This window comes from Styela clava, chromosome 13 (genome assembly GCF_964204865.1).
Source record: "Styela clava chromosome 13, kaStyClav1.hap1.2, whole genome shotgun sequence".
Lineage (NCBI taxonomy): Eukaryota > Metazoa > Chordata > Ascidiacea > Stolidobranchia > Styelidae > Styela > Styela clava.
Window position 1 is genome coordinate 18,795,666 of NC_135262.1, and position 144,179 is coordinate 18,939,844.

Consider the following 144,179-nt stretch of genomic DNA (forward strand, 5'->3'; position numbering starts at 1 on the left):
TTCGGCATAAATAGCTTTTTAGTTTTCCTCTCAAAAATAATATCAATGTGTAGTAAAGTTCTATGACGTTCAATTTATCAAGTAATTATAAACGTTTGCTGAAAATGCTGTTTTAGTACATTCCAAAGTTGGTCGCCCAACAAAAAGTTGAATTTTGTTCATAGAAGAAAAAAAAAACTGAACTTGCTCCTTCATAATAATAATCAATCAATATTACGGGAAAATTTACTTGGACCTTTTTTCAAATAATTTTGCTTCAATTTCACCATTATCGTTTCATTACTTATCCGAGAAAAACTGATGCTGGAACAAATTAATGCGAAGCCGCCGACTTTCCATGGTTCTCGCAATCAGATGCGATGGGTTACCGTGTTATTCGCCCATGTGATTGTGATTAACTCAACAGTAACCAAATATGAATCGCGTAACTTGCTATATGTTGAACTAAAACAGAGCAAAGCGTATTTGAATGAAATTCTTGGTGACACTTTTAGCTAAAAGTCAATGTGTACTAACGCTTATTTATATATATATATATGGAATGCTATATGTAAATTGTCTTGGGAAAATTGTACAGAGGTTTGTCGGCTGCGGTAATCACCGGAACCGGAAAATCCGAGTCAACACGAAACCGGCATAAAGAACACAATCTTTATCTCATAAAATGTCGAGAAATATACAAGCCTTCTACAAGAATTCTTACATCAACAACGTGTACTTGACGATTTTTTGAAACTTTGATCAGTTCACCCTTTTTCAGCAAAGCTAAAGACAACAAGTCAATAAGATCTAGAGCCACCAAGTTTTTAAAACTATACTATACGAACCGGAAAAACTACACGATTGATTACAGTTACAACTTGTATAAGATTGTGCTTGATTATAACAAGAATGGATCATTTGTTTAGGCTGGTAATTTACATGGAATCTACATTTGGTCATTTTATAACGTAATACTCTCATAGATTGGTTACATTTTTGTTTAAATAATATTTTGTCTAATACATTCCCAGAAGAGAGGATTTTGCAATATGAAAAAAATGATCACAGAAAAAACAACAATTTTACAATAACCGTCATCGAATTATTCGGCACCTACAGAGATTGTGTAATATAACAAACCCGCAGATATTGTGATTTGAAAGTCGTTGCTATTTCGTACCAAAATTCCAGACCAAGTGCAAATCAGTAATAAGATTAAAATTGATTTCAATGTCGACAATTGTGACATTTGCTCTCCTGATGTGACAAACATGTGCTTAAAACAAATCAATTTGTTTTCGCTCACGTAGTAGCAAATATGATTATGTCCAATGCAAAATTTTCCTGGATATTGGAAAATATGATGATTTGAGTACAATCAAACCTGTAAAGCAGACATCTAGTTTAAAAATATGCAAATGTTTAATCATCCGAGTCTGTCTTATTGACACTCGCGTTTAATCTTTCTCGACAATCTTATAACAGTGCATATTTGTAAAGAATAATTCCAAAGCTAATAGAATAATAAAGATGTCACCAGAGAGGTTGAAAAAAAAATAAAATGACAAAACTAACTTTTGTTATAAAAATTCGCCTGTGACGCAATCATTGAACCATTATATAAAATTGACTACTTCTTTTTCGCCAATGTACTTGTGTTATAATATTTCAGCTGTGCAGTTATGATAAAAAAAGTCTAGAAGAATAACCATAACCACCAAAATGACTTTGAATAAATGAGATTAAGTTGAAGTTAAAAATATTTTACTTGAAATTTAGTTGTACAACTTCATCGACTACTTTAGAGTAACTTATTTAGGACCATTAAGACAAACGGTTTGAATTCTACTGATTTGTTTTTCTCAGGCTGTTGATATCTTTTATGAACACCAAATGAATACACCACTGAGTCATTATTATGTTATGTATCAGTCATCTATCCTTAATTTACCCAATCTGATTTAAATGTGATTTGGATGCAAAAAATCAATATCCAAATCAGAGTCTATGCGTTTAATCTCAATCATAGACAGATACATCGCAACTTATGAAAAAACGGATCGATGAATGTGGAAGAATTTTAATGAACTCACATATATGGATAACATGCATGGTTTTGGTTAAACTGTACTATTATATCTTTGATGGCAGTTTTTTATTCAAATTTAAGTATCAGTCCCATATGAGATTACTAAATTGCGATTTTATTTATAAATTATATTTTCAATATTTAATTAAATGCCATTAAATCCATTCCCAGCACGATTCACTACGTTCTCTTTATGCACGTATTCTTCCTAACATGCATAGAAATTAATTCTAATTTTGTTGTGTAGAAACCTCGGCTTGATTTCTCACATAAAATGCAGCAATATGATAATATATTATGAGAGTGTAATATGAACATATATTATCATAATAGTATATTCGTATGCCGTCTCGTTCAAAGCGGGATTTATTAGAATACGAGGAGCCTCCAACTTGAATAACCCTACCCCTCCGGAATTCAAATATTCGACTAATATCTGTATTTTTTACAAGTCGTGATATCTAATTCAATACACAGGGAGATAGCTGATGTTTAATTATTGATGTAGATTAGACAGTACCAAAATGCTATTCTTCGTACTACAAATTTTTTCTAAATGGAATACCCACAAGTCGGATTTTAACCTGAAAGTTTTCTCAGCGGTTTTCATTAATTTATTAAATGACTCATTTCTTCGCCCCGTGCTCTTCATTTCCTTTGACTCTACCGTTGTATTTGCCAGTGGGAGCAAGGCGTTGCAAATCACATTTTCCGAGAGTTTAAATTTAGGCTCACATCGCGGTAAGCCGCTTTGGGGATATGTGCCCAATCGGAAATTTGTCATGGTTCACTTCACATGTTTTCGAATTTTTTGTAATTTCATCTCGCAGTAATTCCTTTTTTTTAAATAGGTAAGAAGTATATTCTGATGTTATTTTACTTCAGAAAGTTTCAAAATGGATTTCAATAATGCGACTATTTCCGCATCGTCTGTTTTGCATAAAAGCGACTCGCCTGAAAGGAAAAGACATACACGGAAGGGATAAACCAAAATGATATAATTGGGAAGAATGTAACTATTCCGACATGATGTTGCAAATATAAACAAGAATGTTCGCAGTGAATTGTTAAAGCTGTGACTGTAATATTATTCCGAAATTCCCTAACGGTATTTTTCAAGTCTACAATAACATGCCACTTCTAATTTCCGCGGAATGTCCTTGATAGAAACGTTGCTCGTGTAAATATTTTAGAGCCAAAACATTATAAACAACGAGGACAAAATGAATTTCTGGCAATGACAATTGAGAAAATTATCCTTTCATATTTGAGCAGAATATGTAATCGTTATATCGCGTATGGCACATATATGATCCATTTAAAGGACATTTGCGGCCGAAACAGTTTTCGATTTGGGAAATGAATGGTCGATCGGAAGAATCAACAATGGTGAGCCCAAAGGATAGGATATAAGTTACGAATTTTGCTTCGTGCCACGTTTCTAAATTAACCACAACTGTTTTCATGTATTGGCCGGCTGTAATACTTCTAAAAAATTTACAATTTTAATCTGTGGACCACACTAAAAAGTTGATAAACTAAATGTTTGCAATATTGGTGTATGGGTGAGATCCGAGGGCGAGGAGCATCCGCTCGAAAATCAATATGTATTTTCGCTGCCGGCATAAGTCAAGCCAAAATGAAAAATGTTATGAAATGCTCATTACATAATTACTCTGTAGTCATATTTTGACTCATTTTCTTGAATTTGTATTTTTTCCACGCTCTTATTATTTTTCGTGAATCTGACATGCCGACGTCAAGCTAATGAGAAAATTAGAGAACCGTATTCCAAAAATTGTCTCTCCGGAAACAATTGAGAAAATAACAATTATCATAAGTCATGTTTATGTTATCCATAAATCGAGCCCAATATGCTTGACTCGTATATAACCAGGCAGATGTAACGATGGCCAAAATTTCCAATATTTGGAATAATCTACAATAATTATTCAAGCATTATGCAAAAGCGAATATAACATGGATATGTGAAATATGTCACCCGCATGGCGAAGCAATTTGACTAAAAGGGATGAGAAATATAACTATATTGACTCATAGAACTATTTTTATTTTTTTTTCATATTTCTTGGGCATTCTTTAATCTTTTCGCTATGTTCGCAATAGAAAATACGTCATTATGCAAATTATATAACAAAGATTTGATCCATTGACAGATAATACGACTGTATTTATGAGAAAAACATACTAATACTAAAATCAATTTACACTCAGGTGATTCAGTAAACTTGTATTTGACACAATTACTGCAACACTTATAGTGTCCCATCTCAGAAACATATTCAACTCCATATAAATGTTTTACCCAATATATTTGAGTGTTATTGAATCTAAACCTAATGTGTAATTTAACGTGCACTGTTTTGTAAACATAAATTGTTTTTGATATTTATTAGTGTATTGCAATTATAAATAATTTATTTTATAGGACACCATTGGGTGTTGAGTTACGCCGCTTTACAACGCTCAAGGGCGAAATAAACAACGATAAAATACAAATTATACAATATAACATCAAACACCACATAATTTAAACATTCGAATTGTTTTTGATCAATATTTCAATTTTCTATTTGTATACATACGTAAATCAGTGGTCAATTTTTAAGTGGTTATGGCGCGGAGAAATCTATTGTTCTTTTAGCTTGAGAAAATTAATTATGAATGAGATAATGAAAATGAATAAATAATTTATGTGTAATAAATAAAAATCATTTGTCGAAATACATTAAAAATCACAAATCAAGTGTCAGAATCTTGTTTTCTACCAAGTACCATGCATTGTGAAAAATTTTCTGAAGTAGGATGACTGTCCTTGTGCCTCCAATTCGATTTACCTATACTTCACATTTGGCAAATCGAACGCTTTCGATGCAAAACGTAACCTTGCCGACCATCAGATTACTGCCTATATATATACAGTAATTTTCTTTCTATATTGTATAATACTGACTATAGATATATTTGTAAATAAAACAAGATAGATTTTTGCGAATTCCCAAGCGATCTAAATAAATCCCAGTCAAAATAGTTAAACTTATTGATTGGTTCAAACGTCAAAATTGTGTATTAAACGCCACGTCACATTCGAAGTAAAAACTCGTTATTTCAATTTTATTCTCTATTGATATATTTTATTCAACCTGACAATGCCCATGGGATGGTTGTCTATGCGGCGGAATCACGGAATCGTCGATATTTTTAACAAAAATATTGCAGCATTCCACTAAAGAACAAATATACAAGCCGTCTAATTGAATATTTTCATATAATAACGGTTTATCCCATAAACAACCTCCTGGTTAAAAAAATGTCAAAACAGGAATAAACTTTTGTATTGAACAAACACGTTCACCAGATACTGATATAAGAGGCCATGATGATTCACCTAAGGCTAAACTAATTATATTATGTACAAGGATATATCACTGTTCGATCTATTGATCAATAAACCCACATTTACTACCTAGCCATGGTGGCTAATCGTACAGCTTGAGGTGCTGTGCTAAATTGTGAATATGTTTTTATAAAGTAATTTTTGTCTCAAAATAATTGTCATAAATTGATTGAATCAGAAGGATTCTTTGATTTTATCCTGTAAACGTAGAAATAAAACTGTAAATCAATGATCAGCGATAATTTTGCAGAAACGGTGACTTGCAAATTCAATTCATTCATACTGAATTTAAAATGAAGTTACAGTATATAACTCATTCATTAGCATCACAACATTTTCACTAAATTTCAGTCTTAAAATAATATATTACCTATAATGTAACCAATTTCATTTTGTTGGAGTTAAAAATTTACATCCAGTAATTCGAAACCTTAGTATGACCTTATTAATACCACGTTGACGAAAGGTTGGTTTGTCAGCAGACGTCGCATTAATATTGCATATTGCGAAGAGAATCTGATTTAAGCTGCGAATCATCGATTTATGACTGAAATAGTCGTTAAACTTCGCCGTCATAAAAATTAAGAATTTTGAACGTATCGTGCAATATTATATTTCCATATTCGAGATGAAAATAAGCTAAACCAAATATAAGAATTCTTCATGATTCGGATAGAATGGGAATGTTCGGAATATCCGGTTAATTACTAATAAATAAATATAGTTGAATAGTAAATATTATATTAACACTAAATAGCAAGTTATATAGTTTTCTAGCGGACAATTTGAACATAACTATTTAGTAAGTGATTTTTTAGCCTGAGATCTATGAGATATTTTTCGTTATTTTCGTCAGAATAACGTAACACTTTTTTACGAGGTCCATGGTGTGCCGTTAGGCAATAACGTATTCTCAGACGCATATATCCTCCGAATTGTGAATTCCACAGATTGTTTCGGTTTGGGCCTCCGAATTAAACATTTGAGGCGTATTAGTAAAATGTCAATATTGTTTCGTTACTTAGTACCATCCATTTTAATTTACTATATTAATGTCTTCAATAGGCTTCTTGGTGACGAGATTGTATTCATGTTGAAGGGCTTGTTTTAAATATACTTTCGTTTGTCAGAAAATATTTCGCTGAACGTTTTTTTTTTTATTGATGTGCAGAAAATGGAGTTAACAAATTAAGTTAATTAAATTTATATGAATTGGTTTTCTCCGTGTAACAATTTCCGCATAAAAGGATCGCAATTTTAGTTGTCGCCTTAATATATATCTATTATTATCTATTGTAAAGCAATAAAATGAACAATTTGAGATTAAGTCTGAAAATATTGCAGGTAAATTGAAAGGTTCTGTAAGCAGAGAAAATCAAGAATTTAATATAATTGAAGACTAGTGAAATCCAAATTCTGTCCGTTTAACCACTCAACGTTTGCGTTTTCTAATTTGAATCCTAAACAATGTATACAATGGTGAATTTTGTTTTGTCGTTTTAAGATACGTTTAGCTTGATTGAGATCAGAATATTCAAATTAAAAAATTGAATGGAATATAAAAAATTCAAATTTTTGTGGTAATTTCATTCAGAATGCGCCCGCAGAGCCGAGCTTATTGGCAGCGGTGGAATTGTTGTATGCATGTGTGCAGTTATCTGCTTATTTAGTATTCATTCATTTTTGTTTATGACCTTATTACCGAACAGTCGATCGCGAGCTATTTTGAAGATTTTAGTCGATCGCGGTCAAATGCAGGTTGGCCCCCTGCAGTATACAATGGTGAATTTTATTTTTATAGTTTGCTGCAGGAACTACGACGCCGCCTCCATCGTTTGACGATGTTCCAAACAAAAACGCTAGTACTCTTTCTTCAGTAAAACCTTTGTTAACCAGTAAGTTAATTTTAACAGTGATATACTATAATATAAAAGCATTCTCATCCGAATTTTAGAGCAATATTATTTGAAATATTTATCTCACATACATCTGAAATGTTGAAAAACAGAGAAGAGAAAAAATTTTGATTTGTTTTTCGATTTAATGGACGATTTTCGTCACTAAAATAACGAAGACTAAACTCATAAGTGACTCATTAGTACCAAATTACCTGGAAATGGAATTAATTCTTATCAATTAAGAGGTGTGAGATTTTGTGCAATACGAATTATGTTTGTGATCTAAATCTAAATAGTAAATTATACTTTCATCACTTATTTGCAGGTTTAAAGTTGTTAGAAATCACATCGACACAACAACATGACGTCACCAAATCAACCACAGATAAATTGTTTTCTACATGTGCTCAACTGAGGTAACAACTACGTTGTATATATTAGTGTTCAAACTTGATCATGTATGGAAATACATAAGTCATCACGACCACCTACTCTCATTCCTTGCTCTTCGATAGCTCAATCATGTTCACTCCAAGCTAAAATCGACGCTTCACATAGCTTTGTGGCAAACAGCTGGATATATGATATATTTTAAATAAAGTTATTTTTCTTCACTACCAGAATTAATATTTAACATGATTGACGTTGTCAATTGACACCCTATTATACATATTAGATAATATTACGATTTCATGGAATTTTTAGTTTTTCGCAAAATTTGCAAAAACAATACATTCAAATTTTCGTCTTGGCGATAATTTATATGAATCTGGGACCCTAACTTTCAATAAATTACGTATAATCGCTACTCTGACTGAGTTCTACAATTGCAATTTTTGAAATAGGGTTGTTATTTTACCAATTCAAACTTCAAGTTCATCCTATCTATATTTCAATAAACATCTGTACATAGGGAAAGATTTCACGGAGTGTCGAACGATTTGATAGAACAGATTGTACTGAACAACATGGAGACAACTCGTGAAGCTTGCATTCTTTTATTTATATGTCGACTTCAACGGTCGCAGGGCGAGTATTTGCATATTTAAATAAGCAGTCTGAGATTGTAACAAATTTGATAAAAGTCAAGAGCTTGTCAGTACTTATATCTGATATAGCATTATGCATTTGACGGGTTCGTTTGACCCCGTTTTTGGAATGCCGTGATAATCAGCGATATCCTTATCGTTTTTTTATATTAGACGTTAGGCGACAGCAGCAAATGGGGTAATTACGTGCACCGCAACTGACGACTACCGACCGTTATATTTTGCGTTTCGACAGTAATGTATTAGTTTGGTTTATGTAAATCAAGTCATGACAATACAGTATAGCTTACTTGTGATATACTTACTGGCATATATGAAGTAAAACGTTAGAGCATAAGTTCGGCGTGGTGTTCTGAAATGAAGAATCCTGTTGATGAATGAGTTCGATACATTTTATAATTTGTACCACTGCCCATGTCTTTCTTATGTCTTGTAATTTTGATTCCCACCATTGTCCATGTATTTTTTGGCTATAGCTATATTGAACTTACAAATTAAATAAAATTTGGTACTTCAAAACTTTGATATGACAAGTTTACTGTAAATTCGTTGAAACTTTTTTTTTCAATTAAATTTATAGAAAACAAATGTGGAGTATACGTTGATGGAATTGGAACATGTTATTTTCCTACCAAGAGTGGAGAAACCGCAAGCACAAGCTGTCCAGCTTCTATTTCTGGAATTGCGTATGATATAAGCAGTTATGTATCGATTTTATATCATTATAATATTAAAGTTGGTAATCTAATTTCACAAAGTCAAAATATTTCAAGTAGACAAAATGAAATTAGAGTATTTACTATATATACAACCAGGAAAAAGTATAACACCGAACAATTTATGATAATGTGGAGGGGAGTGCATTCATATTCATTGGTCTTTTGCAAAATTATCGCTAATATATCTTGAAATGTATATTAACCTCCTGTATACTTGTACACCAACAAAGTATTATATCCCGAATGTCTTCTGTGTCGCTGACATAAGGTCTAATGTGTAATATCTAATTTTATTTCAGTATTTCAAAACTGTATTATATTCTAAATGACTTCTGGCATCAGTAAAATAATGGATAAGGCAGGGGGCAACATTTTTTGACTGTGGGCCATATCACCAATTTCGGACATATAGCCGGGCCACACTAAAAATTCAGTTTTTCCATGTGGGAAAGGCGAGAGAGGAGAATGCGGTCGCCTGCTGCACACCCCTGATTTAATTCATACAAAAGGGCCACTAAAAGGGTTCACCATCGTCGCGTTACCGCTGTGTCAGAATACTTCATTTTAATTCTGTTTAACAGAGAATGTTACAAGATATTGCGATGTGAACGGAACATGGGAAGCAAGGTCGAATTATTCAGAATGCAAACCTCTTAATATGGTGAGTTAATATACGACTGAAATGGGCGCGGCGGTGTGGCTCAACGGGCTAAGCGTTAGGAATACGCTCGCCACCGCACACACCGCACGAGGATTGCTGGACTCCTCGCCGTCGTTGGGTGGTTCACGTAACCGCTGGTCGGTTACGGCTTCCTCCACCACCAAGTCCATGCTTCCGAAAACAAACAATACAGTAAAAACTAATCCCATACCCGACTTGGAATGGTAACCGGACGAGAGGCCGTGGTTCGCCATATGGATAAGCCGTCTCATCGGCTTTCCTCTCCCCCGGGATAAATATGTAAATCCTATCCTAATATATGAATATAACTGCTAGTGCTATATACTTTTTTTTTAATTTTTCTTGCGCAATTCGAAATATTATATTGTTTGATAAGTAGTGTATTTCAAATTCAGGATTCAATGTGCAGTACATTCCAGGAGGACTCTCAAGACCAAGAAATAGATGTGAGTACCAATTTTGAAACTAAAATAGCTTATATATTTCGCAAGGCAAGTGAATGAAGAGACTATTCATCTAAATCTGACAAATTCAACACTCGAATTTGCACTTCTGTGCGTGAACAATTCTTTTCAATTTTAGGTCGAAGCATGCAAATCTCATTTGTACAATTTGCGTATTATATCTTACGTTGGAAGAGGATTGGCGCTCTTTACACTTGTCATTGCATTTGTTTTGTTTTGGATACTCAGGTTGGTACTAATACATACATACTAATACAAACGATATCTTCGAAAATAAATAAATCTGGTATTAAATATAATTTGCAAAACCTATCTTCGAATTAATCATTATACTGAATACGACCATGCGTTGTTTGAATCCAGGAGCATCCGATGTTGGAGAAACATCATTCACTGGAATTTGGTTGCATCTTTTATACTTCGAAATATTTTCTGGATACTGCTACATTTATTCATAAGTTATCAATCAAGACAAAGTAACGCCGTGAGTCATCTCATTTTAGTCTTTCTTTCCTTGGGACGCGAAAATGAACTGCATTTTACTCGAGCCGCATCAACATGAAATTAATGGTGAAGTATATTATTATAAACATGGAGCAGACAAAGGCAATATATTAATAATACATACGCTCACGAAGTACCCTTTTATGCATTATTCGGATTTTGTTGAATTACAGGTATTTTGTCGTATATTGGTGACAATATTCAATTACACACAAGCAACCAACTACTTTTGGATGTTTGTTGAAGGGCTATACTTACATATGATGGTCGTGCTAGCTTATTCATATGACAGAATAAAACTTGGAGTCTATCTCGCGATAGGATGGGGTGAAATTTTTTTGATATTATTGCTTGTTACACCAGTTAACACAGCTAGAATATTTCATGAGGATAAATTTTCACTATCTTTATTTGACCGTACTTTCGTCAATTTATTTGGCATTGACAACAAAAAATTATTTTAAATATATTGACTCGTCAAACGTCAGAGATATGATTGCTATGGCTCATTCGTGTATCAAATATAGAAGTTCTATAGTACCTTCTACCCTTCCACATAAGTAATAATCCTTCATGCGAATTTCCGCATAGTCATTCTAATAAACAGAGCAAACATTATTCCTCACTGTATTCTATATTTTATTAGCTTTATCTGTTTCATAGGTTTACCGGTTCCACTAACACTACTTTGGGCAATTCTGAAATACAAAAAAGAAGATACTATGTGTTGGATGCCAAATAAAGATTTGGAAAAGATGGTTGATTACTTTTTGCAAATACCCATTATAATTATATTATTGGTAAGTCGAGTTTCTCAATTACTTTGGGCAATATATAGCGAATATTCGGAAAAACTCCAAATTCAACTGAAAATAGGATTTGAAAGGATTGTGACTTTATCGTACTATAAGTAAAATACAAAATTATGCTAGGAATATTTTCATTGAAATGGGAATATTAAAATAGTAATTATATGCTTTTACCTATTGGTCAAAGCTATGGATAAAAATACAGCCTTCTGAGATATTTAAAGAATATTACAATACTAAGTTAAGGCATGGAATATATAAACAATATATATAATAAAACAAAAAAAGGGAAAAATTTAATCTTATTAAGGTCAACGCAATCATTCTGGGCAACGTGGTGCGGATACTATTTACAAAACTTCGAGCCGGATATGTATCCGGCGGAATAACCGGAGAAGCTGCGCAATACACCAAAGCTGTCAAAGCAGCAGTTTTCTTGTTTCCACTTCTCGGAGTAACCTACGTGATATTTTTCGTTAGTCCGCCAGCTGAATCTTCAGGAGAAATTGTATTTCTTTATTTCAACACATTCATGCAGTCATTCCAGGTATTTTATTGTTGTGTTTGTTAGCATCAGAAAATACATTACGATCATTATGCGCATTATCTAAAACCACAACAATATTTAACAAGTTGAATAGAACTAGCTTCGGAAATGTACAACAATTTGCAGCTAGTTTCATTACGACATTCGTAATTATGCAATGGAGTGATTTCCATATACTTATATAGTATAAACGATTATTCAATTAAGATTACAAGCATATGTGCTTGTTACCGTACTTTTGTCTTATTTGAATTAGCCATATTTTGCAGTTTGTGCTATTGGTGATTACCGAACGCTAGTTATCTGATCTGACGGTACCGGCCCTCGAACACTTTTTGTCTATTTGCGAGCGAAGTAATTAGTTTCGTTGTTTGCAACGCTGTTGGCTTATTAAATTTAACTTAATACACTTGACAGGGTTTCTTTGTTTGTTTAATATACTGTTTTGCAAACAACGAAATTCAACGAGCTTTGATGAAAAAGGTCAATTCGTGGAAATGGCAAATCAATTTCCCGTGCTGTTTCTGGCAGAAAAGAGAAATTGGAATGAGTAAGTAAATACTTTTTTGCGCCTCGGCTAAAATCTTTCATCACTGAATGGGAACATTTCATACGTACATATATATACATATCTATATATATATATATGGGTAGCATATTATGATACACGTACTAGTCGCTACTTTTAAGAAAGAACTAAAACAGATACACTCATAATCATATATGTAGCCAACATTAAATATTTATTTCCCGAAATAAAACAACCAATTGCTTATTTAGGAGCAGCCATTTTTATCTGATTTCAACTGGTTAATAACTGCAAAATTTGCATTATAAGATTTCTAAATGGAATTTTTGACATTTTTGTTTCATTTCAAGACATTTTTATTTGTTTTGTGTGTTTTAATTGCCAACTCAAACTTAATTTACACGAAGTGTGATGAAGTTCCCCAACAAAATTATATTTTTATTTGTTTTATTACTGCTTTGCGCTTTTACAAGATGCCAATATGCAAGATGCAAATGCATCGTGACTTGCAACTAAGGGTACGTAGCGAATCCCCAAGAACTTTAACGAGAGGGGTGAGTGATCATGAGTGCTTCAAAATTTTTCGCTGTTTTGGCAAATTCGTTTTGAATGTTTTGGGAATCTGGAATATTTTCAGTGCTACATTCTCATCTCAAATGTGGATTTGCATCATGGCACGAAAATCGAAACCATTTAGTGTTAATGAATCGAGTGAGCAAAATGCTTGTTGGTGTCTTGTTACAATTTGTAGTTGATGTTTCACTATTTTTGCCTGTTATGCGTTTTGACTGTTTCTGTCAGATACACGATTTACATGTATAATATATTTATATCAAATACGTTGGCGAGAACTTGAGACATACTCGTTATGATGTTCTTTGGGTAACTTTCGCTACAAGAATATAAGAATCGGATTCAAACTTAACGAAACAAAAAGCAGAAACCTATTCAATATATTCATATCATCGACTCAGTCAAACTTTATGGCGAAAGCTTGCAGAACTACCAAGTTATCTTGCACATATTGCTTATTTTCAGAGTAGAAAAATGCTTCTCATTGTTCAGAGGGCAAAATACATCTTATTCTCATGCATGTTTGCAATACACTGAAAAACAAAATTGATTAAACACTGTTAAATCGTATATAATTATTTCAGATCGTCGTGCATCGAGTGTTTCTCTAAGTCGAACAAACAACACATTGGTGACGCTGAGAATTCGTGACACCCGCGAGGGACGGAACTCGATCGCAAAATGGGACCGTGATTCGGATCCCATGACATCGCCCAACAACCACGAAGAGATGGTGGGGATTGATGACGTCTCCTTGACGCCACCACGTTTGAATCAGTCAGAAGGGGACGGAAAGGAGACAAATCGGTTCAATATGAATTCAGCAGCTGTAGACATTGAAGCCAGTGATCAGCCATTGGTAGGGTTCAATTCAACAAGCGACTCTGTGCTGTAATGATATGCTTCACACAACGATGACTAAAGACTTACTGACTATGATAGTTTCTTACTCGTTTTGGGATTCAATTCAACTTTGGTATAATTTCATAAGTGATTCATCTCTTTGAATACGATATGTTCCACACGCACTCGAAGTACATTAATATGTATTTATATATATGTGAATATTTTTGCTACAATTCGTGACTTTATTTCTGTACATGAACGACACACGAATGAGACATTGAATGTTTGAGTGTTACCTATTTAGTTTAATTCATTATCAAAACTCGGACAGTGCATCAGCGACAAAGATTATGCAACGATATATTAACTAGGTATGTGTGAGAAACATCATTATGTAAACATTCTGGCTTTCTAATTTGACGAAGGTGCATTCATAGACGAGCAGTTGTATTTATTATATCAGTTTTTCGATGTGTTGGATATTTTTTTTCACATTTTATACTAAAACGTTAGAATTTCACGTCATATTTCCTTATTAATGTTTTGTTTTTATGACTTGTAACGTTTGTTACAGTTTTAGCTACATACCAATACTGTACCGGAACGATCGTTTGATAAGATTATCAGAATATAAGATACCGTTTACAATAACATGGTTGATTTCTAAGAAAATCGAATTATATTTATGCCGTGAAACAAACAAGTAACAAACATGTATGCAGTTTTAATTTTATCATTATACCAGAATAAGTCGAGCAATAGTCCTCCCATGAAAATTAGCAAAACAATATAAGGATTCTCTTACAATGCAATAGCCGGTAAGATACCCACTCCAACCAAGAAGATTGGATATTGTATTGAATTTCAAAGCGCTTTAAGAAACTCAAGGCTGTGATAAAACGCAATGGCACTCGAAACCCCGACGCCATAATACAGTACATGTTTCTAGTAATAAATGAATCTACGATAAAAAATTCGAAATATTAAAAAATATGTTATATATTAGATTCGTTGTTGCTTGGATAAATTACCTATATTGGTTGGAATTGGGTTGTTAAAGTTTAACGCCAACACAGCAGGCAGGATAACAATATACTTTACTCTAAAAATCCAAACAATAGCAACATTATTACTCTAAGAAACCCTGGCGTTATAGGCTTCTTGTAGAGCCGATCATAAGTGACTAAGTTGCCTCTAATATACATTGATATACGCAATAACTTTGATTAATTAATACAAATCACGGCGCATTGAAGAGAAAACACGATTTCAGTACCGTGGTTCAATTGTTTTGGAGAGAGATAAGGTTGCGAACTTGCGATGATCGACGAAATTATACAGTAAGAAGGTATTTCATACCTAAGATGTCAGTTGACGGTCAAAATAAATCGTAACCATTAACCATCTAAAATAGGTTAACCATTACCAGCCCTAGCTCGACACTTTTATTACATGGTACTTGCAATTCCTGTGGACGTTTCGTTGTGAACATGCTCCGGGAAAAGCGGTGTTTGATTGAAAAACTCATAGCACGTTGTCTAATATAATGTTATATTGAAGAGGAGTGCTATACTCGAATATGTGGACACGGAAGGCAAAACGAAATATTTATCACCAATTCCCGAGATACCATATGCGGTAACTTACCAGTATTATCGGGGTATCGTGACGATACGGCGACTGTCATAGCTCTTCCAGGTCCTGTGACGATGATTCATTTTCATAATTCAATACCAACGTGAATTAAAATACTAAGTGATATGAGTCACTTTTGTATTACTATACTAGATCAAGTATCACAGTCTATCATTCCCCATAAATAAACTTTCCAAAATCATATGTGGTTACTTACCAGTACCGGTACCTGTATTGGGGTACCGGTAACGGCAAAGGGACTGTCCTAGATTTCCCATGTCCTGTGACGATGATCCATTCTTCTTGATTCAATTTCAACGTGAATTGAAATACCAACTGATACGATTCACTTCTGTATTACCACAGTCTACCGTTCCCAATAAAAAAATTCTCACGCTCGTTAAGCACGATATACACTAATATGCGTTCGCGGAACCGCCACAAGGTGCGCACATTCTGGTGACGCCGCGAGTGGGCCGCGAACATGCTCCCTCCCCAGTAAAAAAATTCCATTTATCAACATTCGTTTTCTAACTTATACTTAAAACAACTTGGATCAAATTAAACAGCCGAATATATCGGATATCGATACCCGAGGCCTATATATCGGTAATCTCTATTCAATAACCTCGATCCAGCCCAATCTATCACTATGTCATATTCATGAACAGCAATGCTCAATGCACTAACTTTCCTTCATATATAATATTTATATTCAATTTTTACCAACAACAATGTTGTTTCCTCAAACAAACATCATTGATGAAAATCTACCGGACGACACGCGATGTGACACTCCGATAAGATGAGCAATTTGATAATTAAGGATAAGTCGTAATCAAATCCCCGATTAGAAATACTAATTTAGTATAATTGGGTATGTAATTGTGCGTGTTAATCAATACAATGCATTCATTGATGACGTACGTATTGGTTTACATGCGGTTGAAGCTCTGTCGGATTCAGACGTACAGTACAATTACAATGCATACTGCTACACAGCGCGCCGCGAGATTTGAATTTGGGATAGGCCTACTTATACATTTTTAAGAAAGATACGCGGCGCATATTTTCCAAGTGAAAAGCAGACACAATAGATGAAATGAATTGATATGCAAGCGACAAAATAAGGAAAAGCACCGAGGTTACGAGACCGAATGTAAATTTTAAACTAAATTGAGCAGGGTCATGAGCACTCCGGAATGCTATACGGTAGGAAGATGAGAAACACAAATTATTTCTTCAGGTGTGTAACAACTTCGCTTTCAAATAATATAAATCAGTTCATTTTCCTGTACATGTATATATATATATTTATGTATCTATATTTGCAACTATAGCAACTACAATGTGCACGTGGAGACTATGTACGATGCAAGTAACTGTGGTAAAAATGAATGAGTAAATCTACTTTTTTATTGTACTTACATCTAAAACTAAGCATTATTGCTTTATTAAAAACTGTATTAGTTTGTAGGCCTACTATATGAAAAAAACTGTTACGCAGCTCAACACGGACGACTTCAAGCGTCCAGGTACGGTTTCAAGTACATGTAAGGCTTGAGTATATATCTTGATTTGTGCGAAGCCGTCAGACTATTGCGTGCAGCGGCGGTGCAGGGCACTCGTTTTAGCTCGTGATTTCGGGATTTTCTAGTGTTGTAGACAACGTCAATTATTTTTGCGTATATGGACTGTATAATCAAGACACAGTTGAAATTAGTCTATTCACATTGACAACGAAATACATCATACTAAATCAGGGGTGTGCAACATATTTGCCAGTGGGCCCCATAACCAACTTCAGACCTACACAAGAAGAAACGAAATCGGCTATCGCTTAGCATTACGGTAAAAAAGTCATCGGGCAAAACGGCGAAAGTTGAAACGCAGCGAAAAGAGCAAGACAACATTGCGTACGTCCATTAACCAATGTGAGCGACTTTTCAAACATAAACTATCAGATTAGGATTTTATGCTTGATGGTGAAGAATCTGTGTTGTCAAGTGTCAGTGGTCACACTAAGAGACTTAGCGGGTCGGGTTGTGGCCCGCGAACCGCCTATTGCACACCCCTGGTCTACATGTATTGGTATAAACGATAGAAATATCAAAAACCAACATAATATCATGACATTACATCAATGCCCACTTTCTAATTGATTTCATTCTACATCAGTCAGCATCATTGAAACAGAAATTTCTAGAATTTTTTTTATTTTTCATTGAAGTCGTATCAATTGTAACGTACTCTCATTGCATCTCAAATGTGCATTGTGGATTGTGGAACCTATCTATGCCGGCTTGTTTTTAGATTGGGTTAGAAGGGTCAATAATAGATAATAATCTGAGAAAGATACTGCAATTCGATAACAACAAAATCGTATTTTTGAAAATTCGATTGTTAAATTGATTCCTATGAAATTTGTGATACGTGAAATTTCGGAATAATTACTTCGTTTTTCACAAATTCTTTCAAATTAGTGTAGAATTTGAGTTTCAATTGTTGATATCACTATAAATAGGTATGACACGAGAGCAAAGTGTTCTCAAAAACCAAACTAAAATAGGAAAACGTTGGATGAATTTTCGGGCCTTGTAGAATTCGAAAAAACTATTTCCAATAATTAGTGACTTCTATCATCTCTTAGTATTGAATGTATGAGATCGTTTTCAAAGAAACAAAAAGTAAGCAAAGAAATCCATAGGTCCCCCTTTTGTTCAAAAACAGGCATGTATGATGAGAGTGTTGTTTTATATTTAAGCATTTAAAAAGTTGAAAATAAAACCTTCCGGTTTTTAATCTTGATCCTTGCCTGTTTATTTATTCGTGGTATTCGTCGTTGCTTGAGGTTGCAACTAACTTGATCTCGTTACATTTCGTCTCGTACATCTTCTTTTTTATTCCATGAAATCTTGCTAATATTCTCAATATCCTTTTCTCCGCGTGATTTGGAGTGCGATCGCGAGTGTTAATCCACCTAACGGTTTCTTGTGAAGTATGAAAAAGTTACTTTGTATGGCTCACTGACGATGTTAGTTTTTAATCATGATATATTCTATGTCTTACCTCCATCTTTATTACATGCCATTGCCAGAAGATATGAAGAGTAATCAGTCACGAAAGTCAAAGGTTCCATGTAAAGTTGGGCTCGAGCTTATTTCATGTAAAATTACAAAATCAAAATATTATTTATACAACACTGCGTAGTTTTCGGTATAACAATAACACCTCTAGGATAATTGCATTTTCAACGTTGTGGTGCTAATGGTAGTGAAATTGAAAAACATATTTCTCGAGATTACGTTACTCAAATTAAAGTCAATCCACCAATTCGCTTTCCTTCGAGAAAGCAACAAGCTTAATTCAGTGGTATTTTAGACTTGGAGTATTTCATTACCTTCAATTAAGTTTGCAACTGGAATGGTTGACTCCGACTTTGTTACAGATTCAACGACTATTGCAATATCTTGAAGCGCTGAAATAAAATGAATATTTGTATGGCTATATAACTATAACTAAATAGTTATATAACTATAACTATATCAGTCATTAGAAGTATCAACATCATTGATTTTCAGTCAGTAAATGTTGTTTGCTAAGAGCGCGAATATTCAAATGTAAATGATATCAGTCACATTTGCAACAAGAAAAGGCCTTGTTAATATGACATTCATAAACAATAACATGACTATATTTTTCTTCAAATATACTGTTGTTGTCCTGTTAACATATGAGGGCCATAATTATCCAACTAAGGAAATTTCGAACATATATACGATATATTAATATTTTAATGACCATAACGCAGTAGTTCAACACCTATTCCAATATTTCAGAAACAAATAGATTTTTGAAAGAGTCGGCGGAAAGAAAAACATGAAATATGAATAGCAATTGGTATACGTTACTTTGAAACAGCATGTTACAATCATAATGTTCACACTTGTATCCGTATATTATACCACACACTGCATTCAACAAAAGATAAGCAGATTTATTGTTGGCTTTGCACAATTTCTTTCATGCCATTTCATTTTACCCACTCGATTTAATGTTGTTTCGATACAATTGGTACAACATTTTAGACGATTTTCGATAGATTATTTTCAGAGTGTTAAAGAAATTAATCAATTATAACGGCCTTACCAGAGTCCTTCTTTATATGATACCATCCAGGTTTCTCTTTCTCTTCTAGTAGCTCATGAGTGATGCTGTCTTTTACCAAACTATAAGTTGAAATTAATCTATTAAATTAAACCTCATCGACTGTTGGTGAACGCATTTTTCTAGAAGTTGGTAGCACAACCGCATAACAAAAATGTGTTCACTTGCGAGAAGTTCGCCGATAAGCTTACGCCACGACAAAACATCTTACCCATGTTTAGGAAAAGGATGAAGTTTGATTGTGACTCCATTATCTGTTGCTTTCCACACGTTGACCAGAACACATTTGTTTGATAGAGCCCAATCGTCATGTGTGACCAGACTATTATACCAATTTCCCGTCAGCTGATAAAACAAAATTTTTGAATATTCCAACTTATTTGCTTTGTTCGTTGAAACCGTTAAGATGCAGATGTGAAATGTAATCGGATATTACATATTTGTCCATTTCTAGCGTTAGGTGCATGTCGATAAAAAGATTGTATCTGATCTATTTTTTATGACTTTAATATTGAATAAGTAAATCTGATCCATACTGTGTAGACTGAAAGCAGAATAGGCAGTAAACAAGATGAAATAAAAACAAATGTAATGCCTACAAATTGCGTTCCACTTTGTCAAATAAATGTTTTCAAATTCAACGCAGAATAAGATGAATTTACCCATCAAAACGTTCATAAATGAGATAGACATTTCGTTGGTCATAGCTTAGTTACCTTGCTCCAGTCAATATCTTGTGGCTTCTCAGACCAACACGCTTCTGTGGCAAGTAAGTGAAGTATCAACATCATTATCAAATGAATGACAAACATTTTTTGTATAACGATATAACTTTAATACGTCGATATATAAACGATAATTATCTATTGAACAAACTGTTCGATTGAGTAAATTTCATACCGTATCTATGAGACGGTGTCAACTTCCAACCACTGAAATAAAAGTATGTCGATTTTTGAACAATAGCATCGCGATAAACTTTGCGACACAGTTTCAGTCTTCTCCTTTTGGTATGCTTGTTCGTAATACGGTTATAATATTTTTTGTTTTAAACCAATCTAATGAGAGCGCTTTTCACTGTTGTACGGACGCAAATTACACTCAATTGTTTGTGACTATCATGAAACATTACTCTGACTTGAAATAAAACCTGTACTTTATGGTACATTAGATTTCGAATCTTGCAATTCGGTTTCATGTCTAGGTTTAGGTTGTAAACCAGTCATTACCGGAACTTTGTTCAGACTAACTGATTTGATAACAAAATATCCATTTCCACTGACGTATTTTGACTTGATTTTATTTTTATTGTTCCAATTGAATTCTTTTATCTTAATAATATTCCTCCATGACATTCTGATAGTTAGAACAATGAAGGGAATGCGATATTGGACTAAAATATGAGGAACATCTAAATCTACATAATATCTGGACAATTACTTGATATCCGTAATAACCACCGTACTTCGAATATATGTATTCTATCTGATTGAGGAAAAACATATTGTTCTTTGTTGCTTGCCAACTGGATTACGTGAGTAGTTTGAGCAAGAATTATTTCGACGGTATTGTTCAAAATTTTTCAACTTTGTTATCAATAGCATCATATATATCAAATTGCATGTTTCAACATATGGTATGAAGAGCGTTGAATGCGTTTTGCCCATATGTTTTGCACGGTTTAATTTCAAATACCATTGGGTATGTATGCCTATATGATTAACTGTTTGATGGTTCAATGATTTTTCGAAATTTCTATTCGAAAAATATTTTTTAGGGCGATGTTCGCAAGCCCCATTGTGTGATGTAAGACCAGAGTGACATTGGGTGTGTAAACCGTACGGCGTTAAATTCTATTCGGAATAAATAACGTCAGTTTTCTAAGACATGTTGTAACAAATTTTATAACTTCAGCTGGTGGTATCTTATTTGTATCGACTTCTATCTGTAAACCAATTTGTTAGTCGTTATCCTATTTGTATATTAACCTTATATCGGTAATCTTTTCAAAACAACTCACGACCTTTCTTCGATTAAGCCAAATAAATATCAGTTTCAGGCTCTTCATTTTTCATGAAAGCAATTCATGCTTTTTCCTATCGAACTTTTCATATAGTATATATAAACTTTTATTTTGTGATCAAAGAATTAAAAATGATGATTTTTATTCAAGGTACCACAATTATACGTACAGAATAACAATTTTCCTTCCACAATAACTCGATTGGTTTTATGTTTTATGTATATAAATGAATACTATAAATGGATTTTTCGAAATTTCATGAAATGGTTCTTTTTTGTATCGAACTCACCAACACCACCAGGGTTCCTCATCCCAGATAATGTATACAGGTAAATTATCACGATATTCCAATAACTGGCTCGCGAGAACATGTGCTGACCCCCCCCCCCCCCCCCCCCCCCCGAATCCCACCCGTATTAACCTTTTGATGGAACGAGTCGGTAATTGAATGATCATAAATAGGGCAGTATTTTTTATTTTTTTAAAATACCAAATTTAATTTAAAATATTTGATTTGATACATGCATTTATTCCAAATTTTTATATTGCCACTAGAATCTTTGCCCATGCTTGCCATTGGGGATATAGTAACTGGATGAAAGAAGTAGTCTGTATTATATGTAAATTTTCCGTAACAAAAAATGGCCTATATACAGGGTTACCATATCGTGCTTATTTCTAAGAAAAATGCTTATTTTTGAGTTGCGTGGTTTTTGTCTTAGAAACATGGATGACACGTTCATGCTTTGCGTACAAAGCCTCTGTGGAATTGGGAACGAGGGGGTTTATCATCAAACGCAACGCGTATTCGCACTTCGCTGTGTTATTATTGTGACGTTTCAATTATCCACGTTCCACCATGACTTCATGCCTCGGACACTGCCTTGTTCATTCTCAGCGCGAACTGTTTTTGTTAACGGTGGAGTTTGCGGCATTTCCAGGCGAACTGTGACACAGTTACAATAGTTGCTCCTGGTGATACTGTTTATGGTGAAGACCAGAGGTGTGCAACCTTCAATACAGGAAGGCCAGATAAAAATAACTGGGTGAAACCGCTATGGTCAATGTAGCTATTCCGACAGCGATATCAACATAAAGGCCATCGGGGAAACAGCAATTGGTGCCCAGAATACGGCTACAAAACACAAGAAGCATTGCGGGAAACCACAGTATGACTTTTCAGAGGTTGCGTGTGTCTGTGCCTTCGTGTCTTTCAATGGCTTTTGGGGCCGCATACAATTTCGTGCAAAGCGACTTGTAATAAAATAAATGGGAGTGAGGAGGAGTCTCGTGTATGATTTCTTTCTCATTTTATTCTGCGTTCCTGCCATAGCTAAGAAACCCCAAAAATTAACCTTTTGACACCCGTGCTTATTTTTGGCCCTAGGCAGATGGTAACCATGTCTATATGTGGTATAAACGAAGTAAAATGTTAGTTTACAATACATGAAATGTCTATTGATTTACCGAGTGTCTTGATATACGTACATAATGACGACCAAATTATTTTATTGAACACGAAATGTACATGTGGATCGTTTTGGTATTACGTTGTTCTTGTTAGTATTTTCTTCTTATTGTATTGGAAAAGTCACTTTACTATCAACTATAATACCAATTGATTTGAAATTTTCAGTGGTTGAAGATTGTATATTTCACTGGAGAGCTATCATTTTTATTTATTTCAAAGATTCCTGTTGACTTTATAGGCGTTTTTTTGTGTGCGATGACGTCATCAAAATTTACGCAGCTTCTGGCAGTTGTGAACGTTGCCATACTGGTAGGCCACCGTGACAGATTGCATACCCGTACTTTGTTTTGGTTTTTCTCTCCGTGTATTTGAGCATCGCTCTTTTGTTTTAAATATTAAGTTATGTGTTGGAAAACATGTCCAAATGGCGTCAATTCCGTTTACGTCATATATTACGTCATATAAAATAATATTAAAAGATACAAAAGCTAAATGGTTCCATCCAGGGCCGGATTTCCCAATAGGCTAGGTAGGTTGAAGCCTAGGTCCTCAACGTCCAGGGGCCTCGAGTACGAGTAAATGAGAGATATGGTCACCGAATTGTCAGCTCGTATTTTTTTTTTCAATTCATATATTTTCAAATACCATGCGTTTATACAACATTCGAACAGGCCCATTGTGATAAATTTTATCTCGGTTTGAATTTTGCTCAATCTAGGAGCCCAAACAGTTGTTCAGAGTGGGGATTCGAAACACCTCGGGCTCCTACGCAAACTTTGTCATCAACAAAACACTTATCAACAAAAATTATCTGAACATTAACCGTCTTAAACGCATGATTTATAGTTACTTTAAACCCCGTCTGTATCCCATATGAGAGTAAGCTGTATGTGTGCATACCGATTACTTTAAATTTAAGTAATTTTACAGTTCAACAATCCCTTTCTGGACAGAGTTATAAGTCAGTTTCACAGATGGCTCCCATATATTTTTCGGTGGCACGAATATTATAAATCCCTTGATTGCTGTCTTCCGGGTCTCGCTTGACCATTAAAACAATGGTTGTGTCCTATGCTCCGGATTTCGGGAATGAAGGACGCCAAACCTCAGATAAAAAGATATAGCTTGGTCCGTAGTTGAATACACCTGAGAATTCTGTCTAGACAAAAGGTATTTTTCACAAATATACCAAATGACAGTTTGAGAACATATGTTGACTATGGTTGAACTAGTAATTCTTGTCATATAATCTGACAGAGCAAAACAAACCCGTATGGTTTCCAGTAAGAAACTGAATGAATCGTCACGCTATAACGTGATTATTCTACTCGGCCACACTTCAGTGATAACCTTTGATGGATGAGAATTGAAATGGAATGAATGCATAAATCTAATTAGTTTTAATTAGTCTTTTCTGATTTGGTATCAAAGCTGTAAAGTTTAAGCGTTCCAGTCGTGTTGGAGTCAGATTTTTAATTTATTATTTTAAGTTTTTAGTCGAATTTTTGATAGAAACTGGAAAGCGAATTTTTCAAATCCGATAGGGAAGTCAAATTTAATATCAGCCTGGAGTAGTCATGCTTTACAAATGGCTCGATTTTAACAGAACTTTCCTCCAATGCTAAATATATAGAAATTTTCCCCAAGATAAAATGTAATAGAACATGTTAATGCGGTAACAATCGGCCATATTTTATAATAACTGCATGTATGGCCGCATAAGCCACATTTAGAGTTGACTTGCCTTGTAAGTCATTCCCGTACGCATCCAAAGTTGTAAAAATCCTTCCGGAAACATTGAGCGTATATAATCACGCAACAGGTTGTAGTGTGTGACGTCATAAATATTAGCTAGTTTGTTACCGCAAATAGATTCAGCGTCGCTTAATGTGACGTTTTGCGACCTATAAACGGTCGCTCGGAAACATATTAAGAACACAAATGATAGGTCATATTATTTAAATTAATTTTATGTTTTATTTAATAACTTTAATTTATTTTACCCAGAGGTAATTGTCTTTTAAAGTTTTTTTTTTTTATCATGATGATTACAAGCCCTTTAGTAGCTCTGAACATCCGTCATTTTTATATTAATCTATATACCAATACCTTATATCCATCCTTATTTTCAACCTACTGTCTAAGAGTGTTTAAAAAGTTTCGCCCGATCATAAAGTCCTATTTTTCAATTGTAGAAAGATTTATTTTGAACCTGTATTGAATTGGATGTTATAGATCAGTGGTTCTTAAAGTATGGGTCGCGACCCAAACATGGGTCGCGGAAGGTTTAAAAATGGGTCGCGACAAGGTCGTCAATGCAAGGGCAATCTAAGAGGAGAAGGACGAATTTTCAGCTTTCCCAATGTTTCAATTTAGCTTCTAAACTCTGGTATTTAAAAATAATAAAATAAAAAATTTCATTCACGGAAAGAACTGTCTTGAGCTCATTGTTACATCACAATTCTGATATGTCAGTCACGTGTATTATTTTTATGGTATCGGTAACCATGCACGTCGCTTGTCGTTGTGTTGACCGCATGGAATGTCGTCTTAGTGGATTAAAATAACCAAAAATGGGTGTCTTTTTGGTAATGAAAATTGTAATAGACGACGCAAGGAAAAAGCTCGCTTCTCGACATTAGATTATTCAATATCTAGAGAAAATGTGACTTCATCTCGAGGCACCATTTACCGCGAACGAAGCAGTGCGTGCACATGTGACGAGTAAAAAGTTGTATATTGCGAGCAGGGTTGCCAGACCCCAGCGATCAAAAAAGCCAAATCAAGACATAAAAAAAGCCAGAAAAAGCCAACAATTTTACTAAGTACAAAAGCCCCATGATTTGTCAGATTTTAAGCCCTTGGCAACGTACTGATGATGATATAGAGCCATTAGTTCATTCAGTGAGGCACACGAATAGAAAGTAAAGTTCCTATACAACTGTAGAAAGTAAAATAAATATCGAGCGGACAGCATTATTTTACCATTCAATATATATAATACAGGGTGCCGCTTCAGTCTGTCAGTATGTAATATACTTACATGTTTCTACTTAAACTTGTGATATAACTTAAAAAATTCTTCCTATATCGTACTCAACTATTTAAAATTTTTCACTTTCAAAATTTATAAAGCATAAATTTTATTAAAAAAGTATCTAACCCCCTGCCGCTCATAGGTGGACCACTGATATCTTATTCAGTAATTTTAGCGTAGTTAATCACATGTACATCGTTACTGCAATTGCAGAATTAAACTAAAGCTCACATAAACCATATCAGGCATAATGAAAATTAAGTTATACAACTATTTTTTTGGAAACAGAACGTAAAACTAACAAATAGCACGCAAAACTATAAATATGAGGCAATGTTGACAACCCAGCTTGAACATCTGTCTGAGCAGCTGCAGAAAGTGCAATTATTTCTTATTTGGGCATGGTTATGGGTCAATGTAACAAACAAGGAAATCGATTCTCCAGGAAATCCTAATGTTAAATAGCTAAGTACAGGTAATAGGCTATTGTTCCGTTGTTACACACTAAATATTGTATTTCATATGATTCTAATAATAGACACTAGAATAGATTTGAAAAGAGGCAAAAAAACGCCAAAAAGCCAAACGTAAATTCTGACGCCAAACGCGTTTGAAATAAGCCAAAAATGGCAAATTTGGCGTTAAAAAAGCCAATATGGCAACCCTGATTGCGAGAGATACCGAAGGCCAGCTAGGATGTCGTGTTTGCGACGGACAGCGGACGCCTTTTCTGCTACAATTCGCGACAAGGCACTTGTGCGAGCGAGGATATTTGGCACTGACGGTTATCAAAACTAAGCTCGCAATCGCTTCGATACCCGTGACAACTTGCGTATTGCGTTAAGTAAAATAGAGCTGTGTATTGAAGATATAATGAAAAAGGAAATTTCAGTTTCATCAATCTCACTGAGTCAATGGACTGTTTCTAATAAATAGTTGTCTGTATTTGAGTCAAACTGTACTAACATTAAAAACACATTTTGCGTTTTTTAGGATTGGGTCGCGAGTATTCATAAAACTCAGATTTGGGTCGCGCTCGAAAAAGTTTAAGAACCACTGTTATAGATGCTGGATGTTGTACTTATCAATTATCATACAATAAAATTTATTTAAATTTACATTTGTTTTTGACATAAAATAGGGCGGAACTTTTTGGACACCCTCTATATGCCAGTCCAATAGCCCTCCACGGAGAAACTATTCAAATGGCGATTGGGACCACATATGCATCCCTATTCCTACCATACTGTGTATGTGGCAGCGAGCGCGAGAGCCCCCAAATGATGAGGCTTTAAAAATACAAAAAAGATGAATTTAATAAAGGTTCGTTGTTTTAGGTTCATTGTGGTGCAAATGGGATGCCCGATTCCTCTTTCAGCGTCCTCGCTGCATTAACGATTACTATTGCTAAAAATAATTATTATCTATTCGTTCGCGTGATATATTTAAAAGACAAAGCGTTTCATAGCCTGTGGCATGGTCGTTCCTTTAAGTTCTATCATCTATTGTATTTGATAGAACGCACTTTCCATCTGATTTGCTTGTTCGGTTAAAGCTGTGGAACGGAAATAAAATCAAAATTTAAAATGAGCTGTATTCAGTCAGTATTCAGTGAATTTTTCGGTATAATATGAGAATATAGTATAAGCATTTTATTTTTTATTATAGGATAAAAATATAAAATGGTTATTGCTGGACTATATATACGTCATAGTCTGATTGTCAATATTTCGTATCAGTTTAGGATTCATTGAAAAATGAGATGATTTAAATTTTTTTAATAAAAAACTATTACTTGGAGACATGTTTGTTACTTGACTGTTTGTCAAATATGTAAAAATAGCAGACGTATTTTGGAGGTGATTAAAAGTCTATTATGAACACTAACCTTCCAAATCGTTCTTTCCGTTTTTTGTGCAGGGCATTGCTACAGAAGAAAGAAGGAACTAGTCACTGACGTATTGCTTTGGGATCGTAGGCATGGAACGGAAAAACTTAAAAGACATGTCAAGACACACGAAACTACTTACAGAAGACACTGTTTTACATTTTGCAGATCTTCCTGATGCTATGAACAACAGAGAGCTGTGAAGGGATGTAGTCAATTCGGTTCTGGCCACTCGCCCGATATGATTGAGGATGATTTGCTTATGGCGTGCAGAAATGACTTAAATTCTGTTCATTTTGAACTGTGAGACAGGCATGCGGAAGCACTATTTTTCTCAATGACGATTAGTCGAATCAAATTTGTATCATTACGCGCGCCATTGGGGTACTAAATATTGTTTGACCTTACTGTGAGCATGCGCTAAAATCTAATCGATAGTTTCTGAAAATCGTTACATTTTTTTCTGGTGAACTTGGGAAAGTCATTATTCTCCAATAGTTTGGTGCTTCGGGTTTTCTGTCCACGTTCATATAGTTTAGAGTACTTTTGTGGTTCATGTAACATCTTTCGATGATTTTTCTTCGACGTTTCATGCGCTTTTCCATCCGAACAAGACTCTGTGCGAAAAGGCACTGATAGGTTAATAACCGTGTCCAGAAAATTCGCCGCAAAAATTTTGGCGTAGGAAATCTTGCCGCAGAAAATTTCACCACATGAACTTTCGCCGCATAGGGAAATTCGACTCAAGAGCATTTTGCCGTAAAACAAGTATTTGTAATAGCATAAATAATCGCCGCAAGAGCACTTTGCTGTAAAACAAGTATTTGTGATACAAACAGTTAGGTCTATAGGGTTATGGCTGGGTTTAAGGTTATGGTATGCTCTTAGAAACCGAATCTTTTTTTATATAAATAAATACTTCAAAAACCTAACTGTTTTTATCACAAATACTTGCTTTAAAGCAAAATGCTCTTGCTGCGATCTTTCATGCGGCAATTTTTCCTAGAACCGTTGTCTGTATCTAATCTATCATTTAACAAGAGACGGAGGTTTGTAATATCATTATATCGTCATACCGGCCTTCCTCTGCGCCTGAATAAACAAATATACCCTGTTACAAATATGCCAGTCGAGGAGCGAGAAACGAGATGTAAATTTCGCGTTGATATTCATTTAAATTGCGGATAGTCTGTGTCGCCTATATCAACTATGGCGCTGATTTGCGAATACTTTATTAAATATTAAAATATGTTGAATTCGACAAATAAAATGTTTGTCGTTGTCTTAAAAACACAAAATATTTTTTTTGGTGTGGTTTGAAAAAATATGACAATTCGTACAATATTGTTACCAATGTACTGTCACATTTAGAACGTGATAATAACAGCTTCCAATCTGCTATACTTGGGAGAGTATGAAGCATTTATACCCCTTCAAAAATCAATTTCTAATTTCGATTTCTTGAATCTTTAAATACTTATTAATAAACTGATTCTTAATACCAAAACCACTGATTCTCGAGAATTTCTGGAAGAATTCTAAAAAATGAAATTGTTTTTTGGTTTCTTGAAAAATGTCAATAACATATAGAAAACAACCATCGCTCACTTTATGAAAATTTTGACAAAAAAATTCTATTCATGCAAAATTATTCTATTTCAGCCTCATTTATTTTAAAGCAATTCCGGTTTTACTGAAGTAATTCTTCTAGGTCTGGGGTGGGCAACCCGTGGCACGCGAGCCCATTTATTCGGCACGCGAGCGAGGCTTCGGAAACGATATCATTCTCCTACAGATAAAAAGTTCCAAGACTCTGAATTATCTGATGGAAGTAGGTGTTCGTTTATTCATTATCGTTTGTTAAAAATCCGTTACTTATTTAAACTCATTTTGTCCTTACATGACATATGGCTACAAAGAAATATATTATGACGTAACAACTGAGTGAACTCTCGTCAAGAAGTGCGCAGCATTCATTTGACTATATTCATACGTAATATAGTTCGTCTGTGCCACCCTTTTTCTTCGTTTTTGCTTGAGTTTTCAAGTTGTAGAGCTCAAGTTGGTTGAAGTTACTACTTGCTAACTTACTGTTATACTGGATTTCGAAAGAAATATAAGCGATTAGGAAAGGGAATACAAGAGAGTGCAGAAAACTAACTATTGCGTGATTAGGATGCCACTCCCAGAAAAATTTCGTGTCTTAAAAACTTTGCACTGCATTACTTCCATCTACATATGATTGTGAATTTCTGTTCCCAGTTATGAACTTTATTAAGTCTCGTAACAGGAGTAGCCGAAAGATGAAACCAGTAGTTCGTATATTTCTTTGAAAGTTACAAAATATAAACCCGATGTAAAATCTCTATCAGCGGTTATGCAGCATCAGAAGTCTCACTGATATCAAATAAGACAAGTAATCAGATTCATTTGTCAGACTCATATTTTCCTGAATAGTGAATCTGTCTGTACATGTTTAAAAGGTTTATTATTGTGAATTTTTGCTTTGAAAGTAGCAAAGCATTGTTTTCAATTTTTGTCGACACGCGGAAGAATTTTGTCGTTAAATTTAGTCGATTTTGGCACGCAAGCCGAAAAAGGTTGCCCACCCCTGTTCTAGGTAAAGTAAGAATTAGCTTACCAATCGGGAATGAAATATCCAAAGCAAAATCAAATATATTACCAGGGGCCCGAAAAAAAAACATGCAAACCCAAAAGAGCATGCACGATTGTACTAACCTCCAATCAATGAAAATGCCCCAATAAACCAAAGGAGAATGTGCGGAATCGGAATCTTCATTTTGGGTCGAAGAATTTCGCGAACTTTGCTATAATGAAAGTCGATTACCGAACAGCATACGTTGCAATGGAATTTCAATCTATTCGCATCGGAATATATTTTATGCAAGCTCACTCACTACTCTAAAGAAGGGGTGGAGAATTTTTTTCTCTCTTTTAAATTTTAGGAAACGAGTGTCGTCACAAAAAAAGAGTTAGTTAAATCCTGCTCTTTTTATCTTTATAGGACGACGTCACTACCACGCGCGTGAAAATGATATTGGTAGAATTCTGAAACATTTTGCGCGATATGGCATATTAACCGCCACCATGAATACCTATTTTATAAAAATACAGGCCAAAGCATGTCTTGCAATCTACACCAGTTAACTCTATCATGTCATGTCATAAATTTAAAGAGAACACAGCCCAACTGAATGGCTTCACACTTTAACAGATAATATTATTCTAATTTAAATTGTCGTTCAGTCTACAATTGCAAATAATAATATTCGAACACTGCGGATTGCGCAGGGCTCGGCTGGGTAGAACTAAAATAATAAATGATTTCAATTTTTTAATGACTGATTCCATGCCCCACCCTTACTCTGGAATGTAAGTATATGGGTTAGAAGCCGGTTCCAGATAGTATTGTACTGATCGATTATTTTAGACCAGGCGTCGGCAATCAGCGGGCCAGTTTGAATCTAAATTTATTTGCGCCCCGCCCTTCAAAAACACTTATTTTACTTAACTTCAAGGTCCAACTCAACTGTATAACGCAAAGAATTTTAATGTTCGATGTTGATTAACGATAAACGTTCTTTGTTGACTAATATTTTGCGTAAACCTATATCATTTTATAATACCGTGTTCAAATTTAAGATAAGCAAATAGCATGGCCATATTGCTTCTAACGGTATGATATTGCACTGTTTCCCGATGGTTGCCGATCACTGTTTAAAACTACGTATAACTCTTGAAAAATAATTTTAACTAGAATTTTTATATTATTATAGTTGCGATCTTGAAAGATTATGAAATTGGAATTTAATGAATTACGCTAGTGTGCCTAAATATCGCTATCCTCCGATTGCGACAATAGAAGACTATTATTAAAAATGTTTGATCTGGACAAATCTCAAATCGGTCGATTACAAAAGCTCCGATTATATTGATAGAAATGTGCATGAGAGAATATGCATGTAACAAGGCCGTTAAAAATTGGTAACCGCCGATTTTCTGTATTTCTAAACCATTAATATACAAATTGGCCACGACAAAACATTGCAATTATATAGCGTTAACGAATAGGTTCCATTTGTATTGTTTACATTGATAAAATAATATTATCTTAGAAAACGAACCAGCTGTGATTTTCTCTGATTGTTAGGTCAAATCCATAACCAAAGGTGAATAAAGCGTGCATCTAAAGTCAAAGCATGATTTTTGATAAAACTAAACGCTGAAGAAAATTCCCGCACATGCAAAATTTCTCCAAATAAACATTTTTTTGGCCTCGATACGAAAGCACTTCAATAATACCGGTATAATGGAAACAAGTAGAACGCGACATTTTTAAGACACCCGTGCTTTTTTTGCATTGTTATTTCATTTGCAAATTTGCAATGATTAGAATTTGAAAAATCTGATGCCAGGGTTATGCTAGTTCCAAACAACAAAAGTTCCGAACGATTACTTCCTGAAACGATTGCTTCAAATAAACTAAACAAATTAGACCTGTTGAACAGGTTTGAAAACAAGTTGATGTCGATTACTCACAAGTGAATCATGCAATGATCGCACACTCAGGAGTTGAAATATCGGTGATTTATTTTGTGATTTACAAACTAGATATTCCCTGATTGCCCCCTCCCTCCTCATATTGACCGCAAAAATGAACGAATTAATGCAGAGATTAAACTCGATACCAACAGACGGAAGCGAGTTAGATTGCTGGTTATTTTTGCATAGCTATTTCATTTGCAATGATTAAAAAAAATCTGGTGTCAGGGTTATGCTAGTTCAAAACGGCAAAACTTTTAAACGATTACTTTCTGAAACAAGTTGACCAAGTCAAAGAAATCAAACTATTTGAACAGGTTTGAAAACAAGTCTAACAGGTCAAAATAATGTTCATGTCGATTACTCACCGTTGAACCATGCAATGATCGCACACTCAGGAGTTTAAATAACAGTGATTATTTTTGTTTCATACAATTTGGACTTTCCTTTGATTATTCAATTGTTGATTAGAATTATCTTTTTTGTTAATATTGAGAGGTATTTCGTTAAAAATATGTGCCAATACGTGGCATACAATCCAGAGTTGAAGTCAAAATTTCGAATTTGTTGAAGTCAGAAATTCAGATGGTGATAATGGATGTCGAAGCAGAAACTCAAAAAGCATCTAAGCATCTACTAAGCGTTTTCAACAGCCAGATAAAGAAGGCTTACATGCACTAAAGATTTTGTTATTAAAATAAGATTTTCTAAGAGTTCGGAGATGTAATCGAAGTCAGAATTGTTTGCAACCCGGAGCCGAAAGTCAAAGTCAAAGTTTTTTTCATTCAGAGCCGAATGGTAATTACCATAAGTGGAACGCGACGATCTATTCACTAATACGTAAGTACAAAGGTTTTTTCGGATGCTGTTTCATTTTCATTAACCAATTATTTGTAATTCTTTTTTGTACGTGTTGCATAAGATAATAACGTAACAAATTTTGAGCACAGTGTTGCTTGTAGTGCAATGCTGCAGAACCCGTGTTTTGTCTCATCCAAAAGTAAAAGTTATTCAGTATCTAGTATAAATATATAAAATAAAATTGTAGGTATTTTGTTACAATACCGAAACTTTTTTTTTCAATATATTTATTTGATTTGAAAAAGTTTCCATGTATTGATTAATATTCAAAACATTTTTGAGACCCCAAGGCCGATCATGTTTAAATTTTATGACGAATTTCACTTTTTTGGGGAACTGTTGGTATTTACGTATGTTTTTGACATGTATACGGCGTTTTATTTCAATAGTGTAAACTCTGTTTCATTTACAAGAGGTTGGACACTGTATATACGGAAAATGTTAGGCCCCATTTGTCGAATTTGCATGCATTCTGCTGTGTATGTTGGGGCTGTGTTGTGTTTGGGTACAAATTCATAGTGCGATCTTTTAATTCAGAAAAGCATTAATTTTATATTTAAACATTTTACGTTAATGGCACAAATTATGTGTATCCCATCGTAGGATCAAAACAGAAAAAGTAGTTCAATTTTTCCCTGCATTGGCGACTAATTTTGTTCATTTCAAGATATAAGGAAGCTATGCTATTTAGAATCACCTTGATATCGCACATGTTTATAATTTACATCTTCGTTTTGCACCTAATGTTAACCAGTGTGATGAATAAAATTTTGTTTGTATTATGGTAAAATGTTTGAAAATGACCTATGTTCAATTCGTGATTTTGAGGCCGTGAATGTTATAGACATAGTTTTATCGTTTTGTTTCTTATATATTTGACCTCGGTTATTTCGAGAGATCTAGGTCGTTGAACTTATTGTGAATGACGTGACCCCAAGTAAACTACTCCCGTCAAGGCGCTGTTTACAATTTCGGCCGTTTCCAATTTCGTATTGGGAGTTTGCCGTTTATGCAGTGGTAACTTATTTGCCTTACTGAGCGGGTTGTTTGCTAGAGTGAATGGGTTTTGTTTGCATATTTCAGATTTAATTAATTAATAATTTTTTAGAAATAATTGTTGTTAACCTGCAAAATGTCACCGTGCAACATGTGATAGGCTTCTTGTACAGCCCCATCATAGGTGATTGAATCGCTTATAATCTACATTTACACCTATGTTGCAATTGTGTAATGGATATACAATAAAACGAGTGAAAAATATACCAATTTACTCAATTTAAGCGTGTCTGTATCAATGTTATGTTTTGGAGTTTACTCAATATATATATCTACGGTTGTCTGTATTTAGTCTCCTATATATTTGAAGGAAGGGCAGATTCTAACTCCATTGATGCTGATGGAGATTGGCCTCATCGGGAGGTTTTGTTTGGGGTGAATGTGAACAATCTTAGACTTATTTATATTGATTGTTAACTTGTCACATTAGAATGCATTCGAATATTTTCCCATTCCGATATGTACATGTTTTTCCATTAATATATATATATATATAAGAAAAATAAGGGTCGTAAACAGCTGCCCTGAACAATTCCTGTTTCAGTGAAAAGCACCACGGAACGGTTGGTCTCAAGTTCTACAAATTTCTGTCTACCTGTGAGGTAGTCTCCAACGGTCCTGTCCAAAAAATGGCTGAAATATATCAGTGAGATGGAATATACAATTATTTATGTCATCACTCACTTCATTCCACATGCAATTTCGAACGATAACCTTACTTTGACGTATTCGCCATCAAATGTCTGAGACATGTCTTCAAATGCAGGTTGTCTTTCACTTTCTGGAGCAAACTAGATTCGCATATGAGGATGTCACAGACGAAAACAATATTTCATACCGATTTATTGTTTAAAGTAGAAAAAATTCTGTGCAACTTCCGAATATTTGTGATACTATTCGTGGCATAAAACAATTGTGATCGAAAAATATTTTCTTCTTAAAAATCCTTTATAATACGATTTGGGATACTGCAACTTTGTGTAGAAGCTCAAAATGTTTGACAAAAAGGTCGACATACAAATGTAACCTTAGTTTACTTCATTCATGCAAATGTCAATAATATAATACTCTAATCAATCTTTGAGCTTGGGAAAGTATTTTTTCAATTCATTCACTTGGTCAAGCTCCAATGCCTTGCTTGTAAATTATCCTACACAAATTTATGGTATTACATATTATACAATAAAATCATCACACACATATCCAAATGAGTACATCACAAAATACTAACTATACAATATTGCAACAACAGTAAAAAGTCAATGAGTAGAATTAGATTCATGATGATACCAATAACCAAAATGCAAAAATCATCATCACCATCGGCGAAGATCTATATTCAGAGAGAAAGACAGGTAAAATAAACTTAATTATAAATTATTGCAAACTCATTCTAGGCAAATAATAGCAAATCGACGGCAAGAAGTTCACATAACTACAGCGTTATATGTAAATTTGAACAGCATCATTTCTTCAGGTGGATTCCTAAGCAAACTGCGAGCTCAGCTTTTTGTATCTTTCCATCTTTGTTGGCATCTGAATGTTTCATCACTGCCTCTTTAAATTGGTTCAATTCATTTGCCGATAAAGGACCCTGGAGGTACAGAAATTACAATATTGCGATGTTGATTATTATGTGTAAAAACGATATTCTAAGAGATTATCCGATTCAAAATACTATTATTGGCAATAAATTCTGGAAATTTACCTTTAAATGTATAAACAAACTGACAATTGGTCTAAAACCTTGTCTCACTCGAACCTGCTTATCAACAAGGCAGGTTGCACAGATATATAGAAAAAAAGGTTCAGTTGCTACATAGTGGCTCCATTATTTAAAATCAGTAAAAATAGCAGGAATCAATTTGACAAAAAATCAAAGTTATTGTCTCGTACTCTCTTTCATACTTAAATTGAGAAGAAAAGCAATTTTCAACCTATAAAAACAACAGAAACAATATTCTATAACGATCTATAAGCCTCCTCAAAAGTGAGTACTCATAAATTTGATTGACTTATAAGATGATAAAACAACCCAACAGTGTTAGACGGACAAACAAATATAATCTGACCCGTATGACTTCCATCATGTCTTTGACGAACCCGTCGATCTCGACTCCTTCAAGAGCACCAGTGTTTCCCTGAAAAATATAGATGTCAGCCTTATCGACAACAAAGTCATTCAAGGTATTTAAAAATTGGGAATATGCTTTATATAATAAACCATCAATAACAATGTATTGTTTAAGGAAAATCTGACTGAAATCCCCTTTCTCAAACGACAAGTCTTCTCAGAACGATTTAGTTAAAGATAATAGGCCTCCTATTCCTTATGAAATTATTTAATGGAATATTTTTATTTCCAAGACAATAAATATGTGAAGATACTAAACAAGTCACTTACTACGTCATAATAACGGAATATTTTTTCGAAATCCCTTTTTCGTTCTTCTTGTGATGAATCCTACAAAACACATTTTGTATGAAATTATATTCTATCATTCTGAGTATTTCTCAAAAGATTTGAATTCAACTAGCCATGTTGAGTTACCTTACATTACAATATGTTATTCTTGTTATGAAGTAATTTTTGAAACATATCGCTGGATTTGCAATGCAAACTTTGTGGTTTGGTAGAGGCAGTGCGAAAATGAATTATTCATGAAAATGCTATCTTGCAGCTTCCCAATGCCAGTAATATAATAAATGCAATGCTAAGCGCTATTTCACCTATTTCAGAAGAATCGGTGATGTACAAAATATGGGTTTCTATTTTGCATTACAACTTAAAAGTACAATACATTTTCAAATTACAGTTATCACAATTTCTCTTGGTATATGAGTACATACGTTGTCCATGACTTTGGTAATTAGCCATAGGCAACAAAGGGCATATGGGTCGCGATGGGGAGACTGTTAAAAAGCTTGTATTAGGACATTCTGGCACTGAAATTTTATGCGAGATACTCAGCCATTTTATTGAAGTATTTTGTCTTGTTTATGTTGAACACGCAGATTAACTTCGAAAAATTACCTCGATGCGGAAACTCAGAAGAAAATTTTCTGTAAGATTAAGAAGTTGTGCCAAATCTTTTAAATCCAAAAGGCCGTCGTTGTTGCGGTCGTATAAATCCATCTAAAAATTAATAGAGAACATTTTACAACTAAGCCAAAAGTACCCAGAAAAGTTTAAAACGACATTAATAGTTAAACAAACTTTTTTTTGGTTTCCTCGTGCAAAAAGTATCTCGTAAAATCCAAAGACGCATAATCTCAGTACGAGTTTAAATTATTTAAGTCTTGCGGGTGACACAGGAAGAAATCGATTTATCGGCTTTTAAGAAAACTAATGCAAACGTTATTTCAAATCTTGATAGTGGCCATCACAAACAATTGCTCGCTCGGCAAAATACAAGCTGTACAAAGGCCAAACAAACACAACTAAAAAATTCAAATAAAAATCAAGAATCATTGGTAAAACTTACGATAGATTTAGCATATTCTTTGATTTTGTTCGGATGTAGCATTTCTCCAGATTGGTTCACAAAATCAGTCACGAAGTTCTCAACGAAACAAGATAATATACCAAAATTAATCAATTTGAATCACTCATTTATATAACGTTAAACACTTGTGTATAGCTAACTAAGTCAGATGATGGACAGAAGTGTATACATTATTGTTTTAGTCTTTGTCTTCTGTTTTAGTCATTATAATGGTATTGTTCTAATGGTTACGTTAGGTTTTTCTTGGTAATGAACTGCTGATGATTGTAACAATAAGAAGGGAAAGCTTTCAGTCGGAAGAGACAATTCAACCAGTGCCATCGGTCATTTTAGGTTGAAATAAGTATTCTCTAGGGATGAGCCGATTTCGTTTACTAACTCGAGAATCTACGCATTTATAAAACTCGGATTCGAGATCGAGTCTGCATCATTTTTTACTAAGGATTCGAGTCCTTTTAAACAGTTCAGCCTTTTTATCGGTGCTTACGCTGTATACGTTTGCCTCTATAACGGCCAGTACGAACAATATCTAGTTAAATTATTTAATCAGATGGCTAAGAATAAATATAGTTAATGTATCACGGGGTGTCATCAATAAATTTTAACCTTTTGCAGTAACGATCACATCGGGAAATCTGACTGAACTATAGCAATACCATATTATGTATTAAGTGTACTTTCCCGATGCGCTGTTAAAGCATCTATGCTTTTTAAAAAACAAGAACACAGTCGGAAACATGTTTTTTGCGGTTCGATTATGACGTCATCGACTCTGAAAGTTCGAATCGAGTCCATGACCTATTACTCGGATTCTTCATATCCCTAGCAATTTCTCGAGTTCTTTTTCCAAGTCTTGTCTAGTTCGATTTGACCTCAACTTATTCCGGAAAACGACAGCGTGAAAAAGGGCAACACAGAAACTTGCCTGCTCGGGTTATATTATTCCAAGCATTCATGCTTAGCTGATATAGTGAGGAAGTCGGAAGGTCACTTGAGAAGATTTACAACAAAATGTTAACTGAAATGTAGTGATGCTCTATTTTACGAAATATATTTGGTTACATTCCATTTCATTCGCGAGGAAGTTTACAAACTTTCGAATCCTATTCAGTTTGTTATGCAACACTGTTAGTCTACCAGCTTGGCAATGACAAATGAAACATATATATATAAGATTTTCTTACCTCAAGTTCGGGAACAGTGAGAAATCCGCTCAGGTTACGATCATATTTTCGCCAAATCTAAAACAAATATGAAAACATATTATATCCCATTGCAGTATTACAGGGAGAAACCAAAAAGAAAGAAAACTAGAAACATTGCTTTTTACTCTTATAAAACCTGTTCAAGTAATGACTGAAATATTTTCTCAGTTTATGCAATATAATCACATCTGTCGTCAATTGACAATGTTTAAAGCATAACCGCAGACATATCATCAAACCATTTCTACCGATTCGCTATTATCTGAGAAATTAATATAACAGTATGCAACCAGGTAAAAACTTTGCAAGTACTCTCTGGCCTACAGTGCCTATCATTAATGCCCTTATACGCAGGGCTGCCACAACGTCCTTATTTCGGAGAAACGTCCTCTTTTTGACACATGTACTTATTTTTGTTTCATTTAAGAGGTTCATGTTTTTATACCCATGCAAGCACTTAGATTGGTCAATTCGAATGATGGATTCGCTAGAAAGGATATTAGAACCTCACTGATTGCTAGGCGCATTCATAACGTAAGGGAAAGTGAACTTGGAAGTGAGATGGAACAGATTGTTTAGACACGGGTCGCAATGGCATGAATCCCTTTTGTTTACAACATTTCGTCCATTGTTATTTTATTACTATGTTTCCCAGATGTCCTTTTTTTGGGGTTCATATCGATGACAGCCCTGGTTATAAGCCAATAGGGCGCAAGTGAAAAAATACTATGATAGAGTTATTTCAGGTCGAAGAACTCATCGGTTCATTTTAGTATATTTCCGGGCGATAGGTATATTGCAGGTCATACCAGTACGCGGAAGTAATAAGTATCCATGTATTTTAAGAAACAAGCTGGGCATACATGGAGTTATCAAATTATGAGATATCTTGTGAATAAGTAAACAAAGAACATCAGTCTATTTACATGAAACAAAATACCGTGCAGTTACGTATTATTGAAATTGTAAATATAATGTATACGTTTTCTCCAATTCATAAAATGGGTAAAAACGTGACAGCGATATTAACCCGAAAACTAAATGAAATTAATAAAGCAATTATGGAACGTAACATACCTCCATGAATTTGACACTTGAGCCTAGAGGAACAGATCTTCGGAATAATAAAAGAAATACTTGTTCGTTGGGAAGAAGCATCTGGGCAAGCTGTTGAACGAATTATACAATTAGGAAATGTATTCAGCTGACATTGATATTTAGTCAAATATTGATTTCTATTTCATTATGTATTGCGCAGAATCGTATATCTTGTAATTTGATTTGTAACACTGGAAATTCAGCATTATATAGATGCTATTGCAACGTATAAATTTCGATTGCACTCTATGAACGTACGCTTGTTGTAAATGGGAATTGTGAGTATTTACGTGAAAATATGCATTTTAGACATGCTTACTCAGTATAATATACATATTATGGTGTAGTCATGGAAATCATTGATATACAACGATTTATCATAATATGATTTACAGAAGAAGTTTTTTAAAAATGCAATTTTAATTATCTAATTCTAAAAAAAGTATCGACCTTCTGCGTGCAGTATTCCTTGACCTGTTTTTATTCTACGATATGCTTTTAAGGTTTCAAAATGCCTCATCACTGGTTTGCTATTATAATTGGAAGTTATTGCACAATAATTAAAAACAATATTGATCACGCTAAAACTCTTGAATTTTTTACAAATATAAGTTTGGACTAGAATTACACATAGGAAAATATTTTTTCCAAATAACGATAGATACAAGTACACGTTATTGGGTGTGATTTTTATTATGCTTTCTTTATATGTGCTTTACCGTTGAAGAATTTTTTCTATTTCAAAATTTGATGAAAGTCGTGATATTCTTTCTCTTCATTAGCGACTAATTTCGAAAACATGTTCGAAATAGAACAATTTTTTCACAAGTATTTAGTACTTAAGACATGAAAAGTAAGTATTATGCAATAATCCAACATTATTTACCATTTACCGCCATGCTTTTCTATATGCCATTTATGTGCAACTTTGAGATTGGTGGATGATTTTTTAATATTAGTGGAAGTTGAGAGTTGATGTTTGAGATATGTAACAATTTTGCACCATATATTTTATTTTAATATATTACTCATCATTATAATCTGCTTTACTCACGTATGCAGTTTAATGAATTGTAGTAATTGTATAAAATTAAGCTATGTCCACTGTACCTCGACCATTGATATCTTTCCATTTTTCTCCAGGTCATACGCGGACATTAGAGTCTTTTTTAAACTTTTGAACTCTTCTTTTGTCGGTTTCTACATTTTATTAAAAAAAATAATTTTTTCAAACATATGGCAAACAACATGACTAATGTGAGGAAACAGTTATTTCAGTACTATATACGTTATTTTGAAATATAAACTTTTTTTCATCTAAAACTTTGACGATGAGAAAACAAGTCAACAATAGTCAAGAAGCGATTTTACAAAATTGTAAATCGAAATCATCAAATATAATACCAATGTATTATAATAGATAATGTTCATTCGGGAAGATATTCGCTCAAAATATATTCGTATAACTACAAGTTTGATCTCATGGCCGCATGCCATCTTCAAATATATACCCTGACATATAGTGCTTAATTAAATCATCAAATCTCCAGCCGCCCCACACAGAATGTATGCAATCTCGTGCCGAAATACATTGGGAAATTTTTGCAAAAATTGGTATTTAAACAATCATTAATATATGGTTTAAATACTTCTTTTCGTGCATTCAAAACTTACCGTTTCGTTGTGCTCCTTTTGATGAAAAATATAAATTTGGTAATATTTTCAACTTGATGCCGTTTGACAAACGCGGATGGGCAATATGTGATACATTAAAATTTCATACCGCTAAAATGGATAGCTCGTTTTGCAGACAATATACCGTCATGCATTAGAAGTGTTAGAAAAGAAATTAATTATTCAACGACTCTGGTGTTGAAAATGTAACTGATTCCCTGTGGGTTTTAAAGCCGAGTCGAATTGATTACGATCAAAATTTGGACAACAGCAACTTTTCTGGATCTTATGATATTTATCTAGAAGAGGTTTGTGTGGTGTGTGCAATAGGGAATTTGCAGAGTGACATCATCCAGAGAGGCGTAAACATATCAACATTTTAAAAAGTTTACCTTTTGCAGTATTTTCGTTCCGACTTCTTCAACAAAATGATCCAACTCCTTGCCCTCCATGTATCCGCTCTCTGAAATGGAATGAAATATTTAAATTTTCGGTTTATCAATTTACTGCAACAATAACGATAATCAGTAAACCTTCAGTTGGCAGCAACCGCTTGTGAAATTAATTTGAAACACCCATTTTTTATTGATTCCGAATCCTAACATAAAAATCAGTTTTGAAATATATCTTATCTCATCATATTTCTACAAAAACATATCATAAAGCACAATCTTTGCGAATGTTTTGGTTTATTATCTACAACATTCAAATATTCCTACTGAAATAATTTTGGAATGATGGAAACAGTACCCAAATTCTCATATATTGCACGTAATATATTTCTACTTCAAAATTAGATGTAATCTAGAAAAAATATATAACAATTTTGTGCAATACGAATACATTCCAAACAATGCAGACTTACTATCCTTGTCAAAATGATTCCATATTTCCGCAAATTTGATCGCATTTATTTCGGAGAAATCGAAACCTGGTGCTCCAAAAATTGTTTTTTGCTCCATTATTTGTTTTTTAGTTAAAAATAATTAATATACAATCTGAAAATGTGCATATATATATATATATGGTACGAATACAGTAAAAAACTTTAATCAACGTATTTGACCTATGCAATCCTTCTTGTAAGACCTATACTTGAGATTAGCTTACGCTACAAAACTGCTGAAACTATTTAACAGTATGGTAACTGTTGATACTGCAGTATCTATGCTTATCACTAGTAATATGTCGCACACCATTCGTAGTACAACTCATATGACTAAAAGTGAGTAATAAAAAATGAAAGATCCAAAGGAAATGTGGTCCATATTCTCTACTGTGTACATTCATGCATAGATATCCCTGATTAATACTCGGGATGATGACGCTATACGTTTGATTGACGTGAAACTTCCTATTCATATATATTACTTTGTTTGGATATATCAACGCCATGACAAAACTATTTTGACGAAATCATCGGTAATTTTTAAAACCATTCATCCTGATGAATCAACCGCTTATGTGCTCAACAATATCAGATTCTATGCTTTTGACAATGACAATTAATGTCAATAACGCCTGTGGAAAACAATATTCATCCTACTGATGACGTGTAGGCTTGAATTTATAGTGTTTGAAAAAGTTAATTACAGATCTAACAGAACATGATTTAATGGCTACTCGTATAATGTAATACTTTTGTGGTCGCTCTTTTTGCGCCGTTTGGCAATTCCATCCTATGTATCGTTAGGACTGAATCTGGTCACTCGGACAGTAAATAGCGTAAGTAAATAGCGCGGCAACCCTTTAAACATTAAGCGAGGTATAAAACGTTAAGTACGACTTCGAACTTCAGTGGTGAAATCTATGCCCTCGTGCTGCAATGCTCGCCACTTCCGCATATGACAAACTTGCTTACTCAGTTTTGTTTTAATTTAAATATTGATGCGCAGCCTATTTTGGTTTCGCAAAATCTGAATTCTTTCACACGCTGCGACAAAACTGGATTGTTCGCACTAGATCGACCCTGCATAGCACTGGCGGTTGTTTATATCCTTATTGCAATAATGCATGTACAGCATACTGCAACGGAAATGAATACACTTAATAGTCGTCATATAACGGAAAAGTCAAACAATACTTTCATCTCAGTGGAAAGACATACTGGTGTTAACATTTGCATTAAAAAGTTCCTTGGATGTCTAGTTGATGTAATAAATATACTTTTTGCATGGTGGGCAATTAAACTGCTATTTCGACTACTTGAACTGATTCGGTTTTCGGATTTTAATTGTCAGATAACTCAAATTGAGTTGCGATTTTTACATCAGTTGTCGAACAGTCCAAATTTGCAATATTCTGCGAATATGACAAATGAGGTGCTTCGAAATAATTCATGACTACGAATGCCTATCCAGATAGATGATGAGTGCACTATCTTGCGAACGACCGCTGGCCGCTGCATCTGTCCGATGTATCGAAAATGAAAATTTAGTGTAGCACACTTTCGATTCTGATCTATACTTTCCGCAGTAATTAGCCCATAAAACACATCTACAGAATAAGGCAATGAATTCAGAACTAGACTTTTATACTGTTCTTTTTTCTGTTCCATCTTAATTATTGTGAGCCTTCAAGTGTAGAAATCAATAAAACGCGGTTTCCAGATGCCGCGGACGTACTCGCGTAACAGATATACCAGGAAATACATGTCATGTATAATTTCAGAGGTTGGGGATTTTGAATCAAAATGCGGTTTATAGGCTTATTAGATAAAATTGTACCAATTGAAAGGTTTTTCCTTTCTGCCAAATTTTTGTGGTTAATCAATGGCCGAGTCGTGATAAAAATTCAAGATATTCAATTAGGACAGAAACAGAACTGTAATGCCGTGATCATTAGTTTTTCGATGGTGGCAAGGTTTAAAAAACGATAAGTGGGAAACTTTGGATCAGTTATATATTATTTGTTTAATATTTACCAAGATTTGCTTTAAAATTCCTCTTCGCAGTTTGTTCTTTTCCATCAAACAAACTACCTTATTTACTACGCTATGATATCTATATGTTATATGCAAAAAAAAACGTTTGAAAACACCCAATATAGTAAATATGTTGAAAAGAAAAGCATTTTTGTGTAGATTCATATTCAATAACGTATTTTATTGGAATTTGAGGGGCCACCATAAAGAAGATAAATTTTTTATTTCACATCATTCACTATTAAACTACCAGCTTTTTGTTACAAGCATAGCCAATACTAAATTTGAAAAACTCGTTTGTTTCATAATTGTGTTATATGAAAATTTAATTCTTTATCAATTAAATATTGATTTTTAAGACGTATACCGTAGATTTATACATTAAATTTTACAATGGGCTTATACAGCCATGAATGATTAATTTCTACAACGCATAATGCCACGGTGAAACTATTTATGCTGGTTATACTATGAATTAATTATTAAGTTAACTCCCTTCTACGTCTGTTTTGGCGAACTTGAGTGAACTTTCCCAAATTCTACAACTCGAAAACACCCAAGAAATCAGAGAAATTCATTTTTGAACGTTGGAATCAATCTATAAATATAAAGTTTTGGGGCCATATACTAATCTTTTTCCATCTGATCACACTACATACATAAAATTATTGTTCTGCAATTCGAAGATGTTCAATTAGGAGGGTGCAGTATAAAATTGCTAATCAATATAAATAAACCTCCAAACTGGTGTGTCTATATACCTGTCTATGAAGAAATGTCGAGTAACAACAAAGAGTTGCTTGCTTCTTTCTAGGGTAGTCTGTCAACAGACGCTCCATACTTTGTATTTGGACACTGCGATGTATTGCATTGTCGAAAGCTATAAAAGTATTTTCCACGACAAGGAAGTCGATTAACAATTGACAAAAACCTACGATATTAAATACGATTCTAAGCCTCAGTAAATATTTTAATAATTCCTTGACTTGCTGTTTGACCGAGTATATTGATTGATAAATGAACGTTGACTTTTTGTTTCCTGAACAGTAAGAATGACGTCATTTTACCAGCAAACAAGGTGGTGTAGAATGACATAATCAAAAACCAAAAATTAACATGCGTAAATGAATTTGCGATGTTTTGACAGTTGAGGTGCAAAACCAAATTTGATCATGAGTAAACGTAAGTGCACACTTCAAACTCTATTCTGTAAATTCTTTTTGTTACATTTGCTTCCGTGCTCAGATCAAGCACAAGCAGGAGAATGGAGTCTACAGTCTACAATGAATCAAATTAAATCGCTAGAGATTAATGTATCTATAATACAAATACAAAACGTGTAAGTTGAATGCGTCTCGAGTTACTATTTTCTATTTCCCTAATCATCACAATTTCACTGCTTTACTCGAACAAACAATAAATATAGATTTATCAAGTCGATACAATCTAACAGCGTAGATTTAAGAGGAAAAACTAAAATGATACATGAGATACAAATAAAAAATTCTTCTGAATTCAAAGGAAGTTTATGAATTTCAATGATTTCTGCAATTTGTAATAGGAGTAAAACTATCCTGATCCAGCCGCGTATAAGATGTGCCATAGTCTCCATAGAGACTTGAGACTGCATCATCTTAGTTGCATATTGATCAAAAATGATATTCTTTCCTAAAGGTTGTTGAAAGCTGCAAAAACCAACTTTAATTCACAATAACCTCCAGCATAGAAGGTCGTACATCGTCATTCATTGCCTATCAGGAACAACACTTATTCGGCAATCGGACAGAAAAGTTTCAATAATCAGGAAAATTTGATCCGATCTTATTTTGGGCAAACGTGCTTCACATCAAACTCTACTAAATGGATGTTTGACATCCAATAAAGTTTCCTTGACCTCCCAGGTCCTAGGACGATACAATAAAAAGCTATTTCCTAATTCTCACTGTCTACTTATTATTTTAATTGACTTTCAAACTGTAATATTATAAATAAATAAATAAAAAGATAATGCCAAATGTTGGGAATAAGTTTTGGAAGAATCATCGGATACGTACGCTTCGTCGTCTGGACCTATAGGCTTTTCTCGCCTTACAGAGCTCTGGTCGTCGGTATGTTCAAAGAAGCCGGTATGCGGTATGCTTTACCACTGGTCTCGTCGCTCCGTGACGGCTGTAGCTGAGTTCAAACCCGGCTCTGTCCTATTATAGTAGTTGCTGACTATTATGACAGTGAGCGATGTTTTCCCCATCGGCTTACATTTTACGTCGACCGCTGTAAAAACGTACACGACTACCGGCGTACGCTTCCTGACAGATCTTGTTTTTATTTTCTTTGCGTGTGGGCTGAGGAATTGACAGTGGAATATTTTGGCCCTACGGAACGGAGTGAAGACTGCCGTCCTTCTGTGAGATTTTGTCGTGTGCAAAAGTTCTTTGTTCGCTTTTACTACAGCGCTCACTAAAGCCTTGTCGGTCTAGACTCCAGGAGATGTTAAAGTGTTAGATGGAATTTGTGTAAGTTCTTAAACCTGTGAAAAATATTCAAGCCATCTAACGCTACACATCTAAGAAGGTATCCAAAGAGTATCTGAAGTCATATCTGAACTTCTGGCGTTTACTTGTCTTCTTATTATGAAGAAGGTTTGAAATGTGAAATAATGGTGACAAACCAATTGTAGTTAAAATGAAAATATTGCTAAATTTTACCGGATGACTTGCTGATATAATATAAATTTGACGATATAAATTAAAACAAGGGTTCTGAAAATATGACCAGGGAAGTGTCATTGGGAATTTTAGGATTAGAATGGATTTGTCTCAATACCCACCACAAGGTGCGCATAAATTAAAAAAAAATTTGAAGGATAACTGATTGCTTGTCCCGTGTTGTCATTATTTTAGCCATTCTGTTTAAGATCTGGCATAACGATTAAATTACCGCTCGTTTATCCGTTGTGTTGTTCAATATACCAGAGCGCACACGTCACAATGTAGGTAATTATCGCGATGTTGGACTTGTTTGATATTAAACAGAAAAATTTCAGTTATGAAATGATGTAAAAATTGTTCAACACAGATCCCGATCAGATCGTCTGTTCTAGCGTACAATGGGAAATTGCCACTACACGCAAATTTGGGTCAGAATTTTCATCCTTGGTTACGAGCAAATGTCAGAAATGACTTACATGCTGCCCCGTCGAAAACGAAGTCACAATTTAATGTAACTGCTGAAACGAAATAACAGAAATATTTATATTGAAGATTCTTTTCCCCATTTTTATCGTTTAAATCAGTTTGCGATAGGGGTCGCACAAACAAAAATAAAATTATTTTAGGGGGACCTGTGAAAAAGTTCAAGAACTCTTGAACTAGACAATTCTTTGGACATTTTATATTTTTTTCAATAATAGAAGACTTCAAACATCATATCTATTAGTCATTCAAATTTAATAAATTTGTAAATCAGTAAAAAAACAAGTAGACTCTTCGTATCACCAAGTTCTGTATCAATAACAATTCAATAAAAGGAAAGAATAAGTTTTATAGGTATATGTCACTAATGAAAAGTTAAGTTTCATTTTTATATAGATTCAGAGTAATAGATGGCCATGTCACATCTGCTCTGATATGCATGCTCTTGGAATAGCGGGAGTACGATTAGCTATTGCTGATGCATTGTTCACAGTGTACACCAGCCGTCAAGTGTGAGCACTCACACATCACAATTAATCCAGCGAACCTGTCAAGTAGTTGAATTGGATTCTGAGATAGAATAATCTGGTTGAATATAACATATGTAGTTTGTACGAACAACCATTCAGAATCAGAAAAATAATTAGTAGTGATCGGTAGAATCGCCGATGGTTCAGAATTTTCATTTTCTAACTGGTAATTGAACAGACCCCATGGGTCACTGAATTCCTTTATCAGCGACGTAACGTAGTCGATGCTCCAAATTTGATCCAGACTTTTTTCATTGTATAATTGGCTTAGCCGTGATCTAGTTTCCGATGCTCTATTCAGAGCGTCTGCTGAATATACTTGTTCTAAAAGTTTCATTTTACATTCAGATCCATATAGACACATGAAGTTGCCACAGAGCAGATTTTGAACGCCATTTCGAAAATCATTGTAAGCTGACCTGACTTCGTAGATTTCTACAGTTCCATCTTTACAAATAAAAATACAAAATATTCGATTTAAAGGAAGAAAAAAAAATACATCAAAATTTTCAAATATTCCGACACCTCATCAATTTTCATTATTTACGATTTAACCAAACCTAAATTCTAATTTAGATCAAAAATTACATTGAATTAAGGCAACTATAAAATGGAAATCATTTAAAGTGATTTCGACTGACAAAAATCAAAAAAGCAACATTCCACATTGCGAATAGAAAATTTTCTGCGTTTCTCAGAATATTTCTATAGTCGCTCATGGTGACCTCACAATACCAATAATCATTGCTTGATGCCATAATAGAGCGGGTCTGTATGTTTGTCGCAATGCTACGTGCAGAAAATTTATAATTGTGTATGCCAGAATATTGTACGCATGTTAAATATTTAGTTTTCTTACTTTGGTTACTATGGTCTAATCATTGATGACCAGTGACGATCTCAAAACGTAGCCAATTGTTACAATAAAAAAATAGAACATCTTACAGGATGTGGAGTGCTTAATATTTTCGGAACGTCACAAACTCACGCTTTTTTGAAACATATCCACATGTGGCAACATCCACTTATGTGGCAACATATTTTAAATTTGGTTGAAGGATCAAAAATGTAGACCTATATTGGATTTTCCAAATATATCAATAGATATATCACTACACGGCGTCATTCGCGTTACGGCATAGGATAGGATATACATAGATATCACGTGGGGGGGGGGGGGATTCCATTAATCCTCTCACACATAATTAGCCCCGCATGGGCTTCGAACCTGCGAAATCATAGGTGCGGTGGCGAGAGTATCCCTGACGCTCAGCACGATGCGCCACACCACCGAGCCCTACCGAAGTCGGAGAGGAATTTGAACGAAAAATACCTTGGTCAAAATTCCTAGTAATAACTGAAAACATCGGCCTGGCAGGCCCTCTTGGCAGCAACAAGTTCTGTTACATGTCGATTCATTTTGTTTATTTGAATTCTATATGAATCCCAAAATATTCACACAGAAATTAGGTTTTTAAAAAACATAATTCATTGCATGGAATACTTACCTGGTAACTCAGCCCCAGTATGGGGGTTTAAACCCCACGATAAGAAATGTACTTGTTCAGCTTTTACACTCAAATATTTTATATTATCGAGGATTAATTCTTCGCCATGTTCATCAACAGTGACCATAACTGTAAGTAGGAGAAGGACGAAATCAATGATAATTGATCACAATCGTGATAAACATTTTAAACAGTTTAGTTTTATTGGAATCGATCATTTGCATGTGAATACAGCAAAAATCGGGCCAACTTATAATTCTGCATTTGATAAACATCACAATGTGACTCGCCCATACAAACTATTATATTTTGCCGACTATCTAATATTCATTTATCACATTATACCAACCTTCCACAGCCAACACAGCATTCAGCGACGCAATAAGAATGAGGAACAGCATATGGACTCCAATGTTCAGTTCCATTTGCCTCATATGTTGCTATTCGGCAATTTTTTTTGTAATGCTTCGGTACTAGTTGATCAAATCTAGCTTTTATTCAGAGCATGTACGCAAAAGTGAAACGGAACTTCGCAAACTCTTCGTATTTTCCTGCATCCGTAAACAGAGAGATTACTAACAAGTATCCGTTTCAGAATATACATCATAACATTACCGCGTTCCCCAATTTTTGTTGTCTTAGATATCACACTGGGTTGATTTTTGAGATATGTTTTATTTTAATATAATAAAAAAGTTGAAAGGGAAAAATTGAATATCGAAAATTAAATTAATGTTGTGATATGAATTACCAAGCAATGTATACGAATAAACTATGATATTAGTTAGTAATGGATGCGACAATATCTACAACCACAGAGATCTGCATACAATACAGTCTGTTTTAAACATTCCCCAATTGTTGAAGCCACTGGATAAGATAAGAGTGTTGGAATTGCGTATTTTCATGATGAAATGTTTTTGATTATTTTTCTTTTGATCGCTACAGTTTCAGTGATATATATTTTAATTAAGACTAATCTCTAACTAGACTAATTTTTTTTTCGGCGACAGGGTTGAATTCGCGTCCTGCCATTTTCACGGTAAAAATAAAATGCGCCGTCTCTTGTATCATAATCCATAATTTACCCATGTATTCGTATTTTTCGCTGATTCATAAAGGCGAAATATTCTTTTTCCGACGTCTGTACAGCTTACCTTTTCGCGATATTTCATTGTTGTCGGTCTGTCAGGTTGTCCCGTGCTATGCCATGTACTATGAACAGTCGTTGTTGCAATAAAATTGCTGTTTATAAGAAAACAATCCGATAACATATTTTGCGTTTTATTTATACAGGGGATGATTTTGAGGAATACACGTTCCGTATGTAGGTATGCTTGTCTACGATTGCGTTTCCTACTTTCTACTATTTTGATATAATATATGTTGTTATGAGGATAGACGGTAATGTATATAGAACCATACGTATTTTGTGTGATTCCATTTATATTTGATCACCAAATTATGATATCTGAACTTAATGAATGCCTTCATTGAATTTATTACAGAGGGAATAGGAGCCTTTCGCATATTTCCAGTTGTATATCCGCACTAAATTCGTGCATGGAAACGCATTCCAATATCTGGTCGACGCGGACACGAACATATATATATGTTCATTTTCACACTAACACAGCTGCCTACTCATTATTGCAAAAATCATCACCAATTTTATAGCATTTTTGCATGCTACTAAAGCTTGTGATGAAGTTAAACGTGAATTAAACAGAAAAATTCCTAAAATATTGACGTCACTGACTGTGTCCATGTGTCGTGGACTGTTTATGTTTGTTAAATGGTGCGATTGTAAATCAGATATGTCCATAATGACACAACAAAGGATAGGTATTTAGTCCGTATCTATATATATGTTGTTTCTGTAGACCAGAGGTTTTCAACCCGCCTGTGCATATTTTGCGGCTCGCAAAGATCTTTGATGAACCCAAACATATATCACGATATCTGCGGCGTAACGAATATAAACGATTTTTCAATACGGTATCCGTCTTCTCATCCATTACAGCGCACGATAAGACTATGGATGGTGTCATCACAGAAAACAGTTGAATTACGTATTGTTAGTAAAAATTGAGTTACTTAGCTCGATCATCGCACCTTCCATCTACCCTTCGGAAATGCGCTTTACAATAGAATAAAAGTATTATGAAACATTGTTGTTGAGTATAATTATATTTTCCTCACGTTGCAAAATTCTGCCATAGTTCTCGACGCAACTGCAAACTTACGAATGCTACGCATTAACCACGTTTCAGAATGCATAAAAATGAATACAAGAAGCATATTAAACATCAGTATCGGACTAATACATGAATTAAATAGTATAAATACATGATAAAATTATTCTGTGGCCCGTCGCATCTTTTGTGGTTAAAATGCGGCCCGTTTACTTGGGAAGTTGAGTACCTCTGCTGTAGATCGTATTCCAAGCTGACGAAAAAGATTATGGCCGGTGCAAATTGCTAATTTGTGATATCTTAATTTCCCGCGTTATGACTGAATCTGGATAGGCGGTGTGGCGCACCGTACTACGCGCTAGGTTCTGCGTCGGTTCGCAGGTCCTTAGAACCTCATGCGGGGATAATTGCTGGACACCTTTTCGACACTGGTCGGTTACGGCTCCCTCCACCATCAAATCCATACATTTGAATACAACTAACTGATGTTGAATGTTTTGTAAAATATTTTCGGCGAGTTTACTATATTTCATTGAATCTGAGCGGCCATGCATGAGTCCCATTTGGACGAATTACCGTTTGAGTTAATTTTATTGCCACATTATTGTGGGGTTCGGTATTGATACTGTAGTGTAGTGCTTATTGTCCATGTTTATTCCAGTGTTCTGCAGTTTTCATTTAAGATATTCGATTTTTTTTGTTGACCTTGGGAAAAAAAACAGTCGGTATTACTCGGTAAGGTTATAATTTGTTTGCCTGTTGGTTATTTCATATATACGTGGCAAATGCCTATCGATTATAGTGTGGTTTGTTTTCTTCAGAAAATATCTTATTCTTTAATCGTCATCTGTTTGCGTAATCCATTTAGCTCGATCTGACATCTTCATTTGTACATTTTGTGCTGAACAAGAGCTTGATAATTTTTTACGAAACTTTTTAATTTTCGTATAAGTATCCAATTTCCAGCCGTTAAAAATTGTCAGTTAACGACCAAGGAGGCGCATTTTAAAACTTTGACATGGGCGCAATTTTACGTGGATACGCCACCGACTATATGGCTCTTTCTATAGCTGACCATGAAACGTCACTATCACGCGGTGTCTCGAAAATGTTATGTCCCACGTAGCCCATGGGACGCGTCCCGCATATGAGTGGTACAAATTTTTGACACACCCACTGCTACGTCATGCGTTTTCGCTCGCATTTCTGGATCCTTCAGAATTAATAGTTTCACACTCGAGTAGTTTTCCTGACGTTTCTATCACAGTTACGAATATGATTTTCTATACAGCAGAAGTTGTGGGCTACATGTACGATATCTACTCTAAACCAAATATTGAAGCATTCGCTGGTCAGAGCATCCAACTCGGCCCGTTCTATTGATCCCATACAGCAGCACGATCTCATGCATGAACAGTTGTAAGCTTTTCTTGGTAATCAAGTAATTAAGAAAGTAGAAAATATTTTTGACAGTGATAACTATAGGCACGGGATAAGCAAGTAAATGAAACAGTACCGGTAGTTATTTATATGTAAAAAAATCTATAGCAAAGCATCATGAGAGTCTAACTTTCCGTTTTGCTTTACTCTTTATTGCACCATTCTTTTTCGAATTCTTCTCTCTCTTTAATTCGCTCTGTAGTATTTTATGATAATGTTTGCTGTGCTTGGACTCTAGCGCAGTTCCTTCAAATTCCTGATAGAGAAAATAGTAAATTAAACAACAAGCTAAGTAATGATTAAATAAGCATAATAACAATAAAGTACCCTGAGAGTAGAGAATCAAAATTTCATATCAATTTCTAGGGCAATGATTAGACACTAACACTATATCACATAACAAAGCAGACTACTGCTTTTTATTCAGTTGCCAGTCCAAGTCGGGTATGAGAATATAGGATAGGATTTACATATTTATCCCGAGGGAGAGAAAAGCCGCTAAGATGGCTTAATCATTTGACAAACACAGCCTCTCGTCAGGTTACCAGTCCATGTCAGGTATGGGATTAGTTGGCCTGTTATTTGTTTCAGATGCATAGATTTGATGGTGGAGGATGCCGTACCCGACCAGCAGTTAAGTGAAGCACCTTACAGAGGCAAGGAGTCCAGCAATCCACTCGCACATATTTATCCCCACAGGATTCGAACCTCTGCAGGGCATATTGCTAACTCTTAGAATAATGCGCCTCACTGCCGAGCCATTTAACCATTTTATTGTTTGTTAGATTCGGATCGGTGAGGAAGCTGAAACCATAAGTAAGTGAACCATGAGATGAGATGGAATATCTACTATTATCTCGCCTATAAGTGGTTTTGGAAGGTGATGATTTAGTAGTTAAAAAAATGATTTAAAGGAATTTAAATCATACATACCTGTGGTGGTAGCACATTTGAAAAATACAACTGGCTTTGACATCCTTGCAGGTGTGTTTTGAGAGATGAATCAAACATTTGATGTGCCATTAAATCCTTATCGCTTTTACTGACATCGGCTTTCATCTGGGAAGCACGAACTTGCCACTGGAATAAAAACAATCGTCTCTCGCTGGATTTATGTCCCCATTCCGATGCAAGAAGAAGTGGTGTTTTTCCAAAATTGTCTTCTGATTTGATCAGTTCACCTTTGATCATTTATTGAACATTAAAAATTGCATGTGGAATAAATTATCAGCAGATACAAACATTATATAAAAATCACAATGCAAGAAACTAACCTGCACCATATGATAATAACAAATCAACACATGCATCTCGCCCAGACGCTGCTGCTACATGCAATGCAGTCCTACCACATTTTGTTGCTTTGGACACATCAGCACCTGATGGTAAAGAATATATCAAAACATGAGTCTTTCAATCGTTGAAACAGGTATGGCAATGGATGGCATCAAAAAAAAATGGCAAAAACACCAATAGTTTCAAGGCTACAAAAAGTATAAACAAGCTTCTCAAATTCAGATTACGAAATGCTGGGATAACAGTGAGAATTATCTATGTAGTTAAATTTCATTGTGATATATTCTATGTGCTTACTGAGTTACTGCCATAAGAAAAAATCTTCTATTTGTGAGGGATTGAGAAGAAAAAACTTTTTTCTATTCCAATGATTCTAATGTTTCTCATTTTTTCTTCTCAAATATATATTCATCATGTTACGAATAACGTTGATGAACTACCTGCTACAGACAAAACTTAGATAATCGACATCTAAATTGCTGTTATAATGCTAGAAAAACTCAAAATGAGATTCTAGGATTTCTGAGTTCGCACTGTTGGTTCATAATAGTTGAAATAAGTGCTCATTAAAAAGTGCTTTATTTTACTTGGTAAATTGCCTAAAACTTGTTTTTCCTAATTTAGCTGCCAAGTATACCTCTGAAAATGATCATAAGATAGGATTTACATATTTATCCCAGAGGTAAGGAAAGTCGATAAGCTTAATCATATGGGACAGGTATGTAATTAGTCAGTTATTTGTTCCAGATGCATTAGCTTGGTGGTGGAGGAAGCTGTAACTGACCAGCGGTTACATGAACCACCTTACGCTGGCGAGGAGTCCAGAAATCCTCAAACCTGCGAACCCATGCAGTGTAATCAGAGGTGCTATGGAGAGCGTGTTCCTAACGCTGAGCACGATTTGCCACACTGCTGAGTCGCTCATGTTCAAACAGATGGATGGAATCTTTAGCATCACTTGCGCTTCGAATATCCACTAGTTATTATTGCAGTGGTTTACATCGTAGGAGTTGTAACTTGGGTCACAAGGCGCAAGACACATTGGTGAAGGTCACAAGTTTACAAAAATTTGAAAATACTTTTGGATACCAATGAAAATATAAAGTCAAGCAACTCGAAAATTGACTGGATATGAGTAAAGACTTTTGAATTAAGTGCAATTTCAAAGTTGTGCATGAGTTCATGAAAGTTGGGCATGTTTTTCAATGAGTCTCATAAATGCTTCTCTACAGAACTATTGTGACCACATTTCCATATTTGGGAATCTTGTGGACAAGAATATATATAAACAGTCTTGTTGAAATTGGTATAACTTTGATCCACTTTTTACTTATGTATAAATTTGTGTCATTTTGCAATACAATAGCATGTATCTCAAATAGCAGAAACATATTCGATATTGAAAACAGAGAAGAGTTCATTCAGTGTTGAATAATCAGTATTTTTACTGCGTGAGTGAAGAGTATGATTGCACTTTTTAACTGATTGAAAAGAACTGCGTAACAGTTTCATCCACCAAAAATGTTTGTGTATCTGGAACAGAATTACACAACTTGGGGTGTCAAGCAGTAGATACTGTGGAGTGTGGCTTGTTTTTTGCATTGTTAAAAAATGAACTTACCTTTTGAAATTAATTTCTTCATAATATCAACTCGACCCCGATGAGCAGATACATATAATGCCACAGATTGTCGTTCAAAAAACCAATCAATCCTTCGTTCTTTACCCATGAAATTAGAATTTGGATCTTGATATTCACTGTCTGGTGTTACTCCTAATTTCATCACCTAAAATAATTTCATTCATGAGTTCATTACATTCATTCAAATTTTAAATGATACAATAATATCTAGTTGGAGCCATATTTTCACCGTTACAAAAGCTATCAGTTCAACAAATCGAATACCTCTCTGAGTTCACCTTTGACACAAGCTTGAATCAAGTGCATCCATGTTCGCCATATTTTCATTGTAATTTTGGCTCCTGAAACAATGTCGTGATGTTGAAGAGTGCTATTATCCTCCATGTCACCTAAACAAAAAAACAAAATTTTGATCAAGAAGAGAGTTTATCTAACACCAACTATCAAACATACCGTACTCTTTTTTTTGTTATTGGGACAGTATATTTAAAAAGTGCTAAAGAGAGCAAAAGCTTTGACAAAATGATGCAAACAGGTAGATCTGTAGATGGGAATTCAGAAATTAAATACTGATTATCATAGTTTTTTCGAATCATTTCAATCTGACAAACTCTTTCTTCAACATCAAATTCATATCTTTCTATTAATACAATGATAACCACCACAATAACAAAATATTAACAATGATGAATTCAACAGAATGCTGGACTGTTTGCAAGTGAACGCATAGGTTTATTCCACTTCCAAAGTGCGTTAGGAACACTGCGAGATTAAGGTGTGCAATCAACTTTTCTTAGTACCTATTGGACTAAGAATAAAGGTGTGCACCCCAAGGAGTCTTGGATTTTGAATAGGATAGGATAGGATTTACATATTTATCCCGGGGGAGAGGAAAGCCGATAAGACGGCTTATCCATATGGCGAACCACGGCCTCTCGTCCGGTTACCATTCCAAGTCGGGTGTGGGATTAGTTTTACTGTATTGTTTGTTTTCGGAGGCATGGACTTGGTGGTGGAGGAAGCCGTAACCGACCAGCGGTTACGTGAACCACCCAACGACGGCGAGGAGTCCAGCAATAATCTCGCACATAACCACCCCTGCATGGGATTCGAACCTGCGAACCCATGCAGAGTAATTAGAGGTGCGGTGGCGAGCGTATTCCTAAAGCTTAGCCCGTTGAGCCACACCGCCGCGCCCTGGTTCCTGTGGTCAAAGTAACTACACCTTGTCAACTGCACTTACCTTCGTCCAAGTACATCAACCTTTGTAAAGGTTTTGGTATTCCTGCAATAATTTCCAAATTGACTTTCAGTGTTTCAACGGTCATCTGAACGGTGACATTTTTAACCGTGAAAACTTCATTTGTTTCTTTTAAAAGAACGTCTACTGAGAATTCCTTTGTTGCATTTGACATAGTATGATAATAACCGTACTAAAACGAGATGCGGGATTAACGCTATCCGCGGTACCATATATTTCTTGCCCTAAATTCAAATGTATTATTCCTCAGCGTTCGCCAATCGCTGGACATGTACGGTACCGGTATGCTCTATGTTGACGATGTTTCGAAATTCAATTCTCCAGTACTGAAGGCTTGTGCTCCGCGTCTTCACGGTTCGTCGGATATTCCCATGGTGACAGAAATTTTCTGGTGCAGTTGGTTCCAACCTGAAATCAGGATCAATCAATTATTCTTATTTTATTCAGGTGCTTCTGATATGAACCACAACAATATATAATCATAATAACGGTAAGAACGGCTGAAATATGAGAGCGGAACGTAGGTAGGCGGTGTGGCGCATTGTGCTAAGTGTTAAAAATATGCTCGCTACGGCACCTCTGATTAACCTGCGTAGGCTCGAATCCCGTGGGAGATAATTATGTGCGATATGCTTGCCGGACTCCTCGCCGCCGTAAGGTGCTTCACGTAATCGCTGGTCGGTTATGGCATACTCTACCACCGAGTCCTATGCATCTGACTAGGGTTGGATTATCCGGATAACGGTTATCCGGATAACCGAGAATTACTTTGCTGTTTGATATCCGGATATTATTGTGACGATTAACCAGATAATAGAGGAGTATAAATAATTCATATGCGCATTAGTGATTTCTATATTTTTTGTTGAGTGGCGACTGATATCTCCCAGGGCATATAATAACAACTTTTATCCACACTACTCTGCCTGTATTTTAGCCATCCATGGAATGCTGTAGTGAACTTTACTGTTACATGCCGCTCGATTTTTTTCTTGTTACGTCGCGTAGTTCAAACTAAGTATTTAAAATATACTTATATATTAAATACTTTGCGACGCTTTTTGAGGATGTGGCTGCGATCATGACACTCGGTTCAAGCTGTTGATGGGCGCCAGATGCTTCCAGTCACTTCTATGCTCCTGTTTTTTTTATTGGCCTTAGCTGCTGCCTTGTTTTCTTTCACATTCCCGGCCTTTTTGGTAGTTTCCTTGATGACTCCAACAGCAACAGTCTGTCGCATGTCGCGGTTAATTGAGAAAATTTGAAACACACATTTTTGACTGCAAATAAGACAGTAAATGCTAACGAAAATACCACGACTCTTGATTTATGAGCCAGTGATGGATAAAACAAAACGCTATTCTAGGCGATGTTGAATCGCCAGCATTTCGTACTAATCGTATTTACTGAATATGCAACAAGAGTAACCTTTCACGGAATGTAACTTCTTATCAAATAGAAAATTTGAATATTGCCGATGTTAATTTCCCAAATAACCATGCGACACGGAAGAAAACAATCGGCGATGCTAACAAAACTAGCCTGTAACGATATTTTACGCTTCGGCCGCCTTTATTAGTGACTTTCTCGAAAATTAAAAAAAAAGAACTGTTCAACATTTGTGGTTTTCATGTAACTTTCCCAAAATAATTTGTTTGCAGGATGGTCTATATTATTTCAGCAAAGTTTAATTTGACAGACTTTGTATCGTGTCATGTTTTTCATTTACTCACCTAGGGTGATGAGTAAAGTTGTTCAAAAACTGGTGCAGCATTGGTTTGGCTCAGTTAATTTAGTTTAAAAAGTATTCGAATTAAACTTTAAGTTGTGGCCTAATTAGTACAAATGTGAGAATATTTAGAGTGACACGTTCAAAAGGTGAATTTTTCAAATTAGAAGGAATTCCTGACTATTTCGTTTTTTTCAATATCATCTTTCTTTTGTTATAAAAATTTCACGGACTTTGTCCTCCCTGTATTATATTTTTTTTGAGTCCGCGGAGCGTTTGAATGAATCCGCAACGAGCCAGAAATTCACTGCGCGCCGCAAACGTTTTTGCGATACTTAACTATCAGCCAAGTTACGATTTACGTTAGAATTTACATAAAACATAAAAAGCAAGTTCATTCACATAACACTAATCCAGTCAATAATTACTGGTTACTGAATAGGGCTGAGCATATATTCGAATATTCAACTTTTAGAATAGAAATTTACTATTCGAAGATTTGGTAACAGGTGACGCGACGGTTCACCTGCGCGTCGCTTTATTAAACAATTGGATTTCACAACTCACTTGCGGATTTCCGACGAAAACACGAGTCGGCACACGCGTCGATACATACCTAAGGGGTGTTTCTTACGAGTACGAGCAACGAGGAATAATTTTTTTTATGGTAAGTGACTAAGTGTCAATGATGGTAATCCAAATTTTTTAAATTGAAAAGCGGCAATACAAAATACTCAAAATAAAACGAAGAACACAATAAGTTTTATGATGGTTCGCGACCGATTAAAAACGCTTTTTTTTAGACATTGCAAATCGCAAAACTTCGGGTGCTACCGTGGTATACGTACCAGGGCTTTTCCCCTTAGGATTCTTTGCTTTACTGCCTCCGCATTAGTACGTACGGTACTGGAGCGCCGTAAGTGTTGTACGAACGGATCAGATTTGTCGAATTCACAAAAATACGAATCAAAACAAAATGTAATCAGACACTTTACCACGCATTTTTGTGTCCACGGATTGTCATGATATTTTGTGAGTGGTATTGTTTTTATTACGTCAACACAACCGCAGATTAAAATGATCACAATTGAATAAAGTAAGTCCTCGGGTTACGACGGCCCCGAATTACGCTGTTTCGAGGTTACGAACGCACTCCATTAAAATATAATACTGTAATATCGAAGCAAGATCATTGTAATCAAGAAAATCAGTGCTTTGGGCTCATTGGTTTTCGTCATTTACATCGTAAATTACGTGAACAATTGCGAACTATATACGAATATCGATATTGAATTTTTTCCTGTTTTTCTAATAAAGTACTTTTTTGCATTATTTGTACATTTTATTACAGTACCATACTTTACAATACAGTACGATATGTATAGAGTAATTTGTTTATAATGTTCCTATTTACACTGAAATTCGGGTTACACCGCGTCTCAAGAACGGAACAACGTCGTAAGTCGGGGGACTTACTGTAGTATATTAGTAAATCAAAATTACATGTCCATCGCCTTGCTTTATTATTATTAAATATATTTTTAATAAGTACTAAATCAAGTTGTACTTTCTGGAAAGTTATAGCAGATAGTAGGAATTTTCTAACGGCGATAACAAATTATATTCTCACATTTGTATGTTCGCAGATTGCCGTGGCATTTTAAAGAAGTAATGCTTTCATCTTGTCGTAAGTCAACGCAACCGCGAGTTACTATGAACACAATTAAATTAAGATAGAACGACATTTTAAATTGTCATTTTGTCATGGATTGAATATTGTGCTACAGAAAAGGCCTTTTCACGAACGCATAATTGCGGCAAATTTCCGATTTTGAAATTCGTTAAAATTCTGCTGTATTTGGTTTTATTGCTTTTTCACACAGAGTACGGTTGCAATAAACGGAAATCGAGTCCGCAAAGGTTTTCGCCGTTGAGAAAATAGTCCGCAACCAAAAAGGGTTGGGAAACGCTGTACTATATGTATGCTATTACAGTATATATGTACAAAGTTCGTCAATATTTCGTCGTGCAAGAAATCACAAAATAATACAGAACACAAAATACTATAGAAATGTGTGGTGGTTTTCGGTCAATTCACCGCAAAAATCTTGTGAAATGGGTTCTCTAAAATTAGCAGTAACTATCCGGTTAACCGGATAATTAAAATTTGGAATACCCGGATATATCCGTTATCCGGTTAATAAAAACTAAAGTTATCCGAGCTAACCGTACATCGGACACGAAATAGTCCGGCAGAATTGTGGCCGGTTGTTTTGAGGCATAAAGCTTTTTTTATTGTTTAGATATTATAATGCCGATGACATAAATAATGATACCCAGGTGGGTGTGGAGTATATAATGTTAAGCAATTTTTTCTAAGTGGATTTTAAGGCGCTCCGGAAGTATTCGTACCAAGATGACGCACATCCTGCACCCTGACCTGAGACATATACAATGATCAGGTTGTGCGCCATATTGGTACGAATACTTCGGGAGCACCTTTTCGTTAAAAACAATTATTTCATAACTACACGAGTTAGTTTTGAATATATAGTAACATTAAATCTCCTTACAATGTCAGAAATTCAATTTTAGTACAATAAATGGTAGTTTATTTCACTAATAGAAGCCAAGATCCATCGACAGCATCTAGCCACTCTCTTTTGCACTTTTTAAACTACATTTGTGTTGCCGTGTGCATTTCGTTTTCCTGCCTTCGGGACTTGAGAAATACTTTGTCAGTTGAAATGGATTGAAAAATTTGACCTCGTAATATAACCTTGCGAAGTCCAGAGGCTGTTTTATTAGCCGGAGCAACGTCGTTTAATCGTCATACAGTTTTATGAAACCCCTTGGCATAGTAATAGAGTAATTACAGTAATAGACCATCACGTATCATGACAAAATTGATCTTGTTGCAGTGGATCGCGGATCTTGGAGCCACATGCGGTTCTCAACTATCCTACCTGCGGCTCTCATTATCCTTTAAAAATCCATGTTTTCCATTGAAAATTGAACAATGACTTGAAATTGAAAGACTGAATGAAGTGCAGTGTAGTAGTAGCTTATATATTTACGGTTGAATTGATACTGTCGTTTTGAGTGCAACTTTTTTTTATGATGTCATAGGGTTCTTCGACAATGTTTGGCTTACGTTCCAGTAGTCAGTCAGTACACTGATTTCATTGTTTCCAGTAATCACAACAGTGGCGGCGCGTCAATAGGGCCAACCGGGGCAATGCCCCGGTTGTTTTTTTGGTATAATAAAAAATATTCGAAAAATACCTCAATATCGGTTGCACAGACTGTCTACACTAGCCATATTCTCCCGACATGGTTCATTTTTTGCTCGCAAAGCCTTCGCCGAACGTCGACGGGGCGACGCCGATTTTGCCCCGGTTGCTAATTGTATATCGTATTCTCTCTTTTATCTTCCACTCGCCGCGTTTGTCTCGTTTGTTTTCTGTTTCTTTTACTAAATCATCGGGGCCGATCGGGGCTAGCCCCGAAATTATGACGACACAATGCCGACGTTTCTTACAACAACGTGTTGACATATTCACGCATTCCTTCTCGTTCGTTGGTTGCTTGAAGAGTTGATAGTTTCCTCGCCTTCGTTTTTGTCGCTTGTTTCGCTATTTGAATCAGTTAGAGACCTTTAGTCCATTTGCTTTCGATTTTCCACATTCCTTTTGAGCTCCTCACTTCTTTCCGGCTCCGCATTTCTTAGACTTAGACCTCATAATGAATAAGGTTGATGCAACACTTCGCACTCCGTTTTCGCAGCTGCCGCTGGAACAAAAATTAGAGGTACAACGTCTTGGGCCTTATCAACCAAAAAATTGTTCACTGGAACAATCCCATGACGGAGGAAAGCGTCGACGTACATTCTGCGCAGAAACTTGGTATAAAAAACACGAATGGTTGTGTTACAGCGAGGACAAAAATGCACTTTTTTGTTTTTATTGCCTACTTCTTGCTACCGCCCGTGACTCACGTTGGTGTAAATTTGGTTTTAGAGATCTTAAACATCTTTCCGAGCGTGCCAGGGATCATCAATCTTCTATGGAGCATCTGGACAATTCAGTAAAATACCGAACATTCGGAAATGTTAATATTGCAGCACAGTTGGATGAAGGACGCGCGGTTTCTATTCGTCGGCACAACCAAAACGTCGAGAAAAACCGCCATGTTCTCGGTCGATTGATAGATGTTTTGAAGTTCATTGGTTGTCACGAGCTGTCCCTCCGTGGGCACGATGAACGGGCTGGCTCTTATAATAGAGGGGTATTTTTGGATATGGTGGAATACACCGCATCCCTAGATACAGTATTGAGAGATCATCTTGATGCCGCAACTGTTTCGAAAGGGACATCTAAGGATATCCAAAATGATTTGCTCGACTCTATGTATAAAATTTATTTACAACATTTGGCTCTGGAAATTGAGAATTGCCAGTTCCTTTCGATTCAGTCTGACGAGACAACTGACATCACGTGCGTTTCCCAACTGGCTGTGATTTTTCGGTTTGTGAAAGATGGTAAACCTACCGAGAGATTTCACAGCTTTGTACCAATCGTTGATCGCACGGCTTGCGGGATATCGGCTGTACTGAAAGAAGTGTTACAGCCTTACAACGCGAAGTCAAAATTGATAGCTCAAACTTATGACGTCGCGGCAGTCATGAGTGGGTCGAAACATGGTGTTCAAGTTTATATAAAAGAAGATTTTCCTCATGCGCATTTTTTACATTGTTATGCACACCAATTTAACCTCGTTATTAAAAATATGTGTCTTGATACCTCTCTCGTCCGTATATTTTTTGCAAATGTTTCGGGCCGAAGCGCTCTGACCTCCTTCGCCAGATATGTAGCCGCCGTCTCCCAGCTTGTGCACCAACACGTTGGAACTTCCAATCACGCGTGGTGCAGGGCGTGTCCGAAATTAGGTCTGAGCTCATTGAGTGTTTCAATGGCATTCAGAGCTCTCCGGTTTGGGACGAACGCTCCGTGAGGGAGGCGGCAGGTCTAAAGTGTCTGCTAGAAGATGGTGAGTTTTCATTTTTTCTCGCTTTTTTCTCCACAATATTCTATCACGTGGATGTATTATACGGCGCATTGCAGTCAAGGCTAATGGATGGAGCGTCTGTGCAGTCGTGTATTTCAGACTCCTGCGATGCTGTATCTCGTATCCGGGAAACAATAAAATACGACGACACATGGAGTGCTTCTTTACGCCGCGGGCAAACAACGCAGCGTTTGATTTTGTCTGCAGAGGAATGCTGTGACATTCTGGTGAATCAAATAGGCGATCGTCTGCGCACTGAACACCTTGCCGCGTTCTCTTTGATAAACCCCAAAAATTTTTCAAAATTTGCACGTCAATTTCCCATCCATTTGTTGACTACTGTCTCCAAATTTTACCCCATGATAAACGTGGGCAAATTGGAAAACGAATTGCGATGTATATACACCAATCAAACTTTTTTGAACATCACATCTACTTGCGCGCTCTATGGGTTCCTTATAGATAACACCCTAGTAACTACCTTTGCGGCGTCTGCAAAATTTCTGGACATCATTTTGACGACGCCTATTTCTTCCGCCGACGCAGAGCGAACATTCAGCACGCTGAAGCGTATTAAAACGTATCTCAGAAACACAATGAAGCAAGATAGATTAAATTCCTTGGCTGTTTTATTCATTCACAGAGACGTTATTTCTGGGATGCATGACTTTAATCAGCGCGTGATTGAGCATTTTGCTTCCAAGAAACCGCGGCGTGTTGCATATATGTTCAAGCAGTAGAAGTCTAGCAGCATGTATATCTATGAGTGAGCGACGCATGTCCTTATCTTTGCATTAACTTTCCTTTCTTCATAGTAACGTTTTAAACCTTATTTTAGGTTTTTGTCTGCTTTCCCGAAGTTTCTGTTAATATGTCATTGTATTCATCTGGGTAAATATTGCCTTTCCCTTTGAAAGAGGTTTTAAAATAAACTATGTCTATATTTATTAATCCCTTGACTTGGACCGGTTTTAATTAAAGACACTTTCTTATCGTTAAAAATTGTCGCTTTTGCCGATTGGTTGTTACCGATGGAATGGTTTTATATACTCATAAAATGATGGGAGAACTTACAGCGCTCATCCTGTCCCCGTAGATAGGGGTGACTTGATCCCGCAGTAGCTTGCCCCGGTTGTCAAAATGATCACGCGCTGCCACTGAATCACAAGCAGGCTATCCCGCACACTGAAAAGAGAAATATTTTCAAATCAAAATAAATGTTTTCCCGTAAATATATACTACGTTTTTCCCCAAGTTTTGGTGATGTTTTTATTTTAAAATACATACTTGAGTTTTGCTTTGTTGCCATTTTAAATTGCGTTGTATTTTTGCGGATCCCTACAACTTTAATGTTTGAAACCTGGCTCTGACGTTGAAAAATGTTGAGAACCACTGACCACTCATAGCATGAGACATGAAAGTAATACTGTACTTGAGCAATCTCATTTTGTGACATAGAACAAGAGTAACAACTACGATGAACTTTAGCTTGCGATATTTGTGTAAAAACACACGAGTCATGACGATTTCTCGTTAGTAATTCATGATATATAATATATTAATCTTCTAAAATTGAATCTTAATTAGATTGAATCTTGGGTTCCGCTGCTAGATAACAAACTTTAAGTTCCCCGCGGCTCCCCTTCCCCAGTAAAATTATGTTCTTTACTTTTTCGCATATTCTTTGCGTTTGTATCTGTTTATTATATTACTGGTTGGAAAAAATAAACTTGACTATGATACTATCAAATCGAACGTAAAGCTTGGAAGGTTTGTAATAATACGTGCCGGTGCAATGCCACACGAGCTGTAGAAATACACGCAATACAGCGGTGGAATTCAGGGAGTTCGAGCGAACCCGGTCTTGGAATGTCGTGAACTTGTTGACAGCGCATTCAATACAAAAGAGAACAAACACGTTCTTGAACTTTTGGTGTTATGGAGCCCGGGTAGTGGTTGACTATTATTTACGGAGCCCCACAATAAATTCATGAAGATAAACACAAAAAAGTACATTGTTACTTACGATTAATGTTCCTGAGATGACTTTGTCGCCATCAACACATTCTCTAATGAAAACCTCTCAGACTTCAGTTTGCGTTATCATATGCGTTTCAATAACGAAAAGTTACTCATTTAAAAATTTCCAAATAGAAGTGCAAATCACTGCATTTTTGATATTCACAGAAGAACACATATATGTATATATATGAACACTAATGTATATGAAAGTACAGTCTCGCACAACAGTAGACGCTGCAAAAATACGGTGGAAAAAAGTCCGAATTCTCCTAGTAAGTAGGTACTGCCAATTTCCAAACGGGAAATAAGAAACGAGCAACAATATCACGACTCTGTGAAAATTAGGGTTGCTCATTTATTTTTATTGTCGCAATTACCAATTTCTTTTTAGAAATATATGTGCCTCGATTTTATAACTCTAGAAAGACATTTTTGAGGATAATTAAAAGCGTCTGACTATGGGAGGCGATGCCCATCCAATATCTTGCAGACCATTCCCCGTACACTCCATATTTCATGACATATATGATTGACGTCGTTGTTTTATTAAGTGTCAGATGCAATAGTGTCTGTGTCCCTACATTTATTTATCTCCGGTAACATTGCACATATGAAAATATCACCGACTCCATAGCCCTGGCGCAAACTAATACAAGCATAAAGAACCGCAATTTTTAATAGGAGTAACATGTATGCCCTATGTACACAACTACCTCACTTTTCCACATTTATGCCGGGGGCGTATAAATCGAACCGGCTAGTGTTTGACTTAAAAGTCACAGACGACACTTTGACAAGTAGATCGATGGAACATATTTATAGCTTCAACCAGGAATGTCCAAAACGAATGAGATATATTCAAAAATTCATTTTACAGATAATAAAGAAAAGTCAATATTTCAAGCATTTAATATCTAATACTCAAGACAAAAATAGACTCAATTTCAGGTGCTCCCGAAGTACGCGAACCAAGATGGCGGACATCGGAACGTAACATGGGTAACAGGTTAGGGTTAGGCGATAATTTTTTTCCAATTTTCCTTATTTTAGTCCTATTATCAGTTCGAAGACTAGCCAAGAGCCTCCCGTAGTATCTATACCTAAAATTATGGCCTAACCCTAACCTAGTACACATATTACATTCCGATGTCCGCCACCTTGGTTCGCATACTTCGGGAGCCCCCAATTTCATTTCCGAAACTTTAAAAAATTCAAAATCTATCAATCAAAATCTCACTAGTTTGCATTGTTGCAAAAAACTAATCTTCTATAAATTTACATAAATTTAACTGTTGAACTTGGCACTATTTAAAATGTGCCTGATATTCCATACCAGAAAAAATATATATATTCAGCATAGTTAGTATTTGGTCTTGGACAAATCCTGGGTCTAATTCTAGTGTATTCGGGTTCCAAGCCTTGGTACTATTCAGAATGGTGTTATCATGCTAACAACAACCTTAAAACGTTTCACTGAAATTTTGTGATATCCAAAACAACTCCAGCACTCAAAATGTTTTACATGTCTCTGTCCCCATTTTGTAGAACATCATCATTCTCCTCCACAATATGGCATATCATTTTACACAAGGATGGTACACAAACCCTCGGGTATGGTTAATCACAATTCTGCTTCTTTTATTCTTTTTAATTTGTCTGGTATTACAGTTGCATTAGGGATGGGAGGCCCTTGACTAGTACCATAACGTATCCCCATCCAGTGATGATTATGAAATCCTTCACTTCGTCGCACATCCCTGGTTATTAAAGGTCGATTTAAATATTCTTTGTATTCATCGTACGGTTCTTCTTTGGTAACCCTATTTTTTGGTGAGGCGAGAACTAATGGGTAATTGTCTCGTAGAGGATCATACTCAACAATATGGTACCCTAGTCTGTCAGCTTTTTGTTGATGGGTTTCTTGAGCAAGTAAGGCTTTCATGAAGCATTTGACAAGGTTAAGCATAGTGGTGGCACCATTTGTCTTCACATATAAATCTTCAATACCTAAAATAGATACGAGTTTTATAATAATTTTTATACTAAACATGATTGCCTAGTGAAGAAGTGCTTCGTTTTGCTTGCAAGACTTTATATAAAACTTGTCAACCATTATAGTTTTTTAAGTAAAACAAAATTCTAATTTGATTAAATTCAATACTAGGTATTAGACTATTAGTTAAACAAACATTCTTCATCAAATTTTTACCAGTTAGGGCTGTCCAAAATCAAATACTTTTTGGATCGAATTGAATATTTTTCTCGAATCAAACCGAATAATCGAATATTATTGTGTAATCCTAAATTTGTCTCTATTGTACAATAAATACTTCCACTTCGATATTGTGATAAAGTATGTGCAGTTACATCTAAATTATTGCTATTAATATTTTGCATAACTATATTTCCATAGTTATAAAAGGAGATCACAAGCCTCCTTGAACTGGTCAAAAAATTAGGGTTTCGAAAACTACCAACTGTTAATAGTTGGAAATTGCACACTTTCGAATTGCCCCTTTTTATGGATTCAGTTTCAATATGGCATGCAAAGCCCGTAGTTGCTATTTTAATCTTATTATCATTAGTATTATTGAGTCAAGATTTTTTGTGTAATTTTTAGTAGAATGATAAACAACTATTAATATAGATATAACTGTTGACCAACAAATTTAAAATCGCATTTTGGGAACTCACAAATTCAGAGCTAGTTTGATGACATTATTACGGTAGTTGATGACCATATTGTTGCTGTACAACAGCCATCAACATACAAGAATGCAATTATTTGTCATAGTAATAAATAGATGATACAAAGTATTGCCATTAGAAGAAATTACAAATTCTATTGAAAAAAAAGCTATTGGACCTTTAAAAGTGTTTCAGTCCTGATTACAGCTACAAATCGATTTTATTTATAGAACTGGCGTTTTTGCTAATACTAAATTTGCCCTTTTCTCATTGTGTTCTCTCAAAAAACGACATCTTCAAATCTTTGTTACCGATAACTTTTCATTTATGACCCTGTATGAAATGGATAATTACATGTCACTGGGCAACAGGAACCCCTTTTTGCTTGCCCAGTGAAAAACGCAGTGCAAAGGTGGACATGTGGCCCATTATGTATTTTAGCGATTCGTAAATTGGCCGAAAAACGCTTCGAATTCGAATACTCGGTTGCTTGGACAGCCCTAGTACCAGTATCTCAAGTATTCCAGCTCAACCATGGACCGATGTATTTTCCCAAATAAAAGAGCATATTAATTACTTTTTATCCAATTCAAGAGTCCTCGCCTCCTGCTGCACACTAACACAAATGTATTTCTGTAACCTTTCGTCCGACCAAAGTCATTCCTCAGACAAGCAGTTTACAACAATCGCTACTTACCAACCAACTTGCACATAGTTATAATAGCCCGATGACATCGCAGACCATATCCAGATGGCTGTTGTCGAATATGCATAAATGTTCTATGATGGTTCACATACATGTCCTCGTAAACGGTACGATCTTCAAACCTGAAAATAGATTCTCAAAATTAATAAGATTTCATATACTAATTTAAGCGAATAAATGCCCAACCAGAGATGTCCATGGTGAATTGAATATACGATCGAATCGATTTAAAATTAATCATATTCAATATTTTAATTCTTGATTTTATAACGCAAGAATATGTCTCAAATGATAAAATTTTTAGCGATAAGACTCTCATAGCATGACATGATGTATTCAGAAAATGAAATTTTATTTTTGTCCAAATTAAACTTGTAACTGGATGAGAGGTTTGCCCTCTTTCAGCTTTCATATCTCCTAGCTTTTATTTTAAGTACAATTCAATTTTCCTCATTAGAGCATATAAAAATGGAAAGCTTTTCAGTGTTTATGCAATCCAACTTAATATGTATATTTCAAGAAAAGTGCAAAGCAACTATATGGTCCCATTATGGTAGAGTAAAGGAAGTTATAGAGCGGTATGTAGAGATATTAATAAGAGTGACTGGAACAAAAATGAGAAAAAAATGATTCAGAAGTTTCAATTTTCATATAAAGCAAAGTGGATTTTTAGGGTTGGGATAGAACTAAAACTAATCTTATTTCGACTCATCTAGACACCCTTTTGTTCTTGGCAGTAACAATCTTCCTTATAAATGTATGAGAGAATATCTTGAGAATGAGCTGTCAATATAGAGAGTGGTAGACCATTCTAGTCATATGTCATCATAACTTCAAGTTGAGCAGGAAATTTAATCTGGAGTTCAATTAGGTTGTGAAATTAGTGAGCGTTTCGTGATATTTTGAAAACTTAATTCTACATATTTGATATTTTACCAACTGAAACGAGCGTTGACTACCAAATATTTCCAAACATTTGATATTTTAACAACTGAAACGATGCTGAACTACCAACCTTTCTATAAATTGAAGCCTCCTAAGTGCTTTCATTCTTGCTTTCCGAGAAGCAGAAGCAACATCACTTGAAGTCGCCATTGCAACACCAAATGTGCCATTTCCATTTCCAACACTAACAATCGATCGAAATGAATACTCTCGGCCAATACTATTTCTCATATGTGAAACTCTGGCAACGTTCAAAAGAAAAGCATCAAACTGAGATAAGCTCTCATCTTCATCCATTGGTGGAAGAATGCGTTGGCCTCCATAATTAGACCCTGACCACCCTCTGGTGCTACTGTCAACCTTAAATTTCCTCCTAATTTTTGAATCAGGTTTTTCCTTTTGTTTCTCTTCAAACGAAGCTTGTTCCTCTGGTGTTCGTTTCATGATTTTGCCTTCAATGTCTGTATTAAGACCTGGCCATAAATATCCTTCTCTTCCTTCACCTTTCCCTTTACCAACACTAAAATCAATCTCCTTCTTTTTCACAGTTCTTTTCCCTCGGCCTCCAGCTTTATTGGTTTCAGCTTTGACTGATTTCCATAGTGTTTTGCTATCCGAATGTTGAAAATGGCCGATACATCTCTCTTGTTTAATTTGTCCCAAAATAGCAACATGAAAATGAAATTGGTTTTTGACTGATATTCTTAAAACATTCATGCTCTTTAATAAATGTTGAAAACCTTGATAAAAATAATATAAACACATTGATTATTTGCTCAAAATATTGACGAAAGGGAGGATATATATTTATATTGAGGATAGTGCTGTAGTGTGCAATTAATTTTCACTGTCTGGGAAATAAACGGAATATGTTACGGATAAAGCGACACCATCTGACTATGTCAAGCTGCTGCAACACCACTCATTCACCTTCCACAATCAGACAATGTTGACTGATGCCAACCTAAATATCAGCGTTTTATGGTACCGGTAACTAGATTAGGAAAACAAAGACTCCGGGGATGAGCTTACAACTCAACCAGTCTAGATACCATGGCAGGTGCACTCTGAGTAGCTACTTTTTTTTTTTTTTCATTTTTTTTTTTTTTTATCCAAATACGTTATTTCAATTTATTTGCACCAAGATTTTATTTTTCCACATTTTGGCCGAATTTTAATTATTCATATTTTTCACCCCCCATATGTTTTATGTTAAAAATTACATATAAAAGAAGGAAGTTATTTGTCACATTTGATTCATAACAATATAACAATGTTGATTCAAGGTCCATAGATGTATTTATTCCATTGAAGTAATCCAATGTATCCACCAGTCAAATAATCCATTACATTCCATTCGTTCAGCACATTTAAGTAATTACATAATTAATTTTATAATACGGTATGCATGGAAATAGAAAAACATTCACACTAATTAGATAGGTTATCGATCATGTTTGATCAGTTGAAGGGGGTGATATTCAACCCACCCAACATGAAAGTTTAAATGGATGAAACTTTTCAATTTTAAAACAAGAATATCGGTCGGAGACCGAAGACTTATCGATCGACCGAAAAAAATAATTAATAACTCGCTAATTATACGACATAATTAACCCAAAATCAATAGGCTTCTGGTCCGAGATATGATGCATGCACATGCAAAATTTGGAGCAGATTCAACTTAAGAAAATCTTAAGATCGATAAGTAATGAATATTAGTACTATTAAATACAGTTATAAATAGTTGAGGTAATTTAGTCAAGTTGAAACAGATTTCTCAAGCAATGTTCTAACAATACTTTGCATGTATCTCTCTTTTTTGTATGATTGAAAACAATTAATTTGACCTTGGATCATGCTTTTATACTGTATTCTCAAATTAATTTGATTTTTTTCCAAACTATCATACTTTACACTATTACGATGTAGCCAGATGCAATATTTACCGATTCCAATTAAAAATATACAGTATTCGTTGTCAATATTGTCTAAAAGAAGTACAGATTTTGTGTCAGTTCGGTCAAGTTGGCACCAATTCCAAAAACATTTTGTAAAGGGACATTCACATAATAAATGATATACTGTTTCGCAAATATTTCCATCACACAAAACACAACCCCCACCCTCATCACTGAACCACTGATTTAAAAAATTACCTACTGGTAAAGCTAAATTTGCCGCTTTCCAACAAAAGTCTTGGGTTTTTCTTGGTAAATCGTAATATCTAATTTTATTCCAGGATACTTTTGAGTATTCAATTCCAAAATTATTAATAAATCTTTGATTAAGGACTACCTTTTTTGATTCCACATCAGGAGATATTAATCTTAAATAAAGAAACTTAGTTTTGGGTTTTATATTCCAATTATTTTCAGAAAAAAGATCATATGCTTGGTTGATTTGAGAGTTTGATAGATGGGGCCATGTATTAATGTTAGCTATGATATCTCTTTTAAATATTTCTAATCTGTTTTGAATTCCATGTATATTACTAGAAGTATTGTTGCCTATTCGTAATGCCAGTTGTGAATTTTCAACGTAGAATAAGTCTCCAAGGGTTATAATCCCATTTCTAATCCAATTTTTGTAATCAAACGGGTATGATAGATTTCCAAAAATAGGATTGTGCCAGATATATTCTCTACAAATATCATGAAAATTGTATGGTAAAATAGTTCTTACTAAGTTTAGTTTTCTAAAGTGTATAATCATTTCCTTATAAAATTGAGGTATTTCATTTGGTATGTTCCTTATTGGAAATTCAAGAAATAAGTTTTCAAAAGAATCTGTATCAAATACACCATTGGAATGTTGAATGAAATATCTTGCGAATTTTGTCCAGGTAGCATTTGTGCCTTGAATCAATTTGATAGCCCATTTTAGTTTTATAGATTGAATCTTTTTTTCAATATCTATCATATTTATCCCCCCTTCATTATAATTAATACACATTTGGACCCTGCTAATGATTTCTGTTTTATAATTCCAGATAAATTCCCAAACATGCTTTTTTAACCTTTTTAAAAAAGCATCAGGCATACAGAAAATTGCAGCAAAATACCAGACCTTAGATAAAACCATACAATCTACAACTGTTTTTCTACCCTTAAAAGTTAGAGCTCTTTGTTTCCAAAAATTTAAAGTTTGAATTATTTTATTTAAAACAGGTTCCATATTTTTTTTGATACATTCGTCTGTATTTTTACCTTGCCAAATGCCCAATATCCTTAAATCGTTTTTTACGACAGATATACCTTCATATTGGCTAATATTGATATTTCTGTATTCTCCACAAAGAAGAATAGAACATTTGTCTGAATTTAGTTTCGCCCCTATAGCTTTTTCATATTTTGCACATGTTTTAAGAAGCTCAGATATTGAATCAAAAGTACCGACCAATGCAGTTATATCATCAGCAAATAGTTTTAATTTTTCTATAGAGCCATCAGGTATTTCAAATCCAATAATGTCTTTATTGCACCTAATATTGCAAGCTAATACTTCTGAAATAAATAAATATAAGTAAGGGGATAGAGGACATCCTTGTCTTACTCCTCTATGAATTGCAATATTATTTGATAAAAAGTTATTAACTTGAATTTTACTACAATTATCTTTATATAATGCCTGAATCCACGAAATGAATTTTGGTCCAAAATTTAAATGTTTCAACGTTAGCCATAAAAAATCTCTGTCCACTGAATCATATGCCTTTTCCTGATCTAAAGACACTATTAATAAAGGTTTATCTTCCATATTGGCATATGAAATAGCATCTCTTATAAACATTGAGTTTTCAGATATTTCCCTTTCAGGAACGAAACCAGTTTGATCAATATGAATTAGATCCCCAATGACCCCCTTCAAACGATTCGCTATAACTTTCGCTATGATCTTATAATCAACATTTAGCAAGGAAATAGGGCGCCAATTTTTTATACAGTTTTTTTCTCCTTTTTTATACAGTAATGTGATTATGGCTTTTCTCATGGATAGCGATGCTTCTTTTACATTAAAAGTTGCGCGAATTACACTTTGTAAAATTGTTCTGATACTATTCCAAAATACTATATAAAATTCTTTGGGGATTCCATCAGACCCTGGTGATTTGTTATCTTTCATTTCAATGAGCGCATTTTTTATTTCTATTTCCCGAAGATCAGTTTCTAATCCATTTTTTTGCTCCTCAGTTAATCTACCATTATACTTGTTTAAGATATTTTTCTGTTCATCTCTTTCTACTGTCTTCTTTTGATACAATTTGGAATAAAACACTTCAATTTCTTTTTGAATTTCTTGAATATCATAAACTATATCACCATTATCTTTTTTTAATTCTGTCCAAATTTTATTTCTTCCCTTATATTGTTCCAAATTTAAAAAATAAGAATTGGGTTTTTCGCCTTCCTCTACCCACTTAATTCTTGATCTAATAATGCTGCCTTTTACTTTATCCATTTGAATTTCTTGGAGTTCATCTTTTATTTTTATTGCTAGCTCCCTTTTAGTATGCATAGATGTGATATCTACACAGTTATTCAAATCTGTAAGAATTTTATCATATTGCCCAAGTTTTTCTAATTCCTTAGATTGTTGCTCTTGTTTTAACATTCTACCTCTGTGTACAGCCCACGTTTTTAGTTTCCGTTTACATTCATCCCAGAACTTGAGAATTTCGTGATTAGGTAAATTATCGATTTCAACTGACCATTTAATCAATACTGCATTAACTCAATTTTTAAACATATCGTCTTTTAGAAGAGATGTGTTCAATTTCCAATAGCTTTTTCCTAATTTTGCGTTACTCGTGTTTTTTATTGCTAGTTGTATGGGAAGATGATCAGATAAAACACTAACTAATATTTTAGAGTGGATTGTACTTGAAATTAAGTTATTAGAAATCAGAAATTTGTCAAGTCTTTTCTGTAATAGATAGTTTGAACTTCTCCAAGTGAATTTTTTAATATCTGGGTTTTGATTTCGCCAAATATCCACCAACTTCATACGATACATCATTTCTTTCAGATATCGGGCACTACAATCTCTGATGCATCTGGAACGTGTGTTTTTATCTTGGTTTTCTAATATGCAATTAAAATCCCCTCCCCATATAATTGCCCATGGTTTGCTATTTATTTGGTGATTCATAATATCTATAAATTTTAACTCAATTTCTTCGAAAAAAATTTCCCGTTCTCTTGTATAGTTTGGAGCATAAGTATTACATATTATAATATTATGATTATTATATTCCATAGTGCATAATATATACCGGCCATTTCTGTCTATAATTAGAGAATTAATTTTTAGATTTTTGTGTTCGTTAATTAGAATAGAAACACCACATTTCAGGTTTGAAAAGGTGGTCCAAAATCCTTTCCCTGCCCAATCCTTTGACCAGGAATTTTTATCAATATCGTTTGAACAGTGGGTTTCTTGTAAAAAAGCAATATCTACTTTCTGCATTTCCAAATATTTGAATATTGCAATACGTTTTGTTGGATTGCGCATTCCCCTAACATTGAATGAAACTAGCACTAAATTAGAAGTCATACAGAGATGAATAATTAACTAAAAAGTAACAAAAAACTAGTAACTAAATCTAAAACCAAATAAATAAGTTGCAAACCAAAAAAATGTATGATAAGTATGTCTGATTTTCTCTTTTCTTTTTAAATGGTAGTTTTTGCATTTTCTAATGCATACTCTTCTATGTCATTATTTGTATGGGTGTTGCTATTTTCAATAGTATTCTCAATTAATTTATGTGTACTCACTGTTACGGGTCCCTCATTTTTACTCTTTTGAACGGATTTTTCTTCTTCATCAGCTTTCCTTTTTTCACCTTTCTTTTCCATTAGATTTATCTGCCCATGTATTTCCCAACTTTCGATGAGATCTTGTGTCCCCATTTTGCTCATATGAATTTTATCCTTCTCATACATATGTGTTGGAATTTCTCCTTCTTGTAAAGTAAAAGTTATTGGGGGTTCAATGTATAGCACTCCGTTATTTTCTGCTGTTTCTTTTAATTGTTTATTAATAGCAATTCGTTCCTGTTCGTTTCCAAAAAAATCGTACCTTGGTATAATCCCACTGATAATGACCCTCTTGAACTTTTGTTTTAAAGTTTTCACTAATTTATCTGCATCTTTTTCTACAGGCTGATTTGAGTCGATGTTATTTGATCCTGTGTACAATATCACAGTGTCTAAAGTTTCGTTCGTCTCACTTTTTGAGATTATGTTTTGCAATTTGCGAATGGTGCACCCAAAGAATTCTTCAACATTTGCAGAAGCCAAGCTTCTGATTTGAGGTCCTTGGGAATCTGTATAAACATGTATTTGAGATGCATCATTCTTTTTTATTTTCAATTGTGAAGAATCTTCTGGTGTGGAATGGGAATATTTTTCACTAGTTGTGTTTGTTACATCTTTTTTTTCCGATTGTGTATTTTGGTTATTGACTACTAATTCATTCCTTTCACTTGTATTATTTTGTTCATTTTCTTTCTTTTCAGGATACATCAAAGTTTCAAGGGTTCTTTCATTTTCTGTTGAATTTTTGTGTGCTGTTTGTGTATCTTCTCTATGTTGCTCGACTCTATCAGTTTCTATGGTTTTCTTGTTTGTTGACAACCTATTTATATTTGATTCATTTTGTCCCATCTCCACCATTGTTTGGGCGATCATAAATTCTTCTATGGTTTTGTTCTCCTTATCAATTTTTGTCTTTAGTTTGCAGTCTTTTTCTAAGTGAGGCAGGCCGTTTTTATTTTTGCATATTGAACATATTTTTCTTCTAATACACTCTTCAGCCCGGTGTCCCCTTCTTTTGCAAATATAGCATTTTGGGCTTGTTTGGGGTTGCTGGTTGCTTTCCTGTTCTTGTCCTTCATACCATACGTTAAATTCCCATTGATAGCTTCTGTGGAATGGTGGTAATTGAAGTGTTCTGGGTATTTCGTATTCAAGATGCATCCTACACATGCGTCTTCCAGTTAATGTTCCCGTCCTATCTTTTTCTCTGGAAATAGAGTCAATATGTCCAAATCCTTTTAATAGATGTGCGAGATATTGATTTGGAACTCGGTTTGGAATGAGAGACACCCAAACTTCAATACTGTCATCTTGGACGTCTCTCACATCAGCACAATGTTGTGTTTTGCCATCATATGTGTACCATAATCCATTGTTTATAATTTTTTGAACATGTTGTTGATTTTTCAATTCAGCCAGCCATTTTTTTTCTTTTCGCATCAGAAAAAGTTCAATAACACTTCCCTTCCCACATTGTTCTTCTATTAACATTATGACTTCTGGCCTGGATATCCATGAAGCTTTGTCAAATCTCAAAAAGATGCTATTCAATGGTTCTTGCTCATCTAACATCAATTGGTTCCATGATTGGTTACGTGTGCTAGTATCTGTATGATTAGTTGAATCGGATAATTCACTTCTATTTTCTTCAGTATTAGGTTTTGCTTGTATATTACAAGTTTCTCCTCCACTTTGGGCGGCCATTTCGCCGCTTATATTGTATTGCCGCTTAATCAAATAGCGAATCCCAAATCTGTATCAAATCCATGTATGAAAACCATCGGTCGAAAAACGTGTGCTACACTACTGAGTAGCTACACTAGTGCTCCCCGAAAATGCACGCGTGCGAAATCCACGCCGGAAAATTCACGATTGCCCACTACCGGTACCTATTATTAGGGTTACCATATTTTTGTGACTTCAAATCGGGACGTCTCGAAAGACAACGACCCCTTAGCTGTGATTTTATAATTCACATTTTCCGATTTTACTACATAGGCCTACATTCCTACATTTAAAGCTGTCTCGGCTGTCTTCATTGACCATATTGTTATCGAAATTTCATGCGCATATTTTCTGTCAAAATATCGGGTTCAGTTCGAAAAATATGAAGGAATTGACTTTAACGATACCGGTACAAATATTTCGAATTTAGACTAATTAGTATTGATTTTACATGCGATACGGTACGTCTGCCATCAGTGGGAATCAGCGGGAAACGAACGCATTCACCTTCAGTAAGTAGGCTAGCGCTGCGCTACACAGAAACAACAGTAACGAGAACATATTTGTGTATTATGCTGGAAAAGCGGGACATTTGGCTGACTTATCGGGACGGCGGGACAAAACGCTGAAAAGCGGGACGTACGGTAAGCCTACCTATTATACGATTATACGATACCGGCAATAAACAGTTCTAACATTACAAACTGACTGATTATAGAGAACACGCACCTTTCGACTTTCACGAACACTCCAATACAATACCCATGCCGATTAACAAGTAAATGAACATATTTTGAAACGCGAGGCTAAAAGTTATCGACGCAAAGTCAGAAAGTTCGCTACGCCAAGTGCGGCCGAAACCACGAATATAGTAAATGTGATTCCGAAACTCAAAGATGTTGTAATTGTGGACAAGAACACAGCGCTGCTTATTGTGTTCGCGAAGTATACAAACGGGAATGATTGATACAAAAAAAGAATGGCGAATACTAAACTACCGTATGAGGAAGCGAAGAACCATGCTAGCCGCACTAATCCAAAACCTGAGCAATTTTAGGAAAATGACTTTCCGACTCTCCCGGTAAAGCTCCTTTTCAAGAACGCCTGTTCCTATGATTAGAAAGTCGCAGGGATATATTGTGAGGGTCTTACTACTTACTGAATACAGCGCGAAACACCGCAAAGAGCGCAAAACAGCGCGAAACAGCGCAAAAGAGCGCGAAACAGCGCAAAATAGCGCGTAACAGCGCAAAACAGAGGAAAACAGCGCGAAACAGAAGGAAACCAGCGCAAAACAGGGGGAAACAGCGCAAAACAGGAGACGCAGTCATTACCACCTCCTGCCACGAAAGAACCACGGCGCCTCTCGCCATGGTTTCATGGCGCTATTTCCGGTATATTTACAAGGTTATGTACCGGATTATAGGTCATCATGCGAAATTTTATCTACCTTTTTGGTGCTCCAGAAGTATGTGCAGCAATATGTCGCACAACCTGAATGCGCTACACACACACACACATACTATTTTCAGGTTGTGCGCCATCTTAGTGCACATACTTCTGGAGGTCCCTTTTTACCTAACCCTAACCCTAAAGCCAACCATATCCACATGGAAATTGTTCTAAATTATGGTACCCAAAATGTGTCACCAGCGGGGGCAGACCTGCCATTACAGCATTACTGGCTACATACGTTGGTTTGTGTTTTTAATTTGCTGCCGTGGTAATCCAACTCAAAACAAGGTGCCCCAAACTCATTGCAAAATTTTTTTCTGCTTCACACTGTTTCCCTCTGTTTTGCGCTCTTTCGCGCTGTTTTGCGCTGTTTCCCTCTGTTTCGCGCTCTTTTGCGGTGTTTCGCGCTCTTTGTGGTGTTTCGCGCTGTATTCAGTAAGTAGTAAGACCGATATTGTGAACATACTAGTGTAGCGAATGTGGAGTATAACTATGAATTTTGATGCGAGAGAGATTTTATTTCGTCAACCAGAAAAAAACAGTCATAACAATAAATAAATAATGGCTACAAAAAAATACACTTTTTTCGGTATAGATTGGACGGAGCGATACGACCATGCGGTCAACGGAGTCAGCTCCCTCCAAGTTTACGCTGATAATAATTAACCCTTTTGTATTAATATCAAGTTGAATTCAATTAAAATAGCTCATTCAATTTCCCTGTTGACGATTAACTTAGCGAAGGCTTTACTCTTTATGTTGCTTAGTATCGACGAATTTGTGACTAGTTTCCGGCCTCCATTCGAGAGTTCAGAATTTAGTCTTTTTCATGTTTTTATGTTGCTTACTGATTTGGACTTCAACCGTATATCTGGTATTAAGATTCCAGTGTATATTTCAAAATATCTATTAGGATTCAATTCGATCGTGCAACTTCACAATACACGAACATTTGGCATTACAATATATTGTGTGCCTATTGACCTCTGTAGGAGTCAGTTGGGGTTTACTCTGCTAATCTGACACGCAGTTAGGGTCATCTTCAGTGGTGGGATTCAGCCGGTTCGCACCGCTCCTATAGAACCGTCTCACGGAACTATGAAAATCGTTATTTATTTACTTATAAACAACACGCTTTTAATTTTGAAATTCCGTGCAGCTCTCAGTCTTGTTGCTCTATAATGACGTAATAATGTATTGTTTATACCGTGTTTCCCCGAATATAAGACTGGGGGTTATTTCAATTTTCTTTCGCAAAATAACACTAGGGTTTATTTTCGTGGATGTCTTATATTTTCATTTATCAAAATCAAAGTAGAGAATAGCTATATTTTCAAATATACAATCGATGAAAATCTATATCTATTTACTTATAAATACCGTAACACGTTTTCATTAAAAATAACTGCAAAACGTATATTATTAATCATTTAAAACGGGTAGGAGAGATTTCTTGCTATGGACTAGGTAAAAAAAAATTCACGTTATTGACTAGGTCTTATTTTAAGGGAAGGGCTTATATTAAAATCATTTTTAAAATTCAGGCTAGGTCCTATTTTCAGGGTAAGTCTTATTTTCGGGGAAAGACGGTATAGAATAACAGCATTTTTATAGAATATCAACATTCAAGCATGTGTTTTCATTAGATCATACACCCCTCAGGTTTTTAAGTTCATTATCAACGAGTATATAATATATACAGCAATATATAAACGAGAATATCGGTCAAAGACCGAAGATTTATCGATCGAAAGTTAGGGGATCCCCCAAAACAGCGATCTTACCCCATAGTGACACCTTTTGTCTCATCACTAATTATTTATTACCTCGCTAATTATACGACATAATTCATCCAAAATCAATAGAATTCTGGTCCGACATATGATGAATGCACATGAAAAATCTGGAGCAGATTCAATCTCGCTTTCGTGAGATATCGCTTGCATCTAACAGACAAACAAATACCTATCAACATACTTACCGATTAAAATCGATAAGTAACAATCCTTCACATCATCAAAAATTTCGTTGCTAATTCTGACATAATGATGCTTACTTAACCATTATTTTGAAATATTAATTGGGAAGTAATTAAAAAAGATCAGTTTATTTGCTAAAAAACATGGGACTTTTTGTAACAAAACCGACTGAAAAATATGTCGGGGGGATGTGGGACCTGCGAGACATTTTTGGTTTTAATATAATATTTTATTAACTACAGCAGCTAGGTTGGCCTCCTGCATTCTACTAAGTACTATACCCAGTGGTGGGATTCAAATTTTTTGTCAGCCGGTTCCATCACACAAATGTCATATTTTCAGCCGGTTTCGTTGCAAAAAGTCATGTTTTTTTTCAGTAATGCTAACCGGTTCGCTGATCTCATAAAATTCCGTGAGACGGTGCCCATAACGCATTAAACGGTCAAATATTTTCGCTTCATACAAAACTGTGGACTTTATTGGACAAATAAATTTATAAAATTTTGTATAATTGGTTGAGTTGAGTTGAGTTTATGGAACGGTAAAACAGTACTTTATGAAAATTTGTGCAGAAGAGCATAAATAGGGTGAAACAACGAAACAATATGTTTTATCTTTGTAAGATTTCATGTTTATCAACATCCATAAGCCTATAAATGCCAGAGAGGCGTTTGGTCGTTGCCACAGGTGCGGGGTCATTCCGCACCCTAACGATATATCCTCGTCTAACAGAAGCTACGTCTTCAAATTGTGGAAACACAAATCCATTCCTTATTTTTTCAGACTTTTACATGAATTTTACTTCAAATTCATCATCATCATCGGGTCCACCAACCAATAACCCAACGAAAATCTTGCATCTCTCGTTAGTGTCGTCGTATACTTTTGCTAAAACATAGTCATCGTAGGACGTTTTTCGTAACACCAAATTGTCTCCAGTATTTTTTACGGATGAAGCATCATCATTTACCGAAGAATCTGGATGAACAGAAATTACACCATCTTCACTTGTATGAGTTGCTGCTGCTATTCAAGGCCTGGCGTTTTCGTCGTTGGTAGGGTTTTATTTTCTTGAGCTGCTCCAGCTTCGTCTTTTCCGGTGTGCTTGTTATAGTTGCGGATTATAATTTTCTTTTGTTGGATCTTTTATTCGACGAAGAAACCCTCGGACATCGAACGGGTACACTCCAGTTGTAAGAAATCTAGCTGTAATGTTCAACATAACGGCGCCAGCGTATGCAGTAACTTCGTATATAGTGATCACTTTTTCTGGATGGGTAGCTGACCAGGAATCACATTTTCCATTGTTCAGTACGAAATGCTATTTTGCGAAGTGCTTTTTATTTCACTTTTTAAATAAAAAAAAAAAACATTGAGATGCGTATTCTCTTTTAAAAGGGTCAAATACGCTAACATCCAGAGGCTGAAGCTTGTGGCTGCAGTGCAGAGAAAACGTGCGAATATGCAATCCATGACTGCGTGACATATCAATAACTCCCAGCGATATGTGGCTGGTATGATAATTCACTAGAAGAATTGCGGGATTTGACTTCGAAACTTTCATCAACCAGGGGAAATGTGCGAGAACCTCTGAAAAAATTTCTGTTGTCATCCACCCTGACCGGCAAGCAAGACCAAGACACTCAGGTAGGCATCTCTAAGCATTATATCTTGGAATTGGACGTGAGGAAAGACAAAAGCCGGTGGCAATGCGTTTCCTATGGCGTTCACGCGTGCGCACATTGTGACAGTAACGCCGCGTTCCGCTGATGGTATGCTTCCGACCTGTTTTCTTCCTTATTTCTGCGATAACTTGCGGGGTTTCAACAACAGTGTTAATGACTGTTTCGTCAGGATTCCAAATATTTTGTGGTAAAATCGGTCTTTGTTTCATGTACAATTTTTTCAAGTTATCGAAAAAAATTTCAACGTTATGCTTGTTGAAAGCCATTGCTCTAGCCTTGCTTGTTGGCTCTGGCTGGCAAAGGCTCAAGTTTTCTGTTCACCTCCGAAATCCTTTAAGCCAATCCTCACCTGCACAACCGTTCCTGCTCCAACTGCTAGGAATATTTTTTCTATTCTTCAACGCATACGCATATGCCATTCGCTTAGCCTGATCGCTTTTTAAAAATACATTTACCACCGTTTCTCAAGAATGCAAGACGACTCAACCTCGATGCCATGGCGAAATTGAAATTAGAATTCGGCCACTAGGTGTCGAGAATTAGCGTTGTTGCATCGGCCCCCTTGCGTCGCAGGTCCCACATCTCCCCTCTTTTGTGATGGAATCGGCTGACGAAAAAATTTGAATCCCACTACTGGACATCTTCCCCTATACAAGTCGCCTCAAGAAGCGCCTATTATCAGCTAATCTAGTTGCCTAAATTTTGAACAGTAAACGAAAATGAAAGTGCACATATATCTGAGGACCCAATACAATTTTTGGCCTTCATCACAGAAACTCTAGGTTTCTTAATATAATGATAAACGATATGCCTACTGCCTAGGACTATTCCATCAGATAATGTTGGGTTGTTTGCGCCGACGATAGCGCACTATGGCACATTAAACTCAAAATTGAGGATTCGATCGTTTCCTCGCGGAACACGGAATTGTATTCAATCCTGATGCAATCATTGAGGTTTTAGGATCTCGGTCGCCAAATCAACATTACCGTAGTACTTACTAATCTTCAGCCGAAAAAATCACCACCAATACAACTAAACATTAAACAAGAGTGAAAAACAGAATCAAAACGTCATAAAAATCGGAAATGAAGTACGTTGGGGGTATATTTTGATAAACGCCTAAATTACAAAAGACATACCGAATATGTTGTAGAAAAATGCAGTGAACAGACTAATCCACTGCGCTTGCCTAATGGAACTACTTGGAGAGCTAAAAACTTCCCTCTTTTATCATTGAACAGATTATTATTTCGACCCCTTATCGAATATGCTGTGGAAGTGTATTTTTCAGCATTAATATATGCCATACAAAAATGGCAATGGCATCTCCGTGTCTACGCATCGCTGCACGTGGCCTGACGAGTAGGCTACGACAATATGTGTACTACAAGTTATTTTGTAACGAGATGCCATTTAATAAACGCAGATGCAATTACTCTATATAAAGATAAACTGCTGACATTTGTTGATCATCCTCGCCAAGAAAACATCGACCATTCACGACATCAGATATTTCCCAACTCTACAAGTTTCCGTACATTTGGTATGATTGTATGGACTTTTGATATTATGAAAATTAATATAAGTATTGTTATACTTGAAGAAATTCTACCATTGTACATGTATGAAATTAACATCGACAATACATTATCGAGTATACTCTTACCTTGTTATATATATGACGGATCAAATAAAATCCATACGTTTAGAATTTAGATTATATGAGCGAATCATAACCATTGCACATGTACAGATAGTTCAAATTTTTCAATGAATCCGGTTCTGAGATTTTTATTTTATATAGGAATATTTGTATGGGATTTAGACCTGACAAGGACTGTTCCTCTTTCGATTGCAAAGTTTTTGCAGTCTATAGTGCATTGGAATGGGCAATAAATAACTATCCCGCAGGGAATAAACTTGTAAGCTCAGATTGTATGTCTTACATTCACGCTTTCAATTATAACTCCAATAAAATAAGTAATTTAGCTTCAAATATTCAAGCCTGCATTTTTTAATTACAAGAACAGAGATGCGAAATCACTTTACTTCGGTCTCTCGGGAATGTTGCCATTCCGGGTAACGAAAAGGCCTACAAAATATAATGATTTGAGTTGGGTTGCGCGAGACTAGCTCACTATAGCTTTCCTCTATGGCATGCCTTTATGTTAGTGGATTCGTATGCGTAGGAATAAATATGACTATTCTATCCAATTAAAGTTGAGTAAAGACTTTGGTCGAACGAAACTTTACACAGAAATACATTTGGGGTAGTGTGCAGCTGGACTCTTTAATTGGATATAATATATATAATTATGTTAGTAAAAGATTGTCCAGGATAAGTAATTTAAATAAAGTGACCAATAGGCTCATTACAAGACCATTTTCCCCTCAATTAAAAATTGCATAAAGATCGACATGGTTACCACGATTAATGGACACAATTTTATTTCGACTCCAGACGGGACATTGCCGTTTAAATGAGCACCTCCATAATATAGGATTTCATAATACTGGCTTTTGCGATTTTTCGAGAGACTGTGGAACATTTTCGAATGAACTGCCGTGCGTACAGTAATGGAAGACAAATACCTAATTTATTCCCTCCACTGATGATTATGTAAACTCCATCAGGAGATGAATATGGGCATACTAAAAATTGGTTTTTAAATTTCCTGGCGCAAAAGACTTATTGAAGAATTATTGAAAGCGCCATATACTTTCATACAACACATACACACACACTTGTGCCATTCACTTGTGTTATGATGTAATCAGTTTTAACTATCGTGTGGTCACCTCCCAGCACTTCATTAATTACAATCGTGTGGGAAATAACAGAAATCTCGAAGAATTACAATAAGTCAACAATGCATTTATATTATATATGTGTGTAAGACATATATTTATTTGAGTTACATATTATGGGGACAATGGTTCATAAACCATCGAAAAGCTTGTTGTGGACTCTCGCAGTAACTATACTGTCGTTTTAATTGTAATATACCACCACATCAATTCAAATACAAACGAAAATTTACTATGTGGACTGTTCCCAATACAATCGAGTAAATCAACGCCGATTTGGAGTGATCATTACAATATCTAATTGGTAGTTTTGGTACATATTTTATATTTGCCAAGATTTGGCGAAAAGGGTGGACTGATTTGTCCTGAAAAGCGAGCTAATTATTTGCGTCATCATTGGCCATTTCCTGTTATTTTTCACTTACGCACATCCCATTCAGAGTTTATGCTGCATTGCTGTGATTATCTGGACGAAGCTATCACGATGCCCTCACAAACAAAATGAGGGTGAAGCAACACGTATTGATCTATTTGGCATTAGAACTTCCTTCATTTTTGGCAACGGAGTGGTGTCCATCTGGTAAGGCGTATAATTGTTTTGATTCGTATACGGTTATGGAACGTAACAGTTAAAATTGTAGGTTAAAATTTGGTCGTCATCTTGTTCAATTTTCTGCCATGGATTATTAAAAAGCCAATCAATGACAACGTTACTTTTGTTGTCTTTTAGTGCAAACAACATACACAAAAAATCAATTGGATATTCTGAGAAGGCTTATAGAAAACAATTTAGTACATTTGAACCAGTTACATCGTCTTGGACATTTAAAAGCTTCGGAAAAAGTTAGCGTAGAAGAGGATCCGAATGGGTTTAAAACCAGAGGTGAAACGTCTTTCAATCTTTTACTGATATTTCTTTCCATTGCTCATAATTTATTACATTACTCTTTAGCTACAAACGCGGATGATGATTTAAAACTATTTGCTATCGGAGCCTTCACCAAAATGATTGAACAAGTTCTATGTGGGCATTTCATGTGTTTATATGGTTCTACTTGTAAGATCAGGTCCTTGAGCAACGTGTTCATCAGCTCGGCGGCTTCAACTGCTGGCACAATTCGTTCTATACTGGAAGAAACGTTTGGAACTCGATTATATTGGGAAGGATGGAGTATGGATTATGAACTGCAGCAGATTCGAAAATACTATGGTGCGTTTCCAAATGGGTGGTTTTTCTTCAAATCACCTGATGATGCAAGATCAATGCCAAACACAGCTCATGACTTTACTCTCTTTTCAAATCCCGAGCCAGGGTACTATTTTCCCAATCTCGAATGGTTATATGTGCATCTAATGTATGCCCTCTTACAAGAATTTCTCGACGATAAATCTAGTTGCATTTTACAAGGCTTGTCTGATAGATTTGCTTACTGTGAGTGTCCGCCCGGATTACATGGTTTACATTGTGAAAATTGTAAATAAAACGTAATTTTTCAATTCTCTTGATTTTTGCGTAAGAATATAACTATTTGTTATGATGATGTTTCATCGTTATTATGTCCCTATGAACCAGACTGTATAACAAGCAATAGTTGGGTAACAAATCATAATCGTTATATTGAAAACGACGCGTCTAGGATGAATTCGACAACGTTAGCCCACAATCAGCACATTGTGTGCAGTATTTATTCGTTATTCATGTGGGTGAAGAATTCTCTATTAGGGAGAAGACGGTTAGAAACATGAGAGTACAGCGATTAAGATTAGGCAAGTTAGTTGCCGCCCGTTGCGTAAAACCAGCCGCGAGTTTCACCAGAATGTTCATTCGCATGTAAAAGGCACTGATCTGAAGTCAAAGTCTAGCCTACAGTTAGACGGATGAGACGGATAGCTGAAACACACTTCGGACACAGTCCCTACGACTAACGATTTTGAAATGAAAGGGCAAAAGCTGAATATGAATTAATATTTTTATTGTTAAATGTTCTAGCAATTTTATTCAGCTGTCCTAAAGTTGAAGGGTATGCCATTAGATATAACAAACTTACTCTAAAACTTACATTTTTGAATAGGTCATGCGATTACTGGGTTACTTTTTCGATATGTTTAACATTGTATAACATCAATTACATATACTAGATATAATATTTAGTTATTATGTAAATATAAACACACTTGGTTGACAAATATGTAGACATTAGCATTTTAATAAGCAATTCTTTCTGGCATGCTAAATTTACGACAGCCTGATAAGTACAAGGGAACAGCGCTCCAGCCACCACCGATCGTAACAAGCTTGTTGTGCACTCGTAGAATGTCTTCTGCAGTGGGGTGTGGATTTCGACTGAGAGCCCATATATACTTTGGACCTGGAAAATAAGAATTGAAAGTATTTTTCATACAAAGTAATTGATTTCCCAAGTAACCGTGGAAGCTAACCAGCTTCCTTTTTTAAAACCAATTCTAAGATATCATGAAATAGTTTTGATTTCAGCGATGGGAACGTGATTTTTGACATACAATTTTTAAAAGAATGCAATGCTATGTTTCCAAGAGGTTTGGGTTTCTTGTTTATTTCTGTGTCAATGTCTAGAAAGTATTTTCTTGGGGTCAAGGGTCGGCAAAACATCCATACTATTGGCAGATGATAACGAACGAATAATTTTATAGATTTAATGTAAGAAAATTGCGAATCGAAATATCTACCCAATAATCAAAATTCGAGTGTTTCAAATAAACCGTCCGTGCAAGGCTTGGTGAATGTAGAGTATTTACGAATATATTTTTATACTGATATTTGTTTGTATTAAAGCAGGAAAGTGTTTTGTTGAAATCCATACCGACCTTCTCTACCACACTGCAAGCACAGTAAATAATGCCCATAATCTGTAAAGCAACTAAACGGATGCTCATAAATGTACCGCAAGTCTGCAATGCAAAAAAGTGTATTTATTAATCAGCTATGTCACTATCTTGCTCTATGCATTCACGTTCGGTACATATGTCTAATAGTATAAAGATTGTATTCTGAGAATAAGTTTGTTTATCAAGAGTTTGACATTAAGGTTTTTTCAACTTTGGCACTTACTTTTTCATATAACGGTTCATGGCACTTAAAGCAGTCAAAAAATGGTAATTGGTATATTATTTTTTATTTACATTTTTTAGGTATGATTTCCCTATTATATATATTTGCAACATAGGTGTTTTCTGAGTGCATCTGATTTGATCAATTTTTCAACTAAAATAATTTATAACAATATAAATAGTAGTGAAAATGAAAGTTATCATAAGAGTTCACCTCCCGACGCTCCGTTACGTTTTTCCACATCCATCCCCAAAAAATCTGCAAAAAATGATCATCTTTTTATCTAAGTTTAAAATACTTCAAATATAAATTTATTAAGTGAAAAAAATTTTTGCAAACCGAAACTTGTGTCGTATCTTGTAATTGAAGTTCCGTTCTGATACCAACGGAATGGTATGACTTCACTGATTGACATTGTTCCTCTGTGTAGAAAAAATTAAGTTAAGCGTAAGCCTTTACTCAGAAACTAAAAATTCAATTTGTAATCTCATTTACGTCAGTCATAAAACATTGAGTTACAAAAGTAATATTATATACCACTCCCAGCATCAGTTCATAGAATATCCGGTTGAGCAATTCCCTAGGTCTGGAGAATTCATTCTACTATGATTTGATATGATTTGTCGGCTGTTACAACTTTTATAAATCTTAAATTCAGAAAATGTCAGACAGATTTTCACTTAAAAAGCCAGATTTATATTCTTGATTAGGAAAACTTTAGCTAAGTATCCGGGTGCAAAATTAATTTTGGCTCAATCCGTAACCAACTCAATGCTGACCAGACGACAAAGTTAGAAGCGATAATACGTCGGTGTGTTCCATTTCGGATCTCAAGTCCCAATTTCGAAAGTTCACCTATTCGTTCGACTATATTCGCTATTGTCAGCTTTTAACGCCGCTTATTCCAGGTTGAATTTTTTTTTTAACTTCTATAATCCCGAAGATCTATAAGGCAGTGCATAGCGGAACCGATTAGTAGGTAACCATTTTAAAATAAATTATCTACGTATATCAAAATTCTTTACTTTTCCGCTGATGAAATACCCTGGATTTGAGCAAAAATTCCGTCAGGAATTTCTATGAAATATTTGATCACATAACATGGTACACCGCGTTCAACTCTATCATTGGTGATTAGGATGTGATACCAAGAATCAGGAAGCTGCAATATAGTGATACAAGATTTATATAGAAGAGATAGCCTACATTCCTTACATAGATATAAACAGCTGGTGGCGTAATTCAATTGAACCCCTTTTATCGCCAAGTATTTGTTCTTTCAACTCAATGATTGTTACCAATGCTCACCATATTATAATTCACTTCATCAGATACAGGCAATGCGCAGTTTTTGTTTTCGCGACGGTATTCTGGTTTTCCAACTGCTGGGTTGAACATCAAGCAGACCATCAAAACAAAGACACAACTTGAGAAGATCATTGTTATACGTTCGACAGTTTTGAACGAAATGAGAAAATATGTCCAGATAAAGCAATATTAAATCGGGAATGTCAGCAGAAGCAAGTATACTTCCCTAGTTTTCCATCCAGTACGCACGTTTCCACTGCATGTTCAGTTTATGCAATATCAAAATGCAGACGTTACGAGATTCTCTGTTTTCCAATGAGATCATTCCCCTCAATTCAGGCAATAACAAAGTCACGACAGAACAAGGAGCGATGCTAAGAGATATGCACACAAATCACTACCTTCCAAGTGCATAATTTCGTTTAAGGCCTCAATTTCAAGGTTACGTGACCATCTTCAATGCGGTATCAAATTTAGCAAATAATACATTTATTTGTTATGCGAAATTAATATTCTATCTGTAAAAATAAGTCGCATTTAAGTTAAGAAATATCGTTTTTCACCCGAGGTTAGGAAGCATCCAAAATAATTCCTATTGGCGATAATATGAGGTAATATTCCTTATCCTATATTTGCCTGGTATTTGTCTGTTTAAACCAGGGGTCGACAACCTTCTTTCGCTCGCGGGCCGAAATTAAGGGTTGCAAGTCTTGGCGGGCTGCACACGTATCTCCAATAGGCGTGTCCCACTTATCCCACATGTCCCACGCGTCTCACTTGTCCCACGTGTCCACTTGTTCCACGTGTCCCACGTGTACCACTTGTTCCACGTGTCCCATGTGTACCACTTGTCCCACGTGTACCGCTTCTAATTCGCAGAATGGCAAAAATACGGATTCCTAATGGCGATAACGAATTAGCAAGATTGCAAACATACCTATCAAAACTAATTATTATTAGACTGTTTATCCCGTGTGTTTATGTCCGCATATAACATATGTTTTTTTTAGAGTAGCAATGTATTTGAAAGTCGCCACCGCGAGTTACGTTAGACACAATTAAGTTAATTACCATGGATTGAATATTATACGCCACAGAAGAGTCTCACAGAAAAAGTCGTTTTTTTAACGAGTGAATAATCACGACGACTGGTATATGAGGAAAACGAAATATATATAGACAAAATATATGGTGAATGAAATATATGATAAACGGGATTCATGTGGATAAAATATTTGGCGAATGAGATATATGTGGACAAAACCCCTGAACGACATGTATGAAAAGAAAACATTTCACAAATGAGCTGTTGGTGGACAAAACATCTGTTAAATGGTATGTATGATAAATGGGATACATGTGCACAAAATACATATTGTACATGTGGACAAAACAGTCATGTGGTTCCAAACCTTATCCGTTAAACCACTCCCTTATCAAATCTTTCAACCTTTTTATTCTTTCCTCACTATGCATAAAAACTACTGTATTAATTTAATCCTTAGATCTTTGTCTATTGCCCTAGTTAAAAAACCGATTTTGTACAGTTCCAGTATTTTCTATTTGAATGTGTGCATTGTATTATAGTAGGCAGAGCGAACTTTGGGAAATCAGTAATGCTACAGCAAATACAGAGCCGATTCCTTCTCAAAAGGACAAAGTTGCTCGCCGGGGATAAATTTTTTTCCAGTTTGGAAAACGTGCCCCCAATGAATGAGATATTTGTAGACAAATTACGTAATAAATAATACTATCTTTAGCTATAGTATATGATCAATCAGTCAATGCTCAATTGAAACAATTCGTTTATTTTTGTTAGAAAGACGCATTTGTAAAGCAGACTAATTCCATCAAAAACATTACTTTATGTTCTTTGTAGTGGATGCGCCAAAAATATTTGATCACAATGATTTAAGAAATTGTGATTGTAGTATTTTTTCAATTGGGCTAGTATCCTTAAGTACGAATGACTTGAAGATGAAAAAAATAAGGGAATTTAACATAGAAATAAAAAGAAATTGGTATAAAATAGTAAAATCAATTCATGCTTGCAATAAAATAACAAACATCTTGGCAGAAAAAATATAAAGTATTGCAGTTACATATAAAATCGGAGAGAAAAATGCAATAGAATGGTAAAAATATCATAAAATAATATGATAGTATTCATGTAAGATGGGGCTATAATTTCTTGGTTTGATAGATAATGTCAACATCTTCTCGGGACATTATTAACTTTTACATATCATATTAGTCTACAAACTACCTGAATTATTCTCTTATTGCTCTAAGTTTACAGAAAAAAATGACGAAACTCGGAAAAAACATGATAAATATCAAGCGAAGAACTAAGTTGCAAAGCAATTCAAGTAGTTAAAATCAAGGGTGTGCAACATTTAATACAGGAGGACCAGATAAAGATAACTGAGTAAAACCGCAGGTCGCACTTTCATCCAACATAGGCTTTCTGGTAATAGCAAGCACAAAAGATTTGGTTATTGATGACATGGGTGACAAATTATGACTTGGTTTATCAGTGCCGGAATATAGCCGGGTTGATATCGGATAGGTACCGACATGGGCGCAGCCAAAATTTTCGGTGAAATAAAAACAGAGCACCCAAAGTGCAATTCACGACGACGTAGGCCGTTAAACTGAAAAGAATGCGTCGTTCACAGCGAAATTCCACAGTTACGTGTAGCCCGCCTCTAATGTGCCTGACGGTTTATGGTGAAGTCCTATTTCAAATATCGACCATTAATCCGTAGTCAGCAGAACCCGCATTTGAAAATAGAACATCAGAAATCGTGAAAATTAATTTTGAGAGAAGTGTAACTCGGATGTCAGTAGTGTCAAAATCGTTTATAAGTACAAAAACACGCTCGCATGTAGCGCCGATCAAATACATCAAATGTGAAACTATTACTTGGATTTTAATGTTAAACAAGTTGATTTTTAATTGCCATTCAAAGATAATTAACATGATTTGTGACTAGTGATGGGCAAATAGTTTTTTTAGTCGAATTATTCGAATATTTTCAACGAACACAACACCGAATAATGAGTATTGTCATTTCAAACAACCGTATTTGGATGTCGGCCGCCGAAACGATCGCCGTGACAATTTTATTTTTCGGAATTTACTCGAAGACTGAAAACTTCGCAACAATGCAGCGATTTTTATTTCCTAATTTTGTCATAATCCAAGGCCGCAGTAAACAGTCACCGCGATCCTTTCGGCGGCTTGACATCCCAATTGATGATGATAAACTATATTAAAGCACTTTTTATTCACTAGTAAATATTAATTCTCATGCAACGGCGGATATCGCAGTTTGGTTTTTATTTTTTGGACAGAAATTTGATTTCACATCGTCAACTAGTAAGGAGTGCATTCACAATACAAATTAATTTTATGCTACTTTTTATCTTTTTTGTAGGATTTGTATCACAGTTTGTAAATTGAGCTCCCAATTTTAAGCGAACAGTATTACTGACCTCGGAATGCGATATTTGTGAAGCTGATAGTTGACTTTTTTATGCTTTTAATTTTATATCGTGTCCGTGTTACTTTCGTATTAAATGATAATAATTAAAAACTCCGCAAATTGGTAATCTTTCTAATACTCAGTGTTGAGAATTCACGTAACTCAGCTTTGGAATGAAACACTGATACTAAATTCTTGAATAAATCGGCAATAATGGCATTTCTACGTGGTCAAAATAATATTTCTCCCCGTCTCCAATATCTCGAAAAATTTCCATAGAATACAAAATTTACTAGTCGTACTTATCTGAATTTACAAAAACGGTGTTGCCGCGCTTTATTCAAAATTAGAAATCGAAAATATGATAATCCTTACCCGTAAGTGGGACAAGTGAGACACGTGGGATAAGTAGGACAAGGGGTACACGTGGAAAAAGTGGTACAAATGGGACATGTGGTACAAGTGGGATACGTGGTACAAGTGGGACATGTGGTACACATGGTACAAGTGATACAAGTAGGACACGTGGAACAAGTGCGACACGACATTTTGGAGACACCCGACTGCACACATTTTTTAAAAGCGCGAACAGCGCGCGAAAACTGCGACAATTCGTTAACTCAACTCAGTCGTCTTATTAAAGGAAAAAAATACAAATGACATTCAATATGACACTTGTTGTTGCATTACGCTTGATAGCTTTTCGACATCAGGTGACGCACTGAATGAAGCCAAGATTAGAACATTTTCTAAATGAGCATCACTAATCCGAGTTCTTAGCTTGTTCTTTGTAATGTTCATTTTCGAAAATAATTGTGCGCACGCATATGTACTCCCAAACATCGATGTGAATTTTTTCGCATGGTTTGTCAAATTAGGATAGCTATTTTCTTCAAAAATCTACTTTTTATAACTATCACGTAGGGATACAACTCTCGAATAGGATATAGATTTTATTTCATCATTGCATTGCATCCCAAGGAGCTCCATTTGAATATTTTCTGCACCATCGAATCCCCGCCCTCGGCATAAACTTTTCTGCGTGTTGCCAACTTGCCATTTGTGTAATCATAATTGAATTGCAGGCTGTTAAACGAGTAGTTGTTTACCTAATTGTTAGGCTATAATAAAATTTAGTCTACACGATTTCCGTTTCTGTCCCTGGGAACGGATTCGTTGTTCGTTCCGCCTGGGTATTGTTGGCTCGTTTTCAATGATGATGTTCTGGTCGAACCTAACTTTTGCATCTGGCAACGTTGAACAATTTTCTAAAACAGATGACATGGTTCTAACGGTTTAGCGTATATATATATATACATCTATTTGCTGCAGTTCGGTCACATGTTATTTTTTGCTGCAGTTGGGCTACTCGTTTTCTGTGGCATATGGTGAGCCACTCACAGCGTTATTTTTAGCGGTTTTCAATAAAAAATGGTATGACAAAATTTCACGCAAGTAATACAGTTCGTTTTAAATATAGTGGAGTTGGTGCCCAATCGTCGTCGCCCAATTCCGAGGGACTACGTTATTTAGCCTATTTGCGGGAATGAGGAACATCATTGGATATGGTCGACACCGCGAGCTGGCTATTTAATCATAGTCCATCATTAAAAACGTTCACGCTTCCCCTAAATGCTTTGCTTGTAAGCCACTGCCCACCTGTTGAATATATTTGTAAAAATATAGTCTGCAAAACGCTCTGCCCGGAAACAGAGCTCAATGACCTGTAAACATTGAAATCACTCGAGTGTGACTAGATTGACGGGTACTCGCATCCGAGACCCAAAAACCCGATTTTGCAAAAAATAAACCTCTTCCTTTGGCCTGATCACTTTTGTGGGTTTTGTAGACATCGTGACAGACCTTCTTGCCAAGTTTGGCACGGATTAGTTCCCTGTAAAATGTTCGTTTGTTCCCGAAACCCCGAATATACTTTCGTATCAAGTTTCGTCGTGCGTAACGACATCTGACTCTGACTGCGCTTTCGAACTGAAGTGCTCTCGGTTGCCTAATCACAAATGAGTTTCTCGTGTAACAGACGATATTCGACCATGCACATGAAAATATGAGACTACTCATTTAAATATTTTTATACTCGTAATAGATGACACACATGGAAAAATAATAAATTGACAGTATACATACTGAAAAGTATTTTTCAGGAATTGTTCAGAACTAAAATCTCATCGTCTACAAAATTATATTTTGCGAAGTAATTGCAATTTCAAAAATATAATAGACTATTTTATTGAGGTCAAAGTGTAACCTGAAAAGAGATCTTATAGCGATATTTTGAAAGTTGTTCATAGTGGAGTTTTGAATACCACATGACAAAATTTCCATAATTTCATAAATTGGATTATCTGTTAAACGACTTATTGCTGAAAGTTACGAAGTCGTGAGTTAAACTTCAAACACATATAAATGAGCGAATTTTCAGTCAAACTTAATCTTTTTTTGCATTAGTCGATGTGAGAATTTTATAATTATATCTTAAGGGAGTGGTTTCAAATGCCTATATGACCTCGGACCCCAAAATGGAAAATTTGTTCTAGTGCATTTGGATTAAAATTTTTAGTATATTCGGATATATTTCAAATAAGAAAGCTAAAAATGTTATCATCAATAAAATTCGAAAAAATTGGATTTTAAATTTTTTTTTTATTGTTTTTTTCGGCCATCACTTTTGATTTATTTGATGAAAACCAATGATGTCAATACCAATCACTTGGTATTTCAGAGACGCATTAAATTCGCAAATAAATGGGGTTAGAAAACTAATTATCGCATATCGAAGTTACTATAGGGTTTCATCGATTATCTCAATTTTGTGCGTTCGATGTCGTTTTTTGTTGTATTCAAATGTATTTGTCTATAATAAGTGCATTACACGTGCTTTACATCACTTTTAGGCAAAAGAACTAGAAAATATCAATTCATGATGTTGAGGGTCTTGAAATCGCAATAATTATTAAGTTGTTTTGCGATAATTTATTGTATTAACAATTGAAAGTATTTATATGAGCAAGTTAAAACTACACGTTGTATTTTGGTACCTCCAACCATTAAATCGAACCATCACCTGAATAATTACCCGTTCTTTGAAATAAAATATATTCTTTCAAATATAGTTACCATTTCCAGAAAACTTTTACCATTACCAGAAACTTTTCCTAATAAATGCAATATTTCGTGTTCTGATGACCGTAAGTTGCATAATCATATATTTAAAACGGGAGAACAGAGGGAATGGGGGTGGAAAACGAAATAACTCGGCATCGTCAGGAGCAATTCAGACTTTCCGTACATAGACGTGTCCTAATTCCTGCGTTGCCACAAGTCTCAGCAACAAATTGTACCCCATTTGTTTAATTAGGAATGCTGTCGCTAAAAGAATAACATGAGCTTTTAAATATGCCAGAGTTCCAGTTCGTTAGAAAAATTTCAAGAGCTAAGTAGATCTTTTTAATCTGAATTTCAATTTCAGGCAATATATATATCTGAGTGGGATGCGTCCAAATTAGTCCACAGTGTATAGGCCATTAACTGATTTGCTTATTTAATAGTCGGAAAATAGTTGCGCCAGTTAATGTAATTAATATTATGTGTTTACAACAATGCGGAAAAATCTTAGTAAAAGTACACAGTAATCAAGAATAAATATCACGATGACCGCTATATATCACCCACCACACTTTTTCTAGTATTTCGTTGTCAGCGATTCAAAGTCCAGAAACGTTATGAAGGTATTTCGAACAATTTTTACAAAATGAATAAAAATAACCTATATTCATTTGCCAAAATGGGCATGGTTTCAGAATCCAGTTTCATTTTTAAGATGAGGGAAAATCAATATGTAGATCAAAAAGTGGTGCGCGTGTTTCGTGCCTAAATTTTAAAGAATTTAAAAACCAATTGAAAGATGCATTATCAGAAACTTAGAAAAGAGGGGCGATATTACATATTAGAAACTAACCTGAGTATCTTTAAGAGAGAATGTAAGAGTAAATTTATTTCTCATTTACTTTTAGTTTCACACCAATCGCTTATTCACTTCCTCATAAAGCATAAGGTACATGTATAGGTACATAAATTTTGAGTTTGAGAATTAGATACAGATGTTAAAAAAAGACATTCCTTGTCGATCACCAACATATTTTACCAGGCTCGCACCGATTTCGATTGTAGTTTTGTTGGCATACTCAGAATCAACACTCACTTAGAGGCCAGCTTACAATGCTATATCACTTATATTCATGAATGGTAATAGATAAACTTTTATAGTGCACAAGAGGGGTTTGGCTGATAAATAACTTTCCAATCATACCAACGGTTTGTGGATATTTGGCCAATATGTCTTTTTTCCGATATTTGCGGAACAACTTCTTTTTTCAGATCAACCATATGATTTTTCTTGCGATATTTACTAGTTTTATCCTCACCGAATTCTTCATTCTCCAAATACCATCTTTCCTTCCACATGTTTTTGAATGACTCCGAATTATCTTATATACTGTACAATGAAGCACATATTTCTTCAATCATTTATTGAACCGCTTTAACGTCTTTCATTTATTAAACCCCCAAAATGGAAGCAAAGCGCTTTGTTTTTTGTCTGTTTTCTTGTTAGCATCGTAATTCACCACATCTGCGATTAGGAAAACCACGCTAACGTTATTTGATCTAAAATGCATCTTCAGCAAAAAAATGATTTTGTTGATTTGGTTTGGGAAAATATAATAATGTACCGGTTTGGATGTTTGGCGCTCCACAAATATGTGAACCAAGATGGCGGACACCGGTACGTAGTATGTGTACCAGGTTAGGATTAGGCCATAATTGTATTCTAATTTTCCTTAGTTCTATTACAAGGTCGGGGAATACCCAAGTGAGTCCCGTAGTATTTGTTCCTGAAATTATGGCCTAACCCTAACGTTGTACACATACAATGTTCCGGTGTCCGCCATCTTGGTTCAAATACTTCTGGAGTACTGAATGTTTCATATTCATTTATCGATATAGATAGGTACCAGTTTATGGGACGACGTCGCCGCTTTTTTGTTAGCTTTCAAGCAAAATATAAATAAAGTCGGCAATAGTCAAGCATGTTGTTAAGAATATGGAATATGTTGCCAAATCAAAAATTGTTATCATATGTAATATGTATTATTAGTTAATTTTCTGATTGAGCAATGCTAGAATGTACAGAATTGATTGGTTTGAAAAACTTAATCTTTAATGCTCAAAACAAAAACTAATCGGGTGTCTATGAAACTAATGAATATTTGACATTATGATAGTTGTTCAATAAATTATATTCACCTTCAAGTAACGAATTGAACTTTGGCAACTTCCTTCACAAGTTGTGGCAAACAGTGATTCATATCCAGGAGTTCAAATAAAACTATTAATATGCAACTTACTAAATATTAGCTGGCAGAACAAAACAACATAATAAAGTTTTTATATATGGTCTATTGAATTGATATATCAGCAAAACCATGAAAAGAAACTCTATAAACACTCCTAATAATATCACGAAAAGACTCTATTCTGTCACTCTGGAGAGGATTATTATGTTTGCTTCATATATTCTCATGGCTGCCATAATTAGATAGTGAGATACTTTGCACACTTGAAGTGATATCCCCACCAACTCGATTAATTATGGGAAATCCTTACCAAGTACGGTAAGGCGAGCAAGATCCGACTGAATTTATCCTTTATTTGAATCGATAACTAAAACCGACTTCTCATCGCTCCTGACTAAGCAGATACATACTATATATGACGTAATAGGTCCAGTCTGCAAGTTTGCACATTTAGGGTGAAATTTACCATAACAGTACTCCAAGTTCCAGATATGTTTCCAGCGAATTATTGGAATACAATACGTTAGCGAAAAAAATTTCCTGTTAATCCTCAAAATCTTGTCAAAAGATAACCGGGTCTAAAAAGAGAAATCATGATATATATTTGTAGCCCCAACTTAGCAAAAACAACTACAAGATAGATAGCTGGGCCTAGAAACTGTCGACAAGAACCAGAATCACAAAAAGTTTCACACTTTTTGCTCCTAAAGAAAATAAAGTCCAAACTATTTGTGCGACAGCAAAATGTGGCCCAAATATTACCGTCGCCCAAGTACAGCAAAAATAACCCCGTGTTGTCGATCAAATCGATAAAATAGGAATACATATATATAAATTGCATATTTGCTATTTTACAACCGACCGTCATGAATATTTTCGATGGGTGCATTGGTTTCAACATAATTTTGGTAATTTAGAATACTGAGTCACCACGTGCTTTTTTTGTCAGGTTTTGGCGTGCTCGTTTCGGACTAATTCCATAAGAGGAGAAGGCTGAAGTATTAATCGCAGTGCATGTTATGGATTTTCCTCAAAATCGCAATAATATATGTAAAGTTCGACTGGTTTCTATTATAGTAGCACAAGATACTATTTACCTATGGAAATAGGAAATCTGATAACAATGATTAGCGTATTGCAAACCATGTCGAGTCAATCAGTACATTTGTGATCACGACCATTCCAATAAATTGTATTCGAAATTCAAGTAATGTGAAAATTGTGGTAAAGTGTACGAATTATATCAAAAAAGGCTAAAACATCATCAATTTACAACTTTACTCGAAGAATATAAATCAGTACATAGCCATATTTTTTTTTTATTCAGTTGTTAATCTTGGGGATAATACAGGGCTTGGCATTCAGTTCCCGAGATAAATATAGCGAAGAGTTAATTTATGTCTGCTACTCGTGTATGATGATTAGGGTGCTCGCCGCACATGAAGTTCGTGCATTCCTTCTATATGCAATCAGAGCAAAGTGTGTGAGTTTGTATAAGCAAATTTACTGAAAGCAAAGTTACGCGCATCACTCAAAAATATAGAACAATGATCTCTGAGCAAAGTTACAAGAGACAAATGAAGTTGAGCGAACTCCTGATACATTTTTGCACTTTTTAGCAAGGTTTCTAGTGCTTTTTGACGGTTTTTTATTGTTTCTACACGTTTTAACAAGATAATCACGGCGTAGAAATAAGAATTGTAATTGGTTAGGACTGCAACACAAATTAAAAACTTCATCACAAAACTTAGATTTTGAAATGTTTGTTTGTCGAATTCAAAATTTACCGCAATTGTAAAATTTGAATTATTCGTTTGCTGAATATGAAAATCTTATAAAACTTCGAATTCTAAACCTTTGTTTACCGAATATGAGATATAATCTTCACAGCTGTTTGCAAGTTCACTAAATGTTTCGTTTCTGCACTTGTTTCAGTCCTATACATCATTCAAAAGAATATGAGACAAAATAAGCATATGGTTTGCCTTGAAGTGGTGGGAGTGACGGTGTCGTAGCAATTGTGTTCATTAGACAGTGGGTAAAAATTTATAATTGAGTACGCTGTGAACAATCAAATGGCGATAAACAAGAGAGTTATGCTCAAATTTATGAGCACATAGCGCAACATAGTGGCAAAATTGTGATGACGTCATATCACACGAAGAAACGAATCCCATACAGCACACCGGGATACTTGAAATAAATAAAAGTAATAGCGTTCTAGCGAAAAGTTTAGTTTCAAATTGATTAGTCCAGTAATCAAAGAGTTTTTTTCTGCTACAAAGAACAAGTACAACAACAACATAATAACAAAACGATCGTTATGTCCACTAACGTGTCCAATAACGCAGAATGCAGCCAGCCTTGCACAATGGATATGACGGCAAAATAAATGACATGAAAGAGGAAACACTTAAAAGTTAGATATCAACCCTAGCGGTCTAGATTCACGTTGGATGGATCGTTTACAACGTAACGATTTGTATATGTGACGAATGAGAATGTAGTTATGATAAGTCTCCGCGGTCATTTTCTCACGGTGTTTCGTATTTCCACTCAGAACGAGGCTTCACGGAAACTGTAACTCTTACGTAAAAATCTGGAACTTGCGGCTTGGTAGGAATATACTGCTAGACCAAGCAGGTTTCGAACCTAAAATACTTAATTCACAACAGCCGTGTATAGAGGCAGGGTGTGTGGTAACTACATATGCGTGTTATTTGGGTTTTTAAAAACTTCGAAGTCTTCTCAAGATCCACTGCATATTTTAATCCGTCTCCTGTTCATTTTAATCGGTTCATATATTACTCGATTCCACACTTTTACGCTTTAAATTGAGCAACTTGACATTCGAAATGTCTATCTTCATTATCTCCACGTTTAAGCAACGGATAAAATTACTTATCTAGAATTTAAAAAAAGTCGGTGATTTGACAACTATTTTCATTTATAAGTTTACCGCAATACTTCCCACTGAAGTTAAACTTTAATTACTTATTGTATTTGAGATGTTTTTAACAACTGATTAATTTCAGCATTTCAACCCATTTTTCTTAAATGTGTGATAATTATGATAAAAATACATTCGGTTATTATCGATTGTTCGAGCAAATATTCATTTCATCTTAAAAGTATTTCGAGATATTAGGAGGAAGTAAAAATCTACCACGAAGGGTTAATTTATACTTTAAAAAGGATACCTAAGTTCATAATATGCACCATTTCTTACGGCGATGAACGAGATCCGTTAAAGATTTTAGGCTAGAGCGAAATGTTAACAGCAAAACATGTTTCTCACTTTGGAAGGACCGTTTGCAAACGCGATGACCACTACACTACGGAAGACATCAGGATCGGTTTCAAGCCGATTTCACGAACCACGGATGTATATGTTTCCCTATATAGAATTCTCCCAAGAGTATTGTTCATTTTAATATGACCCACCGGCGTATGCGTTTCTGTAGTGTAGTGGTCATCACGTTCGCTTTACACGCAAACGGTCCGCATCGTTTAAAAATTGGTATTTATCTAGTTAGTGTTAGGAATGATTTGAAAATTGGAATTTCTTGCGCCATCTTTTACTTTTTTTTTTAATTTTGAGTGGTAGCGAGTGTGTTTATTTTTTGCCCCAAGATCCGAAATTTTGAAACAAACGATTTCATGGCATTTAAAGTTAGACACAAAGTGGTAAGAACGTCATTTTCAATACTATTTTGCTCTATTCTAGAGCTATTCACTGATATTTGGCCGTTTTGGGGCTTACTATCAGTTCATCCTCCAAAGACTTACGCTCAGCGGCACCTAGTCGCTACCCCTGCGCTACGGTGACTGACGAGGACACCGCCGTCAAAATATTACTTATAGGCTGATTTTCCTCGAGGCAAATTCGGTAATTAACATGCTGCGTTTGTTCGTGCGGTTATATATATATGTTTATTGTATATTATTACTAAAAGTTTGTAAGAAAGTGATAGGATTTACATATTGGTCCGGTGTATGTATGTATGTTTATTCGTCTCGTAAAAGCAATATAAAAGAATTAGTAATTATAGATACTGAATACGGTATGTATGCACAAGATCATACTGGCCCAAAACACGAATATGCGTCATACATCCCTTTTGATATGTATAAATTATATTACGGTACATCAAATACGTATAATATGGTCCTTTATACAGACAGTTGTGCAAAGAGGGTGGGTGGGTTTGGTAACAGAGGTAAGAGTGGAGTATCCAAAACACAACACAACATGAAACACACTGCATGTAAATATAGTAATAGGATTAAGAATCTGGATGTAAGTACAATACCATTGAGTGATGATACCACATATATACTATAAAACGGGGAAATGGTCAAGTTTAAAGGGTGTCTACATATATGGTATGCACCACACAAGGATGATAGTGTTGTGAGTGGTCTATGGCTGTTCTGGCAAAAATGTGACCCTACAAGTTTTGGTGCAATGTGATAATGTTATGTATCAAATTACTCACTCTTCTAAGGTATTTTCGATTTTTGGATTCTGCCAAAAGCGATGAAGTTTCAAAAACAAAAATATGAAATTTAATGAGAAGCATTTCCACACACAATCTGGTGGGGGTGATGAAAGCCGAAATGACTGCGTAATCAAACCTGAGTACCACGCCCTTTTGCCAGGTTACCAGTCCGTGTGGGTTATGCGATCGAAAATCGATTATGCTGTCCAGTTAGTCAAGTTATCAAACATGGAATCATTTATTTATGCAACCCAGTGATTTTGATTTTTTTTTTTTTTTTTTGGTGAAGCATAATTCCAGTGGAACATTTAAGGGGCCCGAGGAATCCAATAGTGCGATAGCTCAGTTGTTTGAATAGTAGGCTACATATAGAAAATCTAATACTGGAGACACAAAATTATATTTATGCAAGTGTCGTAAGTTTTATAATATTGGCGAATCTAAATGGATTACGAGTTGGATTGCGCGAGACCAACTTACTGTACTTTCAACATGTGGTCGAATATGTCGAGTATATCATGTCTTTTTATAGTCTTTCTTGGCAGTTCAGTGTGTTGGCCTGTAACTTTGCTCAGATATCGGTCTCCTGTATTTCTGAGTGAGTGCGCGTGATGTTACCAAGTTAGGCTTTTTCAGCTCATCCTCTCATTGGACACTGAGTGTACAAATGGATCTTTACAAGTCAGTGTATTAAATATACATTATCCAACTGGAGATCCAGAGTTCAGACCTCAGTCCAGTCGCGCTTATATGAAGATCCTACCCAAAGCGAAACCCATAAAGGCACAAGTAAGCTTTCCTCACTGCTTCAACTTGTAATGGGCCGGAATCGATTCTCTTGCGTTCTTCCTTAGCTTGGAAAGTTAGGAGAGAGCCTTCAAATGATCAATGAAATTGTGCAAGATGATTATTGAAATCCATCAGTCGATGTTATGGTTGACACGAATCATCCAACTGAGCGAAGTCGGGCCAATTTTGCCAACCAGTAAAATTTAGGCTAGCCCTACTCGCGGCCAAAGTTAAGAAGTTGAGACGTTGAGCCCTAGTTTCGTGAAGCTGGTGACTTTATGTAAATGTTTAATCTATGGCTGCAAAAATTATACATAATGAGATTTTTTCCTCCGGTAGTGGGAAAGCCTACAAGAAAACATCTTTTTTATATGGCGTTCGCTTAGGGCTAAATTGGTCGCGATGTCAATCACGTCATCGTAAAGTTGTCGCCCAACTGACGACTGTTGAATATCGCGTCACCGTCGGCCTAAAGCTGACAAACTTTTTGCGGGTGGTGACATTTTCGTTAACCGTCGGCCTAGCTTTTTGATTGTCAGGTTCAATATCAAGTTTACAGCTTTTGGTTTTGCTGTAGGTAAACATGTGTGCCTAAAGGATAATGGCAAAAGGTCAACTTTTCTTCCTCCACCTCTGCCTGGTTACACTTTAAAATGCGGAAAAAATTACTTATGTTTGCTAAACTCGATCCAGTGGATAAATAATAATAGATTGAGCAGATAAATAAAAGTACTTTATTGTTACGTAACATTAAAGGCACACACTACGTTCTGAAAAGTAATCGACATAGAAAGGTGAAAATAATTTATTAATCCATATACCCAGCATTTGAATTGAAAAACAAAACAAAAATATCCAATCCTATTTTAGGTATTCGCGGCGCATTTAGCAACTCGCTGCATTGCATCATTTTTCTTTATCAATTTCATTTTTGGTGTTCCGCGAAGCGACCTAAAAAGTGCAAGTGTTCTGTGGCTTGGGGTAGGGGTGGCGGGAGGAAGCCGCCAGCAATCCTCTGGTACTAAATTATCCCCTACGGGATTTGAACCTGCGAATCTAAGCGGGGTAGTCTTAGGTTAGAAATCAAGCGCATTCCTAGGGCTTAGCACGATGCGCCACTCAACGCAAACGTAGTCAGCTGCAGTGCACTGGCTGACATAGATACTAAATACATTAAAATACGTGTATACCCTTCCCCTGGAAATCTCAGGAATGTTCTTTACGGCCTTACATACCTGTATCATGATCGTTCTTTACCAAGAGGTCTAATCTAGAGACAGACTCAAAGTGCTTCAAACGGACCTAAGGTCTCCGCGATCTATTCGTCTACTTAAAATGGCATTAATAAAATTTAAGCAGCAGCAAATACATCAGAGGTATTAAATAGAGTAATTTCAATTCACCCATCAATATTGATCGCTAAGTAACAATTTGTTTTTGTTACGTCATTATTGTGGGGCTACGTCAATAACAGTCCACCTTTTCACGAGCTCCATAACACCAAATATTTGAATGGTCTCGATTAGTTGATCTATATATCATCAGTTGTTGTCGTCGGTATGCTCTTGTCTTGAGCAGTCAATTATTTACTTCACATAGAACCGTGATTAATCTCGTTGCTGATGTTATGTCTCCGCCGTTTGGTTTGGGCGAAGAAATTACTATATAGTAGGCATCGAAACAACGTCACAATATGACCTCTCTTTTAACGACATCGCCCGCACGTTATAGTAAGAAAACTTAAAAGTATTCTTGGCTATGCGCCAGTTAATGAGCTAAGGTTTGTACGCCAATGCAGAGAATGCATTGATATAACGCTGAACCTGTACACGCCGTTATTCTCTCATTCAGTTGTAGGACGGTTACATTTTTGATGGCATTCACGTGGGCGTTTACTCGACAAATGTAAACAAACAAATATAATGGAATTGCTGGATTCTTTGTACTAAGCTTCCGTCACTGATGCAAAAATGTGTGATCTGAGCTAAACACCTCTGTCAAGTTTTAAAATATAAAATGAGTAATTATGCAGTTAGGGTTTTGGGTTAGAACGATTCGAAAATTTGAATTTCCGGCTGAATCTGCATTCCTCACCTTAACTGAATAAGTACTATTTTTTATTTAATTCGAGCGTTGGCGGGGTGTTGTTTTGGGGCGGGGCTTGTTACAAAAGATCCTGAGAATATTACTGTGAACTAGGTATTATACTATAAATAAAGCAAATCCAACCGCCATTTGCATTCTGCAACTTTGAGATCATGCGTCAGAAGCGTGATCGGCGCGTAACGACAACCTGGAGTAATTAAAGTAATCAGGTAAAAACATTTGATTACCAACAATCAGATAGCTTTTTTCGTCAGATATTTTTGCGCTGGAAGCCACAAGCGACATCGCTTTCAGTCAGTCACAAATGTTCGTGATAGGATAAGATTTGTTTTTGTGTAGGATGTATGGATAGGCTGCCTGTTGGGTTAGGACAGCGAGTTTGAAACAATATTCAGGTGAGTTAAATGTTCTTTATACCCATTGTTTTCATTGCTATTATATTGCTTTCATTTTACCATTGTATAAGTGGTAAATTAGAGATTTTCGGGTCTATACGACTTGGACTTATTAACTAATACAGAAGTCTAGATTGATGGATGATTCTCTTTTGCACCCAACTCACTAACAGCGGGTTCTATCGTTTTCTCACAAATAGGCCAAACTTAAAACCTATATGACAATACATAAGCGTATCATGATAAACTTAAACGTAATACACTTACTTTCAAAACTTTCGCAAATGTAGCGCAAAATTCATGTTTTAATAGAGATTCGCCATAGCCTTTTTACTTTAATATATTATTGTGTATGGATTGGATCTTTGTACAAAGACCCTACCAACGTTCAAAATAAGAGAATTAGTAATTATCCAGTTTAAGTTAGGAATGCAGATTGCACTGGAAATTCAAATTTTTAAATCATTCCTAACCCCAAATGGATAATTACTGATATGTGATTTTAAAACGTGGCGGGAGCTTTGTGCAAAAGATCCGATAAATTCAGTTCCACTGTCCATTGATTATGCTAGCTACAGTTCTGCGACAATTTATTTATCAATATCTTAACTTTTTTCAGATGAAGAAATATTGAAGGTTAAAGATTCAAAGACACGAACTAACGAACGAGGAATATTACAAGTAAATATTATTTGAACATTTTATTTGACGCCTATTGATTCCTGTATACTACTGTTTTTGTTTAAAATGCTAAAAAATTCGATGCGAGCGCACCGCGTCTCTGGTCTTGCGATCAGAGTCAGCGTTGTTATGCCACTTATCTGATCATGTGTTTCCTCTCGAAATTGTAAGATTTATATAAAAAAGTCAGACCCACGTTCACGTTTAAAATGCTAAATAGTTCGATGCAAGCCAACATTGGGTGCTCCTGATGTATGCGCACCAAAATGTCGCATAACCTGAATCCTGACCAGGTACACAACCCGAGTTCAGGTTGTGCGCCATCTTGGTGCGCATACTTCAGGAGGTCCGAACATTGTTATGCCGCTTTTTTGATCCTGTGCATTCTATCGAAATTGTAAGATTTAGATTTTGCACAAGCTTTAATAATTGTGTTTCAAAGCAGAAGTCCAAAAAAGTACTATAAATATAGTATTCTGTATCAAATTGGTGTACTCTTTGCGACCCTAAAATTCGTTGCGCGCTTTCCTGCTGGATAGCGATCCCCAGTTTGCGATCTCTACCGTGAACAATGTGATAATGCTACAAATTACTGATCAGAGGTAATTAATTAGTCATATACTCCATGAAAGAGTTAAATAAATTCATTGAGTATTTTATTGTTATTGTAATATTTGCAATTTGTGCAGTTTGAAGACTACACCTGATATGTTATAGAGTTTATATTTGAAATTTAATGTCAATCGCTGAATAAATTTTATTCGTCTATTCGTCTAAACTTTCTAAATTTTAAATTTTATGAAATTAAATATCGAAATTTACCCGTTACGTATTTTATTAAAACTTACGTATATTTTTAGAAGAAAATATTCAGAAAAGAGTCTCACTTTAACAATACAAAATGAGGTACAATATGATACACTAACATATCATTTTAACTAAAGGATGTAAATTTGGGGAAATCAGCGACATAGTTGAAAATGACCTCAATTGAATTACATAATTGGTTTTTTGTATCTTTAGCATAAGCATAGCTTTGTAGTGTCTCTGTCAAATAACATTTGTGTGAATTAACTACCAGAAAATGGCATAGTTGGCTCCATGAAATTTAGTTTAATTCAAATTTAGAATTGACTTATACAAAATCACGATCTATATATTGATTTTCAGCGTTTTAAAACACTGCTTGAAAGTCGACAGAACAATTTATCATTGCACCAAAAGAAATTCGTCAAGTGTCAGATTTTCATCACTGAGTGAGATGGAGGCCTATCAAGTCTGAAGAGCAAGTATGTAATCATATCATTTGAAATCTTTCAATTTACATGTCTATAAATAAATAATATGTTGTATTTTTTTTCGGGAAATCGACAGACAAATTATTACTTTTAATATTTTGAGTATAATCGCGAAATCAACTATTCTGTACTACAAATTAACTGTAGCAATATCCGGTGAATAATGGCGTAGTCAGTATAGCGCTGCACGTTCAGGGGCTAACTGCTGTGTTGTCCCATCTGCTGTTGTTTCGTTTAATCGTCCAAACCGAAAGACCAATTACTATCTTGTAATGTCAGTTTAGGTAAAGTTCATTGGGTCATCATAAATAAAAGGCGTTTCATCGCAATAGGGCGTCACGTTGTGATTACTACAAACAATGAATTTTTTTTAAAGTGATACTATAAGTTAATCCAGCAGTGTATATCTGCAGAGATACTGAAAGAATTTGAACTATGCCTCGTTAAGTGCAATTCGGTTAAAACACAACCCCAACTTAATAACCATGCAAATATTAAAACTTATTGTTTACCTTGTTGTTCACCATGGGGTGCCTATATACACACTAATTTGCCTAATTTCCCTGAAATCGTGGTCCTGGCCTTTTTTATTAATCTGATGAGCGTTTTTGACACTAATGATAATGGTAATCAGACTAATGTCTTAAATTTAACTGTAGCTCATTGTGGTAGTAAACGCTCTGGTAGTAAACAGTTGATAACCATGTCATTGATGTTCCCAACTATACTTCAAACTGAAAACGCCCCAAATCGCGCTGGAAGCCACAAGCGACATCGCTTTCAGTCAGTCACAAATGTTCGTGATAGGATAAGATTTGATTTTGTGTAGGATGTATGGATAGGCTGCCTGTTGGGTTAGGACAGCGAGTTTGAAACAATATTCAGGTGAGTTAAATGTTCTTTATACCCATTGTTTTCATTGCTATTATATTGCTTTCATTTTACCATTGTATAAGTGGTAAATTAGAGGTTTTCGGGCCTATACGACTTGGACTTATTAACTAATACAGAAGTCTAGATTGATGGATGATTCTCTTTTGCACCCAACTCACTAACAGCGGGTTCTATCGTTTTCTCACAAATAGGCCAAACTTAAAACCTATATGACAATACATAAGCTTATCATGAAGAAACTTAAACGTAATACACTTACTTTCAAAACCTTCGCAAATGTAGCGCAAAATCCATGTTTTAATAGAGATTCGCCATAGCCTTTTTACTTTAATATATTATTGTGTATGGATTGGATCTTTGTACAAAGACCCTACCAACGTTCAAAATAAGAGAATTAGTAATTATCCAGTTTAAGTTAGGAATGCAGATTGCACTGGAAATTCAAATTTTTAAATCATTCCTAACCCCAAATGGATAATTACTGATATGTGATTTTAAAACGTGGCGGGAGCTTTGTGCAAAAGATCCGATAAATTCAGTTCCACTGTCCATTGATTATGCTAGCTACAGTTCTGCGACAATTTATTTATCAATATCTTAACTTTTTTCAGATGAAGAAATATTGAAGGTTAAAGATTCAAAGACACGAACTAACGAACGAGGAATATTACAAGTAAATATTATTTGAACATTTTATTTGACGCCTATTGATTCCTGTATACTACTGATTTTGTTTAAAATGCTAAAAAAATTCGATGCGAGCGCACCGCGTCTCTGGTTGGTCTTGCGATCAGAGTCAGCGTTGTTATGCCACTTATCTGATCATGTGTTTCCTCTCGAAATTGTAAGATTTATAAAAAAAAGTCAGACCCACGTTCACGTTTAAAATGCTAAATAGTTCGATGCAAGCCAACATTGGGTGCTCCTGATGTATGCGCACCAAAATGTCGCATAACCTGAATCCTGACCAGGTACACAACCCGAGTTCAGGTTGTGCACCATCTTGGTGCGCATACTTCAGGAGGTCCGAACATTGTTATGCCGCTTTTTTGATCCTGTGCATTCTATCGAAATTGTAAGATTTAGATTTTGCACAAGCTTTAATAATTGTGTTTCAAAGCAGAAGTCCAAAAAAGTACTATAAATATAGTATTCTGTATCAAATTGGTGTACTCTTTGCGACCCTAAAATTCGTTGCGCGCTTTCCTGCTGGATAGCGATCCCCAGTTTGCGATCTCTACCGTGAACAATGTGATAATGCTACAAATTACTGATCAGAGGTAATTAATTAGTCATATACTCCATGAAAGAGTTAAATAAATTCATTGAGTATTTTATTGTTATTGTAATATTTGCAATTTGTGCAGTTTGAAGACTACACCTGATATGTTATAGAGTTTATATTTGAAATTTAATGTCAATCGCTGAATAAATTTTATTTGTCTATTCGTCTAAACTTTCTAAATTTTTGAAATTTTATGAAATTAAATATCGAAATTTACCCGTTACGTATTTTATTAAAACTTACGTATATTTTTAGAAGAAAATATTCAGAAAAGAGTCTCACTTTAACAATACAAAATGAGGTACAATATGATACACTAACATATCATTTTAACTGAAGGATGTAAATTTGGGTGAATCAGCGACATAGTTGAAAATGACCTCAATTGAATTACATAATTGGTTTTTTGTATCTTTAGCATAGGCATAGCTTTGTAGTGTCTCTGTCAAATAACATTTGTGTGAATTAACTACCAGAAAATGGCATAGTTGGCTCCATGAAATTTAGTTTAATTCAAATTTAGAATTGACTTATACAAAATCACGATCTATATATTGATTTTCAGCGTTTTAAAACACTGCTTGAAAGTCGACAGAACAATTTATCATTGCACCAAAAGAAATTCGTCAAGTGTCAGATTTTCATCACTGAGTGAGATGGAGGCCTATCAAGTCTGAAGAGCAAGTATGTAATCATATCATTTGAAATCTTTCAATTTACATGTCTATAAATAAATAATATGTTGTATTTTTTTTCGGGAAATCGACAGACAAATTATTACTTTTAATATTTTGAGTATAATCGCGAAATCAACTATTCTGTACTACAAATTAACTGTAGCAATATCCGGTGAATAATGGCGTAGTCAGTATAGCGCTGCACGTTCAGGGACTATCTGCTGTGTTGTTCCATCTGCTGTTGTTTCGTTTAATCGTCCAAACCGAAAGACCAATTACTATCTTGTAATGTCAGTTTAGGTAAAGTTCATTGGGTCAGCATAAATAAAAGGCGTTTCATCGCAATAGGGCGTCACATTGTGATTACTACAAACAGTGAATTTTTTTTAAAGTGATACTATAAGTTAATCCAGCAGTGTATATCTGCAGAGATACTGAAAGAATTTGAACTATGCCCCGTTAAGTGCAATTCGGTTAAAACACAACCCCAACTTAATAACCATGCAAATATTAAAACTTATTGTTTACCTTGTTGTTCACCATGGGGTGCCTATATACACACTAATTTGCCTAATTTCCCTGAAATCGTAGTCCTGGCCTTTTTTATTAATCTGATGAGCGTTTTTGGCACTAATGATAATGGTAATCAGACTAATGTCTTAAATTTAACTGTAGCTCATCGTGGTAGTAAACGCTCTGGTAGTAAACAGTTGATAACCATGTCATTGATGTTCCCAACTATACTTCAAACTGAAATCGCCCCAAATTTCCAATAATGATATTATAAGAGTGAGTCATACTAAGTGTATTAAGATAGCCGTTAATCTTACACCTTAAAGAACTCGTGTCCCAACTAAAATTTTCAAAAACAATACTGTGTAAATTATATTCAACCAAGTGTAAACTTTTTTTGGTCCATATCCCCTTGGTAAAAGTGCTAAGTATTCATATGTTCATGACTGTTTAAATTTAGAGACATGGAAATATATGTCATATTTTCCCTATTGTTGGTGCAGGTCACGTCGTGTTATGCCTAATCACGTGTGAAGAGCTTAATTCACTTAAACTCTCGTTTATAATCTCTACTGAATGGTGTTAGTTGAATCGTTTATACGGCACACACCGTCAATATAAGATATAGTAGTTTCAAATCTCTGGAATTCTTACTTTTTTAATTAGATAACAGAAACTTGGGTGTCGCTGCTCGATAACCAGTTTAAAGATCACTATATACATGAGATCCCACCAAATTGTAAATCTACTATAGTCAGCCTATATATCCGTTGCTAGTAGTCTCAGTAATCATACCGTCCCATGTTTATAAGTTTTCGAATCTGGAAATATAATTCTTATTTCCTTATCGTTTATTCCGTAGTAATAATCTGTCCTGTTCTTATTTATATATATATATATATATATATATATTATATGTCTACAATGTCTGTGGCTGAAGTTATTTATTGACCTATATTTTCAGGAAGTTGCTGGGAGGGAAAGACTATAGAGAACTTGAAGGTAAAATATAACACACTGATAAACTATTAACTATTTAAGATTTAGATAATGAGATACAACATAGCACACTGACAGATCATTCAAAATAAGTAATATTTATAATATTGAAAATCTGCAAATAATATAGAATGAATGTAAATGGATATCAGTATGCTACAAGTTGTCGTCTTTGTATCTTTAGAATAAGCATAGCTTATCACAAGGGACAATTTATTGAGGGGCGTAAAGGATAAATTTGTTAGATTTTATCTTTCCCGCCTTATTTTCGATATTTTCCTTTCTTGAATATGTAGCCGTATTTTCAACGTGCTCTTCATGAATATAAATATATTTTATATGATGTGTTGCAATATTATACGCTGACAAATCATTCCAAAGTAATATTTGTAATTTAGGGGGAAATCTGTGAATAATTTGTCAATGAACTGACAATTAATATTTTCATTTTTATGTATCTAAACTCTAAAGTATAAGCATAGTTTCTCTGTGCTCCTGTCAAATTACATTTTCTGTAACTTATAAACCTCAAACTTAATAATGACGTAGTTCGAACATCTATATATAATTCAAATCAATATAATACAAAATTTACCTACATTTCATTATCTCATATAAATTTCAGCTTTCTGAAACATTTCTTGAAAGCGGGAAAGACAATTCATCGTTATATCTAAAGACATGCGGGGTTATTCGTCCGATTATGCATCACTGAGAGAGGTGGCTGCCTCGAGTCTAAAGAGCAAGTATGTTATTTTAAAATCTTTTTAATCTTTCTAATTTACATTCATCACCACTATTCACGGATCCCCACAATCAATTTTAAAATTGATATCTATTACTATTCCTAAATAAGTTAAAATTACCTTACTTAATTTAAATGCTAAACATTTTAATAGGCTTAATACCAGGTGAATTTGCAACCCAATTTCTTAATTGAAAACCGGCATTATAAAATATTAAAACTAAAATCCAAAACGGAAGATATCACCATAAGTTTTGTTCTAGCAGTCTCACAGCAGATTGAAAACGCTTTTCAGACATTGTAAATTTGTGTTATGTTAGGATTTCTTTAAAATGTATACCATATAGGAACTGAAATGGAAACACAGTAAATTGTTCGCGCGATGTACCTTTTGTCTATTTTGAAACTACCGATGGAGCCCAATACGACTTTTTCTCCGTATGTGACGATATATAAGATAATTAATGCAAAATATATCTAACATTTTTTTTGCAATATTTTAAATTACAATCGTTCGTATTTTGTCGATATCTTTAAAATAATTTTGAGTGCCGAAAAAACAAATCAAATTTGATTAACTTCAAAATACGATTCCGGTCTACTTATAGTTGGCAGTTTGGGACGTTTTTCGTGCAATTTTCAAATAGTGATTTTTCATTTATTAAATATTCGTAAAAGTTTTCCCGACTAAAATTCGAGTAACGAAGAACACAAATAAATTACTATGACAAGATATTTTGAATGCTCGCACCGGCTATGAATTGAATATTTTAGTCGAGAGACAACTTTTTATCCTCTGCGATCTTACTTATATATAATGTCACATTTGAATTTGCGCTCGTTGTCATATTTCGACACTACTGATGTCAAATTTTATTAGTGTTATTCCTTTATTGGACAGTCACAAAATTGGACAAGTCAGTATTTTATTAAGTAATCGGAGCGCCTAAGTTTCTCCCACGGAGCACTTTGAGAACATATGGCTTAATAGACCAGGGAAGAAATTTTCGTAAAAGTGTTTGAAGTATCGTTGTACATGTTTAATAGCTGAGTTTTAGGCGGAATATTGTACAATTTTAGCATCTCTTTGAAAATTAGCTGTTTGCATCTAATAATTAAATATTCACTCCAGCTCACCATATTAAGATTTTGTGTCAACGCTTCCGAGTGGCCAAAAACTTAATATGGATACGCATTATCGCAAAGTTACCTTATGTCCAGGCTTTTCCATGGGAAACGTGCCATGAGATGGGATGGGATAACACACCTTTGTATTTCCCATGGGACGCGTGGGACACGAAAACCATATGATTTTCAGGGAAATGATGGTAAATATTTTCGTTATGGATTTCGTGTCCATATATTTGAGCATAGCTCTCTTGTTAGTTATAAAGAGCAAAACATATTCAGCATTAACAATATACTTCGTAAAAGGGCTGATGGACACATATATAATAGTTATGAATAAAAAGTTAACTAAGTCCGTTTTTTCGGGAAACCTGCTGACAAAGTATTATTTTTATTATATTGAGTATAAGCTCAGCTTCGGTTTGTCTGTCAAATGAAATTTTTTTTGGTAAACCCCCCAAATACTTTATAATATCATGATTCGGACAACTATCGTTTTTTTGTGGCTAATGAGCGAATAAGACAAGAATGAATTTTAGCAATAAAAAACCGTGTTTTTGTTATATTACCGCCCAATATTCGGAATAAAACTTGCATTACTTTGTTCCAAATTTTGTCAAATTTTCGTCATTGTTGAGAAGGAACTTTCCCCCTTGTGTTTGCAGTAATACTGTTAGTTTAGGCACCAATGCGCGCTAATAATTTTATATGGCAAAGTCTTTAGAACCGGACCAGTGTTCATTTCTCAGTATCGTTGGCATGAAATTTAATAGTATCAGCAATTATTCACTGGGGCAATGGTTTTCAAAGGGTGGGGCGCGCTTTGCAAAAGGGGCGTAGACAATTTTTGAGGGGGCATGTAGCTAATTGAATCTATTTTTTGTTTGTTGGACTTAATCGTGCATTTTTTGGATATTTACATTCCATCCCCGTATTTTCAAGGTATTTTTGAATGAAACATAATATTTGTTATATGTAGCTTATTGCTAGCTAGTTATTTTTGAGTTGTTGCGAGCATTTTTATAACAAGAGTTACATTGTAATCACCACAATTCGTAAAAATATTTTCATAGCTATACTATACTTATGAAAAAAAATTATACTCAAGATATAAGTACCAGTACTTCTTTATCGATTTCTCCTTGAATCCTCCCTTGAAAACGTCTACCTAACTGCTAGAACAGCATTGTATCAATAATAATATAGAGAGGAAATCATTAATTCTAAAACATTGAAACTCATTTCTATGTATAATGAATTAAATTGAGTACACACTGAGTTTTGCGGATACAAGGATGTCTATATATCCTGTGTCATATTTATATGTATATTGCCTTCTTTTATTGATAGCATAGTCATTATTTTCTTGCATGGAATTTATTGATTTAATTTTCTGGGCCAATCTGGCAAATCTTATATATGTAATTTGAAAGTATCATGGTCTATGACCAGTTAACCGTGTCATTCGTGTTCCAAGCTAGAATTACATTAGCTTTCCAATAACGATGTGATATAAGTAATTCCAACCGAGTGTATCAATGTGAATTTTATACCATTTGGCACTGGTTAACTACGCCATGCAAGCCCCGAACTAAAATATCGTTTCAAGTGGCGATACTGTAACGCAGTGGTTCTCAAACTTCTTCGTATTGTGACACCCTCCAAAAAATATGCTCAAGTTGCGACTTTTCGTGGAAACCGTATTAAACCGTACCTTCCAATAAAGGACCTTTTTTGCAATGAGTTTTATTTAAACGATCAAAGAAAACTAAACCAAAGTCAGTGAAATTGCATTTAATGGGATGGGAATACTTGCGTCTTTTTACAACTGTTACTAAACCTTGGTAAGATCTGTGAGCGCCGCACGCATTTCTCTCTCAACATTTACTCGAGATCGATATTTTGTTCGTATTACGACCATGGTCGCAAATCTTGCTTCGCCTGAATACGAAATCGCAGATTTCGTTTAAAAACGACGAAGAAAAGCAGCAATGTTTTGTTGAAGCAAGATTTTGGCCAGTGAAACATGTTATCTAATAAGCCCAAACGGCATTTAGTATCATCGCATCCCCAGTTGCAACAAAAATCACGGAATTTTACTACTTGAACGATCCAAAGTCAATGTAGCCTACGTCGTACTTGCGTTTTTAGCCTTTTCTTGTTTAGTATCATTTTCACGCTTGTATTATTACTTTTTCTACGTGCCGCAAAAGAGATTCCGCAAAAAAAAAAAAATTTACGACGCCCACTTTGAAAACCAGTGCTGTAACGTATCAATATAGCCGTAAATCCTATTGGTAATAGTTCGTTCATGTTCATAATTGTCTGAATCTAGAAATATATTTCCTATTGGTAATAGTTCGTTCATGTTCATAACTTTTTGAATCTAGAAATATATTTCCTATTGCTATATCGTTGATTGCAGGTACTAATATGTTAGGTTATTATGTGTATACATCTATATAAATGATCCAATAGAATAAATACACGGATTTGTCTATATTTCTTATGTTTTATTTATATGGGTATTACTTTATTGATAACATGGTTCTTAATATTCTGTGTAGAATTCACTTGTTTTTTTCCACAAAATAGTATCATACTATAAAAAAGAACCCGACTAAGCGCAGAAATGTATCTGTAAATTATCATGGTCTATATCAGTGGTTCCTAAACTTTTTATTCGCAGTAATATATACCCACCCAGTTTACAAAAACATTTGAGGTCAGAAACGAATATAATACAGAACAAATAAACAAGGTAAATCATAGTTTATAGTGTTTTTTTCAATGAGATATATAAGCTTATTGGTCTTCCAGAGAGTATTTTTTTTAAATTTTTGGTGACATTTTCGTCAGCCACAATCTCAACTCACCCCGTTTACTAATTGAATGGCGATGTTTTTTTTGATAGCACTTGTTTCATTGTTACAAAACCCCTTCTCTACCACAAACGAGGTCGTAAATGAAAAAATCCAGGTTTCTGCCTTCTGTCTTTTTTGCATGGTTTGTCAAATTATGAGAGATTTTCATTAAAAAGATACATCTTTATAAAAATCACGTATCGATGCATTTCTCAAATATAACATATGGATTTTATTTCCTCATTTCATTGCATTTCAAGGAGCTCCATTTAAATTAAATATTTTCTGCGCTATTGAACCCCTGCCCATTGCAGCGTGTTCTCATTCGTCGTATTATATTTAAATTGTAGGCTCGTTAAACGATTAACTCTTTACTAAATTGTCAGGTTATAATATAATTATAACCGCCCACTTTGGGAATCCCTGGTTTATACCACCTGGTAGTAAACAGTTAATAACTATGCCATTCATGTTCCAATCCAGAATCGCCTCAAAATTTTAATACTGGTAATATTGGAGTGAGTCTAATCAAGTACATTAATATAACCGTGAATCTTACTACCTTCGATACTGGTTAACCATGTAATTTGTGTCCCAAACTGGAATTTTCAATAAGGATAATATATAAATTAGGCCAATTGTACACCCGACTTATACTTCCCTTGGTAGTCCTAGTAACCAATAACCATACAATTCATATTGATAAGTGTTCGAAGCTGGCAATCGATGGTAGTCCAAGTAACCATACGATTCATATTGATAAGTGTTCGAAGCTGGCATTCCTTGGTAGTTCAAGTAACCATACGGTTCATATTGATAAGTGTTCGAAGCCGGCAATCCTTGGTAGTCCAAGTAACCATACGATTCATATTTATGAATGTTCGAAGTAGGTTGATAAGTGTTCGAAGCTGGCAATATTCCTAATGCGCTGTTATTAAGTGCGAGTATTCATATCTTATATTCATGCGTGTATGTAATATGTATGACGCTTTATTATTGCAAATATTACGACTCTAAAATCGTTTATCATGAGGTACCAAAGCTAACATGTCCTTATCATTCTGCATACCATATACCATTTTTTTTTTAATCTTGAAACCCGTTTTCACCAGAGGGTATTAATGTAGTTGTTAATCCCCTCTCCCAAAATTCGTGTCCTAAAATTAAATTTCCTATGATATACTATAGCCGCAAATACCTTATAACCAGTATAGACCTTCATTGGTAGTGTTCCTAGAACCCATGCCCCTCATGTCCATAAGTTTTCAAATCTAGAAATATATTCCCTATTTCTTCATAGTTTATTTTGAGTAATAATATGTTATGTTCTTATAATGAATGTATAATGTCTACAATCCCTGTGGCTAATTTAGAGGACCTCAATATTAGGTAAATATAACGCACAATGCCTGTGGTACACAAACATTTTAAGCCGTTCAAGTTTGGAATATCTCGCGTCTCGTGTAAATTACTTGTATATCTATCAATAAATAATATCTGCAATTTTTTCGGGAAACCTGCTGACAAAGTATTATTTTTATTATATTGAGTATAAGCTCAGCTTTGGTTTGTCTGTCAAATGGATTTTATTTTGGAAAATCCTCTAGTCTAAATACTGTATAATATCATGATTCGGACAACTATCGTTTTTTTCTGGCTAATAAGTAATTCCAACCGAGTGTATCAATGTGAATTCTATACGATTTGGCATTGGTTAACTACGCCATGCAAGCCCCAAAATAAAATATCGTTTCCAGTGGCGATACTGTAACGCAGCAAATCAGCAAATAATTTTATTTAAACGAAAAATTAATATTTTTATTTTTTTCAACTTCTAGTATAAGCTTAGCTACTCTGTGTCCATGTTAATTACAGCTCCGAAGATTGATAAGGACATAGTTTAAAAGACTATGTCTTTAACCAAATCTCTTTTCTGTATTTCTGTTAAATAGCATTTTTTGTGATTTAAATAACTTGATAGTGTCTTGGGTCAACGAAATTTAGTTTCACCTAAAGTTAGATGGACTCGGTATACACATGAACATAACATTGGATTGATTTTTTTTTATGTATTTTATATATAAGTTTACCTTTGCTTTACCTCTGCCAAACAGCATTTTTTGTGATTTATAAATCCCAAACTTGATAATGAAACTATATATTTATTTTCAGTTTTCTAAAACACTGCTTGAAAGAGTCATTGCATCAAACAGAATCGACATTGTTAATAGTCTGGTGCATCACGGAGTGAGATTGACGCCTATATAGTCTAAAGAGTAAAGAGCAAGTATATATGTAATCTTATAATCTTTTAATTCATATGTCACGTATAAACTGATATATATATCATGTTCAATCCCGCTAGTCAGGAAGAGCTGCAAATATTTCAATTATCGCACAAGATGTCCAAAATATTATCCATTGGGAACCACTACATTAGACCGTTTTCCTTTATCAATTTTACCCTTTCATTTTTGTTTCGCGAGGCGAGATAAAAAGTGTAAAAGTTCCGTGGCCGAAAAAGTTTGGGAAACGCTGGTCTAGAACAGTAGTTTTTTTTTACCTGGGTTTAATCGAATTTTTGGTGTTCGTTGGAGCTGTTCCAGGGGTTCGACGAGGGTCCTTCAAATTAACACAGTTTTATATTATGGCACTTTTCTATTTTATCGTCTACAAATTATGCAAATTTAGCTACAGTTCATCTCAGATATTAGAGCTTACACATTCAACAACTAATAAATTAGCGATCAGTAGAGGTTGCGCGAGACTAACTTCCAATTCTTTCTCTATGCCTTTGCGCTAGTGGAATTTACCAATGTGTTTAACATTTATCAATGTGTTCTAGGCTCAGATCTTGATAGCCAGGGTCCTTTTAATGTGATTCTTTTAAAAGCGTTGAATTCTTTTTAGTATTGCTTCTAAATTCGCTTCTTGTGGTAGTTGTCGAGTCCGGAGTTTGGCAGGATCCATTCGGATACAGAAGTCACGCGAAAAGACTAATATAACGATCAGTAGAGGTTGCGCGAGACTAACTCCCAAGCCTTCCTCTATGCCTTTGCGCTAGTGGATCCGTATGCATGTAATGCAAGGATGCTGTAGCAAGAATAAAATACCATACTATGCAATTCAAGAGTCTGCTGTGCACACTAACATAAATATATTTCTGTAACGTTTCGTCTGACCAAAATCAGACTTCCTCAAAAATCAGACAAGCAGTTTACAACAATGACAAGAAAATAGCAATCATGCAGTTTAAATATAGCGATAAATAAATTTGTTTGAAATTAATTGTGACCAAACAATGAAAAAACAATTATTGATATTCAGAAACAGATTGCGAAATAAAAAAATGCGATCGGTTCTCAGCATGGAATAATTGTTCCGCGGCGTGCTTGATTTCACAATAAGTTTTACTAGAACATTTATCAATGTGTTCTAGGCTCCGATCTTGATAGGATCTTGATCTTGATAGATCTTGATAGGAAAGGTCTGAGCCTAGAATGATTTTTCAATTCTGATTTTTTTTCGCCAAGTTAGATCGAAACAGCTAGCGAGTCCGATCGAACGCTAGAATACGCGTGTTTCAGCAGTCTTTGGAGTCTAAAAAGCGTTTCAATGTACAGAAGATTGTCATCTATGATACAGAAAAATATTTTTTTTTCTTTTTAAAAGAAGGGAGGGGGTCGACCCACAAAACCACCCCGGGCTACGCCACTGTGCAGTGGTTAGTTCACGGGCAGGTGTGCAGTTTTAGCCGGTATGCAATAAATTTTTCTGCTTTGTTAATATATCCAATTCCAATATATCCAATTCATATCTAAATTATCAAATTACATTTTCTGTCATTCATAAACCCAAAACTTGAAATAGTTCATATAGTTCACATAATGACATAGTTCGAAAAATTATTGGTACATTCAAATTTTTACCCCCCAGCCGAAATTAAATCAAAATAATTAATTATTTTTTTGAAATTAATCACATTGAGCCACCACAACTTTTTGTTGAATCAAGTTTATTATATTAGTGCTCGATTTAATGGAATATTCAAATTTCCCCCCGCTATTGTGTTTCATTCTCAATTTCGTTTGCACTGTATATTAAATATTTAAATATATTACCACAGTTGAATATGTTTCTTTGGAAAAATGAGATTTCGGAAAACACCCCCGCTCGCTTCAAAATAACAAATTAATAGTTGTTCAGCTTGGGTTATATGGTTCGGGTTAGAAATCTGAGAATTAGTCTCAGTAATCATACCGTCCCATGTTTATAAGTTTTCGAATCTGGAAATATAATTCTTATTTCCTTATCGTTTATTCCGTAGTAATAATCTGTCCTGTTCTTATTTATATATATATATATATATGTCTACAATGTCTGTGGCTGAAGTTATTTATTGACCTATATTTTCAGGAAGTTGCTGGGAGGGAAAGACTATAGAGAACTTGAAGGTAAAATATAACACACTGATAAACTATTAACTATTTCAGATTTAGATAATGAGATACAACATAGCACACTGACAGATCATTCAAAATAAGTAATATTTATAATATTGAAAATCTGCAAATAATATAGAATGAATGTAAATGGATATCAGTATGCTACAAGTTGTCGTCTTTGTATCTTTAGAATAAGCATAGCTTATCACAAGGGCGTGGACAATTTATTGAGGGGCGTAAAGGAAAAATTTGTTAGATTTTATCTTTCCCGGCTTATTTTCGATATTTTCCTTTCTTGAATATGTAGCCGTATTTTCAACGTGCTCTTCATGAATATAAATATATTTTATATGATGTGTTGCAATATTATACGCTGACAAATCATTCCAAAGTAATATTTGTAATTTAGGGGGAAATCTGTGAATAATTTGTCAATGAACTGACAATTAATATTTTCATTTTTATGTATCTAAACTCTAAAGTATAAGCATAGTTTCTCTGTGCTCCTGTCAAATTACATTTTCTGTAACTTATAAACCTCAAACTTAATAATGACGTAGTTCGAACATCTATATATAATTCAAATCAATATCATACAAAATTTACCTACATTTCATTATCTCATATAAATTTCAGCTTTCTGAAACACTTCTTGAAAGAGGGAAAGACAATTCATCATTATATCTGAAGACATGCGGGGTTATTCGTCCGATTATGCATCACTGAGAGAGGTGGCTGCCTCGAGTCTAAAGAGCAAGTATGTTATTTTAAAATCTTTTTTATCTTTCTAATTTACATTCATCACCACTATTCACGGATCCCCACAATCAATTTTAAAATTGGTATCTATTACTATTCCTAAATAAGTTAAAATTACTTTACTTAATTTAAATGCTAAACATTTTAATAGGCTTAATACCAGGTGAATTTGCAACCCAATTTCTTAATTGAAAACCGGCATTATAAAATAATAAAACTAAAATCCAAAACGGAAGATATCACCATAAGTTTTGTTCTAGCAGTCTCACAGCAGATTGAAAACGCTTTTCAGACATTGTAAATTTGTGTTATGTTAGGATTTCTTTAAAATGTATACCATATAGGAACTGAAATGGAAACACAGTAAATTGTTCGCGCGATGTACCTTTTGTCTATTTTGAAACTACCGATGGAGCCCAATACGACTTTTTCTCTGTATGTGACGATATATAAGATAAATAATGCAAAATATATCTAACATTTTTTTTGCAATATTTTAAATTACAATCGTTCGTATTTTGTATTTGTATTTGTATTTGTATTTGAGTGCCGAAAAAACAAATCAAATTTGATTAACTTCAAAATACGATTCCGGTCTACTTATAGTTGGCAGTTTGGGACGTTTTTCGTGCAATTTTCAAATAGTGATTTTTCATTTATTAAATATTCGTAAAAGTTTTCCCGACTAAAATTCGAGTATCGAAGAACACAAATAAATTACTATGACAAGATATTTTGAATGCTCGCACCGGCTATGAATTGAATATTTTACTCGAGAGACAACTTTTTATCCTCTGCGATCTTACTTATATATAATGTCACATTTGAATTTGCGCTCGTTGTCATATTTCGACACTACTGATGTCAAATTTTATTAGTGTTATTGCTTTATTGGACAGTCACAAAATTGGACAAGTCAGTATTTTATTAAGTAATCGGAGCGCCTAAGTTTCTCCCACGGAGCACTTTGAGAACATATGGCTTAATAGACCAGGGAAGAAATTTTCGTAAAAGTGTTTGAAGTATCGTTGTACATGTTTAATAGCTGAGTTTTAGGCGGAATATTGTACAATTTTTGCATCTCTTTGAAAATTAGCTGTTTGCATCTAATAATTAAATATTCACTCCAGCTCACCATATTAAGATTTTGTGTCAACGCTTCGGAGTGGCCAAAAACCTAATATGGATACGCATTATCGCAAAGTTACCTTATGTCCAGGCTTGTCCATGGGAAACGTGCCATGAGATGGGATGGGATAACACACCTTTGTATTTCCCATGGGACGCGTGGGACACGAAAACCATATGATTTTCAGAGAAATGATGGTAAATATTTTCGTTATGGATTTCGTGTCCATATATTTGAGCATAGCTCTCTTGTTAGTTATAAAGAGAAAAACATATTCAGCATTAACAATATACTTCGTAAAAGGGCTGATGGACACATATATAATAGTTATGAATAAAAAGTTAACTAAGTCCGTTTTTTCGGGAAACCTGCTGACAAAGTATTATTTTTATTATATTGAGTATAAGCTCAGCGTCGGTTTGTCTGTCAAATGGAATTTTTTTTGGTAAACCCCCCAAATACTTTATAATATCATGATTCGGACAACTATCGTTTTTTTGTGGCTAATGAGCGAATAAGACAAGAATGAATTTTAGCAATAAAAAACAGTGTTTTTGTTATATTACCGCCCAATATTCGGAATAAAACTTGCATTACTTTGTTCCAAATTTTGTCAAATTTTCGTCATTGTTGAGAAGGAACTTTTCCCCTTGTGTTTGCAGTAATACTGTTAGTTTAGGCACCAATGCGCGCTAATAATTTTATATGGCAAAGTCTTTAGAACCGGACCAGTGTTCATTTCTCAGTATCGTTGGCATGAAATTTAATAGTATCAGCAATTATTCACTGGGGCAATGGTTTTCAAAGGGTGGGGCGCGCTTTGCAAAAGGGGCGTAGACAATTTTTGAGGGGGCATGTAGCTAATTGAATCTATTTATTGTTTGTTGGACTTAATCGTGCATTTTTTGGATATTTACATTCCATCCCCTTATTTTCAAGGTATTTTTGAATGAAACATAATATTTGTTATATGTAGCTTATTGCTAGCTAGTTATTTTTGAGTTGTTGCGAGCATTTTCATAACAAGAGTTACATTGTAATCACCACAATTCGTAAAAATATTTTCATAGCTATACTATACTTATGAAAAAAAATTATACTCAAGATATAAGTACCAGTACTTCTTTATCGATTTCTCCTTGAATCCTCCCTTGAAAACGTCTACCTAACTGCTAGAACAGCATTGTATCAATAATAATATAGAGAGGAAATCATTAATTCTAAAACATTGAAACTCATTTCTATGTATAATGAATTAAATTGAGTACACACTGAGTTTTGCGGATACAAGGATGTCTATATATCCTGTGTCATATTTATATGTATATTGCCTTCTTTTATTGATAGCATAGTCATTATTTTCTTGCATGGAATTTATTGATTTAATTTTCTGGGCCAATCTGGCTAATCTTATATATGTAATTTGAAAGTATCATGGTCTATGACCATGGTGGTAACCAGTTAACCGTGTCATTCGTGTTCCAAGCTAGAATTACATTAGCTTTCCAATAACGATGTGATATAAGTAATTCCAACCGAGTGTATCAATGTGAATTCTATACCATTTGGCACTGGTTAACTACGCCATCCAAGCCCCGAACTAAAATATGGTTTCAAGCGGCGATACTGTAACGCAGTGGTTCTCAAACTTCTTCGTATTGTGACACCCTCCAAAAAATATGCTCAAGTTGCGACTTTTCGTGGAAACCGTATTAAACCGTACCTTCCAATAAAGGACCTTTTTTGCAATGAGTTTTATTTAAACGATCAAAGAAAACTAAACCAAAGTCAGTGAAATTGCATTTAATGGGATGGGAATACTTGCGTCTTTTTACAACTGTTACTAAACCTTGGTAAGATTTGTGAGCGCCGCACGCATTTCTCTCTCAACATTTACTCGAGATCGATATTTTGTTCGTATTACGACCATGGTCGCAAATCTTGCTTCGCATGAATACGAAATCGCAGATTTCGTTTAAAAACGACGAAGAAAAGCAGCAATGTTTTGTTGAAGCAAGATTTTGGCCAGTGAAACATGTTATCTAATAAGCCCAAACGGCATTTAGTATCATCGCATCCCCAGTTGCAACAAAAATCACGGAATTTTACTACTTGAACGATCCAAAGTCAATGTAGCCTACGTCGTACTTGCGTTTTTAGCCTTTTCTTGTTTAGTATCATTTTCACGCTTGTATTATTACTTTTTCTACGTGCCGCAAAAGAGATTCCGCAAAAAAAAAAATTTACGACGCCCACTTTGAAAACCACTGCTGTAACGTATCAATATAGCCGTAAATCCTATTGGTAATAGTTCGTTCATGTTCATAACTGTCTGAATCTAGAAATATATTTCCTATTGGTAATAGTTCGTTCATGTTCATAACTTTTTGAATCTAGAAATATATTTCCTATTGCTATATCGTTGATTGCAGGTACTAAATAGAATAAATACACGGATTTGTCTATATTTCTTATGTTTTATTTATATGGGTATTACTTTATTGATAACATGGTTCTTAATATTCTGTGTAGAATTCACTTGTTTTTTTTCCACAAAATAGTATCATACTATAAAAAAGAACCCGACTAAGCGCAGAAATGTATCTGTAAATTATCATGGTCTATATCAGTGGTTCCTAAACTTTTTATTCGCAGTAATGTATACCCACCCAGTTTACAAAAACATTTGAGGTCAGAAACGAATATAATACAGAACAAATAAACAAGGTAAATCATAGTTTATAGTGTTTTTTTCAGTGAGATATATAAGCTTATTGGTCTTCCAGAGAGTATTTTTTTTTAATTTTTGGTGACATTTTCGTCAGCCACAATCTCAACTCACCCCGTTTACTAATTGAATGGCGATATTTTTTTTTATAGCACTTGTTTCATTGTTACAAACCCCTTCTCTACCACAAACGAGGTCGTAAATGAAAGAATCCAGGTTTCTGCCTTCTGTCTTTTTTGCATGGTTTGTCAAATTATGAGAGATTTTCATTAAAAAGATACATCTTTATGAAAATCACGTATCGATGCATTTCTCAAATATAACATATGGATTTTATTTCCTCATTTCATTGCATTTTAAGGAGCTCCATTTAAATTAAATATTTTCTGCGCTATTGAACCCCTGCCCATTGCAGCGTGTTCTCATTCGTCGTATTATATTTAAATTGTAGGCTCGTTAAACGATTAACTCTTCACTAAATTATCAGGTTATAATATAATTATAACCGCCCACTTTGGGAATCCCTGGTTTATACCACCTGGTAGTAAACAGTTAATAACTATGCCATTCATGTTCCAATCCAGAATCGCCTTAAAATTTTAATACTGGTAATATTGGAGTGAGTCTAATCAAGTACATTAATATAACCGTGAATCTTACTACCTTCGATACTGGTTAACCATGTAATTTGTGTCCCAAACTGGAATTTTCAATAAGGATAATATATAAATTAGGCCAATTGTACACCCGACTTATACTTCCCTTGGTAGTCCTAGTAACCAATAACCATACAATTCATATTGATAAGTGTTCGAAGCTGGCAATTGATGGTAGTCCAAGTAACCATACGATTCATATTGATAAGTGTTCGAAGCTGGCATTCCTTGGTAGTTCAAGTAACCATACGGTTCATATTGATAAGTGTTCGAAGTCGGCAATCCTTGGTAGTCCAAGTAACCATACGATTCATATTTATGAATGTTCGAAGTAGGTTGATAAGTGTTCGAAGCTGGCAATATTCCTAATGCGCTGTTATTAAGTGCGAGTATTCATATCTTATATTCATGCGTGTATGTAATATGTATGACGCTTTATTATTGCAAATATTACGACTCTAAAATCGTTTATCATGAGGTACCAAAGCTAACATGTCCTTATCATTCTGCATACCATATACCATTTTTTTTTTTATCTTGAAACCCGTTTTCACCAGAGGGTATTAATGTAGTTGTTAATCCCCTCTCCCAAAATTCGTGTCCTAAAATTAAATTTCCTATGATATACTATAGCCGCAAATACCTTATAACCAGTATAGACCTTCATTGGTAGTGTTCCTAGAACCCATGCCCCTCATGTCCATAAGTTTTCAAATCTAGAAATATATTTCCTATTTCTTCATAGTTTATTTCGAGTATTAATATGTTCTGTTCCTTTAATGAATGTAGAATGTCTACAATCCCTGTGGCTAATTTAGAGGACCTCAATATTAGGTAAATATAACGCACAATGCCTGTGGTACACAAACATTTTAAGCCGTTCAAGTTTGGAATATCTCGCGTCTCGTGTAAATTACTTGTATATCTATCAATAAATAATATCTGCAATTTTTTCGGGAAACCTGCTGACAAAGTATTATTTTTATTATATTGAGTATAAGCTCAGCTTTGGTTTGTCTGTCAAATGGAATTTATTTTGGAAAATCCTCTAGTCTAAATACTGTATAATATCATGATTCGGACAACTATCGTTTTTTTCTGGCTAATAAGTAATTCCAACCGAGTGTATCAATGTGAATTCTATACGATTTGGCATTGGTTAACTACGCCATGCAACCCCCAAAATAAAATATCGTTTCCAGTGGCGATACTGTAACGCAGCAAATCAGCAAATAATTTTATTTAAACGAAAAATTATTATTTTTATTTTTTTTAACTTCTAGTATAAGCTTAGCTACTCTGTGTTCATGTTAATTACAGCTCCAAAGATTGATAAGGACATAGTTTAAAAGACTATGTCTTTAACCAAATCTCTTTTCTGTATTTCTGTTAAATAGCATTTTTTGTGATTTAAATAACTTGATAGTGTCTTGGGTCAACGAAATTTAGTTTCACCTAAAGTTAGATGGACTCGGTATACACATGAACATAACATTGGATTGATTTTTTTTTATGTATTTTTAATATAAGTTTACCTTTGCTTTACCTCTGCCAAACGGCACTTTTTGTGATTTATAAATCCCAAACTTGATAATGAAACTATATATTTATTTTCAGTTTTCTAAAACACTGCTTGAAAGAGTCATTGCATCAAACAGAATCGACATTGTTAATAGTCTGGTGCATCACGGAGTGAGATTGACGCCTATATAGTCTAAAGAGTAAAGAGCAAGTATATATGTAATCTTATAATCTTTTAATTCATATTTTGTCACGTATAAACTGATATATATATCATGTTCAATCCCGCTAGTCAGGAAGAGCTACAAATATTTCAATTATCGCACAAGATGTCCAAAATATTATCCATTGGGAACCACTACATTAGACCGTTTTCCTTTATCAATTTTACCCTTTCATTTTTGTTTCGCGAGGCGAGATAAAAAATGTAAAAGTTCCGTGGCCGAAAAAGTTTGGGAAACGCTGGTCTAAAACAGTAGTTTTTTTTACCTGGGTTTAATCGAATTTTTGGTGTTCGTTGGAGCTGTTTCAGGGGTTCGACGAGGGTCCTTCAAATTAACACAGTTTTATATTATGGCACTTTTCTATTTTATTGTCTACAAATTATGCAAATCTAGCTTCAGTTCATCTCAGATATTAGAGCTTACACATTCAACAACTAATAAATTAGCGATCAGTAGAGGTTGCGCGAGACTAACTCCCAATTCTTTCTCTATGCCTTTGCGCTAGTGGAATTTACTAATGTGTTTAACATTTATCAATGTGTTCTAGGCTCAGATCTTGATAGCCAGGGTCCTTTTAATGTGATTCTTTTAAAAGCGTTGAATTCTTTTTAGTATTGCTTCTAAATTCGTTTCTTGTGGTAGTTGTCGAGTCCGGAGTTTGGCAGGATCCATTCGGATACGGAAGTCACGCGAAAAGACTAATATAACGATCAGTAGAGGTTGCGCGAGACTAACTCCCAATCCTTCCTCTATGCCTTTGCGCTAGTGGATTCGTATGCATGTAATGCAAGGATGCTGTAGCAAGAATAAAATACCATACTATGCAATTCAAGAGTCTGCTGTGCACACTAACATAAATATATTTCTGTAACGTTTCGTCTGACCAAAATCAGACTTCCTCAAAAATCAGACAAGCAGTTTACAACAATGACAAGAAAATAGCAATCATGCAGTTTAAATATAGCGATAAATAAATTTGTTTGAAATTAATTGTGACCAAACAATGAAAAAACAATTATTGATATTCAGAAACAGATTGCGAAATAAAAAAATGCGATCGGTTCTCAGCATGGAATAATTGTTCCGCGGCGTGCTTGATTTCACAATAAGTTTTACTAGAACATTTATCAATGTGTTCTAGGCTCCGATCTTGATAGGATCTTGATCTTGATAGATCTTGATAGGAAAGGTCTGAGCCTAGAATGATTTTTCAATTCTGATTTTTTTTCGCCAAGTTAGATCGAAACAGCTAGCGAGTCCGATCGAACGCTAGAATACGCTCGTTTCAGCAGTCTTTGGAGTCTAAAAAGCGTTTCAATGTACGGAAAATTGCCATCTATGATACAGAAAAATATTTTTTTTTCTTTTTAAAAGAATGGAGGGGGTCGACCCGCAAAACCACCCCTGGGCTACGCCACTGTGCAGTGGTTAGTTCACGGGCAGGTGTGCAGTTTTAGCCGGTATGCAATAAATTTTTCTGCTTTGTTAATATATCCAATTCCAATATATCCAATTCATATCTAAATTATCAAATTACATTTTCTGTCATTCATAAACCCAAAACTTGAAATAGTTCATATAGTTCACATAATGACATAGTTCGAAAAATTATTGGTACATTCAAATTTTTACCCCCCAGCCGAAATTAAATCAAAATAATTAATTATTTTTTTGAAATTAATCACATTGAGCCACCACAACTTTTTGTTGAATCAAGTTTTTTATATTAGTGCTCGATTTAATGAAATATTCAAATTTCCCCCCGCTATTGTGTTTCATTCTCAATTTCGTTTACACTGTATATTAAATATTTAAGTATATTACCACAGTTGAATATGTTTCTTTGGAAAAATGAGATTTCGGAAAACACCCCCGCTCGCTTCAAAATAACAAATTAATAGTTGTTCAGCTTGGGTTATATGGTTCGGGTTAGGAATGATTTGAAAACTTGAAATCTGCATTCGGGTGTTTTTTTTTTGAAGTTGATGCTTCCATTTGATTGAATTTAAATCTGTCATTAACTTAACTCAATCTACCCGCCCTCCATTTGAGGTAAATCTCATCGGAAAACTTGATTAGGGCGCTTTGTGCCAGACGCTTTCCGATACGCGTGTGCCTTCCGCTCAGCCGTGTCGCGTTGAAAATGAGAGAAATTTTTTATTTATTTTTTTTTTTAAGTTTTGTTTTGGTACCGCTCTGATAAATACAAGCGAAATCGACTCGACAACAAAGTCTCTCACGAAAGAAAAAATTACGTCACCGTTCTGGCAAGCCCAAACCTTGCTTTTGAAGCAAAGTGAATATTCAATTAACAAAGGGCGCATGTTTTCGCGAGTAATTTCGAGCGAGCGCATTTAATGTTTGTTTATTATTGTGCGGGTAATGATTACTAGCTTATATACGCGCTGAAAACGATTGCTCGCTAGCTCAAATTACTTTCTTTCAAGTAATAACATATTCCTCTGTATATTTCTAACTTTGAAATACTTACAGACATAAAACTCGGAGAATTGAAAATATGATAAAGAGAAATTACGTGCTACCGTGGCCACAAACAATCGGACAAGCATATATCATGCTTGAAAACGACGCAAAAGTTTCTTATTGCTTTTGTTTTGATTTACTCTTTTGACTTAGTGCACGATGAGACGTATACGTAAAGGATATTAACTCTTACTCAACAAACATATTAGGGTCACATTTTTATGAGCACCTAAGTGCTTTCCCGGCATAACAAATTAGTAGTTGTTCAGCTTGGGTTCGGGTTAGGAATGATTCAAAAATATAAAATCTTATTCAGGGATGTGTTTTTTTTTTCTGAAATTAATTCTTCCATTGAATTGAATTTAAATCTGTCGTAATTTAAATGCCCGACTCAGATTTGTGTTTGGTGAATTTGAATTTTTATTTAAATAGAAAAAAATTCTGATAAATAAAAATTTATTTCTAGGTCATTGTCGCATGGATGTCTTAGCCGTACAAAAATACATTGGAAAATGCCCAATGATGTTTATTGTTCTTACTTAAGTAAAACAGTAAAGATGGAAAGTAATAATGTTAAGCTAAATCTTGGAGAAATGCAAGCAAACGTATCAACAAAAAGCGCTGAACGTTTCCACGAATTTAAGAAAGAAATAAAATGGTTACTTCTAATTCTCTGATAAAGCGTAATAAATTGGTAGATTTAAAAACACACAACAAGGACTTTTCTTTATTTTTCTAGAATTTTCTGATTTTGTCGTATTGATACTGATCAGTTTGTTTTTCATTAGAGCTTGCGAGTACTTTTGCAGAACAATGCTTTATTACACAATGGTATTTTGCAAAAATCTTAAGCTACGTGGTGAAGAGATAAGAATGAACTGCATAATTCTTGTTCCTAATACCATGTTTTATTTATACAAGATTCCCCACACTATATCTCCGCCATAACAAAAAGCTTGATCAGATGTTTGAAAGCCATGCACAACAACAGATTCATAAAAAAGACCAACTTATTGGTGCAAATATTTGACTGAAAACATATTAATTGAAAGCGAAAGTTTTTCGGATTTTGTCTCCATTAGTAAATTCATTAGAACCGTTAAGTTTTAATGTCCGACACGACATAGTTTTGGTGGTAAAAAATGTAAATCAAACAGCTGGGGTGTACAAATTATAATAAAGGAATAATAATACATACATTCATATAGTTTTTGATTGTTATCAAATTGTTGTGTTCGATTATTACTCGATCCTGGGTTTGTGCGCTTGATATTCCAACGGTTGATGTTTTTGACTCCTTTTCAAAAGGTGCAGTCCGTCTGTCGGGTATCTAATGTAGCAAAGAAATGTGATTTCTTGTGATTGGTTGCTAAATCTGTTGAAGGCTGCAATGTTGCATATTTGACGCTTACACTGGATATTCATATTTTTGAGCGCATAGAAAACAGTTCCAAACAGGCTGGCAGGCCAGAAAATATCCAATTTAGACTGCACACATGCCGAGTCATATTAATTAAGCCTTCGCTTAATCGTTTGTTCTTCTATTTTAGCTGATCCTCTGCTAATAAGTGGACATTTAAAAACTTGTTTGGGTATACCAAGGGCATGCCACTATAATGTCGTATTACCATACAGTTCTTCAAATAGCCGCGTTTTCATTACTTTAACTTGTTTCTAATTTCAATGTTGGATAGTGTTAGATTAATTTTAGGTTAAAACACGTCCAACTAACTGTTAACTGAAGGCGCTTATATTCACCCAATATGCTGGATAATGCCTCTGCTACAAATGCCTAGCACTGGTTAAACTTGTGCGTGCACTGAAAAATATACACAAAAGGAAACTAATTCATAATTTAAAGCCGAGATAAAATAATGATTATGAGACAGAATGTGCTCGGGCGCTAAACTGTGTTTGGAAAGACCAAGTTTTGGCGTTGAATAGTTTTAAATTTCGCCGGCGGAAATGCTTTGCTTTTATTCATTTCGTATCACATTAATGAAATTTGAAGCGCCAAAAAATAAATAAAAATACGCTCGTTGCGTAAATGAGCCTTGTTGGTTGTAATTGTGACAAAATTATACTACTTTGAGCATTTGAAAAAATAAAAATGCGGATTCTACTTGCAATCATGCAGAGGAAAATATGGAATACATGTAAAGAAGAAAAATGTCTGTCCATTCCACATTTTTTTCTGTAGCTCCTTGCGTTTCAGACTTATTCATTTTTTGTTGTTGATCGGTTTTGATTTTACAGTTTTTGGTTTTAAAAAGACCATTTGTTGTGAATGAATGAATGAATGAATGAACACGCATTTTCTACTTGAGTCTCTTGCTTATCGTTTTTTCTCCTTTTCCCCCTAATAAGAGGTCATCTATGAACTTGTCCTGGAATCACGATGCCATGAAAATATAATGTAATTGTAACTTACGGGTCGTCTTCTGATAGTCTCGTTTTTATTACTTCAACTTGGTTCCAATTTTAATGCTCGATTCAAATTAGAATAATTTCAAGTTGAAACACGTCCAAATATCAACTGAGGGCAGCTAAAAATTGCTAGGTTCATTTTGCAATAATATCGTCTGGCTTGAATATTAATTTTTTAACGAATGTTCATATTACTATCGTGTATTGTTTACTTGTTTTATTTCATTATTAATTGAGGTATATTGGCTTTTCATTAATTTCAATTTCGGGTTGGAGTGGTTAAATGAGTGTTCTACCTTCTGCTTAAAACAAACATCAATGTCGTTATACAGTCAGTGCTGATCAAAACTAAATTAAAAGGCTTTCGGTAAAAGGTATCGGGCATCGGTGATAATATTTGGTATCGGTATTCGTATTGATATCGGCTAAATGTAGACTGATATTTCCACGATAAGTAACTTTTTGATCAATTCCAGAATGTTTTTAAAAAGTATCTCGAAATACTGATATGAAAATTATTTTTTGCTTTTCACGGTATTAGCCTCGTTAAGTATAAGCAATGCTGTTTCCCAACCGCGCGAATAGAAACGCGAATAGGATTATGACCTGATTTTAGCCATTTATCAGCCCAACTAATTTGGCTATTTTTGCAGCCCATTTTTTATATTGACATTTTTACCATTACATGGAAATTATGAGGAAATATATCAAATGGGAATTTTTAGATTTGTAAAATATAAAATACGACGTTATAATGGCATAAAATTCTGCGCACGCAACTCGATGTATCAGTTAGATAGAGTGAGTAAACATTTATTTATTTTACCCCCCACAGTAGCCAAACCCGATGAGTTTTCTAACCGAACACCGATATTATTAGCGTCAGTGTGCAATGTATTTAAACCAAAAAACGTATCAGGATTCAAATATTAATTTCTTATTATCTGAAATATGTCTCTTTCAAACTGAAAAATTGTGTGGCATGAATAATGCTTGTAAACTGTTACTTCAACTAGTTTGGACTGCACACTGGAAATAATAATTACATATCATGTAAATGTCGGCAATTTCTGCTTTAAAATATTGATATCGGCGTTTTATCGTTGTTGTCGGATCGGTATCGGCGACAAGTGGTATCGGTACATCTCTCTTGTTGGAATCTCTAGTATAATGTAATGGACGTTAATGTTATGTTTAAAATAGACATCCATCCCATGCGTTATTGTATCAAATGATATGTTGTAAAACAATGTACTCTTTTACTGCAAACATTAAAAACTCGTATGATATCGAATAGCATCCCCTATTATGCCACAATGGCATGTAATTGGTTACACATACTAATAGTAAGATTCATTTCCTCAGCTACAGACAAAGTTTAATTGTTTTATTCCGTATATATGTTTGATCCGAGGTTATTTTGAAAGTTATCGGCCATTGTACTTTTGGTGAATGACCGTTCATAGACTACTCCCTTTAAGGCAATTTAATCTCCTGTTCGTGGGACGAAAATAAGCATGTTGACGTAAACGAAATTTTGTATCGTCTTGTCTTCTCATATTCTTGTTTGTTTATTATTATTTCGGTATTTCGGATCATTGCAAGTCGGCTATTTAAGAGTTAATGCTCGCATTAGAAGTTTGTCGTTTAAGTAGTGTTAATTTAATTGCCGTAATAAACGGATTGTTTGCTTGTTTTATATTTTGGTTAAATAGGTTCATTCATATTACATAAATTATTAATGTTGCTATTGTTTGAAATTAAGTATGTTGTCGACATACTTGGGGTTGGACGTAAACTTTAGCAACCCTATACATCTACAATATGCGTTTCGACCTCTACAATAATCATTTTTATCACCACACTATTTGTCGTATTTCATCACATATTATTCGTCTCTCGTACATTGTTCATGTAGATTGGATATTTCATTGCCAGTAATGGACTACAATCATATTCAAAGTTGTGGAGTTGTTAATATTGTGAAACTAGAAGGTTATAAGTCTGAGGGAGTTGATGACGCGCAGCGTCACCGCCCAACACGTTATAGGCGCCTTGTAGAGCCTCATCATACGTAATAAGTTTCTCATAATTTACTTCCTCTACTATAAAAAGGCATATTAACTAAATGTATATATATTTTTTCAGGATTACTCAATTATGAAACTTGACGACTCTTTCTGTCTTTCAAAAGAAAATGAAACTCAATTATTCAAATAGGAAGAAGAGTTTTATTGAAGATAACTAAGATGTGCTAGCCAACAAATGCGTTGAGTCCACACACAAGACTTTGATATAGAAAAATTGACTGTTGGTTTGAAACTGTATCCCAATGTCATACGTACTTTGAGATCGTATGCATGTGCACTGATTACCAATATGTGGTCGCAAACAAATGCACTGGGCAGTACACACGAATGTATTTATATCAAATACAACTGTTGTTTAAAACTATACAAAAATGCCATACACACTGTAAAAGGATTATAAGCGGAAGTTCAACATAGCTCGACCCGTGAAGAACTATTTATGTAATTCGAATAATTGCAAACAAATTCTTGATTATATATTCATTAATAAATTTATTTATAGCTCAGAAAACTGAATACAATTGTTATTTGTATTTTAACACCTTGTAATGCAATCGTTTATTTGACGTCCTGGTATGAAAAAATTAAAATATTTCTTTCGTTTTACGTTATACTTATATTTTTATTACTGTTATTGTATATTACTGATTTATTATTTATATTATTGTTTTAAGCTTTTTTTGAAAATATGCTAATTCCATGTTTGGCTATCTTATTTGTTATAATCATTATTTTCTATAGTATTTTTAGATATTTTTTAACAGGAAAACAAGATATCGTGAAGACAAAGGAAAAGTATTGACAGGGATTGCCATGGCTTTTTTTAAATATTTGTTTCGTTATAGATAGATTTAGACCCATTCCCGCCATTAGGAAAAATAGGGTTTTTTTTAGGCTTAGATATTTTTATTGTTATTCTAGCTTCTCAGGTACAGAACTATAAAGGGACTGGAAAAACTAAGAGAAGACGGATCCAAGGAAAATCTACAAATTACATGTAAATATTTTTACTAATTTTATTAGGCTTAGATATTTTAAATATTATCTTAGCTTCTCAGGCACAGAATTTTGAAGGCACTGAAGAAATTTAAAAAAGACGGAACCAGAGACAAATTTAACATACCGGTAAATATGTTATTATTATTATTGAATATTTATTAATAAAGCTTTTTTCGATAATATGCTGTATCCATATTTGCCTATCTTATTTGTCATAATCATTATTTTCTCTTCTATTTTAGAGATATTTTCAACAGGAAACAAGATATTGTGACACCGACAAAAGAAGAAAAGTATTAACAAGGATCGCCATGGCTTTTTTACTATAAACATTTTATTTGTTATAGATAGATTTAGACCCATTCCCGCCATTAGGAAAAATAGGGTTTTTATTAGGCTTAGATATTTTTAATGTTGTTCTAGCTTCTCAGGCACAGAACTATGAAGGGACTGGAAAAATTAAGAAAAGACGGATACAAGGAAAATCTACAAATTACATGTAATTATTTTTACTGATTTTATTAGGCTTAGATATTGTTAATATTATCTTAGCTTCTCAGGCACAGAATTTTGAAGGCACTGAAGAAATTGAAAAAAGACGGAACCAGAGACAAATCTAAAATACCGGTAAATATGTTATTATTATTATTATTATTGAATATTTATTAATAAAGCTTTTTTTGATAATATGCTGTATCCATATTTGCCTATCTTATTTGTCATAATCATTATTTTCTCTTCTATTTTAGATATATTTTCAACAGGAAACAAGATGTTGTGACACCGACAGAAGAAGAAAAGTATTAACAGACCCATTCCCGCCATTAGGAATAATAGAGTTTTTATTAGGTTTAGATATTTTTAATGTTATTCTAGCTTCTCAGGCACAGAACTATGAAGGGAATGGAAAAATTAAGAAAAGACGGATGCAAGGAAAATGTACAAATTACATGTAAATATTTTATTAGGCTTAGATATTGTAAATATTATCTTAGCTTCTCAGGCACAGAATTTTGAAGGCACTGAAGAAATTGAAAAAAGACGGAACCTGTGACAAATCCAAAATACCGGTAAATATGTTATTATTATTATTGAATATTTATTAATAAAGCTTTTTTTGATAATATGCTGTATCCATATTTGCCTATCTTATTTGTCATAATCATTATTTTCTCTTCTATTTTAGAGATATTTTCAACAGGAAACAAGATATTGTGACACCGACAAAAGAAGAAAAGTATTAACAGGGATCGCCATGGCTTTTTCACTGTTAACATTTTATTTGTTATAGATAGATTTAGACCCATTCCCGCCATTAGGAAAAATAGGGTTTTTATTAGGCTTAGATATTTTTAATGTTATTCTAGCTTCTCAGGCACAGAACTATGAAGGAACTGGAAAAATTAAGAAAAGACGGATACAAGGAAAATCTACAAATTACATGTAAATATTTTTACCAATTTTATTAGGCTTAGATATTTTAAATATTATCTTAGCTTCTCAGGCACAGAATTTTGAAGGCACTGAAGAAATTTAAAAAAGACGGAACCTGAAACAAATCTAAAATACCGGTAAATATGTTATTATTATTATTGAATATTTATTAATAAAGCTTTTTTTGATAATATGCTGTATCCATATTTGCCTATCTTATTTGTCATAATCATTATTTTCTCTTCTATTTTAGAGATATTTTCAACAGGAAACAAGATATTGTGACACCGACAGAAGAAGAAAAGTGTTAACAGGGCTTGCCATGTTTTTTGCTTTGTTTTCAATATTTTATTTGGTATAGATAGATTTAGACCCATTCCCGCCATTAGAAATAATAGAGTTTTTATTAGGCTTAGATATTTTTAATGTTATTCTAGCTTCTCAGGCACAGAACTATGAAGGGACTGGAAAAATCAAGAAAAGACGGATACAAGGAAAATCTACAAATTACACGTAAATATTTTTATCAATTTTATTAGGCTTAGATATTGTTAATATTATCTTAGCTTCTCAGGCACAGAATTTTGAAGGCACTGAAAAAATTGAAAAAAGACGGAACCAGAGACAAATCTAAAATACCGGTAAATATGTTATTATTATTATTGAATATTTAATAATGAAGCTTTTTTTGATAATATGCTGTATCCATATTTGCCTATCTTATTTGTCATAATCATTATTTTCTCTTCTATTTTAGAGATATTTTCAACAGGAAACAAGATATTGTGACACCGACAAAAGAAGAAAAGTATTAACAGGGATCGCCATGGCTTTTTCACTATTAACATTTTATTTGTTATAGATAGATTTAGACCCATTCCCGCCATTAGGAAAAATAGGGTTTTTATTAGGCTTAGATATTTTTAATGTTGTTCTAGCTTCTCAGGCACAGAACTATGAAGGGACTGGAAAAATTAGGAACAGACGGATACAAGGAAAATCTACAAATTACATGTAATTATTTTTACTAATTTTATTAGGCTTAGATATTGTTAATATTATCTTAGCTTCTCAGGCACAGAATTTTGAAGGCACTGAAGAAATTGAAAAAAGACGGAACCAGAGACAAATCTAAAATACCGGTAAATATGTTATTATTATTATTATTATTGAATATTTATTAATAAAGCTTTTTTTGATAATATGCTGTATCCATATTTGCCTATCTTATTTGTCATAATCATTATTTTCTCTTCTATTTTAGATATATTTTCAACAGGAAACAAGATGTTGTGACACCGACAGAAGAAGAAAAGTATTAACAGACCCATTCCCGCCATTAGGAATAATAGAGTTTTTATTAGGTTTAGATATTTTTAATGTTATTCTAGCTTCTCAGGCACAGAACTATGAAGGGACTGGAAAAAGTAAGCAAAGACGGATACAAGGAAAATGTACAAATTACATGTAAATATTTTTACCAATTTTATTAGGCTTAGATATTGTAAATATTATCTTAGCTTCTCAGGCACAGAATTTTGAAGGCACTGAAGAAATTGAAAAAAGACGGAACCTGTGACAAATTCAAAATACCGGTAAATATGTTATTATTATTATTGAATATTTATTAATAAAGCTTTTTTTGATAATATGCTGTATCCATATTTGCCTATCTTATTTGTCATAATCATTATTTTCTCTTCTATTTTAGAGATATTTTCAACAGGAAACAAGATATTGTGACACCGACAAAAGAAGAAAAGTATTAACAGGGATCGCCATGGCTTTTTCACTGTTAACATTTTATTTGTTATAGATAGATTTAGACCCATTCCCGCCATTAGGAAAAATAGGGTTTTTATTAGGCTTAGATATTTTTAATGTTATTCTAGCTTCTCAGGCACAGAACTATGAAGGAACTGGAAAAATTAAGAAAAGACGGATAGAAGGAAAATCTACAAATTACATGTAAATATTTTTTTCTAATTTTATTAGGCTTAGATATTGTTAATATTATCTTAGCTTTTCAGGCACAGAATTTTAAAGGCACTGAAAAAATTGAAAAAAGACGGAACCAGAGACAAATCTAAAATACCGGTAAATATGTTATTCTTATTATTGAATATTTAATAATAAAGCTTGTTTTGATAATATGCTGTATCCATATTTGCTTATCTTATTTGTCATAATCATTATTTTCTCTTCTATTTTAGAGATATTTTCAACAGGAAACAAGATGTTGTGACACCGACAGAAGAAGAAAAGTATTAACAGAACCATTCCCGCCATTAGGAATAATAGAGTTTTTATTAGGTTTAGATATTTTTAATGTTATTCTAGCTTCTCAGGCACAGAACTATGAAGGGACTGGAAAAAGTAAGAAAAGACGGATACAAGGAAAATGTACAAATTACATGTAAATATTTTTACCAATTTTATTAGGCTTAGATATTGTAAATATTATCTTAGCTTCTCAGGCACAGAATTTTGAAGGCACTGAAGAAATTGAAAAAAGACGGAACCTGTGACAAATCCAAAATACCGGTAAATATGTTATTATTATTATTGAATATTTATTAATAAAGCTTTTTTTGATAATATGCTGTATCCATATTTGCCTATCTTATTTGTCATAATCATTATTTTCTCTTCTATTTTAGAGATATTTTCAACAGGAAACAAGATATTGTGACACCGACAAAAGAAGAAAAGTATTAACAGGGATCGCCATGGCTTTTTCACTGTTAACATTTTATTTGTTATAGATAGATTTAGACCCATTCCCGCCATTAGGAACAATAGGGTTTTTATTAGGCTTAGATATTTTTAATGTTGTTCTAGCTTCTCAGGCACAGAACTATGAAGGGACTGGAAAAAGTAAGAAAAGACGGATACAAGGAAAATGTACAAATTACATGTAAATATTTTTACCAATTTTATTAGGCTTAGATATTGTAAATATTATCTTAGCTTCTCAGGCACAGAATTTTGAAGGCACTGAAGAAATTGAAAAAAGACGGAACCTGTGACAAATCCAAAATACCGGTAAATATGTTATTATTATTATTGAATATTTATTAATAAAGCTTTTTTTGATAATATGCTGTATCCATATTTGCCTATCTTATTTGTCATAATCATTATTTTCTCTTCTATTTTAGAGATATTTTCAACAGGAAACAAGATATTGTGACACCGACAGAAGAAGAAAAGTGTTAACAGGGCTTGCCATGTTTTTTGCTTTGTTTTCAATATTTTATTTGGTATAGATAGATTTAGACCCATTCCCGCCATTAGGAATAATAGAGTTTTTATTAGGCTTAGATATTTTTAATGTTATTCTAGCTTCTCAGGCACAGAACTATGAAGGGACTGGAAAAATCCAGAAAAGACGCATACAAGGAAAATCTACAAATTACACGTAAATATTTTTATCAATTTTATTAGGCTTAGATATTGTTAATATTATCTTAGCTTCTCAGGCACAGAATTTTGAAGGCACTGAAAAAATTGAAAAAAGACGGAACCAGAGACAAATCTAAAATACCGGTAAATATGTTATTATTATTATTGAATATTTATTAATGAAGCTTTTTTTGATAATATGCTGTATCCATATTTGCCTATCTTATTTGTCATAATCATTATTTTCTCTTCTATTTTAGAGATATTTTCAACAGGAAACAAGATATTGTGACACCGACAAAAGAAGAAAAGTATTAACAGGGATCGCCATGGCTTTTTCACTATTAACATTTTATTTGTTATAGATAGATTTAGACCCATTCCCGCCATTAGGAAAAATAGGGTTTTTATTAGGCTTAGATATTTTTAATGTTGTTCTAGCTTCTCAGGCACAGAACTATGAAGGGACTGGAAAAATTAAGAACAGACGGATACAAGGAAAATCTACAAATTACATGTAATTATTTTTACTAATTTTATTAGGCTTAGATATTGTTAATATTATCTTAGCTTCTCAGGCACAGAATTTTGAAGGCACTGAAGAAATTGAAAAAAGACGGAACCAGGGACAAATCTAAAATACCGGTAAATATGTTATTATTAAAATTATTATTGAATATTTATTAATAAAGCTTTTTTTGATAATATGCTGTATCCATATTTGCCTATCTTATTTGTCATAATCATTATTTTCTCTTCTATTTTAGATATATTTTCAACAGGAAACAAGATGTTGTGACACCGACAGAAGAAGAAAAGTATTAACAGACCCA

The 144,179-nt window shown here is 34.6% G+C and overlaps 7 protein-coding genes and 2 long non-coding RNA genes across 12 annotated transcripts in view; 4 read left to right on the forward strand and 5 right to left on the reverse strand.

Annotated features, from left to right (window-relative positions):
• LOC120332473 (corticotropin-releasing factor receptor 2-like) overlaps positions 1-14,760 on the forward strand; it is a 15,691-nt gene extending 931 nt beyond the window's left edge. Inside the window, exons 2-15 of one of the 3 annotated variants that reach the window (XM_039399724.2) lie at positions 7,291-7,384; positions 7,713-7,803; positions 8,301-8,416; positions 9,017-9,136; positions 9,737-9,816; positions 10,233-10,283; positions 10,420-10,529; positions 10,665-10,785; positions 10,979-11,132; positions 11,469-11,605; positions 11,925-12,161; positions 12,579-12,711; positions 13,164-13,244; positions 13,848-13,979. In XM_039399724.2, the coding sequence (XP_039255658.2) occupies positions 7,291-7,384; positions 7,713-7,803; positions 8,301-8,416; positions 9,017-9,136; positions 9,737-9,816; positions 10,233-10,283; positions 10,420-10,529; positions 10,665-10,785; positions 10,979-11,132; positions 11,469-11,605; positions 11,925-12,161; positions 12,579-12,711; positions 13,164-13,195 (1,476 nt within the window). In that variant the 3' untranslated portion in view covers positions 13,196-13,244; positions 13,848-13,979. Of the gene's footprint in view, positions 1-7,290; positions 7,385-7,712; positions 7,804-8,300; positions 8,417-9,016; positions 9,137-9,736; positions 9,817-10,232; positions 10,284-10,419; positions 10,530-10,664; positions 10,786-10,978; positions 11,133-11,468; positions 11,606-11,924; positions 12,162-12,578; positions 12,712-13,163; positions 13,245-13,847 lie in introns of all 3 variants that reach the window. The other 2 variants (XM_039399723.2, XM_039399725.2) reach the window with 2 other exon arrangements.
• A 20,875-nt stretch (positions 14,761-35,635) lies between these two features.
• LOC120332472 (secretagogin-like) lies at positions 35,636-43,296 on the reverse strand. Its single transcript, XM_039399722.2, has 10 exons — positions 43,159-43,296; positions 42,686-42,756; positions 41,730-41,819; positions 40,599-40,688; positions 39,501-39,557; positions 38,296-38,373; positions 37,845-37,946; positions 37,215-37,274; positions 36,883-36,951; positions 35,636-36,404 (listed from the first exon to the last, which is right to left on the reverse strand). Exons 1-10 carry the CDS (start codon positions 43,253-43,255, stop codon positions 36,276-36,278), a joined length of 843 nt encoding a protein of 280 aa, XP_039255656.1. The 5' UTR covers positions 43,256-43,296; the 3' UTR covers positions 35,636-36,275.
• Positions 43,297-48,698: 5,402 nt separating this feature from the next.
• Positions 48,699-50,929, reverse strand: LOC120333346 (uncharacterized). Its single transcript, XM_039400746.2, has 3 exons — positions 50,795-50,929; positions 50,446-50,574; positions 48,699-49,384 (listed from the first exon to the last, which is right to left on the reverse strand). The coding sequence occupies exons 1-3, from the start codon at positions 50,877-50,879 to the stop codon at positions 48,873-48,875; spliced, it is 726 nt and encodes a 241-aa protein (XP_039256680.2). The 5' UTR covers positions 50,880-50,929; the 3' UTR covers positions 48,699-48,872.
• Positions 50,930-54,042: 3,113 nt separating this feature from the next.
• On the reverse strand, positions 54,043-58,792 carry LOC120332680 (ankyrin repeat domain-containing protein 60-like). The gene is made up of 6 exons (XM_039399977.2): positions 58,262-58,792; positions 57,283-57,407; positions 56,998-57,163; positions 55,355-55,459; positions 55,014-55,261; positions 54,043-54,336 (listed from the first exon to the last, which is right to left on the reverse strand). Exons 1-6 carry the CDS (start codon positions 58,431-58,433, stop codon positions 54,196-54,198), a joined length of 957 nt encoding a protein of 318 aa, XP_039255911.2. The 5' UTR covers positions 58,434-58,792; the 3' UTR covers positions 54,043-54,195.
• A 9,103-nt stretch (positions 58,793-67,895) lies between these two features.
• Positions 67,896-72,200, reverse strand: LOC120332679 (small ribosomal subunit protein uS5m-like). Its single transcript, XM_039399976.2, has 3 exons — positions 71,507-72,200; positions 70,483-70,613; positions 67,896-69,104 (listed from the first exon to the last, which is right to left on the reverse strand). The coding sequence occupies exons 1-3, from the start codon at positions 72,151-72,153 to the stop codon at positions 68,719-68,721; spliced, it is 1,164 nt and encodes a 387-aa protein (XP_039255910.2). The 5' UTR covers positions 72,154-72,200; the 3' UTR covers positions 67,896-68,718.
• Positions 72,201-87,414: 15,214 nt separating this feature from the next.
• On the forward strand, positions 87,415-88,395 carry LOC120341866 (uncharacterized). Its single transcript, XM_039410425.2, has 3 exons — positions 87,415-87,493; positions 87,644-87,796; positions 87,866-88,395. Exons 1-3 carry the CDS (start codon positions 87,415-87,417, stop codon positions 88,393-88,395), a joined length of 762 nt encoding a protein of 253 aa, XP_039266359.2.
• A 521-nt stretch (positions 88,396-88,916) lies between these two features.
• On the reverse strand, positions 88,917-91,450 carry LOC120333477 (uncharacterized). The gene is made up of 6 exons (XM_039400907.2): positions 91,310-91,450; positions 91,027-91,163; positions 90,341-90,423; positions 90,215-90,259; positions 89,758-89,841; positions 88,917-89,282 (listed from the first exon to the last, which is right to left on the reverse strand). The coding sequence occupies exons 1-6, from the start codon at positions 91,439-91,441 to the stop codon at positions 89,119-89,121; spliced, it is 645 nt and encodes a 214-aa protein (XP_039256841.2). The 5' UTR covers positions 91,442-91,450; the 3' UTR covers positions 88,917-89,118.
• Positions 91,451-109,806: 18,356 nt separating this feature from the next.
• LOC144431243 (uncharacterized) lies at positions 109,807-112,798 on the forward strand. The gene is made up of 3 exons (XR_013479881.1): positions 109,807-109,931; positions 111,446-111,507; positions 112,685-112,798. It is a non-coding gene; the product is annotated as an uncharacterized LOC144431243 (long non-coding RNA).
• A 2,172-nt stretch (positions 112,799-114,970) lies between these two features.
• On the forward strand, positions 114,971-130,495 carry LOC144431199 (uncharacterized). 2 transcript variants are annotated; one of them, XR_013479867.1, is made up of 5 exons: positions 114,971-115,054; positions 121,218-121,340; positions 123,462-123,499; positions 124,127-124,247; positions 130,380-130,495. It is a non-coding gene; the product is annotated as an uncharacterized LOC144431199 (long non-coding RNA). The 2 variants fall into 2 exon arrangements; XR_013479868.1 differs by lacking the exon at positions 123,462-123,499.
• Positions 130,496-144,179: the final 13,684 nt, after the last annotated feature.

Bases quoted from the DNA above. Each gene is read 5' to 3' on its own strand.
- LOC120332472 (XM_039399722.2), bottom strand. From the start codon at position 43,255: ATGGAGCAAAAAACAATTTTTGGAGCACCAGGTTTCGATTTCTCCGAA. The intron at 42,757-43,158 runs GTAAGTCTGCAT...ATTCCATTTCAG, and splicing joins GAATCATTTTGACAAGGATA to AGAGCGGATACATGGAGGGC. The intron at 36,952-37,214 runs GTAAGTGACTTG...TATATTTTTCAG, and splicing joins TATTCCGTTATTATGACGTA to GGAAACACTGGTGCTCTTGA.
- LOC120333346 (XM_039400746.2), bottom strand. From the start codon at position 50,879: ATGAGGCAAATGGAACTGAACATTGGAGTCCATATGCTGTTCCTCATT. The intron at 50,575-50,794 runs GTTGGTATAATG...TCCTACTTACAG, and splicing joins TGCTGTGTTGGCTGTGGAAG to TTATGGTCACTGTTGATGAA. The intron at 49,385-50,445 runs GTAAGTATTCCA...TTATTTGTAAAG, and splicing joins TACTGGGGCTGAGTTACCAG to ATGGAACTGTAGAAATCTAC.
- LOC120332680 (XM_039399977.2), bottom strand. From the start codon at position 58,433: ATGTCAAATGCAACAAAGGAATTCTCAGTAGACGTTCTTTTAAAAGAA. The intron at 57,164-57,282 runs GTATTCGATTTG...AAATTATTTTAG, and splicing joins TCAAAGGTGAACTCAGAGAG to GTGATGAAATTAGGAGTAAC. The intron at 55,460-56,997 runs GTAAGTTCATTT...CTTTACCATCAG, and splicing joins GAAGAAATTAATTTCAAAAG to GTGCTGATGTGTCCAAAGCA.
- LOC120332679 (XM_039399976.2), bottom strand. From the start codon at position 72,153: ATGAATGTTTTAAGAATATCAGTCAAAAACCAATTTCATTTTCATGTT. The intron at 70,614-71,506 runs GTTGGTAGTTCA...ATCTATTTTCAG, and splicing joins AGGCTTCAATTTATAGAAAG to GTTTGAAGATCGTACCGTTT. The intron at 69,105-70,482 runs GTAAGTAGCGAT...TATCTATTTTAG, and splicing joins AACTATGTGCAAGTTGGTTG to GTATTGAAGATTTATATGTG.
- LOC120341866 (XM_039410425.2), top strand. From the start codon at position 87,415: ATGAGGGTGAAGCAACACGTATTGATCTATTTGGCATTAGAACTTCCT. The intron at 87,494-87,643 runs GTAAGGCGTATA...GTTGTCTTTTAG, and splicing joins AACGGAGTGGTGTCCATCTG to TGCAAACAACATACACAAAA. The intron at 87,797-87,865 runs GTGAAACGTCTT...ATTACTCTTTAG, and splicing joins GAATGGGTTTAAAACCAGAG to CTACAAACGCGGATGATGAT.
- LOC120333477 (XM_039400907.2), bottom strand. From the start codon at position 91,441: ATGATCTTCTCAAGTTGTGTCTTTGTTTTGATGGTCTGCTTGATGTTC. The intron at 91,164-91,309 runs GTGAGCATTGGT...ACTATATTGCAG, and splicing joins ATGAAGTGAATTATAATATG to CTTCCTGATTCTTGGTATCA. The intron at 90,424-91,026 runs GTAAAGAATTTT...TTTTCTACACAG, and splicing joins GGTATTTCATCAGCGGAAAA to AGGAACAATGTCAATCAGTG.